The sequence below is a fragment of the Schistocerca gregaria genome, chromosome 9, assembly GCF_023897955.1.
Source record: "Schistocerca gregaria isolate iqSchGreg1 chromosome 9, iqSchGreg1.2, whole genome shotgun sequence".
Classification (NCBI taxonomy): domain Eukaryota; kingdom Metazoa; phylum Arthropoda; class Insecta; order Orthoptera; family Acrididae; genus Schistocerca; species Schistocerca gregaria.
Window position 1 is genome coordinate 13,436,686 of NC_064928.1, and position 144,179 is coordinate 13,580,864.

Below are 144,179 nucleotides of genomic sequence, written 5' to 3' on the forward strand. Positions count from 1 at the left end.
AGACGGTTTGAGACATTACTCCCATGGAGGAAAGTGCGCATAGTGACTGTTGTATTCAATCCCGATGCAATTTCTGTGTTTCATTAACACTCTGATAGTCCACAGGTTATAGAATGCCACCAGACGTGCATCGGAAACTACTACTGGTCTTCTAGGGAACGATCAAAGCGTAAACTATTTGAGACATTACTCCCGTGGAGGAAAGTGCTCATGGTGACAGTTGTATTCAATCCCGATGCAATATCTGTGTTTCATCAACACTCTGATGGTACACAGATTACGGAATGACTCCAGATGTGCATTGGAAACTACTACTGGTCTTCCAGGGAACGATCAAAGCGTAGACTGTTTGAGACATTACTCCTCTTGAGGAAAGTGCGCATGGTGACTGTTGTATTCGATCCCGATGCAACTTCTGTGTTTCATCAACACTCTGATAGTCCACAGATTACAGAATGCCACCAGATGTGCATCGGAAACTACTACTGGTCTTCCAGGGGACGATCCGAGCGTGGACTGTTTCAGACATTACGCCCCTGGAGGAAAGTGCGCATGGTGACTGTTGTATTCAATCCCGATGCAATTTCTGTGTTTCATCAACACTCTGATAGTCCATAGATTACAGAAAGCCTCCAGATGTGCATTGGAAACTACCACTGGTCTCCCATGGAACGATCAAAGCGTAGACTGTTTGAGACATTACCAACATGGAGGAAAGTGCGCATGGTGACTGTTGTATTCAATACCGATGCAATTACTGTGTTTAATCAACACTCTGATAGTCCGCAGATTACAGAATGCAACCAGATGTGCATCGGAAACTACTACTGGTCTCCAGGGAACGATTAAAGCGTAGAATGTTTGAGACATGACTACCATGGAGGAAAGTGCGCATGGTGACTCTTGTATTTAATCCCGATGCAATTTTCGTGTTTCATCAACACTCAGTTAGACCACAGATTTCAGAATGCCTCCAGATGTGCATCGGAAACTACTACTGGTCTTCCAGGGAACGATCAAAGTGTAGAATGTTTGAGACATGACTACCATGGAGGAAAGTGCGCATGGTGACTGTTGTATTCAATACCGATGCAATTACTGTGTTTCATCAACACTCTGATAGTCCACAGATTACAGAATGCAACCAGATGTGCATCGGAAACTACTACTGGTCTCCCAGGGATTGATCAAAGCGTAGACAGTTTGAGACATACCTCCCGCGGAGAAAAGTGCGTATGGTGACTGTCGTATTCAATCCCGACGCAATTTCTGTGTTTCATCAACACTCTGATAGTCCACGGAATACAGAATGCCACCAGAATTACATGGGAATCTACTACTGGTCTTCCAGGGAACGATCAAAGCGTGGACTGTTTCAGACATTACTCCCATGGAGGAAAGTGTGCATGGTGACTGTTGTATTCAATCCCAATGCAATTTCTGTGTTTCATCAACACTCTGATAGTCCACAGGTTACAGAATGCCACCAGACGTGCATCGGAAACTACTACTGGTCTTCTAGGGAACGATCAAAGCGTAAACTATTTGAGACATTACTCCCGTGGAGGAAAGTGCTCATGGTGACAGTTGTATTCAATCCCGATGCAATATCTGTGTTTCATCAACACTCTGATGGTCCACAGATTACAGAATGACTCCAGATGTGCATTGGAAACTACTACTGGTCTTCCAGGGAACGATCAAAGCGTAGACTGTTTGAGACATTACTCCTCTTGAGGAAAGTGCGCATGGTGACTGTTGTATTCGATCCCGATGCAACTTCTGTGTTTCATCAACACTCTGATAGTCCACAGATTACAGAATGCCACCAGATGGGCATCGGAAACTACTACTGGTCTTCATTTGAACGACCAAAACGTAGACTGTTTGTGACATTACTAACATGGAGGAAAATGCGCATGGTGACTGTTGTATTCAATCCCGATGCAATTTCTGTGTTTCATCAACACTCTGATACTCCACAGATTACAGAATGCCTCCAGATGTGCATCGGAAACTACCACTGGTCTTCCAGGGAATGATCAAAGCGTAGACTGTTTCAGACATTACTAACATGGAGGCAAGTGCACATGGTGACTGTTGTATTCAATCCCGATGCAATTTCTGTGTTTCATCAACTGTTTGAAGGTCCACAGGTTACAGAATGCATCCAGATGTGCATCGGAAACTACTACTGGTCTTCCAGGCAACGATCAAAGCGTAGACTATTTGAGACATTACACAAATGGAGGAAAGTGCGCATGGTGACTGTTGTATTCAATCCCGATGAAATTTCTGTGTTTCATCAACAGTCTGATAGTCCACAGATAAAGGAATGTCACCAGATATGCATCCGAAACTACTACTGTTCTTCCAGGTAACGATCAAAGCGTAGACACATTGAGACATTACTCCCATGGAGGAAAGTGCGCATGGTGACTGTTGTATTCGATTCCGATGCAATTTCTGTGTTTCATCAACACTCTGATAGTACACAGGTTACAGAATGCCACCAGATGTGCATCGGAAACTACTACTGGTCTTCCAGGGAACGATCAAAGCGTAGACCGTGTGAGACGTTACACCCGAGGAGGAAAGAGCACATGGTGACTGTTGTGTTCAATCCCGATGCAATTTCTGTGTTTCATCAACACTCTGATAGTCCACAGATTACAGAATGCAACCAGATGTGCATCGGAAACTACTACTGGTCTTCCAGGGAACGATCAAAGCGTAAACTGTTTGACGCATAACTCCCGTGGAGGAAAGTGCTCATGGTGAATGTTGTATTCAATCCCGATGCAATATCTGTGTAACATCAACACTCTGATGGTCCACAGATTACAGAATGCCTCCAGATGTCCATTGGAAACTACTACTGGTCTTCCAGGGAACAATCAAAGCGTACACTGTTTGAGACATTACTCCTGTGGAGGAAAGTGCGCATGGTGACTGTTGTATTCGATCCCGATGCAATTTCTGTGTTTCATCAACACTCTGATAGACCACAGATTACAGAATGCCTCCAGATGTGCATTGGAAACTACCACTGGTCTTCCAGGGAACGATCAAAGCGTAGACTGTTTGAGACATTACTCCTGTGGAGGAAAGTGCGCATGGTGACTGTTGTATTCAATCCCGATGCAATTTCTGTGTTTCATCAACACTCTGATAGTCCACAGGCTACAGAATGCCACCAGACGTGCATCGGAAACTACTACTGGTCTTCCAGGGAACGATCAAAGCGTAGACCCTGTGAGACGTTACTCCCGTGGAGGAAACAGCACATGGTGACTGTTGTATTCAATCCCGATGCAATTTCTGTGTTTCATCTACACTCTGATAGTACACAGATTACAGAATGCAACCAGATGTGCATCGGAAACTACTACTGGTCTTCTAGGGAACGATCAAAGCGTAGACTGTTTGAGACATTACTCCCGTGGAGCAAAGTGCTCATGGTGACTGTTGTATTCAATCCCGATGCAATATCTGTGTTTCATCAACACTCTGATGGTCGACAGATTACAGAATGCCTCCAGATGTGCATTGGAAACTACTACTGGTCCTCCAGGGAACGATCAAAGCGTAGACTGTTTGAGACATTACTCCTGCCGAGGAAAGTGCGCATGGTGACGGTTGTATTCGATCCCGGTGCAATTTCTGTGTTTCATCAACACTCTGATAGTCCACAGATTACAGAATGCCACCAGATGTGCCTCGGAATCTACTACTGGTCTTCCAGTCGACGATCAGAGCGTTTAGTGTTTCAGACATTACTCCCCTGGAGGAAAGTGCGCATTGTGACTGTTGTATTCAATCCCGATGCAATTTCTGTGTTTCATCAACACTCTGATAGTCCACAGATTACAGAAAGCCTCCAGATGTGCATTGGAAACTACCACTGGTCTCCCATGGAACGATCAAAGCGTACACTGTTTGAGACATTACTAACATGGAGGAAAGTGCGCATGGTGACTGTTGTATTCAATACCGATGCAATTACTGTGTTTCGTCAACACTCTGATAGTCCACAGATTACAGAATGCAACCAGATGTGCATCGGAAACTACTACTGGTCTTCCAGGGAACGATCAAAGCGTAGAATGTTTGAGACATTACTCCCGTGGAGGAAAGTGCTCATGGTGACTGTTGTATTCAATCCCGATGCAATATCTGTGTTTCATCAACACTCTCATGGTCCACAGATTACAGAATGAGTCCAGATGTGCATTGGAAGCTACTACTGGTCTTCCAGGGAACGATCAAAGCGTAGACTGTTTGAGACATTACTCCTGTGGAGGAAAGTGCGCATGGTGACTGTTGTATTCGATCGCGATGCAACTTCTGTGTTTCATCAACACTCTGATAGTCCACAGATTACAGAATGCCACCAGATGTGCATCGGAAACTACTACTGGTCTTCCAGGGGACGATCAGAGCGTGGACTGTTTCAGACATTACGCCCCTGGAGGAAAGTGCGCATGGAGACTGTTGTATTCAATCCCGATGCAATTTCTGTGTTTCATCAACACTCTGATAGTCCATAGATTACAGAATGCCACCAGATGTGCATCGGAAACTACTACTGGTCTTCCATGGAACGATCGAAGGGTAGACGGTTTGAGACATTACTAATATGGAGGAAAGTGCGCATGGTGACTGTTGTATTCAATACCGATGCAATTACTGTGTTTCATCAAAAATCTGATAGTCCACAGATTACAGAATGCCACCAGATGTGCATCGGAAACTACTACTGGTCTTCCAGGGGACGATCAGAGCGTGGACTGTTTCAGACATTACTCCCCTGGAGGAAAGTGCGCATTGTTACTGTTGTATTCAATCCCGATGCAATTTCTGTGTTTCATCAACACTCTGATAGTCCACAGATTACAGAAAGCCTCCAGATGTGCTTTGGAAACTACCACTGGTCTCCCATGGAACGACCAAAGCGTAGACTGTTTGAGACATTACTAACATGGAGGAAAGTGCGCATGGTGACTGTTGTTTTCAATACCGATGCAATTACTGTGTTTCATCAACACTCTGATAGTCCACAGATTACAGAATGCAACCAGATGTTCATCGGAAACTACTACTGGTCTTCCAGGGAACGATCAAAGCGTAGAATGTTTGAGACATGACTACCATGGAGGAAAGTGCGCATGGTGACTGTTGTATTCAATCCCGATGCAATTTCTGTGTTTCATCAACACTCTGATAGTCCACAGATTACAGAATGCAACCAGATGTGCATCGGAAACTACTACTGGTCATCCAGGGAACGATCAAAGCGTAAACAGTTTGAGACATTACTCCTGTGGAGGAAAGTGCTCATGGTGACTGTTGTATTCAATCCAGATGCAATATCTGTGTTTCATCAACACTCTGATGGTCCACAGATTACAGAATGCCTCCAGATGTGCATTGGAAACTACTACTGATTTTCCAGGGAACGATCAAAGCGTAGACTGTTTGAGACATTATTCCTGTGGAGGAAAGTGCGCATGGTGACTGATGTATTCGATCCCGATGCAACTTCTGTGTTTCATCAACACTCTGATAGTCCACAGATTACAGATTGCCACCAGATGTGCATCGAAAACTACTACTGGTCTTCCAGGGGACGATCAGAGCGTGGACTGTTTCAGACATTACGCCCCTGGAGGAAAGTTCGCATTGTGACTGTTGTATTCAATCCCGATGCAATTTCTGTGTTTCATCAACACTCTGATAGTCCATAGATTACAGAATGCCACCAGATGTGCATCGGAAACTACTACTGGTCTTCCAGGGAACAATCAAAGCGTAAACTGTTCGAGACATTACTCCCGTGGAGCAAAGTGCGCATTGTGATTGCTGTATTAAATCCGATGCAATTTCTGTGTTCCATCAACACACTGATGGTCCACAGGTAACAGAATGCCTCCAGATGTGCATCGGAAGCTACTTCTGGTCTTCCAGGGAACGATCAAAGCGTATACTGTTTGAGACATGACTACCATGGAGGAAAGTGCGCATGGTGACTGTTGTATTCAATCCCGATGCAATTTCTGTGTCTCATCAACACTCAGTTAGACCACAGATTTCAGAATGCCTCCAGATGTGCATCGGAAACTACTACTGGTCTTCCAGGGAACGATCAAAGCGTAGACTGTTTGAGACATTACTCCCATGGAGGAAAGTGCTCATGGTGACTGTTGTATTCAATCCCGATGCAATTTCTGTGTTTCATCAACACTCTGATAGTCCACAGATTACAGAATGCAACCAGATGTGCATCGGAAACTACTACTGGTCTTCCAGGGAACGATCAAAGCGTAAACTGTTTGAGACATTACTCCCATGGAGGAAAGTGCTCACGGTGAATGTTGTATTCAATCCCGATGCAATATCTGTGTAACATCAACACTCTGATGGTCCACAGATTACAGAATGCCTCCAGATGTCAATTGGAAACTACTACTGGTCTTCCAGGGAACGATCAAAGCGTACACTGTTTGAGACATTACTCCTGTGGAGGAAAGTGCGCATGGTGACTGTTGTATTCGATCCCGACGCAATTTCTGTGTTTCATCAACACTCTGATAGTCCACAGATTACAGAATGCCTCCAGATGTGCATTGGAAACTACCACTGGTCCTCCAGGGAACGATCAAAGCGTAGACTATTTGAGACAATACTCCCATGGAGGAAAGTGCGCATGGTGACTGCTGTATTCAATCCCGGTGCAATTTCTGTGTTTCATCAACACTCTGATAGTCCACAGGCTACAGAATACCACCAGACGTGCATCGGAAACTACTACTGGTCTTCCAGGGAACGATCAAAGCGTAGACCGTGTGAGACGTTACTCCCGTGGAGGAAACAGCACATGGTGACTGTTGTATTCGATCCCGACGCAACTTCTGTGTTTCATCAACACTCTGATAGTCCACAGATTACAGAATGCCACCAGATGTGCATCGGAAACTACTACTGGTCTTCCAGGGGACGATCAGAGCGTGGACTGTTTCAGACATTACGACCCTGGAGGAAAGTGCGCATGGAGACTGTTGTATTCAATCCCGATGCAATTTCTGTGTTTCATCAACACTCTGATAGTCCACAGATTACAGAAAGCCTCCAGATGTGCTTTGGAAACTACCACTGGTCTCTCATGGAACGACCAAAGCGTAGACTGTTAGAGACATTACTAACATGGAGGAAAGTGCGCATGGTGACTGTTGTTTTCAATACCGATGCAATTACTGTGTTTCATTAACACTCTGATAGTCCACAGATTACAGAATGCAACCAGATGTTCATCGGAAACTACTACTGGTCTTCCAGGGAACGATCAAAGCGTAGAATGTTTGAGACATGACTACCATGGAGGAAAGTGCGCATGGTGACTGTTGTATTTAATCCCGATGCAATTTTCGTGTTTCATCAACACTCAGTTAGACCACAGATTTCAGAATGCCTCCAGATGTGCATCGGAAACTACTACTGGTCTTCCAGGGAGCGATGAAATCGTAGACTGTTTGAGACATTACTCCCATGGAGGAAAGTGCGCTTAGTGACAGTTGTATTCAATCCCGATGCAATTTCTGTGTTTCATTAACACTCTGATAGTCCAAAGGTTACAGAATGCCACCAGACGTGCATCGGAAACTACAACTGGTCTTCCAGGGAACGATCAAAGCGTACACCGTGTGAGATGTTACTCCCGTGGAGGAAAGAGCACATGGTGACTGTTGTATTAAATCCCGATGCAATTTCTGTGTTTCATCAACACTCTGATAGTCCAGAGATTACAGAATGCAACCAGATGTGCATCGGAAACTACTACTGGTCTTCCAGGGAACGATCAAAGCGTAAACAGTTTGAGACATTACTCCCGTGGAGGAAAGTGCTCATGGTGACTGTTGTATTCAATCCCGATGCAATATCTGTGTTTCATCAACACTCTGATGGTCCACAGATTACAGAATGCCTCCAGATGTGCATTGGAAACTACTACTGGTTTTCCACTGAAGGATCAAAGCGTGGACTGTTTGAGACATTATTCCTGTGGAGGAAAGTGCGCATGGTGACTGTTGTATTCGATCCCGATGCAACTTCTGTGTTTCATCAACACTCTGATAGTCCACAGATTACAGATTGCCACCAGATGTGCATCGGAAACTACTACTGGTCTTCCAGGGGACGATCAGAGCGTGGTCTGTTTCAGACATTACGCCCCTGGAGGAAAGTTCGCATGGTTACTGTTGTATTCAATCCAGATGCAATTTCTGTGTTTCATCAACACTCTGATAGTCCATAGATTACAGAATGCCACCAGATGTGCATCGGAAACTACTACTGGTCTTCCATGGAACGATCAAAGCGTAGACGGTTTGAGACATTACTAACATGGAGGAAAGTGCGCATGGTGACTGTTGTATTCAATACCGATGCAATTACTGTGTTTCATCAACACACTGATAGTCCACAGATTACAGAATGCAACCAGATGTGCATCGGAAACTACTACTGGTCTTCCAGGGAACAATCAAACCGTAAACTGTTTGAGACATTACTCCCGTGGAGCAAAGTGCGCATTGTGATTGCTGTATTAAATCCGATGCAATTTCTGTGTTCCATCAACACTCTGATGGACCACAGGTAACAGAATGCCTCCAGATGTGCACCGGAAGCTACTTCTGGTCTTCCAGGGAACGATCAAAGCGTATACTGTTTAAGACATGACTACCATGGAGGAAAGTGCGCATGGTGACTGTTGTATTCAATCCCGATGCAATTTCTGTGTTTCATCAACTCTCAGTTAGACCACAGATTTCAGAATGCCTCCAGATGTGCATCGGAAACTACTACTGGTCTTCCAGGGAACGATCAAAGCGTAGACTGTTTGAGACATTACTCCCATGGAGGAAAGTGCTCATGGTGACTGTTGTATTCAATCCCGATGCAATTTCTGTGTTTCATCAACACTCTGATAGTCCACAGATTATAGAATGCAACCAGATGTGAATCGGAAACTACTACTGGTCTTCCAGGGAACGATCAAATCGTAAACTGTTTGAGACATTACTCCCATGGAGGAAAGTGCTCACGGTGAATGTTGTATTCAATCCCGATGCAATATCTGTGTAACATCAACACTCTGATGGTCCAGAGATTACAGAATGCCTCCAGATGTCAATTGGAAACTACTACTGGTCTTCCAGGGAACGATCAAAGCGTACACTGTTTGAGACATTACTCCTGTGGAGGAAAGTGCGCATGGTGACTGGGTTATTCGATCCCGACGCAATTTCTGTGTTTCATCAACACTCTGATAGTCCACAGATTACAGAATGCCTCCAGATGTGCATTGGAAACTACCACTGGTCCTCCAGGGAACGATCAAAGCGTAGACTATTTGAGACAATACTCCCATGGAGGAAAGTGCGCATGGTGACTGCTGTATTCAATCCCGGTGCAATTTCTGTGTTTCATCAACACTCTGATAGTCCACAGGCTACAGAATACCACCTGACGTGCATCGGAAACTACTACTGGTCTTCCAGGGAACGATCAAAGCGTAGACCGTGTGAGACGTTACTCCCGTGGAGGAAACAGCACATGGTGACTGTTGTATTCAATCCCGATGCAATTTCTGTGTTTCATCAACACTCTGATAGTACACAGATTACAGAATGCAAAAAGATGTGAATCGGAAACTACTACTGGTCTTCCAGGGAACGATCAAAGCGTAGACTGTTTGAGACATTACTCCCGTGGAGCAAAGTGCTCATGGTGACTGTTGTATTCAATCCCGATGCAATACCTGTGTTTCATCAACACTCTGATGGTCGACAGATTACAGAATGCCTCTAGATGTGCATTGGAAACTACTACTGGTCTGCCAGGGAACGATCAGAGCGTAGACTGTTTGAGACATTACTCCTGCCGAGGAAAGTGCGCATGGTGACTGTTGTATTCGATCCCGATGCAATTTCTGTGTTTCTTCAACACTCTGATAGTCCACAGATTACAGAATGCCACCAGATGTGCATCGGAAACTACAACTGGTCTTCCAGGGGACGATCAGAGCGTGGACTGTTTCAGACATTACTCCCCTGGAGGAAAGTGCGCATTGTGACTGTTGTATTCAATCCCGATGCAATTTCTGTGTTTCATCAACACTCTGATAGTCCACAGATTACAGAAAGCCTCCAGATGTGCATTGGAAACTACCACTGGTCTCCCATGGAACGATCAAAGCGTACACTGTTTGAGACATTACTAACATGGAGGAAAGTGCGCATGGTGACTGTTGTATTCAATACCGATGCAATTACTTTGTTTCGTCAACACTCTGATAGTCCACAGATTACAGAATGCAACCAGATGTGCATCGGAAACTACTACTGGTCTTCCAGGGAACGATCAAAGCGTAGAGTGTTTGAGACATGACTACCATGGTGGAAAGTGCGCATGGTGACTGTTGTATTCAATCCCGATCCAATTTTCGTGTTTTATCAACACTCAGTTAGACCACAGATTTCAGAATGCCTCCAGATGTGCATCGGAAACTACTACTGGTCTTCCAGGGAACGATCAAAGCGTAGACTGTTTGAGACATTACTCCCATGGAGGAAAGTGCGCATAGTGACTGTTGTATTCAATCCCGATGCAATTTCTGTGTTTCATTAACACTCTGATAGTCCACAGGTTACAGAATGCCACCAGACGTGCATCGGAAACTACTACTGGTCTTCCAGGGAACGATCAAAGCGTACACCGTGTGAGATGTTACTCCCGTGGAGGAAACAGCACATGGTGACTGTTGTATTAAATCCCGATGCAATTTCTGTGTTTCATCAACACTCTGATAGTCCACAGATTACAGAATGCAACCAGATGTGCATCCGAAACTACTACAGGTCTTCCAGGGAACGATCAAAGCGTAAACTGTTTGAGACATTACTCCCGTGGAGGAAAGTGCTCATGGTGACTGTTGTATTCAATCCCGATGCAATATCTGTGTTTCATCAACACTCTGATGGTCCACAGATTACAGAATGCCTCCAGATGTGCATTGGAAACTACTACTGGTCTTCCAGGGAACGATCAAAGCGTAGACTGTTTGAGACATTACTCCTGTGGAGGAAAGTGCGCATGGTGACTGTTGTATTCGATCCCGATGCAACTTCTGTGTTTCATCAACACTCTGATAGTCCACAGATTACAGAATGCCACCAGATGTGCATCGGAAACTACTACTGGTCTTCCAGGGGACGATCAGAGCGTGGACTGTTTCAGACATTACGCCCCTGGAGGAAAGTTCGCATGGTGACTGTTGTATTCAATCCCGATGCAATTTCTGTGTTTCATCAACACTCTGATAGTCCATAGATTACAGAATGCCACCAGATGTGCATCGGAAACTACTACTGGTCTTCCATGGAACGATCAAAGCGTAGACGGTTTGAGACATTACTAACATGGAGGAAAGTGCGCATGGTGATTGTTGTATTCAATACCGATGCAATTACTGTGTTTCATCAACACTCTGATAGTCCACAGATTACAGAATGCAACCAGATGTGCATCGGAAACTACTACTGGTCTTCCAGGGAACGATCAAAGCGTAAACTGTTTGAGACATTACTCCCATGTAGGAAAGTGCTCATGGTGAATGTTGTATTCAATCCCGATGCAATATCTGTGTAACATCAACACTCTGATGGTCCACAGATTACAGAATGCCTCCAGATGTCCATTGGAAACTACTACTGGTCTTCCAGGTAACGATCAAACCGTACACTGTTTGAGACATTACTCCCATGGAGGAAAGTGCGCATGATGACTGTTGTATTCAATCCCGGTGCAATTTCTGTGTTTCATCAACACTCTGATAGTCCACAGGCTACAGAATGCCACCAGACGTGCATCGGAAACTACTACTGGTCTTCCAGGGAACGATCAAACCGTAGACCGTGTGAGACGTTACTCCCGTGGAGGAAACAGCACATGGTGACTGTTGTATTCAATCCCGATGCAATTTCTGTGTTTCATCAACACTCTGATAGTACACAGATTACAGAATGCAACCAGATGTGCATCGGAAACTACTACTGGTCTTCCAGGGAACGATCAAAGCGTAGACTGTTTGAGACATTACTCCCGTGGAGCAAAGTGCTCATGGTGACTGTTGTATTCGATCCCGATGCAATATCTGTGTTTCATCAACACTCTGATGGTCGACAGATTACAGAATGCCTCCAGATGTGCATTGGAAACTACCACTGGTCTCCCATGGAACGATCAAAGCGTAGACTCTTTGAGACATTACTAACATGGAGGAAAGTGCACATGGTGACTGTTGTAATCAATACCGATGCAATTACTGTGTTTCGTCAACACTCTGATAGTCCACAGATTACAGAATGCAACCAGATGTGCATCGGAAACTACTACTGGTCTTCCAGGGAACGATCAAAGCGTAGAATGTATGAGACATGACTACCATGAAGGAAAGTGCGCATGGTGACTGTTGTATTTAATCCCGATGCAATTTTCGTGTTTTATCAACACTCAGTTAGACCACAGATTTCAGAATGCCTCCAGATGTGCATCGGAAACTACTACTGGTCTTCCAGGGAACGATCAAAGCGTAGACTGTTTGAGACATTACTCCCATGGAGGAAAGTGCGCATAGTGACTGTTGTATTCAATCCCGATGCAATTTCTGTGTTTCATTAACACTCTGATAGTCCACAGGTTACAGAATGCCACCAGACGGGCATCGGAAACTACTACTGGTCTTCCAGGGAACGATCAAAGCGTACACAGTGTGAGATGTTACTCCCGTGGAGGAAACAGCACATGGTGACTGTTGTATTAAATCCCGATACAATTTCTGTGTTTCATCAACACTCTGATAGTCCACAGATTACAGAATGCAACCAGATGTGCATCGGAAACTACTACTGGTCTTCCAGGGAACGATCAAATCGTAAACTGTTTGAGACATTACTCCCGTGGAGGAAAGTGCTCATGGTGACTGTTGTATTCAATAACGATGCAACATCTGTGTTTCATCAACACTCTGGTGGTCCACAGATTACAGAATGCCTCCAGATGTGCATTGGAAACTACTACTGGTCTTCCAGGGAACGATCAAAGCGTAGACTGTTTGAGACATTACTCCTGTGGAGGAAAGTGCGCATGGTGACTGTTGTATTCGATCCCGATGCAACTTCTGTGTTTCATCAACACTCTGATAGTCCACAGATTACAGGAAGCCACCAGATGTGCATCGGAAACTACTACTGGTCTTCCAGGGGACGATCAGAGCGTGGACTGTTTCAGACATTACTCCCCTGGAGGAAAGTGCGCATTGTGACTGTTGTATTCAATCCCGATGCAATTTCTGTGTTTCATCAACACTCTGATAGTCCACAGATTACAGAAAGCCTCCAGATGTGCATTGGAAACTACCACTGGTCTCCCATGGAACGATCAAAGCGTACACTGTTTGAGACATTACTAACATGGAGGAAAGTGCGCATGGTGACTGTTGTATTCAATACCGATGCAATTACTTTGTTTCGTCAACACTCTGATAGTCCACAGATTACAGAATGCAACCAGATGTGCATCGGAAACTACTACTGGTCTTCCAGGGAACGATCAAAGCGTAGAATGTTTGAGACATGACTACCATGGTGGAAAGTGCGCATGGTGACTGTTGTATTCAATCCCGATCCAATTTTCGTGTTTTATCAACACTCAGTTAGACCACAGATTTCAGAATGCCTCCAGATGTGCATCGGAAACTACTACTGGTCTTCCAGGGAACGATCAAAGCGTAGACTGTTTGAGACATTACTCCCATGGAGGAAAGTGCGCATAGTGACTGTTGTATTCAATCCCGATGCAATTTCTGTGTTTCATTAACACTCTGATAGTCCACAGGTTACAGAATGCCACCAGACGTGCATCGGAAACTACTACTGGTCTTCCAGGGAACGATCAAAGCGTACACCGTGTGAGATGTTACTCCCGTGGAGGAAACAGCACATGGTGACTGTTGTATTAAATCCCGATGCAATTTCTGTGTTTCATCAACACTCTGATAGTCCACAGATTACAGAATGCAACCAGATGTGCATCCGAAACTACTACAGGTCTTCCAGGGAACGATCAAAGCGTAAACTGTTTGAGACATTACTCCCGTGGAGGAAAGTGCTCATGGTGACTGTTGTATTCAATCCCGATGCAATATCTGTGTTTCATCAACACTCTGATGGTCCACAGATTACAGAATGCCTCCAGATGTGCATTGGAAACTACTACTGGTCTTCCAGGGAACGATCAAAGCGTAGACTGTTTGAGACATTACTCCTGTGGAGGAAAGTGCGCATGGTGACTGTTGTATTCGATCCCGATGCAACTTCTGTGTTTCATCAACACTCTGATAGTCCACAGATTACAGAATGCCACCAGATGTGCATCGGAAACTACTACTGGTCTTCCAGGGGACGATCAGAGCGTGGACTGTTTCAGACATTACGCCCCTGGAGGAAAGTTCGCATGGTGACTGTTGTATTCAATCCCGATGCAATTTCTGTGTTTCATCAACACTCTGATAGTCCATAGATTACAGAATGCCACCAGATGTGCATCGGAAACTACTACTGGTCTTCCATGGAACGATCAAAGCGTAGACGGTTTGAGACATTACTAACATGGAGGAAAGTGCGCATGGTGATTGTTGTATTCAATACCGATGCAATTACTGTGTTTCATCAACACTCTGATAGTCCACAGATTACAGAATGCAACCAGATGTGCATCGGAAACTACTACTGGTCTTCCAGGGAACGATCAAAGCGTAAACTGTTTGAGACATTACTCCCATGTAGGAAAGTGCTCATGGTGAATGTTGTATTCAATCCCGATGCAATATCTGTGTAACATCAACACTCTGATGGTCCACAGATTACAGAATGCCTCCAGATGTCCATTGGAAACTACTACTGGTCTTCCAGGTAACGATCAAACCGTACACTGTTTGAGACATTACTCCCATGGAGGAAAGTGCGCATGATGACTGTTGTATTCAATCCCGGTGCAATTTCTGTGTTTCATCAACACTCTGATAGTCCACAGGCTACAGAATGCCACCAGACGTGCATCGGAAACTACTACTGGTCTTCCAGGGAACGATCAAACCGTAGACCGTGTGAGACGTTACTCCCAAGGAGGAAACAGCACATGGTGACTGTTGTATTCAATCCCGATGCAATTTCTGTGTTTCATCAACACTCTGATAGTACACAGATTACAGAATGCAACCAGATGTGCATCGGAAACTACTACTGGTCTTCCAGGGAACGATCAAAGCGTAGACTGTTTGAGACATTACTCCCGTGGAGCAAAGTGCTCATGGTGACTGTTGTATTCGATCCCGATGCAATATCTGTGTTTCATCAACACTCTGATGGTCGACAGATTACAGAATGCCTCCAGATGTGCATTGGAAACTACCACTGGTCTCCCATGGAACGATCAAAGCGTAGACTCTTTGAGACATTACTAACATGGAGGAAAGTGCACATGGTGACTGTTGTAATCAATACCGATGCAATTACTGTGTTTCGTCAACACTCTGATAGTCCACAGATTACAGAATGCAACCAGATGTGCATCGGAAACTACTACTGGTCTTCCAGGGAACGATCAAAGCGTAGAATGTATGAGACATGACTACCATGAAGGAAAGTGCGCATGGTGACTGTTGTATTTAATCCCGATGCAATTTTCGTGTTTTATCAACACTCAGTTAGACCACAGATTTCAGAATGCCTCCAGATGTGCATCGGAAACTACTACTGGTCTTCCAGGGAACGATCAAAGCGTAGACTGTTTGAGACATTACTCCCATGGAGGAAAGTGCGCATAGTGACTGTTGTATTCAATCCCGATGCAATTTCTGTGTTTCATTAACACTCTGATAGTCCACAGGTTACAGAATGCCACCAGACGGGCATCGGAAACTACTACTGGTCTTCCAGGGAACGATCAAAGCGTACACAGTGTGAGATGTTACTCCCGTGGAGGAAACAGCACATGGTGACTGTTGTATTAAATCCCGATACAATTTCTGTGTTTCATCAACACTCTGATAGTCCACAGATTACAGAATGCAACCAGATGTGCATCGGAAACTACTACTGGTCTTCCAGGGAACGATCAAATCGTAAACTGTTTGAGACATTACTCCCGTGGAGGAAAGTGCTCATGGTGACTGTTGTATTCAATAACGATGCAACATCTGTGTTTCATCAACACTCTGGTGGTCCACAGATTACAGAATGCCTCCAGATGTGCATTGGAAACTACTACTGGTCTTCCAGGGAACGATCAAAGCGTAGACTGTTTGAGACATTACTCCTGTGGAGGAAAGTGCGCATGGTGACTGTTGTATTCGATCCCGATGCAACTTCTGTGTTTCATCAACACTCTGATAGTCCACAGATTACAGGAAGCCACCAGATGTGCATCGGAAACTACTACTGGTCTTCCAGGGGACGATCAGATCGTGGACTGTTTCAGACATTACGCCCCTGGAGGAAAGTTCGCATGGTGACTGTTGTAATCAATCCCGATGCAATTTCTGTGTTTCATCAACACTCTGATAGTCCATAGATTACAGAATGCCACCAGATATGCATCGGAAACTACTACTGGTCTTCCATGGAACGATCAAAGCGTAGACGGTTTGAGACATTACTAACATGGAGGAAAGTGCGCATGGTGACTGTTGTATTCAATACCGATGCAATTACTGTGTTTCATCAACACTCTGATAGTCCACAGATTACAGAATGCAACCAGATGTGCATCGGAAACTACTACTGGTCTTCCAGGGAACAATCAAAGCGTAAACTGTTTGAGACATTACTCCCGTGGAGCAAAGTGCGCATTGTGACTGCTGTATTAAATCCGATGCAATTTCTGTGTTCCATCAACACTCTGATGGTCCACAGGTAACAGAATGCCTCCAGATGTGCATCGGAAGCTACTTCTGGTCTTCCAGGGAACGATCAAAGCGTATACTGTTTGAGACATGACTACCATGGAGGAAAGTGCGCAAGGTGACTGCTGTATTCAATCCCGATGCAATTTCTGTGTTTCATCAACACTCAGTTAGACCACAGATTTCAGAATGCCTCCAGATGTGCATCGGAAACTACTACTGGTCTTCCAGGGAACGATCAAAGCGTAGACTGTTTGAGACATTACTCCCATAGAGGAAAGTGCTCACGGTGAATGTTGTATTCAATCCCGATGCAATTTCTGTGTTTCATCAACACTCTGATAGTCCACAGATTACAGAATGCAACCAGATGTGCATCGGAAACTACTACTTGTCTTCCAGGGAACGATCAAAGCGTAAACTGTTTGAGACGTTACTCCCATGCAGGAAAGTGCTCACGGTGAAGGTTGTATTCAATCCCGATGCAATATCTGTGTAACATCAACACTCTGATGGTCCACAGATTACAGAATGCCTCCAGATGTCAATTGGAAACTACTACTGGTCTTCCAGGGAACGATCAAAGCGTACACTGTTTGAGACATTACTCTTGTGGAGGAAAGTGCGCATGGTGACTGTTGTATTCGATCCCGACGCAATTTCTGTGTTTCATCAACACTCTGATAGTCCACAGATTACAGAATGCCTCCAGATGTGCATTGGAAACTACCACTGGTCCTCCAGGGAACGATCAAAGCGTAGACTGTTTGAGACATTACTCCCATGGAGGAAAGTGCGCATGGTGACTGCTGTATTCAATCCCGGTGCAATTTCTGTGTTTCATCAACACTCTGATAGTCCACAGGCTACAGAATGCCACCAGACGTGCATCGGAAACTACTACTGGTCTTCCAGGGAACGATCAAAGCGTAGACTGTTTGAGACATTACTCCCGTGGAGCAAAGTGCTCATGGTGACTGTTGTATTCAATCCCGATGCAATATCTGTGTTTCATCAACACTCTGATGGTCGACAGATTACAGAATGCCTCCAGATGTGCATTGGAAACTACTACTGGTCTTCCAGGGAACGATCAAAGCGTAGACTGTTTGAGACATTACTCCTGCCGAGGAAAGTGCGCATGGTGACTGTTGTATTCGATCCCGATGCAATTTCTGTGTTTCTTCAACACTCTGATAGTCCACAGATTACAGAATGCCACCAGATGTGCATCGGAAACTACTACTGGTCTTCCAGGGGACGATCAGAGCGTGGACTGTTTCAGACATTACTCCCCTGGAGGAAAGTGCGCATTGTGACTGTTGTATTCAATCCCGATGCAATTTCTGTGTTTCATCAACACTCTCATAGTCCACAGATTACAGAAAGCCTCCAGATGTGCATTGGAAACTACCACTGGTCTCCCATGGAACGATCAAAGCGTACACTGTTTGAGACATTACTAACATGGAGGAAAGTGCGCATGGTGACTGTTGTATTCAATACCGATGCAATTACTGTGTTTCGTCAACACTCTGATAGTCCACAGATTACAGAATGCAACCAGATGTGCATCGGAAACTACTACTGGTCTTCCAGGGAACGATCAAAGCGTAGAATGTTTGAGACATGACTACCATGGAGGAAAGTGCGCATGGTGACTGTTGTATTTAATCCCGATGCAATTTTCGTGTTTTATCAACACTCAGTTAGACCACAGATTTCAGAATGCCTCCAGATGTGCATCGGAAACTACTACTGGTCTTCCAGGGAACGATCAAAGCGTAGACTGTTTGAGACATTACTCCCATGGAGGAAAGTGCGCATAGTGACTGTTGTATTCAATCCCGATGCAATTTCTGATTTTCATTAACACTCTGATAGTCCACAGGTTACAGAATGCCACCAGACGTGCATCGGAAACTACTACTGGTCTTCCAGAGAACGATCAAAGCGTACACCGTGTGAGATGTTACTCCCGTGGAGGAAAGAGCACATGGTGACTGTTGTATTAAATCCCGATGCAATTTCTGTGTTTCATCAACACTCTGATAGTCCACAGATTACAGAATGCAACCAGATGTGCATCCGAAACTACTACTGGTCTTCCAGGGAACGATCAAAGCGTAAACTCTTTGAGACATTGCTTCCGTGGAGGAAAGTGCTCATGGTGACTGTTGTATTCAATCCCGATGCAATATCTGTGTTTCATCAACACTCTGATGGTCCACAGATTACAGAATGCCCCCAGATGTGCATTGGAAACTACTACTGGTCTTCCAGGGAACGATCAAAGCGTAGACTGTTTGAGACATTACTCCTGTGGAGGAAAGTGCGCATGGTGACTGTTGTATTCGATCCTGATGCAACTTCTGTGTTTCATCAACACTCTGATAGTCCACAGATTACAGAATGCCACCAGATGTGCATCGGAAACTACTACTGGTCTTCCAGGGGACGATCAGAGCGTGGAATGTTTCAGACATTACGCCCCTGGAGGAAAGTTCGCATGGTGACTGTTGTATTCAATCCCGATGCAATTTCTGTGTTTCATCAACACTCTGATAGTCCATAGATTACAGAATGCCACCAGATGTGCATCGGAAACTACTACTGGTCTTCCATGGAACGATCAAAGCGTAGACGGTTTGAGACATTACTAACATGGAGGAAAGTGCGCATGGTGACTGTTGTATTCAATACCGATGCAATTACTGTGTTTCATCAACACTCTGATAGTCCACAGATTACAGAATGCAACCAGATGTGCATCGGAAACTACTACTGGTCTTCCAGGGAACGATCAAAGCGTAAACTGTTTGAGACATTACTCCCATGGAGGAAAGTGCTCATGGTGAATTTTGTATTCAATCCCGATGCAATATCTGTGTAACATCAACACTCTGATGGTCCACAGATTACAGAATGCCTCCAGATGTCCATTGGAAACTACTACCGGTCTTCCAGGGAACGATCAAACCGTACACTGTTTGAGACATTACTCCCATGGAGGAAAGTGCGCATGGTGACTGTTGTATTCAATCCCGGTGCAATTTCTGTGTTTCATCAACACTCTGATAGTCCACAGGCTACAGAATGCCACCAGACGTGCATCGGAAACTACTACTGGTCTTCCAGGGAACGATCAAACCGTAGACCGTGTGAGACGTTACTCCCGTGGAGGAAACAGCACATGGTGACTGTTGTATTCAATCCCGATGCAATTTCTGTGTTTCATCAACACTCTGATAGTACACAGATTACAGAATGCAACCAGATGTGCATCGGAAACTACTACTGGTCTTCCAGGGAACGATCAAAGCGTAGACTGTTTGAGACATTACTCCCGTGGAACAAAGTGCTCATGGTGACTGTTGTATTCAATCCCGATGCAATATCTGTGTTTCATCAACACTCTGATGGTCGACAGATTACAGAATGCCTCCAGATGTGCATTGGAAACTACTACTGGTCTTCCAGGGAACGATCAAAGCGTAGACTGTTTGAGACATTACTCCTGCCGAGGAAAGTGCGCATGGTGACTGTTGTATTCGATCCCGATGCAATTTCTGTGTTTCATCAACACTCTGATAGTCCACAGATTACAGAATGCCACCAGATGTGCATCGGAAACTACTACTGGTCTTCCAGGGGACGATCAGAGCGTGGACTGTTTCAGACATTACTCCCCTGGAGGAAAGTGCGCATTGTGACTGTTGTATTCAATCCCGATGCAATTTCTGTGTTTCATCAACACTCTGATAGTCCACAGATTACAGAAAGCCTCCAGATGTGCATTGGAAACTACCACTGGTCTCCCATGGAACGATCAAAGCGTAGACTCTTTGAGACATTACTCCCATGGAGGAAAGTGCGCATGGTGACTGTTGTATTCAATACCGATGCAATTACTGTGTTTCGTCAACACTCTGATAGTGCACAGATTACAGAATGCAACCAGATGTGCATCGGAAACTACTACTGGTCTTCCAGGGAACGATCAAAGCGTAGAATGTTTGAGACATGACTACCATGGAGGAAAGTGCGCATGGTGACTGTTGTATTTAATCCCGATGCAATTTTCGTGTTTTATCAACACTCAGTTAGACCACAGATTTCAGAATGCCTCCAGATGTGCATCGGAAACTACTACTGGTCTTCCAGGGAACGATCAAAGCGTAGACTGTTTGAGACATTACTCCCATGGAGGAAAGTGCGCATAGTGACTGTTGTATTCAATCCCGATGCAATTTCTGTGTTTCATTAACACTCTGATAGTCCACAGGTTACAGAATGCCACCAGACGTGCATCGGAAACTACTACTGGTCTTCCAGGGAACGATCAAAGCGTACACCGTGTGAGAAGTTACTCCCGTGGAGGAAAGAGCACATGGTGACTGTTGTATTAAATCCCGATGCAATTTCTGTGTTTCATCAACACTCTGATAGTCCACAGATTACAGAATGCAACCAGACGTGCATCGGAAACTACTACTGGTCTTCCAGGGAACGATCAAAGCGTAAACTGTTTGAGACATTACTCCCGTGGAGGAAAGTGCTCATGGTGACTGTTGTATTCAATCCCGATGCAACATCTGTGTTTCATCAACACTCTGATGGTCCACAGATTACAGAATGCCTCCAGATGTGCATTGGAAACTACTACTGGTCTTCCAGGGGACGATCAGAGCGTGGACTGTTTCAGACATTACGCCCCTGGAGGAAAGTGCGCATGGTGACAGTTGTATTCGATCCCGATGCAATTTTTGTGCTTCATCAACACTCTGATAGTCCATAGATTACAGAATGCCACCAGATGTGCATCGGAAACTACTACTGGTCTTCCATGGAACGATCAAAGCGTAGACGGTTTGAGACATTACTAACATGGAGGAAAGTGCGCATGGTGACTGTTGTATTCAATACCGATGCAATTTCTGTGTTTCATCAACACTCTGATAGTCCACAGATTACAGAATGAAACCAGATGTGCATCGGAAACTACTACTGGTCTTCCAGGGATCGATCAAAGCGTAGAATGTTTGAGACATGACTACCATGGAGGAAACTGCGCATGGTGACTGTTGTATTTAATCCCGATGCAATTTTCGTGTTTCATCAACACTCAGTTAGACCACAGATTTCAGAATGCCTCCAGATGTGCATCGGAAACTACTACTGGTCTTCCAGGGAAGAATAAAAGCGTAGACTGTTTGAGACATTACTCCCATGGAGGAAAGTGCGCATAGTGACTGTTGTATTCAATCCCGATGCAATTTCTGTGTTTCATTAACACTCTGATAGTCCACAGGTTACAGAATGCCACCAGACGTGCATCGGAAACTACTACTGGTTTTCCAGGGGACGATCAAAGCGTACACCGTGTGAGATGTTACTCCCGTGGAGAAAAGAGCACATGGTGACTGTTGTATTCAATCCCGATGCAATTATGTGTTTCATTAACACTCTGATAGTCCACAGGTTACAGAATGACACCAGACGTGCATCGGAAACTACTACTGGTCTTCCAGGGAACGATCAAAGCGTACACCGTGTGAGATGTTACTCCCGTGGATGAAAGAGCACATGGTGACTGTTGTATTAAATCCAGATGCAATTCATGTGTTTCATCAACACTCTGATTGTCCACAGATTACAGAATGCAACCAGATGTGCATCGGAAACTACTACTGGTCTTCCAGGGAACGATCAAAGCGTAAACTGTTTGAGACATTACTCCCGTGGAGGAAAGTGCTCATGGTGACTGTTGTATTCAATCCCGATGCAATATCTGTGTTTCTTCAACACTCTGATGGTCCACAGATTACAGAATGCCTCCAGATGTGCATTGGAAACTACTACTGGTCTTCCAGGGAACGATCAAAGCGTAGACTGTTTGAGACATTACTCCTGTGGAGGAAAGTGCGCATGGTGACTGTTGTATTCGATCCCGATGCAACTTCTGTGTTTCATCAACACTCTGATAGTCCACAGATTACAGAATGCCACCAGATGTGCATCGGAAACTACTACTGGTCTTCCAGGGGACGATCAAAGCGTGGACTGTTTCAGACATTACTCCCCTGGATTATAGTGCGCATGGTGACTGTTGTATTCAATCCCGATGCAATATCTGTGTTTCATCAACACTCTGATGGTCCACAGATTACAGAATGCCTCCAGATGTGCATTGGAAACTACTACTGGTCTTCCAGGGAACGATCAAAGCGTAGACTGTTTGAGACATTACTCCTGTGGAGGAAAGTGCGCATGGTGACTGTTGTATTCGATCCCGATGCAATTTCTGTGTTTCATCCACACTCTGATAGTCCACAGATTACAGAATGCCACCAGATGTGCATCGGAAACTACTACCGGTCTTCCATGGAACGATCAAAGCGTAGACGGTTTGAGACATTACTAACATGGAGGAAAGTGCGCATGGTGACTGTTGTATTCAATACCGATGCAATTACTGTGTTTCATCAACACTCTGATAGTCCACAGATTACAGAATGCAACCAGATGTGCATCGGAAACTACTACTGGTCTTCCAGGGAAGAATAAAAGCGTAAACTGTTTGAGACATTACTCCCGTGGAGCAAAGTGCGCATTGTGACTGCTGTATTAAATCCGATGCAATTTCTGTGTTCCATCAACACTCTGATGGTCCACAAGTAACAGAATGCCTCCAGATGTGCATCGGAAGCTACTTCTGGTCTTCCAGGGAACGATCAAAGCGTATACTGTTTGAGACATGACTACCATGGAGGAAAGTGCGCATGGTGACTGTTGTATTTAATCCCGATGCAATTTTCGTGTTTCATCAACACTCAGTTAGACCACAGATTTCAGAATGCCTCCGGATGTGCATCGGAAACTACTACTGGTCTTCCAGGGAACGATCAAAGCGTAGACTGTTTGAGACATTACTCCCATGGAGGAAAGTGCGCATAGTGACTGTTGTATTCAATCCCGATGCAATTTCTGTGTTTCATTAACACTCTGATAGTCCACAGGTTACAGAATGCCACCAGACGTGCATCGGAAACTACTACTGGTCTTCCAGGGAACGATCAAAGCGTACACCGTGTGAGATGTTACTCCCGTGGAGGAAAGAGCACATGGTGACTGTTGTATTCAATCCCGATGCAATTTCTGTGTTTCATTAACACTCTGATAGTCCACAGGTTACAGAATGACACCAGACGTGCATCGGAAACTACTACTGGTCTTCCAGGGAACGATCAAAGCGTACACCGTGTGAGATGTTACTCCCGTGGAGGAAAGAGCACATGGTGACTGTTGTATTAAATCCAGATGCAATTTCTGTGTTTCATCAACACTCTGATAGTCCACAGATTACAGAATGCAACCAGATGTGCATCGGAAACTACTACTGGTCTTCCAGGGAACGATCAAAGCGTAAACTGTTTGAGACATTACTCCCGTGGAGGAAAGTGCTCATGGTGACTGTTGTATTCGATCCCGATGCAACTTCTGTGTTTCATCAACACTCTGATAGTCCACAGATTACAGAATGCCACCAGATGTGCATCGGAAACTACTACTGGTCTTCCAGGGGACGATCAAAGCGTGGACGGTTTCAGACATTACTCCCCTGGATTATAGTGCGCATGGTGACTGTTGTATTCAATCCCGATGCAATATCTGTGTTTCATCAACTCTCTGATGATCCACAGATTACAGAATGCCTCCAGATATGCATTGGAAACTACTACAGGTCTTCCAGGGAACGATCAAAGCGTAGACTGTTTGAGACATTACTCCTGTGGAGGAAAGTGCGCATGGTGACTGTTGTATTCGATCCCGATGCAATTTCTGTGTTTCATTAACACTCTGATAGTCCACAGATTACAGAATGCCACCAGATGTGCATCGGAAACTACTACTGGTCTTCCATGAAACGATCAAAGCGTAGACGGTTTGAGACATTACTAACATGGAGGAAAGTGCGCATGGTGACTGTTGTATTCAATACCGATGCAATTACTGTGTTTCATCAACACTCAGTTAGACCACAGATTTCAGAATGCCTCCAGATGTGCATCGGAAACTACTACTGGTCTTCCAGGGAACGATCAAAGCGTAAACTGTTTGAGACATTACTCCCGTGGAGGAAAGTGCTCATGGTGACTGTTGTATTCAATCCCGATGCAACATCTGTGTTTCATCAACACTCTGATGGTCCACAGATTACAGAATGCCTCCAGATGTGCATTGGAAACTACTACTGGTCTTCCAGGGAACGATCAAAGCGTAGACTGTTTGAGACATTACTCCTGTGGAATAAAGTGCGCATGGTGACTGTTGTATTCGATCCCGATGCAACTTCTGTGTTTCATCAACACTCTGATAGTCCACAGATTACAGAATGCCACCAGATGTGCATCGGAAACTACTACTGATCTTCCAGGGGACGATCAGAGCGTGGACTGTTTGAGACATTAAGCCCCTGGAGGAAAGTGCGCATGGTGACTGTTGTATTCAATCCCGATGCAATTTTTGTGTTTCATCAACACTCTGATAGTCCATAGATTACAGAATGCCACCAGATGTGCATCGGAAACTACTACTGGTCTTCCATGGAACGATCAAAGCGTAGACGGTTTGAGACATTACTAACATGGAGGAAAGTGCGCATGGTGACTGTTGTATTCAATACCGATGCAATTTCTGTGTTTCATCAACACTCTGATAGTCCACAGATTACAGAATGCAAGCAGATGTGCATCGGAAACTACTACTGGTCTTCCAATGATCGATCAAAGCGTAGAATGTTTGAGACATGACTACCATGGAGGAAACTGCGCATGGTGACTGTTGTATTTAATACCGATGCAATTTTCGTGTTTCATCAACACTCAGTTAGACCACAGATTTCAGAATGCCTCCGGATGTGCATCGGAAACTACTACTGGTCTTCCAGGGAACGATCAAAGCGTACACCGTGTGAGATGTTACTCCCGTGGAGGAAAGAGCACATGGTGACTGTTGTATTCAATCCCGATGCAATTTCTGTGTTTCATTAACACTCTGATAGTCCACAGGTTACAGAATGACACCAGACGTGCATCGGAAACTACTACTGGTCTTCCAGGGAACGATCAAAGCGTACACCGTGTAAGATGTTACTCCCGTGGAGGAAAGAGCACATGGTGACTGTTGTATTAAATCCAGATGCAATTTCTGTGTTTCATCAACACTCTGATAGTCCACAGATTACAGAATGCAACCAGATGTGCATCGGAAACTACTACTGGTCTTCCAGGGAACGATCAAAGCGTAAACTGTTTGAGACATTACTCCCGTGGAGGAAAGTGCTCATGGTGACTGTTGTATTCAATCCCGATGCAATATCTGTGTTTCATCAACACTCTGATGGACCACAGATTACAGAATGCCTCCAGATGTGCATTGGAAACTACTACTGGTCTTCCAGGGAACGATCAAAGCGTAGACTGTTTGAGACATTACTCCTGTGGAGGAAAGTGCGCATGGTGACTGTTGTATTCGATCCCGATGCAACTTCTGTGTTTCATCAACACTCAGATAGTCCACAGATTACAGAATGCCACCAGATGTGCATCGGAAACTACTACTGGTCTTCCAGGGGACGATCAAAGCGTGGACTGTTTCAGACATTACTCCCCAGGATTATAGTGCGCATGGTGACTGTTGTATTCAATCCCGATGCAATATCTGTGTTTCATCAACACTCTGATGGTCCACAGATTACAGAATGCCTCCAGATGTGCATTGGAAACTACTACTGGTCTTCCAGGGAACGATCAAAGCGTTGACTGTTTGAGACATTACTCCTGTGGAGGAAAGTGCGCATGGTGACTGTTGTATTCGATCCCGATGCAATTTCTGTGTTTCATCAACACTCTGATAGTCCACAGATTACAGAATGCCACCAGATGTGCATCGGAAACTACTACTGGTCTTCCAGGGAACGATCAAAGCGTAGACTGTTTGAGACATTACTCCTGTGGAGGAAAGTGCGCATGGTGACTGTTGTATTCGATCCCGATGCAACTTCTGTGTTTCATCAACATTCTGATAGTCCACAGATTACAGAATGCCACCAGATGTGCATCGGAAACTACTACTGGTCTTCCAGGGGACGATCAAAGCGTGGACGGTTTCAGACATTACTCCCCTGGATTATAGTGCGCATGGTGACAGTTGTATTCAATCCCGATGCAATATCTGTGTTTCATCAACACTCTGATGGTCCACAGATTACAGAATGCCTCCAGATATGCATTGGAAACTACTACTGGTCTTCCAGGGAACGATCAAAGCGTAGACTGTTTGAGACATTACTAGTGTGGAGGAAAGTGCGCATGGTGACTGTTGTATTCGATCCCGATGCAATTTCTGTGTTTCATCAACACTCTGATAGTCCACAGATTACAGAATGCCACCAGATGTGCATCGGAAACTACTACTGGTCTTCCATGAAACGATCAAAGCGTAGACGGTTTGAGACATTACTAACATGGAGGAAAGTGCGCATGGTGACTGTTGTATTCAATACCGATGCAATTACTGTGTTTCATCAACACTCAGTTAGACCACAGATTTCAGAATGCCTCCAGATGTGCATCGGAAACTACTACTGGTCTTCCAGGGAACGATCAAAGCGTAGACTGTTTGAGACATTACTCCCATGGAGGAAAGTGCGCATAATGACTGTTGTATTGAATCCCGATGCAATTTCTGTGTTTCATTAACACTCTGATAGTCCACAGGTTACAGAATGCCACCAGACGTGCATCGGAAACTACTACTGGTCTTCCAGGGAACGATCAAAGCGTACACCGTGTGAGATGTTACTCCCGTGGAGGAAAGAGCACATGGTGACTGTTGTATTAAATCCCGATGCAATTTCTGTGTTTCATCAACACTCTGATAGTCCACAGATTACAGAATGCAACCAGATGTGCATCGGAAACTACTACTGGTCTTCCAGGGAACGATCAAAGCGTAAACTGTTTGAGACATTACTCCCGTGGAGGAAAGTGCTCATGGTGACTGTTGTATTCAATCCCGATGCAACATCTGTGTTTCATCAACACTCTGATGGTCCACAGATTACAGAATGCCTCCAGATGTGCATTGGAAACTACTACTGGTCCTCCAGGGAACGATCAAAGCGTAGACTGTTTGAGACATTACTCCTGTGGAATAAAGTGCGCATGGTGACTGTTGTATTCGATCCCGATGCAACTTCTGTGTTTCATCAACACTCTGATAGTCCACAGATTACAGAATGCCACCAGATGTGCATCGGAAACTACTACTGGTCTTCCAGGGGACGATCAGAGCGTGGACTGTTTGAGACATTACGCCCCTGGAGGAAAGTGCGCATGGTGACTGTTGTATTCAATCCCGATGCAATTTTTGTGTTTCATCAACACTCTGATAGTCCATAGATTACAGGATGCCACCAGATGTGCATCGGAAACTACTACTGGTCTTCCATGGAACGATCAAAGCGTAGACGGTTTGAGACATTACTAACATGGAGGAAAGTGCGCATGGTGACTGTTGTATTCAATACCGATGCAATTTCTGTGTTTCATCAACACTCTGATAGTCCACAGATTACAGAATGCAACCAGATGTGCATCGGAAACTACTACTGGTCTTCCAATGATCGATCAAAGCGTAGAATGTTTGAGACATGACTACCATGGAGGAAACTGCGCATGGTGACTGTTGTATTTAATACCGATGCAATTTTCGTGTTTCATCAACACTCAGTTAGACCACAGATTTCAGAATGCCTCCGGATGTGCATCGGAAACTACTACTGGTCTTCCAGGGAACGATCAAAGCGTAGACTGTTTGAGACATTACTCCCATGGAGGAAAGTGCGCATAATGACTGTTGTATTGAATCCCGATGCAATTTCTGTGTTTCATTAACACTCTGATAGTCCACAGGTTACAGAATGCCACCAGACGTGCATCGGAAACTACTACTGGTCTTCCAGGGAACGATCAAAGCGTACACCGTGTGAGATGTTACTCCCGTGGAGGAAAGAGCACATGGTGACTGTTGTATTAAATCCCGATGCAATTTATGTGTTTCATCAACACTCTGATAGTCCACAGATTACAGAATGCAACCAGATGTGCATCGGAAACTACTACTGGTCTTCCAGGGAACGATCAAAGCGTAAACTGTTTGAGACATTACTCCCGTGGAGGAAAGTGCTCATGGTGACTGTTGTATTCAATCCCGATGCAACATCTGTGTTTCATCAACACTCTGATGGTCCACAGATTACAGAATGCCTCCAGATGTGCATTGGAAACTACTACTGGTCCTCCAGGGAACGATCAAAGCGTAGACTGTTTGAGACATTACTCCTGTGGAATAAAGTGCGCATGGTGACTGTTGTATTCGATCCCGATGCAACTTCTGTGTTTCATCAACACTCTGATAGTCCACAGATTACAGAATGCCACCAGATGTGCATCGGAAACTACTACTGGTCTTCCAGGGGACGATCAGAGCGTGGACTGTTTGAGACATTACGCCCCTGGAGGAAAGTGCGCATGGTGACTGTTGTATTCAATCCCGATGCAATTTTTGTGTTTCATCAACACTCTGATAGTCCATAGATTACAGAATGCCACCAGATGTGCATCGGAAACTACTACTGGTCTTCCATGGAACGATCAAAGCGTAGACGGTTTGAGACATTACTAACATGGAGGAAAGTGCGCATGGTGACTGTTGTATTCAATACCGATGCAATTTCTGTGTTTCATCAACACTCTGATAGTCCACAGATTACAGAATGCAACCAGATGTGCATCGGAAACTACTACTGGTCTTCCAATGATCGATCAAAGCGTAGAATGTTTGAGACATGACTACCATGGAGGAAACTGCGCATGGTGACTGTTGTATTTAATACCGATGCAATTTTCGTGTTTCATCAACACTCAGTTAGACCACAGATTTCAGAATGCCTCCGGATGTGCATCGGAAACTACTACTGGTCTTCCAGGGAACGATCAAAGCGTACACCGTGTGAGATGTTACTCCCGTGGAGGAAAGAGCACATGGTGACTGTTGTATTCAATCCCGATGCAATTTCTGTGTTTCATTAACACTCTGATAGTCCACAGGTTACAGAATGACACCAGACGTGCATCGGAAACTACTACTGGTCTTCCAGGGAACGATCAAAGCGTACACCGTGTGAGATGTTACTCCCGTGGAGGAAAGAGCACATGGTGACTGTTGTATTAAATCCAGATGCAATTTCTGTGTTTCATCAACACTCTGATAGTCCACAGATTACAGAATGCAACCAGATGTGCATCGGAAACTACTACTGGTCTTCCAGGGAACGATCAAAGCGTAAACTGTTTGAGATATTACTCCCGTGGAGGAAAGTGCTCATGGTGACTGTTGTATTCAATCCCGATGCAATATCTGTGTTTCATCAACACTCTGATGGTCCACAGATTACAGAATGCCTCCAGATGTGCATTGGAAACTACTACTGGTCTTCCAGGGAACGATCAAAGCGTAGACTGTTTGAGACATTACTCCTGTGGAGGAAAGTGCGCATGGTGACTGTTGTATTCGATCCCGATGCAACTTCTGTGTTTCATCAACACTCAGATAGTCCACAGATTACAGAATGCCACCAGATGTGCATCGGAAACTACTACTGGTCTTCCAGGGGACGATCAAAGCGTGGACTGTTTCAGACATTACTCCCCTGGATTATAGTGCGCATGGTGACTGTTGTATTCAATCCCGATGCAATATCTGTGTTTCATCAACACTCTGATGGTCCACAGATTACAGAATGCTTCCAGATGTGCATTGGAAACTACTACTGGTCTTCCAGGGAACGATCAAAGCGTAGACTGTTTGAGACATTACTCCTGTGGAGGAAAGTGCGCATGGTGACTGTTGTATTCGATCCCGATGCAATTTCTGTGTTTCATCAACACTCTGATAGTCCACAGATTACAGAATGCCACCAGATGTGCATCGGAAACTACTACTGGTCTTCCATGGAACGATCAAAGCGTAGACGGTTTGAGACATTACTAACATGGAGGAAAGTGCGCATGGTGACTGTTGTATTCAACACCGATGCAATTACTGTGTTTCATCAACACTCTGATAGTCCACAGATTACAGAATGCAACCAGATGTGCATCGGAAACTACTACTGGTCTTCCAGGGAAGAATAAAAGCGTAAACTGTTTGAGACATTACTCCCGTGGAGCAAAGTGCGCATTGTGACTGCTGTATTAAATCCGATGCAATTTCTGTGTTCCATCAACACTCTGATGGTCCACAGGTAACAGAATGCCTAAAGATGTGCATCGGAAGCTACGTCTCGTCTTCCAGGGAACGATCAAAGCGTATACTGTTTGAGACATGACTACCATGGAATAAAGTGCGCATGGTGACTGTTGTATTCAATCCCGATGCAATATCTGTGTTTCATCAACACTCAGTTAGACCACAGATTTCAGAATGCCTCCAGATGTGCATCGGAAACTACTACTGGTCTTCCAGCGAACGATCAAAGCGTAGACTGTTTGAGACATTACTCCCATGGAGGAAAGTGCTCATGGTGACTGTTGTATACAATCCCGATGCAATTTCTGTGTTTCATCTAAACTGTGATGGTGCACAGATTACAGAATGCCTCCAGATGTGCATTGGAAACTACTACTGGTCTTCCAGGGAACTATCAAATCGTAGAATGTTTGAGACATTACTCTAATGGAGGAAAGTGGGCATGGTGACTGTTGTATTCAATCCCGATGCAATTTCTGTGTTTCATCAACACTCTGATAGTACATAGATTACAGAATGCCACCAGATGTGCATCCGAAACTACTACTGGTCTTCCAGGGAACGATCAAAGAGTAGACTGTCTGAGACATTACACCCGTGGAGGAAAGTGCGCATGGTGACAGCTGTACTCAATCCCGATGCAATTTCTGTGTTTCATCAACACTCTGATAGGCCACAGATTACAGAATGTCACCAGATGTGCATCGGAAACTACTACAGGTCTTCCAGGGAACGATCAAAGCGTGGACTGTTTGAGACATTACTCCCATGGAGGAAAGTGCACATGGTGACTTTTGTATTCAATCCCGATGCAATTTCTGTGTTTCATTAACACTCTGATAGTCCACAGATTACAGAATGTCACCAGATGTGCATCGGAAACTACTACTGGTCTTCCAGGGAACGTCAAAGCGTAAACTGTTTGAGACATTACTCCCGTGGAGTAAAGTTCTCATGGTGACAGTTGTATTCAATCCCGATGCAATATCTGTGTTTCATCAACACTCTGATGGTCCACAGATTACAGAATGCCTCCAGATGGGCATTGGAAACTACTACTGGTCTTGCAGGGAACGATCAAAGCGTAGACTGTTTGAGACATAACTCCTGTGGAGGAAAGTGCGCATGGTGACTGTTGTATTCGATACCGATGCAATTTCTGTGTTTCATCAACACACTGATAGTCCACATTTTACAGAATGCCACCAGATGTGCATCAGAAATTACTACTGGTCTTCCAGGGGACGATCAGAGCGTTGACTGTTTCAGACATTACTCCCCTGGAGGAAAGTGCGCATGGTGACTGTTGTATTCAATCCCGATGCAAATTCTGTGTTTCATCAACATTCTGATACTCCACAGATTACAGAATGCCACCAGATGTGCATCGGAAACTACTACTGGTCTTCCAGGGAACGATCAAAGCGTGGACTGTTTCAGACATTACTCCCATGGGGGAAAATGCGCATTGTGACTGTTGTATTCAATCCCGATGCAATTTCTGTGTTTCATCAACACTCTCATAGACCACAGATTACATAATGCCTCCAGATGTGCATTGGAAACTACCACTGGTCTTCCACGGAACGATCAAAGCGTAGACTGTTTGAGACATTACTAACATGGAGGAAGTGCGCATGGTGACTGTTATATTCAATACCGATGCAATTACTGTGTTTCATCAACACTCTGATAGTCCACAGATTACAGAATGCAACCAGATGTGCATCGGAAACTACTACTGGTCTTCCAGGGAACGATCAAAGCGTAAACTGTTTGAGACATTACTCCTGTGGAGCAAAGTGCGCATGGTGACTGTTGTATTTATTCCGATGCAATTTCTGTGTTCCATCAACACTCTGATAGTCCACAGGTTACAGACTGCCTCCAGATGTGCATCGGAAGCTACTTCTGGTCTTCCAGGGAACGATCAAAGCGTAGAATGTTTGAGACAATACTCCCATGGAGGAAAGTGGGCATGGTGATTGTTGTATTCAATCCCGATGCAATTTCTTTGTTTCATCAACACTCTGATGGTCCATAGATTACAGAATGCCACCAGATGTGCATCGGAAACTACTACTGGTCTTCCAGGCAACGATCAAAGCGTGGACTGTTTCAGACATTACTCCCCTGGATTATAGTGCGCATGGTGACTGTTGTATTCAATCCCGATGCAATGTCTGTGTTTCATCAACACTCTGACAGTGCACAGATTACAGAATGCCAACCAGATGTGCATCGAAAACTACTACTGGTCTCCCAGGGAACGATCAAAGCGTAGACAGTTTTTAGACATAACTCTCGTGGAGAAAAGTGCGCATAGTGACTGTCGTATTCAATCCCGATGCAATTTCTGTGTTTCATCAACACTCTGATAGTCCACAGATAAAGGAATGTCACCAGATGTGCATCGGAAACTACTACTGGTCTTCCAGGGAACGATCAAAGCGTGGACTGTTTGAGACATTACTCCCATGGAGGAAAGTGCACATGGTGACTGTTGTATTCAATCCCGATGCAATATCTGTGTTTCATCAACAGTTTGAAGGTCCACAGATTACAGAATGCCTCCAGATGTGCATTGGAAACTACTACTGGTCTTCCAGGGAACGATCAAAGCGTAGACTGTTTGAGACATTACTCCTGTGGAGGAAAGAGAGCATGGTAACTGTTGAATTCGATCCCGATGCAATTTCTGTGTTTCATCAACACTCTGATAGTCCACAGATTACACAATGCCTCCAGATGTGTATTGGAAACTACTACTGGTCTTCCAGGGAACGATCAAAGCGTAAACTGTTTGAGACATTACTCCCGTGGAGTAAAGTGCTCATGGTGACTGTTGTATTCAATCCCGACGCAATATCTGTGGTTCATCAACACTCTGATGGTCCACAGATTACAGAATACCTACAGATGTGCATTGGAAACTACTACTGGTCTTCCAGGGAACGATCAAAGCGTAGACTGTTTGAGACATTACTCCTGTGGAGGAAAGTGCGCATGGTGACAGTTGTATTCGATCCCGATGCAATTTCTGTATTTCATCAACACTCTGATAGTCCACAGATTACAGAATGTCACCAGATGTGCATCGGAAACTACTACTGGTCTACCAGGGAACGATCAAATCGTAAACTGTTTGAGACATTACTCCCGTGGAGGAAAGTGCTCATGGTTACTGTTGTATTCAATTCCGATGCAATATCTGTGTTTCATCAACACTCTGATGGTCCACAGATTACAGAATGTCACCAGATGTGCATCGGAAACTACTACTGGTCTTCCAGGGAACGATCAAATCGTAGACTGTTTGAGACATTACTCCTGTGGATTAAAGTGCGCATCGTGACTGTTGTTTTCGATCCCGATGCAATTTCTGTGTTTCATCAACACTCTGATAGTCCACAGATTACACAATGCCTCCAGATGTGCATCGGAAACTACTACTGGTCTTCCAGGGAACGATCAAAGCGTAAACTGTTTGAGACATTACTCCCGTGGAGGAAAGTGCTCATGGTGACTGTTTTATTCAATCCCGACGCAATATCTGTGTTTCATCAACACTCTGATGGTCCACAGATTACAGAATGCCACCAGATGTGCATCGGAAACTACTACTGGTCTTCCAGGCAACGATCAAAGCGTGGACTCTTTCAGACATTACTCCCCTGGAGGAAAGTGCGCATGGTGTCTGTTGTATTCAATCCCGATGCAATTTCTGTGTTTCATCAGCACTCTGATAGTGCACAGATTACAGAATGCCACCAGATGTGCATCGAAAACTACTACTGGTCTCCCAGGGAACGATCAAAACGTAGACAGTTTTAGACACAACTCTCGTGGAGAAAAGTGCGCATGGTGACTGTCGTATTCAATCCCGATGCAATTTTTGTGTTTCATCAACACTATGATAGTCCACAGATAAAGGAATGTCACCAGATGTGCATCCGAAACTACTACTGGTCTTCCAGGGAACAATCAAAGAGTAGACTGTTTGAGACATTACACCCGTGGAGGAAAGCGCGCATGGTGACTGCTGTATTCAATCTCGATGCTATTTCTGTGTTCCATCAACACTCTGATAGTCCACAGATTACAGGATGTCACCAGATGTGCATCGGAAACTACTACTGGTCTTCCAGGGAACGATCAAAGCGTGGACTGTTTGAGACATTACTCCCATGGTGGAAAGTGCACATGGTGACTATTGTATTCAATCCCGATGCAATTTCTGTGTTTCATCAACAGTTTGAAGGTCCACAGATTACAGAATGCATCCAGATGTGCATCGGAAACTACTGCTGGTCTTCCAGGGAACGATCAAAGCGTAGACTATTTGAGACATTACACCCATGGAGGAAAGTGCTCATGGTGACTGTTGTATTCAATCCCGACGCAATATCTGTGTTTCATCAACACTCTGATGGTCCACAGATTACAGAATGCCTCCAGATGTGCATTGGAAACTACTACTGGTCTTCCAGGGAACGATCAAAGCGTAGACTGTATGAGACATTACTCCTGTGGATGAAAGTGCGCATGGTGACTGTTGTATTCGATCCCGATGCAATTTCTGTGTTTCATCAACACTCTGATAGTCCACAGATTACAGAATGCCACCAGATGTGCATGGGAAATTACTACTGGTCTTCAGGGGGACGATCAGATCGTGGACTGTTTCAGACATTACTCCCCTGGAGGAAAGTGCGCATGGTGACTGTTGTATTCAATCCCGATGCAATTTCTGTGTTTCATCAACACTCTGATACTCCACAGAATACAGAATGCCATCAGATGTGCATCGAAAACTACTACTGGTCTTCCAGGGAACGATCAAAGGGTGGACTGTTTCAGTCCTTACTCCCATGGAGGAAAATGCGCATTGTGACTGTTGTATTCAATCCAGATGCAATTTCTGTGTTTCATCAACACTCTGATAGTCCCCAGATTACAGAATGCCTCCAGATGTGCATTGGAAACTACCACTAATCTTCCATGGAACGATCAAAGCGTAGACTGTTTGAGACATTACTAACATGGAGGAAAGTGCGCATGTTGACTGTTATATTCAGTACCGATGCAATTACTGTGTTTCATCAACACTCTGATAGTCCACAGATTACAGAATGCCACCAGATGTGCATCGGAAACTACTACTGGTCTTCCAGGGAACGATCAAAGAGTAGACTGTTTGAGACATTACACCCATGGAGGAAAGTGCGCATGGTGACTGCTGTATTCAATCCCGATGCAATTTCTGTGTTTCATCAACAGTTTGCGGGTCCACAGATTTCAGAATGCATCCAGATGTGCATCGGAAAAAACTACTGGTCTTCCAGGGAAAGATCAAAGCGTAGAATATTTGAGACACTACACCCATGGAGGAAAGTGCGCATGGTGACTGTTGTATTCAATCCCGATGCAATTTCTGTGTTTCATCAACACTCTGATAGTCCACAGATTACAGAATGTCACCAGATGTGCATCGGAAACTACTACTGGTCTTCCAGGGAACGATCAAAGCGTAAACTGTTTGAGACATTACTCCCGTGGAGGAAAGTGCTCATGGTGACTGTTGTATTCAATCCCGATGCAATATCTGTGTTTCATCAACACTCTGATGGTCCACAGATTACAGAATGCCTCCAGATGTGCATTGGAAACTACGACTGGTCTTCCAGGGAACGATCAAAGCGTAGACTGTTTGAGACATTACTCCTGTGGAGGAAAGTGCGCATGGTAACTGTTGAATTCGATCCCGATGCAATTTCTGTGTTTCATCAACACTCTGATGGTCCACAGATTACAGAATGCCTCCAGATGTGCATTGGAAACTACTACTGGTCATCCAGGGAACGATCAAAGCGTAGACTGTTTGAGACATTACTCCTGTGGAGGAAAGTGCGCATGGTGACGGTTGTATTCGATCCCGATGCAATTTCTGTGTTTCATCAACACTCTGATAGTCCACAGATTACAGAATGCCACTAGATGTGCATCGGAAATTACTACTGGTCTTCCAGGGGACGATCAGAGCGTGGACTGTTTCAGACATTACTCCCCTGGAGGAAAGTGCGCATGGTGACTGTTGTATTCAATCCCGATGCAATTTCTGTGTTTCATCAACACTCTGATACTCCACAGATTACAGAATGTCACCAGATGTGCATCGGAAACTACTACTGGTCTTCCAGGAAACGATCAAAGCGTAGACTATTTGAGACATTACACCCATGGAGGAAAGTGCGCATGGTGACTGTTGTATTCAATCCCGATGCAATTTCTGGATTTGATCAACACTCTGATAGTCCACAGATTACAGAATGCCACCAGATGTGCATCGGAAACTACTACTGGTCTTCCAGGGAACGATCAAAGCGTAGACTATTTGAGACATTACACCCATGGAGGAATGTGCGCATGGTGACTGTTGTATTCAATCCCGATGCAATTTCTGTATTTCATCAACACTCTGATAGTCCACAGATTACAGAATGTCACCAGATGTGCATCGGAAACTACTACTGGTCTTCCAGGGAACGATCAAAGCGTAAACTGTTTGAGACATTACTCCCGTGGAGGAAAGTGCTCATGGTTACTGTTGTATTCAATTCCGATGCAATATCTGTGTTTCATCAACACTCTGATGGTCCACAGATTACAGAATGTCACCAGATGTGCATCGGAAACTACTACTGGTCTTCCAGGGAACGATCAAAGCGTAGACTGTTTGAGACATTACTCCTGTGGAGGAAAGTGCGCATGGTGACTGTTGTATTCGATCCTGATGCAATTTCTGTGTTTCATCAACCCTCTGATAGTCCACAGATTACAAAATGCCTCCAGATGTGCATCGGAAACTACTACTGGTCTTCCAGGCAACGATCAAAGCGTGGACTCTTTCAGAGATTACTCCCCTGAAGGAAAGTGCGCATGGTGACTGTTGTATTCAATCTCGATGCAATTTCTGTGTTTCATCAACACTCTGATAGTGCACAGATTACAGAATGCCACCAGATGTGCATCGGAAACTACTACTGGTCTTCCAGGGAACGATCAAAGCGTAGACTGTTTGAGACATTACTCCTGTGGAGGAAAGTGCGCATGGTGACGGTTGTATTCGATCCCGATGCAATTTCTGTATTTCATCAACACTCTGATAGTCCACAGATTACAGAATGTCACCAGATGTGCATCGGAAACTACTACTGGTCTACCAGGGAACGATCAAATCGTAAACTGTTTGAGACATTACTCCCGTGGAGGAAAGTGCTCATGGTTACTGTTGTATTCAATTCCGATGCAATATCTGTGTTTCATCAACACTCTGATGGTCCACAGATTACAGAATGTCACCAGATGTGCATCGGAAACTACTACTGGTCTTCCAGGGAACGATCAAATCGTAGACTGTTTGAGACATTACTCCTGTGGATTAAAGTGCACATCGTGACTGTTGTTTTCGATCCCGATGCAATTTCTGTGTTTCATCAACACTCTGATAGTCCACAGATTACACAATGCCTCCAGATGTGCATCGGAAACTACTACTGGTCTTCCAGGGAACGATCAAAGCGTAAACTGTTTGAGACATTACTCCCGTGGAGGAAAGTGCTCATGGTGACTGTTTTATTCAATCCCGACGCAATATCTGTGTTTCATCAACACTCTGATGGTCCACAGATTACAGAATGCCACCAGATGTGCATCGGAAACTACTACTGGTCTTCCAGGCAACGATCAAAGCGTGGACTCTTTCAGACATTACTCCCCTAGAGGTAAGTGCGCATGGTGTCTGTTGTATTCAATCCCGATGCAATTTCTGTGTTTCATCAACACTCTGATAGTGCACAGATTACAGAATGCCACCAGATGTGCATCGAAAGCTACTACTGGTCTCCCAGGGAACGATCAAAACGTAGACAGTTTTAGACACAACTCTCGTGGAGAAAAGTGCGCATGGTGACTGTCGTATTCAATCCCGATGCAATTTTTGTGTTTCATCAACACTATGATAGTCCACAGATAAAGGAATGTCACCAGATGTGCATCCGAAACTACTACTGGTCTTCCAGGGAACAATCAAAGAGTAGACTGTTTGAGACATTACACCCGTGGAGGAAAGCGCGCATGGTGACTGCTGTATTCAATCTCGATGCTATTTCTGTGTTCCATCAACACTCTGATAGTCCACAGATTACAGGATGTCACCAGATGTGCATCGGAAACTACTACTGGTCTTCCAGGGAACGATCAAAGCGTGGACTGTTTGAGACATTACTCCCATGGTGGAAAGTGCACATGGTGACTATTGTATTCAATCCCGATGCAATTTCTGTGTTTCATCAACAGTTTGAAGGTCCACAGATTACAGAATGCATCCAGATGTGCATCGGAAACTACTGCTGGTCTTCCAGGGAACGATCAAAGCGTAGACTATTTGAGACATTACACCCATGGGGGAAAGTGCTCATGGTGACTGTTGTATTCAATCCCGATGCAATTTCTGTGTTTCATCAACACTCTGATACTCCACAGATTACAGAATGCCATCAGATGTGCATCGAAAGCTACTACTGGTCTTCCAGGGAACGATCAAAGGGTGGACTGTTTCAGTCCTTACTCCCATGGAGGAAAATGCGCATTGTGACTGTTGTATTCAATCCAGATGCAATTTCTGTGTTTCATCAACACTCTGATAGTCCCCAGATTACAGAATGCCTCCAGATGTGCATTGGAAACTACCACTAATCTTCCATGGAACGATCAAAGCGTAGACTGTTTGAGACATTACTAACATGGAGGAAAGTGCGCATGTTGACTGTTATATTCAATACCGATGCAATTACTGTGTTTCATCAACACTCTGATAGTCCACAGATTACAGAATGCCACCAGATGTGCATCGGAAACTACTACTGGTCTTCCAGGGAACGATCAAAGAGTAGACTGTTTGAGACATTACACCCATGGAGGAAAGTGCGCATGGTGACTGCTGTATTCAATCCCGATGCAATTTCTGTGTTTCATCAACAGTTTGCGGGTCCACAGATTTCAGAATGCATCCAGATGTGCATCGGAAAAAACTACTGGTCTTCCAGGGAACGATCAAAGCGTAGAATATTTGAGACATTACACCCATGGAGGAAAGTGCGCATGGTGACTGTTGTATTCAATCCCGATGCAATTTCTGTGTTTCATCAAATTCTGATAGTCCACAGATTACAGAATGTCACCAGATGTGCATCGGAAACTACTACTGGTCTTCCAGGGAACGATCAAAGCGTAAACTGTTTGAGACATTACTCCCGTGGAGGAAAGTGCTCATGGTGACTGTTGTATTCAATCCCGATGCAATATCTGTGTTTCATCAACACTCTGATGGTCCACAGATTACAGAATGCCTCCAGATGTGCATTGGAAACTACGACTGGTCTTCCAGGGAACGATCAAAGCGTAGACTGTTTGAGACATTACTCCTGTGGAGGAAAGTGCGCATGGTAACTGTTGAATTCGATCCCGATGCAATTTCTGTGTTTCATCAACACTCTGATGGTCCACAGATTACAGAATGCCTCCAGATGTGCATTGGAAACTACTACTGGTCATCCAGGGAACGATCAAAGCGTAGACTGTTTGAGACATTACTCCTGTGGAGGAAAGTGCGCATGGTGACGGTTGTATTCGATCCCGATGCAATTTCTGTGTTTCATCAACACTCTGATAGTCCACAGATTACAGAATGCCACTAGATGTGCATCGGAAATTACTACTGGTCTTCCAGGGGACGATCAGAGCGTGGACTGTTTCAGACATTACTCCCCTGGAGGAAAGTGCGCATGGTGACTGTTGTATTCAATCCCGATGCAATTTCTGTGTTTCATCAACACTCTGATACTCCACAGATTACAGAATGTCACCAGATGTGCATCGGAAACTACTACTGGTCTTCCAGGAAACGATCAAAGCGTAGACTATTTGAGACATTACACCCATGGAGGAAAGTGCGCATGGTGACTGTTGTATTCAATCCCGATGCAATTTCTGGATTTCATCAACACTCTGATAGTCCACAGATTACAGAATGCCACCAGATGTGCATCGGAAACTACTACTGGTCTTCCAGGGAACGATCAAAGCGTAGACTATTTGAGACATTACACCCATGGAGGAATGTGCGCATGGTGACTGTTGTATTCAATCCCGATGCAATTTCTGTATTTCATCAACACTCTGATAGTCCACAGATTACAGAATGTCACCAGATGTGCATCGGAAACTACTACTGGTCTTCCAGGGAACGATCAAAGCGTAAACTGTTTGAGACATTACTCCCGTGGAGGAAAGTGCTCATGGTTACTGTTGTATTCAATTCCGATGCAATATCTGTGTTTCATCAACACTCTGATGGTCCACAGATTACAGAATGTCACCAGATGTGCATCGGAAACTACTACTGGTCTTCCAGGGAACGATCAAAGCGTAGACTGTTTGAGACATTACTCCTGTGGAGGAAAGTGCGCATGGTGACTGTTGTATTTGATCCTGATGCAATTTCTGTGTTTCATCAACCCTCTGATAGTCCACAGATTACACAATGCCTCCAGATGTGCATCGGAAACTACTACTGGTCTTCCAGGCAACGATCAAAGCGTGGACTCTTTCAGAGATTACTCCCCTGAAGGAAAGTGCGCATGGTGACTGTTGTATTCAATCCCGATGCAATTTCTGTGTTTCATCAACACTCTGATAGTGCACAGATTACAGAATGCCACCAGATGTGCATCGGAAACTACTACTGGTCTCCCCAGGGAACGATCAAAGCGTAAACTGTTTGAGACATTACTCCCGTGGAGGAAAGTGCTCATGGTGACTGTTTTATTCAATCCCGACGCAATATCTGTGTTTCATCAACACTCTGATGGTCCACAGATTACAGAATGCCACCAGATGTGCATCGGAAACTACTACTGGTCTTCCAGGCAACGATCAAAACGTGGACTCTTTCAGATATTACTCCCCTGGAGGAAAGTGCGCATGGTGACTGTTGTATTCAATCCCGATTCAATTTCTGTGTTTCATCAACACTCTGATAGTGCACAGATTACAGAATGCCACCAGATGTGCATCGAAAACTTTTACTGGTCTCCCAGGGAACGATCAAAGCGTAGACAGTTTTAGACATAACTCTCGTGGAGAAAAGTGCGCATGGTGACTGTCGTATTCAATCCCGATGCAATTTCTGTGTTTCATCAACACTCTGATAGTCCACAGATAAAGGAATGTCACCAGATGTGCATCCGAAACTACTACTGGTCTTCCAGGGAACGATCAAAAAGTAGACTGTTTGAGACATTACACACGTGGAGGAAAGTGCGCATGGTGACTGCTGTATTCAATCCCGATGCAATTTCTGTGTTCCGTCAACACTCTGATAGTCCACAGATTACAGAATGTCACCAGATGTGCATCGGAAACTACTACTGGTCTCCCAGGGAACGATCAAAGCGTGGACTGTTTGAGACATTACTCCCATGGAGGAAAGTGCACAAGGTGACTGTTGTAATCAATCCCGATGCAATTTCTGTGTTTCATCAACAGTTTGAAGGCCCACAGATTACAGAATGCATCCAGATGTGCATCGGAAACTACTACTGGTCTTCCAGGGAACGATCAAAGCGTAGACTATTTGAGACATTACACCCATGGAGGAATGTGCGCATGGTGACTGTTGTATTCAATCCCGATGCAATTTCTGTATTTCATCAACACTCTGATAGTCCACAGATTACAGAATGTCAGCAGATGTGCATCGGAAACTACTATTTGTCTTCCAGGGAACGATCAAAGCGTAAACTGTTTGAGACATTACTCCCGTGGAGGAAAGTGCTCATGGTGACTGTTGTATTCAATTCCGATGCAATATCTGTGTTTCATCAACACTCTGATGGTCCACAGATTACAGAATGCCTCCAGATGTGCATTGGAAACTACTACTGGTCTTCCAGGGACGATCAAAGCGTAGACTGTTTGAGACATTACTCCTGTGGAGGAAAGTGCGCATGGTTACTGTTGTATTCGATCCCGATGCAATTTCTGTGTTTCATCAACACTCTGAGAGTCCACAGATTACACAATGCCTCCAGATGTGCATCGGAAACTACTACTGGTCTTCCAGGGAACAATCAAAGCGTAAACTGTTTGAGACATTACTCCCGTGGAGGAAAGTGCTCATGGTGACTGTTGTATTCAATCCCGACGCAATATCTGCGTTTCATCAACACTCTGATGGTCCACAGATTACAGAATGCCTCCAGATGTGCATTGGAAACTACTACTGGTCTTCCAGGGAACGAACAAAGCGTAGACTGTTTGAGACATTACTCCTGTGGAGGAAAGTGCGCATGGTGACTGTTGTATTCGATCCCGATGCAATTTCTGTGTTTCATCAACACTCTGATAGTCCATAGATTACAGAATGCCACCAGATGTGCATCAGAAATTACTACTGGTCTTCCAGGGGACGATCAGATCGTGGACTGTTTCAGACATTACTCCCCTGGAGGAAAGTGCGCATGGTGACTGTTGTATTCAATCCCGATGCAATTTCTGTGTTTCATCAACACTCTGATATTCCACAGATTACAGAATGCCACGAGATGTGCATCGGAAACTACTACTGGTCTTCCAGGGAACGATCAAAGCGTGGACTGTTTCAGACATTACTCCTGTGGAGGTAAGTGCGCATGGTGACTGTTGTATTCGATCCCGATGCAATTTCTGTGTTTCATCAACACTCTGATAGTCCACAGATTACACAATGCCTCCAGATGTGCATCGGAAACTACTACTGGTCTTCCAGGAAACGATCAAAGCGTAAACTGTGTCAGACATTACTCCCGTGGAGGAAAGTGCTCATGGTGACTGTTTTATTCAATCCCGACACAATATCTGTGTTTCATCAACACTCTGATGGTCCACAGATTACAGAATGCCACCAGATGTGCATCGGAAACTACTACTGGTCTTCCAGGCAACGATCAAAACGTGGACTCTTTCAGATATTACTCCCCTGGAGGAAAGTGCGCATGGTGACTGTTGTATTCAATCCCGATTCAATTTCTGTGTTTCATCAACACTCTGATAGTGCACAGATTACAGAATGCCACCAGATGTGCATCGAAAACTTTTACTGGTCTCCCAGGGAACGATCAAAGCGTAGACAGTTTTAGACATAACTCTCGTGGAGAAAAGTGCGCATGGTGACTGTCGTATTCAATCCCGATGCAATTTCTGTGTTTCATCAACACTCTGATAGTCCACAGATAAAGGAATGTCACCAGATGTGCATCCGAAACTACTACTGGTCTTCCAGGGAACGATCAAAAAGTAGACTGTTTGAGACATTACACACGTGGAGGAAAGTGTGCATGGTGACTGCTGTATTCAATCCCGATGCAATTTCTGTGTTCCGTCAACACTCTGATAGTCCACAGATTACAGAATGTCACCAGATGTGCATCGGAAACTACTACTGGTCTTCCAGGGAACGATCAAAGCGTGGACTGTTTGAGACATTACTCCCATGGAGGAAAGTGCCCAAGGTGACTGTTGTATTCAATCCCGATGCAATTTCTGTGTTTCATCAACAGTTTGAAGGCCCACAGATTACAGAATGCATCCAGATGTGCATCGGAAACTACTACTGGTCTTCCAGGGAACGATCAAAGCGTAGACTATTTGAGACATTACACCCATGGAGGAATGTGCGCATGGTGACTGTTGTATTCAATCCCGATGCAATTTCTGTATTTCATCAACACTCTGATAGTCCACAGATTACAGAATGTCACCAGATGTGCATCGGAAACTACTACTGATCTTCCAGGGAACGATCAAAGCGTAAACTGTTTGAGACATTACTCCCGTGGAGGAAAGTGCTCATGGTTACTGTTGTTTTCAATTCCGATGCAATATCTGTGTTTCACCAACACTCTGATGGTCCACAGATTACAGAATGTCACCAGATGTGCATCGGAAACTACTACTGGTGTTCCAGGGAACGATCAAAGCGTAGACTGTTTGAGACATTACTCCTGTGGAGGAAAGTGCGCATGGTGACTGTTGTATTCGATCCTGATGCAATATCTGTGTTTCATCAACCCTCTGATAGTCCACAGATTACACAATGCCTCCAGATGTGCATCGGAAACTACTACTGGTCTTCCAGGGAACGATCAAAGCGTAAACTGTTTGAGACATTACTCCCGTGGAGGAAAGTGCTCATGGTGACTGTTTTATTCAATCCCGACGCAATATCTGTGTTTCATCAACACTCTGATGGTCCACAGATTACAGAATGCCACCAGATGTGCATCGGAAACTACTACTGGTCTTCCAGGCAACGATCAAAGCGTGGACTCTTTCAGAGATTACTCCCCTGAAGGAAAGTGCGCATGGTGACTGTCGTATTCAATCCCGATGCAATTTCTGTGTTTCATCAACACTCTGATAGTGCACAGATTACAGAATGCCACCAGATGTGCATCGGAAACTACTACTGGTCTCCCAGGGAACGATCAAAGCGTAGACAGTTTTAGACATAACTCTCGTGGAGAAAAGTGCGCATGGTGACTGTCGTATTCAATCCCGACGCAATTTCTGTGTTTCATCAACACTCTGATAGTCCACAGATAAAGGAATGTCACCAGATGTGCATCCGAAACTACTACTGGTCTTGCAGGGAACGATCAAAGAGTAGACTGTTTGAGACATTACACACGTGGAGGAAAGTGCGCATGGTGACTGCTGTATTCAATCCCGATGCAATCTCTGTGTTCCATCAACACTCTGATAGTCCACAGATTACAGAATGTCACCAGATGTGCATCGGAAACTACTACTGGTCTTCCAGGGAACGATCAAAGCGTGGACTGTTTGAGACATTACTCCCATGGAGGAAAGTGCACATGGTGACTGTTGTATTCAATCCCGATGCAATTTCTGTGTTTCATCAACAGTTTGAATGTCCACAGATTACAGAATGCATCCAGATGTGCATCGGAAACTACTACTGGTCTTCCAGGGAACGATCAAAGCGTAGACTATTTGAGACATTACACCCATGGAGGAAGTGCGCATGGTGACTGTTGTATTCTATCCCGATGCAATTTCTGTATTTCATCAACACTCTGATAGTCCACAGATTACAGAATGTCAGCAGATGTGCATCGGAAACTACTATTTGTCTTCCAGGGAACGATCAAAGCGTAAACTGTTTGAGACATTACTCCCGTGGAGGAAAGTGCTCATGGTGACTGTTGTATTCAATTCCGATGCAATATCTGTGTTTCATCAACACTCTGAAGGTCCACAGATTACAGAATGCCTCCAGATGTGCATTGGAAACTACTACTGGTCTTCCAGGGACGATCAAAGCGTAGACTGTTTGAGACATTACTCCTGTGGAGGAAAGTGTGCATGGTGACTGTTGTATTCGATCCCGATGCAATTTCTGTGTTTCATCAACACTCTGAGAGTCCACAGATTACACAATGCCTCCAGATGTGCATCGGAAACTACTACTGGTCTTCCAGGGAACAATCAAAGCGTAAACTGTTTGAGACATTACTCCCGTGGAGGAAAGTGCTCATGGTGACTGTTGTATTCAATCCCGACGCAATATCTGTGTTTCATCAACACTCTGATGGTCCACAGATTACAGAATGCCTCCAGATGTGCATTGGAAACTACTACTGGTCTTCCAGGGAACGAACAAAGCGTAGACTGTTTGAGACATTACTCCTGTGGAGGAAAGTGCGCATGGTGACTGTTGTATTCGATCCCGATGCAATTTCTGTGTTTCATCAACACTCTGATAGTCCACAGATTACAGAATGCCACCAGATGTGCATCGGAAAGTACTACTGGTCTTCCAGGGGACGATCAGATCGTGGACTGTTTCAGACATTACACCCTGGAGGAAAGTGCGCATGGTGACTGTTGTATTCAATCCCGATGCAATTTCTGTGTTTCATCAACACTCTGATACTCCACAGATTACAGAATGCCACGAGATGTGCATCGGAAACTACTACTGGTCTTCCAGGGAACGATCAAAATCGTGGACTGTTTCAGACATTACTCCCATGGAGGAAAATGCGCATTGTGACTGTTGTATTCAATCCCGATGCAATTTCTGTGCTTCATCAACACTCTGATAGTCCATAGATTACAGAATGCCTCCAGATGTGCATTGGAAACTACCACTGGTCTTCCATGGAACGATCAAAGCGTAGACTGTTCTAGACATTACTAACATGGAGGAAAGTGCGCATGGTGACTGTTATATTCAATACCGATGCAATTACTGTGTTTCATCAACACTCTGATAGTCCACAGATTACAGAATGCAACCAGATGTGCATCGGAAACTGCTACTGGTCTTCCAGGGAACGGTCAAAGCGTAGACCATGTGAGACGTTACTCCCGTGGGGGAAAGAGCACATGGTGACTGTTGTATTCAATCCCGATGCAATTTCTGAGTTTCGTCAACACTCTGATAGTCCACAGATTACAGAATGCAACCAGATGTGCATCGGAAACTACTACAGGTCTTCCAGGGAACGATCAAAGCGTAAACTGTTTGAGACATTACTCCCGTGGAGGAAAGTGCTCATGGTGACTGTTGTATTCAATCCCGATGCAATATCTGTGTTTCATCAACACTCTGATAGTCCACAGATTACAGAATGTCACCAGATGTGCATCGGAAACTACTACTGGTCTTCCAGGGAACGATCAAAGCGTGGACTGTTTGAGACATTACTCCCATGGAGGAAAGTGCACAAGGTGACTGTTGTATTCAATCCCGATGCAATTTCTGTGTTTCATCAACAGTTTGAAGGTCCACAGATTACAGAATGCATCCAGATGTGCATCGGAAACTACTACTGGTCTTCCAGGGAACGATCAAAGCGTAGACTATTTGAGACATTACACCCATGGAGGAATGTGCGCATGGTGACTGTTGTATTCAATCCCGATGCAATTTCTGTATTTCATCAACACTCTGATAGTCCACAGATTACAGAATGTCACCAGATGTGCATCGGAAACTACTACTAATCTTCCAGGGAACAATCAAAGCGTAAACTGTTTGAGACATTACTCCCGTGGAGGAAAGTGCTCATGGTTACTGTTGTATTCAATCCCGATTCAATTTCTGTGTTTCATCAACACTCTGATAGTGCACAGATTACAGAATGCCACCAGATGTGCATCGAAAACTTCTACTGGTCTCCCAGGGAACGATCAAAGCGTAGACAGTTTTAGACATAACTCTCGTGGAGAAAAGTGCGCATGGTGACTGTCGTATTCAATCCCGATGCAATTTCTGTGTTTCATCAACACTCTGATAGTCCACAGATAAAGGAATGTCACCAGATGTGCATCCGAAACTACTACTGGTCTTCCAGGGAACGATCAAAAAGTAGACTGTTTGAGACATTACACACGTGGAGGAAAGTGCGCATGGTGACTGCTGTATTCAATCCCGATGCAATTTCTGTGTTCCATCAACACTCTGATAGTCCACAGATTACAGAATGTCACCAGATGTGCATCGGAAACTGCTACTGGTCTTCCAGGGAACGATCAAAGCGTGGACTGTTTGAGACATTACTCCCATGGAGGAAAGTGCACAAGGTGACTGTTGTATTCAATCCCGATGCTATTTCTGTGTTTCATCAACAGTTTGAAGGTCCACAGATTACAGAATGCATCCAGATGTGCATCGGAAACTACTACTGGTCTTCCAGGGAACGATCAAAGCGTAGACTATTTGAGACATTACACCCATGGAGGAATGTGCGCATGGTGACTGTTGTATTCAATCCCGATGCAATTTCTGTATTTCATCAACACTCTGATAGTCCACAGATTACAGAATGTCACCAGATGTGCATCGGAAACTACTACTAATCTTCCAGGGAACAATCAAAGCGTAAACTGTTTGAGACATTACTCCCGTGGAGGAAAGTGCTCATGGTTACTGTTGTATTCAATCCCGATGCAATTTCTGTATTTCATCAACACTCTGATAGTCCACAGATTACAGAATGTCACCAGATGTGCATCGGAAACTACTACTGGTCTTCCAGGGAACGATCAAAGCGTAAACTGTTTGAGACATTACTCCCGTGGAGGAAAGTGCTCATGGTTACTGTTGTATTCAATTCCGATGCAATATCTGTGTTTCATCAACACTCTGATGGTCCACAGATTACAGAATGTCACCAGATGTGCATCGGAAACTACTACTGGTGTTCCAGGGAACGATCAAAGCGTAGACTGTTTGAGACATTACTCCTGTGGAGGAAAGTGCGCATGGTGACTGTTGTATTCGATCCTGATGCAATTTCTGTGTATCATCAACCCTCTGATAGTCCACAGATTACACAATGCCTCCAGATGTGCATCGGAAACTACTACTGGTCTTCCAGGGAACGATCAAAGCGTAAACTGTTTGAGACATTACTCCCGTGGAGGAAAGTGCTCATGGTGACTGTTTTATTCAATCCCGACGCAATATCTGTGTTTCATCAACACTCTGATGGTCCACAGATTACAGAATGCCACCAGATGTGCATCGGAAACTACTACTGGTCTTCCAGGGAACGATCAAAGCGTGGACTGTTTGAGACATTACTCCCATGGAGGAAAGTGCACAAGGTGACTGTTGTATTCAATCCCGATGCAATTTCTGTGTTTCATCAACAGTTTGAAGGTCCACAGATTACAGAATGCATCCAGATGTGCATCGGAAACTACTACTGGTCTTCCAGGGAACGATCAAAGCGTAGACTATTTGAGACATTACACCCATGGAGGAATGTGCGCATGGTGACTGTTGTATTCAATCCCGATGCAATTTCTGAATTTCATCAACACTCTGATAGTCCACAGATTACAGAATGTCACCAGATGTGCATCGGAAACTACTACTAATCTTCCAGGGAACAATCAAAGCGTAAACTGTTTGAGACATTACTCCCGTGGAGGAAAGTGCTCATGGTTACTGTTGTATTCAATCCCGATTCAATTTCTGTGTTTCATCAACACTCTGATAGTGCACAGATTACAGAATGCCACCAGATGTGCATCGAAAACTTCTACTGGTCTCCCAGGGAACGATCAAAGCGTAGACAGTTTTAGACATAACTCTCGTGGAGAAAAGTGCGCATGGTGACTGTCGTATTCAATCCCGATGCAATTTCTGTGTTTCATCAACACTCTGATAGTCCACAGATAAAGGAATGTCACCAGATGTGCATCCGAAACTACTACTGGTCTTCCAGGGAACGATCAAAAAGTAGACTGTTTGAGACATTACACACGTGGAGGAAAGTGCGCATGGTGACTGCTGTATTCAATCCCGATGCAATTTCTGTGTTCCATCAACACTCTGATAGTCCACAGATTACAGAATGTCACCAGATGTGCATCGGAAACTACTACTGGTCTTCCAGGGAACGATCAAAGCGTGGACTGTTTGAGACATTACTCCCATGGAGGAAAGTGCACAAGGTGACTGTTGTATTCAATCCCGATGCTATTTCTGTGTTTCATCAACAGTTTGAAGGTCCACAGATTACAGAATGCATCCAGATGTGCATCGGAAACTACTACTGGTCTTCCAGGGAACGATCAAAGCGTAGACTATTTGAGACATTACACCCATGGAGGAATGTGCGCATGGTGACTGTTGTATTCAATCCCGATGCAATTTCTGTATTTCATCAACACTCTGATAGTCCACAGATTACAGAATGTCACCAGATGTGCATCGGAAACTACTACTAATCTTCCAGGGAACAATCAAAGCGTAAACTGTTTGAGACACTACTCCCGTGGAGGAAAGTGCTCATGGTTACTGTTGTATTCAATCCCGATGCAATTTCTGTATTTCATCAACACTCTGATAGTCCACAGATTACAGAATGTCACCAGATGTGCATCGGAAACTACTACTGGTCTTCCAGGGAACGATCAAAGCGTAAACTGTTTGAGACATTACTCCCGTGGAGGAAAGTGCTCATGGTTACTGTTGTATTCAATTCCGATGCAATATCTGTGTTTCATCAACACTCTGATGGTCCACAGATTACAGAATGTCACCAGATGTGCATCGGAAACTACTACTGGTGTTCCAGGGAACGATCAAAGCGTAGACTGTTTGAGACATTACTCCTGTGGAGGAAAGTGCGCATGGTGACTGTTGTATTCGATCCTGATGCAATTTCTGTGTATCATCAACCCTCTGATAGTCCACAGATTACACAATGCCTCCAGATGTGCATCGGAAAATACTACTGGTCTTCCAGGGAACGATCAAAGCGTAAACTGTTTGAGACATTACTCCCGTGGAGGAAAGTGCTCATGGTGACTGTTTTATTCAATCCCGACGCAATATCTGTGTTTCATCAACACTCTGATGGTCCACAGATTACAGAATGCCACCAGATGTGCATCGGAAACTACTACTGGTCTTCCAGGCAACGTTCAAAGCGTGGACTCTTTCAGAGATTACTCCCCTGAAGGAAAGTGCGCATGGTGACTGTTGTATTCAATCCTGATGCAATTTCTGTGTTTCATCAACACTCTGATAGAGCACAGATTACAGAATGCCACCAGATGTGCATCGGAAACTACTACTGGTCTCCCAGGGAACGATCAAAGCGTAGACAGTTTTAGACATAACTCTCGTGGAGAAAAGTGCGCATGGTGACTGTCGTATTCAATCCCGACGCAATTTCTGTGTTTCATCAACACTCTGATAGTCCACAGATAAAGGAATGTCACCAGATGTGCATCCGAAACTACTACTGGTCTTCCAGGGAACGATCAAAGAGTAGACTGTTTGAGACATTACACACGTGGAGGAAAGTGCGCATGGTGACTGCTGTATTCAATCCCGATGCAATTTCTGTGTTCCATCAACACTCTGATAGTCCACAGATTACAGAATGTCACCAGATGTGCATCGGAAACTACTACTGGTCTTCCAGGGAACGATCAAAGCGTCGACTGTTTGAGACATTCCTCCCATGGAGGAAAGTGCACATGGTGACTGTTGTATTCAATCCCGATGCAATTTCTGTGTTTCATCAACAGTTTGAATGTCCACAGATTACAGAATGCATCCAGATGTGCATCGGAAACTACTACTGGTCTTCCAGGGAACGATCAAAGCGTAGACTATTTGAGACATTACACCCATGGAGGAAGTGCGCATGGTGACTGTTGTATTCAATCCCGATGCAATTTCTGTATTTCATCAACACTCTGATAGTCCACAGATTACAGAATGTCAGCAGATGTGCATCGGAAACTACTATTTGTTTTCCAGGGAACGATCAAAGCGTAAACTGTTTGAGACATTACTCCCGTGGAGGAAAGTGCTCATGGTGACTGTTGTATTCAATTCCGATGAGATATCTGTGTTTCATCAACACTCTGATGGTCCACAGATTACAGAATGCCTCCAGATGTGCATTGGAAACTACTACTGGTCTTCCAGGGACGATCAAAGCGTAGACTGTTTGAGACATTACTCCTGTGGAGGAAAGTGCGCATGGTGACTGTTGTATTCGATCCCGATGCAATATCTGTGTTTCATCAACACTCTGAGAGTCCACAGATTACACAATGCCTCCAGAAGTGCATCGGAAACTACTACTGGTCTTCCAGGGAACAATCAAAGCGTAAACAGTTTGAGTCATTACTCCCGTGGAGGAAAGTGCTCATGGTGACTGTTGTATTCAATCCCGACGCAATATCTGTGTTTCATCAACACTCTGATGGTCCACAGATTACAGAATGCCTCCAGATGTGCATTGGAAACTACTACTGGTCTTCCAGGGAACGAACAAATCGTAGACTATTTGAGGCATTACTCCTGTGGAGGAAAGTGCGCATGGTGACTGTTGTATTCGATCCCGATGCAATTTCTGTGTTTCATCAACACTCTGATAGTCCACAGATTACAGAATGCCACCAGATGTGCATCGGAAATTACTACTGGTCTTCCAGGGGACGATCAGATCGTGGACTGTTTCAGACATTACTCCCCTGGACGAAAGTGCGCATGGTGACTGTTGTATTAAATCCCGATGCAATTTCTGTGTTTCATCAACACTCTGATACTCCACAGATTACAGAATGCCACGAGATGTGCATCGGAACCTACTACTGGTCTTCCAGTGTACGATCAAAGCGTGGACTGTTTCAGACATTACTCCCATGGAGGAAAATGCGCTTTGTGACTGTTGTATTCAATCCCGATGCAATTTCTGTGCTTCATCAACACTCTGATAGTCCATAGATTACAGAATGCCTCCAGATGTGCATTGGAAACTACCACTGGTCTCCCATGGAACGATCAAAGCGTAGACTGTTTGAGACATTACTAACATGGAGGAATGTGCGCATGGTGACTGTTATATTCAATACCGATGCAATTACTGTGTTTCATCAACACTCTGACAGTCCACAGATTACAGAATGCAACCAGATGTGCATCGGAAACTACTACTGGTCTTCCAGGGAACGATCAAAGCATAAACTGTTTGAGACATTACTCCAGTGGAGCAAAGTGCGCATGGTGACTGTTGTATTCATTCCGATGCCATTTGTGTGTTCCATCAACACTCTGATAGTCCACAGGTTACAGAATGCCTCCAGATGTGCATCGGAAGCTACTTCTGGCCTTCCAGGGAACGATCAAATCGTAGAATGTTTGAGACATTACTCCCATGGAAGAAAGTGGGCATGGTGACTGTTGTATTCAATCCCGATGCAATTTCTGTGATTCATCAAAACTCTGATAGACCACAGATTACAGAATGCCACCAGATGTGCATCGGAAACTACTACTGGTCTCCCAGGGAACGATCAAAGCCTAGACAGTTTGAGACATAACTCTCGTGGAGAAAAGTGCGCATGGTTACTGTTGTATTCAATCCCGATGCAATTTCTGTGTTCCATCAACACTCTGATAGTCCACAGATTACAGAATGTCACCAGATGTGCATCGGAAACTACTACTGGACTTCCAGAGAACGATCAAAGCGTGGACTGTTTGAGACATTACTCCCATGGAGGAAAGTGCGCATGGTGACTGTTGTATTCAATCCCGATGCAATTTCTGTGTTTCATCAACCTGATAGTCCACAGATTACAGAATGCCACCAGACGTGCATCGGAAACTGCTACTGGTCTTCCAGGGAACGATCAAAGGGTAGACCGTGTGAGACGTTACTCCCGTGGGGGAAAGAGCACATGGTGACTGTTGTATTCAATCCCGATGCAATTTCTGAGTTTCGTCAACACTCTGATAGTCCACAGATTACAGAATGCAACCAGATGTGCATCGGAAACTACTACAGGTCTTCCAGGGAACGATCAAAGCGTAAACTGTTTGAGACATTACTCCCGTGGAGGAAAGTGCTCATGGTGACTGTTGTATTCAATCCCGATGCAATATCTGTGTTTCATCAACACTCTGATAGTCCACAGATTACAGAATGTCACCAGATGTGCATCGGAAACTACTACTGGTCTTCCAGGGAACGAACAAAGCGTGGACTGTTTGAGACATTACTCCCATGGAGGAAAGTGCACAAGGTGACTGTTGTATTCAATCCCGATGCAATTTCTGTGTTTCATCAACAGTTTGAAGGTCCACAGATTACAGAATGCATCCAGATGTGCATCGGAAACTACTACTGGTCTTCCAGGGAACGATCAAAGCGTAGACTATTTGAGACATTACACCCATGGAGGAATGTGCGCATGGTGACTGTTGTATTCAATCCCGATGCAATTTCTGTATTTCATCAACACTCTGATAGTCCACAGATTACAGAATGTCACCAGATGTGCATCGGAAACTACTACTAAACTTCCAGGGAACGATCAAAGCGTATACTGTTTGAGACATTACTCCCGTTTAGGAAAGTGCTCATGGTTACTGTTGTATTCAATTCCGATGCAATATCTGTGTTTCATCAACACTCTGATGGTCCACAGATTACAGAATGTCACCAGATGTGCATCGGAAACTACTACTGGTCTTCCAGGGAACGATTAAAGCATAGACTGTTTGAGACATTACTCCTGTGGAGGAAAGTGCGCATGGTGACTGTTGTATTCGATCCTGATGCAATTTCTGTGTTTCACCAACCCTCTGATAGTCCACAGATTACACAATGCCTCCAGATGTGCATCGGAAACTACTACTGGTCTTCCAGGGAACGATCAAAGCGTAAACTGTTTGAGACATTACTCCCGTGGAGGAAAGTGCTCATGGTGACTGTTTTATTCAATCCCGACGCAATATCTGTGTTTCATCAACACTCTGATGGTCCACAGATTACAGAATGCCACCAGATGTGCATCGGAAACTACTACTGGTCTTCCAGGCAACGATCAAAGCGTGGACTCTTTCAGAGATTACTCCCCTGAAGGAAAGTGCGCATGGTGACTGTTGTATTCAATCCCGATGCAATTTCTGTGTTTCATCAACACTCTGATAGTGCACAGATTACAGAATGCCACCAGATGTGCATCGGAAACTACTACTGGTCTCCCAGGGAACGATCAAAGCGTAGACAGTTTTAGACATAACTCTCGTGGAGAAAAGTGCGCATGGTGACTGTCGTATTCAATCCCGACGCAATTTCTGTGTTTCATCAACACTCTGATAGTCCACAGATAAAGGAATGTCACCAGATGTGCATCCGAAACTACTACTGGTCTTCCAGGGAACGATCAAAGAGTAGAATGTTTGAGACATTTCACACGTGGAGGAAAGTGCGCATGGTGACTGCTGTATTCAATCCCGATGCAATTTCTGTGTTCCATCAACACTCTGATAGTCCACAGATTACAGAATGTCACCAGATCTGCATCGGAAACTACTACTGGTCTTCCAGGGAACGATCAAAGCGTGGACTATTTGAGACATTACTCCCGTGGAGGAAAGTGCTCATGGTGACTGTTGTATTCAATACCGATGCAATATCTGTGTTTCATCAACACTCTGATGGTCCACAGATTACAGAATGCCTCCAGATGTGCATTGGAAACTACTACTGGTCTTCCAGGGAACGATCAAAGCGTAAACTGTTTGAGACATTACTCCCGTGGAGGAAAGTGCTCATGGTGACTGTTGTATTCAATCCCGACGCAATATCTGTGTTTCTTCAACACTCTGATGGTCCACAGATTACAGAATGCCTCCAGATGTGCATTGGAAACTACTACTGGTCTTCCAGGGAACGAACAAAGCGTAGACTGTTTGAGACATTACTCCTGTGGAGGAAAGTGCGCATGGTGACTGTTGTATTCGATCCCGATGCTATTTCTGTGTTTCATCAACACTCTGATAGTCCACAGATTACAGAATGCCACCAGATGTGCATCGGAAATTACTACTGGTCTTCCAGGGGACGATCAGATCGTGGACTGTTTCAGACATTACTCCCCTAGAGGAAAGTGCGCATGGTGACTGTTGTATTCAATCCCGATGCAATTTCTGTGTTTCATCTACACTCTGATACTCCACAGATTACAGAATGCCACGAGATGTGCATCGGAAACTACTACTGGTCTTCCAGGGAACGATCAAAGCGTGGACTGTTTCAGACATTACTCCCATGGAGGGAAATGCGCATTGTGACTGTTGTATTCAATCCCGATGCAATTTCTGTGCTTCATCAACACTCTGATAGTCACAGATTACAGAATGCCTCCAGATGTGCATTGGAAACTACCACTGGTCTTCCATGGAACGATCAAAGCGTAGACAGTTTGAGACATTACTAACATGGAGGAAAGTGCGCATGGTGACTGTTATATTCAATACCGATGCAATTACTGTGTTTCATCAACACTCTGACAGTCCACAGATTACAGAATGCAACCAGATGTGCATCGGAAACTACTACTGGTCTTCAAGGGACCGATCAAAGCATAAACTGTTTGAGACATTACTCCCGTGGAGCAAAGTGTGCATGGTGACTGTTGTATTCATTCCGATGCCATTTGTGTGTTCCATCAACACTCTGATAGTCCACAGGTTACAAAATGCATCCAGATGTGCATCGGAAGCTACTTCTGGCCTTCCAGGGAACGATCAAATCGTAGAATGTTTTAGACATTACTCCCATGGAAGAAAGTGGGCATGGTGACTGTTGTATTCAATCCCGATGCAATTTCTGTGATTCATCAACACTCTGATAGTCCATAGATTACAGAATGCCACCAGATGTGCATCGGAAACTACTACTCGTCTTCCAGGCAACGATCAAAGCGTGCACTGATTCAGACATTACTCCCCTGGAGGAAAGTGCGCATGGTTACTGTTGTATTCAATCCCGATGCAATTTCTGTGTTTCATCAACACTCTGATAGACCACAGTTTACAGAATGCCACCAGATGTGCATCGGAAACTACTACTGGTCTCCCAGGGAACGATCAAAGCCTAGACAGTTTGAGACATAACTCTCGTGGAGAAAAGTGCGCATGGTGACTGTTGTATTCAATCCCGATGCAATTTCTGTGTTCCATCAACACTCTGATAGTCTACAGGTTACAGAATGTCACCAGATGTGCATCGGAAACTACTACTGGTCTTCCAGGGAACGATCAAAGCGTGGACTGTTTGAGACATTACTCCCATGGAGGAAAGTGCGCATGGTGACTGTTGTATTCAATCCCGATGCAATTTCTGTGTTTCATCAACCTGATAGTCCACAGATTACAGAATGCCACCAGACGTGCATCGGAAACTGCTACTGGTCTTCCAGGGAACGATCAAAGCGTAGACCGTGTGAGACGTTACTCCCGTGGGGGAAAGAGCACATGGTGACTGTTGTATTCAATCCCGATGCAATTTCTGAGTTTCGTCAACACTCTGATAGTCCACAGATTACAGAATGCAACCAGATGTGCATCGGAAACTACTACAGGTCTTCCAGGGAACGATCAAAGCGTAAACTGTTTGAGACATTACTCCCGTGGAGGAAAGTGCTCATGGTGACTGTTGTATTCAATCCCGATGCAATATCTGTGTTTCATCAACACTCTGATGGTCCACAGATTACAAAATGCCTCCAGATGTGCATTGGAAACTACTACTGGTCTTCCAGAGAACGATCAAAGCGTAGACTGTTTGAGACATTACTCCTGTGGAGGAAAGTGCTCATGGTGACTGTTGTATTCAATCCCGATGTAATATCTGTGTTTCATCAACACTCTAATGGTCCACAGATTACAGAATGCCTCCAGATGTGCATTGGAAACTACTACTGGTCTTCCACTGAACGATCAAAGCGAAGACTGTTTGAGACATTACTTCTGTGGAGGAAAGTGCGCATGGTGACTGTTGTATTCAATCCCGATGCAATTTCTGTGTTTCATCAACACTCTGATAGTCCACAGACTACAGAATGCCACCAGATGTGCATCGGAAACTACTACTGGTCTTCCAGGGAACGATCATAGCGTGGACTGTTTCAGACATTACTCCCATGGAGGTATGTGCGCATTGTGACTGTTGTATTCAATCCCGATGCAATTTCTGTGTTTCATCAACACTCTGAAAGTCCACAGATTACAGAATGCCTCCAGATGTGCATTGGAAACTACCACTGGTCTTCCAGGGAACGATCAAAGCGTTGACTGTTTGATACATTACTAATATGGAGGAAAGTGCGCATGGTGACTGTTGTATTCAATACCGATGCAATTACTGTGTTACATCAACACTCTGATAGTCCACAGATTACAGAATGCAACCAGATATGCATCGGAAACTACTACTGGTCTTCCAGGGAACGGTCAAAGCGTAAACTGTTTGAGACATTACTCCCGTGGAGCAAAGTGCGCATGGTGACTGTTGTATAAATTCCGATGCAATTTCTGTGTTTCATCAACACTCTGATACTCCACAGATTTCAGAATGCCTCCAGATGTGCATCGGAATCTACTACTGGTCTTCCAGGAAACGATCAAAGCGTAGACTGTTTGAGGCATTACTCCCATGGAGGAAAGTGCGCATGGTGTCTGTTGTATTCAATCCCGATGCAATTTCTGTGTTTCATCAACACTCTGATAGTCCACAGATTACAGAATGCCTCCAGATGTACATCGGAAACTACTTCTGGTCTTCCAGGGAACGATCAAATCGTAGACTGTTTGAGACATTACTCCCATGGAGGAAAGTGCTCATGGTGACTGTTGTATTATATCCCAATGCAATTTCTGTGTTCCATCAACACTCTGATAGTCCACAGGTTACAGAATGCCTCCAGATGTGCATCGGAAGGTACTTCTGGTCTTCCAGGCAACGATCAAAGCGTGGACTGTTTCAGACATTACTCCCCTGGAGGAAAGTGCGCATGGTGACTGTTGTATTCAATCCCGATGCAATTCCTGTGTTTCATCAACACTCTGATAGTCAACAGATTACAGAATGCCACCAGATGTGCATCGGAAACTACTACTGGTCTTCCAGGGAACGATCATAGCGTAGACTGTATGAGACATTACTCCTGTGGAGGAAAGTGCGCATGGTGCCTGTTGTATTCGATCCCGATGCAATTTCTGTGTTTCATCAACACTCTGATAGTCCACAGATTACAGAATGCCACCAGATGTGCATCGGAAATTACTACTGGTCTTCCACAGGACGATCAGAGCGTAGACTGTTTCAGAGATTACTCCCCTGGAGGAAAGTGCGCATGGTGAATGTTGTATTCAATCCCGATGCAATTTCTGTGTTTCATCAACACTCTGATACTCCACAGATTACAGAATGCCCCCAGATGTGCATCGCAAACTACTACTGGTCTTCCAGGGAACGATCAAAGCGTGGACTGTTTCAGACATTACTCCCCTGGAGGAAACTGCGCATGGTGGGTGTTGTATTCAATCCCGATGCAATATCTGTCTTTCATCAACACTCAGTTATACCACAGACTTCAGAATGCCTCCAGATGTGCATAGGAAACTATTACTGGTTTTCCAGGGAACGATCGAAGCGTAGAATGTTTGAGACATTAGTCCCATGGAGGAAAGTGCGCATGGTGACTGTCGTATTCAATCCCGATGCAATTTCTGTGTTTCATCAGCACTCTGATAGTCCACAGATAAAGGAATGTCACCAGATGTGCATCCGAAACTACTACTGGTCTTCCAGGGAACGATCAAAGAGTAGACTGTTTGAGACATTACACCCGTGGAGGGAAGTTCGCATGGTGACTGCTGTATTCAATCCCGATGCAATTTCTGTGTTCCATCAACACTCTGATAGTCCACAGATTACAGAATGTCACCAGATGTGCATCGGAAACTACTACTGGTCTTCCAGGGAACGATCAAAGCGTGGACTGTTTGAGACATTACTCCCATGGAGGAAAGTGCATATGGTGACTGTTGTATTCAATCCCGATGCAATTTCTGTGTTTCATTAACAGTTTGAAGGTCCACAGATTACAGAATGCATCCAGATGTGCATCGGAAACTACTACTGGTCTTCCAGGGAACGATCAAAGCGTAGACTATTTGAGACATTACACCCATGGAGGAAAGTGCGCATGGTGACTGTTGTATTCAACCCCGATGCAATTTCTGTATTTCATCAACACTCTGATAGTACACAGATTACAGAATGTCACCAGATGTGCATCGGAAACTACTACTGGTCTTCCAGGGAACGATCAAAGCGTAAACTGTTTGAGACATTACTCCCGTGGAGGAAAGTGCTCATGGTGTCTGTTGTATTCAATCCCGATGCAATATCTGTGTTTCATCAACACTCTGATGGTCCACAGATTACAGAATGCCTCCAGGTGTGCATTGGAAACTACTACTGGTCTTCCAGGGAACGATCAAAGCGTAGACTGTTTGAGACATTACTCCTGTGGAGGAAAGTGCGCATGGTGACTGTTGTATTCAATCCCGATGCAATTTCTATGTTTTATCAACACTCTGATAGTCCACAGATTACACAATGCCTCCAGAAGTGCATCGGAAACTACTACTGGTCTTCCAGGGAACGATCGAAGCGTAAACTGTTTGAGACACTACTCCCGTGGAGGAAAGTGCTCATGGTGACTGTTGTATTCGATCCCGATGCAATTTCTGTTTTTCATCAACACTCTGATAGTCCACAGATTTAGAATGCCACCATATGTGCATCGGAAATTACTACTGGTCTTCCAGGGAACGATCAGAGCGTGGACTGTTTCAGACATTACTCCCCTGGAGGAAAGTGCGCATGGTGACTGTTGTATTCAATCCCGATGCAATTTCTGTGTTTCATCAACACTCTGATACTCCACAGATTACAGAATGCCACCAGATGTGCATCGGAAACTACTACTGGTCTTCCAGGGAACGATCAAAGCGTGGACTGTTTCAGACATTACTCCCATGGAGGAAAATGCGCATTGTGACTGTTGTATTAAATCCCGATGCAATTTCTGTGTTTCATCAACACTCTGATAGTCCACAGATTACAGAATGCCTCCAGACGTGCATTGGAAACTACCACTGCTCTTCCATGGAACGATCAAAGCGTAGACTGTTTGAGACATTACTAACATGGAGGAAAGTGCGCATGGTGACTGTTATATTCAATACCGATGCAATTACTGTGTTTCATCAACACTCAGATAGTCCGCAGATTACAGAATGCCACCAGATGTGCATCGGAAACTACTACTGGTCTCCCAGGGAACGATCAAAGCCTAGACAGTTTGAGACATAACTCTCGTGGAGAAAAGTGCGCATGGTGACTGTCGTATTCAATCCCGATGCAATTTCTGTGTTCCATCAACACTCTGATAGTCCACAGATTACAGAATGTCACCAGATGTGCATCGGAAACTACTACTGGTCTTCCAGGGAACGATCAAAGCGTGGACTGTTTGAGACATTACTCCTGTGGAGGAAAGTGCTCATGGTGACTGTTGTATTCAATCCCGATGTAATATCAGTGTTTCATCAACACTCTGATGGTCCACAGATTACAGAATGCCTAAAGATGTGCATTGGAAACTACTACTGGTCTTCCAGGGAACGATCAAAGCGTAGACTGTTTGAGACATTACTTCTGTTGAGGAAAGTGCGCATGGTGACTGTTGTATTCAATCCCGATGCAATTTCTGTGTTTCATCAACACTCTGATAGTCCACAGGTTACAGAATGCCTCCAGATGTGCATCGGAAGGTACTTCTGGTCTTCCAGGGGACGATCAGAGCGTGGACTGTTTCAGACATTACTCCCCTGGAGGAAAGTGCGCATGGTGACTGTTGTATTCAATCCCGATGCAATTCCTGTGTTTCATCAACACTCTGATAGTCCACAGATTACAGAATGCCACCAGATGTGCATCGGAAACTACTACTGGTCTTCCAGGGAACGATCAAAGCGTAGACTGTATGAGACATTACTCCTGTGGAGGAAAGTGCGAATGGTGACTGTTGTATTCGATCCCGATGCAATTTCTGTGTTTCATCAACACTCTGATAGTCCACAGATTACAGAATGCCACCAGATGTGCATCGGAAATTACTACTGGTCTTCCAGGGGACGATCAGAGCGTGGACTGTTTCAGACATTACTCCCCTGGAGGAAAGTGCGCATGGTGACTGTTGTATTCAATCCCGATGCAATTTCTGTGTTTCATCAACACTCTGATACTCCACAGACTACAGAATGCCACCAGATGTGCATCCGAAACTACTACTGGTCTTCCAGGGAACGATCAAAGAGTAGACTGTTTGAGACATTACACCCGTGGAGGGAAGTGCGCATGGTGACTGCTGTATTCAATCCCGATGCAATTTCTGTGTTCCATCAACACTCTGATCGTCCACAGATTACAGAATGTCACCAGATGTGCATCGGAAACTACTACTGGTCTTCCAGGGAACGCTCAAAGCGTGGACTGTTTGAGACATTACTCCCATGGAGGAAAGTGCACATGGTGACTGTTGTATTCAATCCCGATGCAATTTCTGTGTTTCATCAACAGTTTGAAGGTCCACAGATTACAGAATGCATCCAGATGTGCATCGGAAACTACTACTGGTCTTCCAGGGAACGATCAAAGCGTAGACTATTAGAGACTTTACACCCATGGAGGAAAGTGCGCATGGTGACTGTTGTATTCAATCCCGATGCAATTTCTGTATTTCATCAACACCCTGATAGTCCACAGATTACAGAATGTCACCAGATGTGCATCAGAAACTACTACTGGTCTTCCAGGGAACGATCAAAGCGTAAACTGTTTGAGACATTACTCCCGTGGATGAAAGTGCTCATGGTGTCTGTTGTATTCAATCCCGATGCAATATCTGTGTTTCATCAACACTCTGATGGTCCACAGATTACAGAATGCCTCCAGATGTGCATTTTAAACTACTACTGGTCTTCCAGGGAACGATCAAAGCGTAGACTGTTTGAGACATTACTCCTGTGGACTGAAGTGCGCATGGTGACTGTTGTATTCGATCCCGATGCAATTTCTGTGTTTTATCAACACTCTGATAGTCCACAGATTACACAATGCCTCCAGATGAGCATCGGAAACTACTACTGGTCTTCCAGGGAACGATCGAAGCGTAAACTGTTTGAGACACTACTCCCGTGGAGGAAAGTGCTCATGGTGACTGTTGTATTCAATCCCGACCCAATATCTGTGTTTCATCAACACTCTGATGGTCCACAGATTACAGAATGCCACCAGATGTGCATCGGAAACTACTACTGGTCTTCCAGGGAACGATCAAAGCGTGGACTGTTTCAGACATTACTCCCATGGAGGAAAATGCGCATTGTGACTGTTGTATTAAATCCCGATGCAATTTCTGTGTTTCATCAACACTCTGATAGTCCACAGATCACAGAATGCCTCCAGATGTGCATTGGAAACTACCACTGGTCTTCCAGGGAACGATCAAATCGTAGACTATTAGAGACTTTACACCCATGGAGGAAAGTGCGCATGGTGACTGTTGTATTCAATCCCGATGCAACTTCTGTATTTCATCAACACCCTGATAGTCCACAGATTACAGAATGTCACCAGATGTGCATCAGAAACTACTACTGGTCTTCCAGGGAACGATCAAAGCGTAAACTGTTTGAGACATTACTCCCGTGGATGAAAGTGCTCATGGTGTCTGTTGTATTCAATCCCGATGCAATATCTGTGTTTCATCAACACTCTGATGGTCCACAGATTACAGAATGCCTCCAGATGTGCATTTTAAACTACTACTGGTCTTCCAGGGAACGATCAAAGCGTAGACTGTTTGAGACATTACTCCTGTGGACTGAAATGCGCATGGTGACTGTTGTATTCGATCCCGATGCAATTTCTGTGTTTTATCAACACTCTGATAGTCCACAGATTACACAATGCCTCCAGATGAGCATCGGAAACTACTACTGGTCTTCCAGGGAACGATCGAAGCGTAAACTGTTTGAGACACTACTCCCGTGGAGGAAAGTGCTCATGGTGACTGTTGTATTCAATCCCGACCCAATATCTGTGTTTCATCAACACTCTGATGGTCCACAGATTACAGAATGCCACCAGATGTGCATCGGAAACTACTACTGGTCTTCCAGGGAACGATCAAAGCGTGGACTGTTTCAGACATTACTCCCATGGAGGAAAATGCGCATTGTGACTGTTGTATTAAATCCCGATGCAATTTCTGTGTTTCATCAACACTCTGATAGTCCACAGATCACAGAATGCCTCCAGATGTGCATTGGAAACTACCACTGGTCTTCCATGGAACGATCAAAGCGTAGGCTGTTTGAGACATTACTAACATGGAGGAAAGTGCGCATGGTGACTGTTATATTCAATACCGATGCAATTACTGTATTTCATCAACACTCTGATAGTCCGCAGATTACAGAATGCCACCAGATGTGCATCGGAAACTACTACTGGTCTCCCAGGGAACGATCAAAGCCTAGACAGTTTGAGACATAACTCTCGTGGAGAAAAGTGCGCATGGTGACTGTCGTATTCAATCCCGATGCAATTTCTGTGTTCCATCAACACTCTGATAGTCCACAGATTACAGAATGTCACCAGATGTTCATCGGAAACTACTACTGGTCTTCCAGGGAACGATCAAAGCGTGGACTGTTTGAGACATTACTCCTGTGGAGGAAAGTGCTCATGGTGACTGTTGTATTCAATCCCGATGTAATATCAGTGTTTCATCAACACTCTGATGGTCCACAGATTACAGAATGCCTCCAGATGTGCATTGGAAACTACTACTGGTCTTCCAGGGAACGATCAAAGCGTAGACTGTTTGAGACATTACTTCTGTGTAGGAAAGTGCGCATGGTGACTGTTGTATTCAATCCCGATGCAATTTCTGTGTTTCATCAACACTCTGATAGTCCACAGATTACAGAATGCAACCAGATTTGCATCGGAAACTACTACTGGTCTTCCAGGGGACGATCAGAGCGAGGACTGTTTCAGACATTACTCCCCTGGAGGAAAGTGCGCATGGTGACTGTTGTATTCAATCCCGATGCAGTTTCTGTGCTTCATCAACACTCTGATAGTCCACAGATTACAGAATGCCACCAGATGTGCATCGGAAACTACTACTGGTCTTCCAGGGAACGATCAAAGCGTGGACTGTTCAGACATTACTCCATTGGAGGAAAGTGCGCATTGTGACTGTTGTATTCAATCCCGATGCAATTTCTGTGTTTCATCAACACTCTGATAGTTCACAGATTACAGAATGCCTCCAGATGTGCATTGGAAACTACCACTGGTCTTCCAGGGAACGATCAAAGCGTAGACTGTTTGAGACATTACTAATATGGAGGAAAGTGCGCATGGTGAATGTTGTATTCAATACCGATGCAATTACTGTGTTTCATCAACACTCTGATAGTCCACAGATTACAGAATGCCACCAGATGTGCATCGGAAACTACTACTGGTCTTCCAGGGAACGATCAAAGCGTGGACTGTTCAGACATTACTCCATTGGAGGAAAGTGCCCATTGTGACTGTTGTATTCAATCCCGATGCAATTTCTGTGTTTCATCAACACTCTGATAGTTCACAGATTACAGAATGCCTCCAGATGTGCATTGGAAACTACCACTGGTCTTCCAGGGAACGAACAAAGCGTAGACTGTTTGAGACATTACTAATATGGAGGAAAGTGCGCATGGTGACTGTTGTATTCAATCCCGATGCAATTTCTGTGTTTCATCAACACTCTGATAGTCCACAGATTACAGAATGCCTCCAGATGTGCATCGGAAACTACTTCTGGTCTTCCAGGGAACGATCAAATCGTAAACTGTTTGAGACATTACTCCCATGGAGGAAAGTGCTCATGGTGACTGTTGTATTATATCCCAATGCAATTTCTGTGTTCCATCAACACTCTGATAGTCCACAGGTTACACAATGCCTCCAGATGCGCATCGGAAGGTACTTCTGGTCTTCCAGGCAACGATCAAAGCGGGGACTGTTTCAGACATTACTCCCCTGGAGGAAAGTGCGCATGGTGACTGTTGTACTCAATCCCGATGCAATTTCTGTGTTTCATCAACACTCTGATAGTCCACAGATTACAGAATGCCACCAGATGTGCATCGGAAACTACTACTGGTCTTCCAGGGAACGATCAAAGCGTAGACTGTTTGAGACATTACTCCTGTGGAGGAAAGTGCGCATGGTGACTGTTGTATTCGATCCCGATGCAATTTCTGTGTTTCATCAACACTCTGATAGTCCACAGATTACAGAATGCCACCAGATGTGCATCGGAAATAACTACTGGTCTTCCAGGATACGATCAGAGCGTGGACTGTTTCAGACATTACTCCCCTGGAGGAAAGTGCGCATGGTGACTGTTGTATTCAATCCCGATGCAATATCTGTGTTTCATCATCACTCTGATACTCCACAGATTACAGAATGCCACCAGATGTGCATCGGAAACTACTACTGGTCTTCCAGGGAACGATCAAAGCGTGGACTTTTTCAGACATTACTCCCATGGAGGAAAATGCGCATTGTGACAATTGTATTCAATCCCGATGCAATTTCTGTGTTTCATCAACACTCTGATAGTCTACAGATTACAGAATGCCTCCAGATGTGCATTGGATACTACCACTGGTCTTCCATGGAACGATCAAAGCGTAGACTCTTTGAGACATTACTAACATGGAGGAAAGTGCGCATGGTGACTGTTATATTCAATACCGATGCAATTACTGTGTTTCATCAACACTCTGATAGTCCACAGATTACAGAATGCAACCAGATGTGCATCGGAAACTACTACTGGTCTTCCAGGGAACGATCAAAGCGTAAACTGTTTGAGACATTACTCCCGTGAAGCAATGTGCGCATGGTGACTGTTGCATTCATTCCGATGTAATTTCTGTGTTCCATCAACACCCTGATAGTCCACAGGTTACAGAATGCCTCCAGATGTGCATCGGAAGCTACTTCTGGTCTTCCAGGGAACGATCAAAGCGTAGAATGTTTGACACATTACTCCCATGGAGGAAAGTGGGCATGGTGACTGTTGTATTCAATCCCGATGCAATTTCTGTGTTTCATCAACACTCTGATTGTCCATAGATTACAGAATGCCACCAGATGTGCATCGGAAACTACTACTGGTCTTCCAGGCAACGATAAAAGCGTGGACTGTTTCAGACATTACTCCCCTGGAGGAAAGTGCTCATGGTGACTGTCGTATTCAATCCTGATGCAACTTCTGTGTTTCATCAACACTCTGATAGTCCACAGATAAAGGAATGTCACCAGATGTGCATCCGAAACTACTACTGGTCTTCCAGGGAACGATCAAAGAGTAGACTGTTTGAGACATTACACCCGTGGAGGAAAGTGCGCATGGTGACTGCTGTATTCAATCCCGATGCAATTTCTGTGTTCCATCAACACTCTGATAGTCCACAGATTACAGAATGTCACTAGATGGGCATCGGAAACTACTACTGGTCTTCCAGGGAACGATAAAAGCGTGGACTGTTTGAGTCATTACTCCCATGGAGGAAAGTGCACATGGTGACTGTTTTATTCAATCCCGATGCAATTTCTGTGTTTCATCAACAGTTTGAAGGTCCACAGCTTACAGAATGCATCCAGATGTGCATCGGAAACTACTACTGGTCTTCCAGGGAACGATCAAAGCGTAGACTATTTGAGACATTACACCCATGGAGGAAAGTGCGCATGGTGACTGTTGTATTCAATCCCGATGCAATTTCTGTATTTCATCAACACTCTGATAGTCCACAGATTACAGAATGTCACCAGATGTGCATCGGAAACTACTACTGGTCTTCCAGGGAACGATCAAAGCGTAAACTGTTTGAGACATTACTCCCGTGTAGGAAAGTGCTCATTGTGTCTGTTGTATTCAATCCCGATGCAATATCTGTGTTTCATCAACACTCTGATGGTCCACAGATTACAGAATGCCTCCAGATGTGCATTGGAAACTACTACTGGTCTTCCAGGGAACGATCAAAGCGTAGACTGTTTCAGACATTACTCCCATGGAGGAAAGTGCTCATGGTGACTGTTGTATTATATCCCAATGCAATTTCTGTGTTCCATCAACACTCTGATAGTCCACAGGTTACAGAATGCCTCCAGATGTGCATCGGAAGGTACTTCTGGTCTTCCAGGCAACGATCAAAGCGGGGACTGTTTCAGACATTACTCCCCTGGAGGAAAGTGCGCATGGTGACTGTTGTACTCAATCCCGATGCAATTTCTGTGTTTCATCAACACTCTGATAGTCCACAGATTACAGAATGCCACCAGATGTGCATCGGAAACTACTACTGGTCTTCCAGGGAACGATCAAAGCGTAGACTGTTTGAGACATTACTCCTTTGGAGGAAAGTGCGCATGGTGACTGTTGTATTCGATCCCGATGCAATTTCTTTGTTTCATCAACACTCTGATAGTCCACAGATTACAGAATGCCACCAGATGTGCATCGGAAATTACTACTGGTCTTCCAGGATACGATCAGAGCGTGGACTGTTTCAGACATTACTCCCTTGGAGGAAAGTGCGCATGGTGACTGTTGTATTCAATCCCGATGCAATATCTGTGTTTCATCATCACTCTGATACTCCACAGATTACAGAATGCCACCAGATGTGCATCGGAAACTACTAATGGCCTTCCAGGGAACGATCAAAGCGTGGACTGTTTCAGACATTACTCCCATGGAGGAAAATGCGCATTGTGACTGTTGTATTCAATCCCGATGCAATTTCTGTGTTTCATCAACACTCTGATAGTCTACAGATTACAGAATGCCTCCAGATGTGCATTGGATACTACCACTGGTCTTCCATGGAACGATCAAAGCGTAGACTCTTTGAGACATTACTAACATGGAGGAAAGTGCGCATGGTGACTGTTATATTCAATACCGATGCAATTACTGTGTTTCATCAACACTCTGATAGTCCACAGATTACAGAATGCAACCAGATGTGCATCGGAAACTACTACTGGTCTTCCAGGGAACGATCAAAGCGTAAACTGTTTGAGACATTACTCCCGTGGAGCAATGTGCGCATGGTGACTGTTGCATTCATTCCGATGTAATTTCTGTGTTCCATCAACACCCTGATAGTCCACAGGTTACAGAATGCCTGCAGATGTGCATCGGAAGCTACTTCTGGTCTTCCAGGGAACGATCAAATCGTAGAATGTTTGACACATTACTCCCATGGAGGAAAGTGGGCATGGTGACTGTTGTATTCAATCCCGATGCAATTTCTGTGTTTCATCATCACTCTGATTGTCCATAGATTACAGAATGCCACCAGATGTGCATTCGAAACTACTACTGGTCTTCCAGGCAACGATCAAAGCGTGGACTGTTTCAGACATTACTCCCCTGGAGGAAAGTGTTCATGGTGACTGTCGTATTCAATCCTGATGATATTTCTGTGTTTCATCAACACTCTGATAGTCCACAGATAAAGGAATGTCACCAGATGTGCATCCGAAACTACTACTGGTCTTCCAGGGAACGATCAAAGAGTAGACTGTTTGAGACATTACACCCGTGGAGGAAAGTGCGCATGGTGACTGCTGTATTCAATCCCGATGCAATTTCTGTGTTCCACCAACACTCTGATAGTCCACAGATTACAGAATGTCACTAGATGGGCATCGGAAACTACTACTGGTCTTCCAGGGAACGATCAAAGCGTGGACTGTTTGAGACATTACTCCCATGGAGGAAAGTGCACATGGTGACTGTTGTATTCAATCCCGATGCAATTTCTGTGTTTCATCAACAGTTTGAAGTTCCACAGATTACAGAATGCATCCAGATGTGCATCGGAAACTACTACTGGTCTTCCAGGGAACGATCAAAGCGTAGACTATTTGAGACATTACACCCATGGAGGAAAGTGCGCATGGTGACTGTTGTATTCAATCCCGATGCAATTTCTGTATTTCATCAACACTCTGATAGTCCACAGATTACAGAATGTCACCAGATGTGCATCGGAAACTACTACTGGTCTTCCAGGGAACGATCAAAGCGTAAACTGTTTGAGACATTACTCCCGTGGAGGAAAGTGCTCATGGTGTCTGTTGTATTCAATCCCGATGCAATATCTGTGTTTCATCAACACTCTGATGGTCCACAGATTACAGAATGCCTACAGATGTGCATTGGAAACTACTACTGGTCTTCCAGGGAACGATCAAAGCGTAGACTGTTTGAGACATTACTCCTGTGGATGAAAGTGCGCATGGTGACTGTTGTATTCGATCCCGATGCAATTTCTATGTTTCATCAACACTCTGATAGTCCACAGATTACACAATGCCTCCAGATGTGCATCGGAAACTACTACTGGTCTTCCAGGGAACGAACGAAGCGTGAACTGTTTGAGACACTACTCCCATGGAGGAAAGTGCTCATGGTGACTGTTGTATTCAATCCCGACGCAATTTCTGTGTTTCATCACACTCTGATAGTCCACAGATTACAGAATGCCTCCAGATGTGCATTGGAAACTACCACTGGTCTTCCAGGGAACGATCAAAGCGTAGACTGTTTGAGACATTACTAATATGGAGGAAAGTGCGCATGGTGACTGTTGTATTCAATACCGATGCAATTACTGTGTTACATCAACACTCTGATAGTCCACAGATTACAGAATGCCTCAAGATGTGCATCGGAAACTACTACTGGTCTTCCAGATAACGATCAAAGCGTAGACTCTTTGAGACATTACTCCTGTGGAGGAAAGTGCGCATGGTGACTGTTGTATTCGATCCCGATGCAATTTCTGTGTTTCATCAACACTCTGTTAGTCCACAGATTACAGAATGCCACCAGATGTGCATCGGAAACTACTACTGGTCTTCCAGGGAACGATCAAAGCGTGGACTGTTTCAGACATTACTCCATTGGAGGAAAGTGCGCATTGTGACTGTTGTATTCAATCCCGATGCAATTTCTGTGTTTCATCAACACTCTGATTGTCCACAGATTACAGAATGCCTCCAGATGTGCATTGGAAACTACCACTGGTCTTCCAGGGAAGGATCAAAGCGTAGACTGTTTGAGACATGACTAATATGGAGGAAAGTGCGCATGGTGACTGTTGTATACAATACCGATGCAATTACTGTGTTTCATCAACACTCTGATACTCCACAGATTTCAGAATGCCTCCAGATGTGCATCGGAAACTACTACTGGTCTTCCAGGGAACGATCAAAGCGTGGACTGTTTCAGACATTACTCCATTGGAGGAAAGTGCGCATTGTGACTGTTGTATTCAATCCCGATGCAATTTCTGTGTTTCATCAACACTCTGATAGTCCATAGATTACAGAATGCCACCAGATGTGCATCGGAAACTACTACTGGTCTTCCAGGCAACGATCAAAGCGTGGACTGTTTCAGACATTACTCCCCTGGAGGAAAGTGCTCATGGTGACTGTCGTATTCAATCCCGATGCAATTTCTGTGTTTCATCAACACTCTGATAGTCCACAGATAAAGGAATGTCACCAGATGTGCATCCGAAACTACTACTGGTCTTCTAGGGAACGATCAAAGAGTAGACTGTTTGAAACATTACACCCGTGGAGGAAAGTGCGCATGGTGACTGCTGTATTCAATCCCGATGCAATTTCTGTGTTCCATCAACACTCTGATAGTCCACAGATTACAGAATGTCACGAGATGGGCATCGGACACTACTACTGGTCTTCCAAGGAACGATCAAAGCGTGGACTGTTTGAGACATTACTCCCATGGAGGAAAGTGCACATGGTGACTGTTGTATTCAATCCCGATGCAATTTTTGTGTTTCATCAACAGTTTGAAGGTCCACAGATTACAGAATGCATCCAGATGTGCATCGGAAACTACTACTGGTCTTCCAGGGAACGATCAAAGCGTAGACTATTTGAGACATTACACCCATAGAGGAAAGTGCGCATGGTGACTGTTGTATTCAATCCCCATGCAATTTCTGTATTTCATCAACACTCTGATAGTCCACAGATTACAGAATGTCACCAGATGTGCATCGGAAACTACTACTTGTCTTCCAGGGAACGATCAAAGCGTAAACTGTTTGAGACATTACTCCCGTGGAGGAAAGTGCTCATGGTGTCTGTTGTATTCAATCCCGATGCAATATCTGTGTTTCATCAACACTCTGATGGTCCACAGATTATACAATGCCTCCAGATGTGCGTTGGAGACTACTACTGGTCTTCCAGGGAACGATCAAAGCGTAGACTGTTTGACACATTACTCCTGTGGAGGAAAGTGCGCATGGTGACTGTTGTATTCGATCCCGATGCAATTTCTGTGTTTCATCAACACTCTGATAGTCCACAGATTACACAATGCCTCCAGATGTGCATCGGAAACTACTACTGGTCTTCCAGGGAACGAACGAAGCGTGAACTGTTTGAGACACTACTCCCGTGGAGGAAAGTGCACATGGTGACTGTTGTATTCAATCCCGACGCTATTTCTGTGTTTCATCAACACTCTGATAGTCCACAGATTACAGAATGCCTCCAGATGTGCATCGGAAACTACCACTGGTCTTCCAGGGAACGATCAAAGCGTAGACTGTTTGAGACATTACTAATATGGAGGAAAGTGCGCATGGTGACTGTTGTATTCAATACCGATGCAATTACTGTGTTTCATCAACACTCTGATAGTCCACAGATTACAGAATGCAACCAGATGTGCATCGGAAACTACTACTGGTCTTCCAGAGAGCGGTCAAAGCGTAAACTGTTTGAGACATTACTCCCGTGGAGCAAAGTGCGCATGGTGACTGTTGTATTAATTCCGATGCAATTTCTGTGTTTCATCAACACTCTGACACTCCACAGATTTCAGAATGCCTTCAGATGTGCATCGGAAACTACTACTGGTCTTCCAGGGAACGATCAAAGCGTAGACTGATTGAGACATTACTCCCATGGAGGAAAGTGGGCATGGTGACTGTTGTATTCAATCCCGATGCAATTTCTGTGTTTCATCAACACTCTGATAGTCCACAGATAAAGGAATGTCACCAGATGTGCATCCGAAACTACTTCTGGTCTTCCAGGGAACGATCAAATCGTAGACTGTTTGAGACATTACTCCCATGGAGGAAAGTGCTCATGGTGACTGTTGTATTATATCCCAATGCAATTTCTGTGTTCCATCAACACTCTGATAGTCCACAGGTTACAGAATGCCTCCAGATGTGCATCGGAAGGTACTTCTGGTCTTCCAGGCAACGATCAAAGCGTGGACTGTTTCAGACATTACTCCCCTGGAGGAAAGTGCGCATGGTGACTGTTGCATTCAATCCCGATGCAATTTCTGTGCTTCATCATCACTCTGATAGTCCACAGATTACAGAATGCCTCCAGATGTGCATTGGAAACCACCACTGGTCTTCCATGGAACGATCAAAGCGTAGACTGTTTGAGACATTACTAACATGGAGGAAAGTGCGCATGGTGACTGTTATATTCAATACCGATGCAATTACTGTGTTTCATCAACACTCTGATAGTCCACAGATTACAGAATGCAACCAGATGTGCATCGGAAACTACTACTGGTCTTCCAGGGAACGATCAAAGCGTAAACTGTTTGAGCCATTACTCCCGTGGAGCAATGTGCGCATGGTGACTGTTGTATTCATTCCGATGTAATTTCTGTGTTCCATCAACACCCTGATAGTCCACAGGTTACAGAATGCCTCCAGATGTGCATCGGAAGCTACTTCTGGTCTTCCAGGAAACGATCAAAGCGTAGAATTTTTGAGACATTACTCCCATGGAGGAAAGTGGGCATGGTGACTGTTGTATTCAATCCCGATGCAATTTCTGTGTTTCATCAACACTCTGATAGTCCACAGATAAAGGAATGTCACCAGATGTGCATCCGAAACTACTACTGGTCTTCCAGGGAACGATCAAAGAGCAGACTGTTTGAGACATTACACCCGTGGAGGAAAGTGCGCATGGTGACTGCTGTATTCAATCCCGATGCAATTTCTGTGTTCCATCAACACTCTGATAGTCCACAGATTACAGAATGTCACCAGATGTGCATCGGAAACTACTACTGGTCTTCCAGGGAACGATCAAAGCGTAAACTGTTTGAGACATTACTCCCGTGGAGGAAAGTGCTCATGGTGTCTGTTGTATTCAATCCCGATGCAATATCTGTGCTTCATCAACACTCTGAGGTCCACAGATTACAGAATGCATCCAGATGTGCATTGGAAACTACTACTGGTCTTCCAGGGAACGATCAAAGCGTAGACTGTTTGAGACATTACTCCTGTGGAGGAAAATGCGCATGGTGACTGTTGTATTCGATCCCGATGCAATTTCTGTGTTTCATCAACACTCTGACAGTCCACAGATTACAGAATGCCACCATATGTGCATCGGAAATTACTACTGGTCTTCCAGGGGACGATTAGAGCGTGGACTGTTTCAGACATTACTCCCCTGGAGGAAAGTGCGCATGGTGACTGTTGTATTCAATCCCGATGCAATTTCTGTGTTTCATCAACACTCTGATACTCCACAGATTACAGAATGCCACCAGATGTGCATCGGAAACTACTACTGGTCTTCCAGGGAACGATCAAAGCGTGGACTGTTTCAGACATTACTCCCATGGAGGAAAGTGCGCATGGTGACTGTTGTATTCAATCCCGACGCAATATCTGTGTTTCATCAACACTCTGATGGTCCACAGATTACAGGATGCCTCCAGATGTGCATTGGAAACTACTACTGGTCTTCCAGGGAACGATCAAAGCGTAGACTGTTTGAGACATTACTCTTGTGGAGGGAAGTGCTTATGATGACTGTTGTATTCGATCCAGATGCAATTTCTGTGTTTCATCAACACTCTGATAGTCCACAGATTACAGAATGCAACCATATGTGCATCGGAAATTACTACTGGTCTTCCAGGGGACGATCAGAGCGTGGACTGTTTCAGACATTACTCCCCTGGAGGAAAGTGCGCATGGTGACTGTTGTATTCAATCCCGATGCAATTTCTGTGTTTCATCAACACTCTGATACTCCACAGATTACAGAATGCCACCAGATGTGCATCGGAAACTACTACTGGTCTTCCAGGGAACGATCAAAGCGTGGACTGTTTCAGACATTACTCCCATGGAGGTAAATGCGCATTGTGACTGTTGTATTCAATCCCGATGCAATTTATGTGTTTCATCAACACTCTGATAGTCCACAGAATACAGAATGCCTCCAGATGTGCATTGGAAACTACCACTGGTCTTCCATGGAACGATCAAAGCGTAGACTGTTTGAGACAATGCTAACCTGGAGGAAAGTGCGCATGGTGACTGTTATATCCAATACCGATGCAATTACTGTGTTTCATCAACACTCAGATAGTCCGCAGATTACAGAATGCCACCAGATGTGCATCGGAAACTACTACTGGTCTCCCAGGGAACGATCAAAGCCTAGACAGTTTGAGACATAACTCTCGTGGAGAAAAGTGCGCCTGGTGACTGTCGTATTCAATCCCGATGCAATTTCTGTGTTCCATCAACACTTTGATAGTCCACAGATTACAGAATGTCACCAGATGTGCATCGGAAACTACTACTGGTCTTCCAGGGAACGATCAAAGCGTGGACTGTTTGAGACATTACTTCTGTGGAGGAAAGTGCTCATGGTGACTGTTGTATTCAATCCCGATGTAATATCAGTGTTTCATCAACACTCTGATGGTCCACAGATTACAGAATGCCTCCAGATGTGCATTGGAAACTACTACTGGTCTTCCAGGGAACGATCAAAGCGTAGACTGTTTGAGACATTACTTCTGTGGAGGGAAGTGCGCATGGTGACTGTTATATTCAATCCCGACGTAATTTCTGTGTTTCATCAACACTCTGATAGTCCACAGATTACAGAATGCAACCAGATGTGCATCGGAAACTACTACTGGTCTTCCAGGGGACGATCAGAGCGTGGACTGTTTCAGACATTACTCCCCAGGAGGAAAGTGCGCATGGTGACTATTGTATTCAATCCCGATGCAATTTCTGTGTTTCATCAACACTCTGATAGTCCACAGATTACAGAATGCTACCAGATGTGCATCGGAAACTACTACTGGTCTTCCAGGGAACGATCAAAGCGTGGACTGTTTCAGACATTACTCCATTGGGGGAAAGTGCGCATTGTGACTGTTGTATTCAATCCCGATGCAATTTCTGTGTTTCATCAATACTCTGATAGTCCACAGATTACAGAATGCCTCCAGATGTGCATTGGAAACTACCACTGGTCTTCCAGGGAACGATCAAAGCGTAGACTCTTTGAGACATTACTAATATGGAGGAAAGTGCGCATGGTGACTGTTGTATTCAATACCGATGCAATTACTGTGTTTCATCAACACTCTGATAGTCCACAGATTACAGAATGCAACCAGATGTGCATCGGAAACTACTACTGGTCGTCCAGGGAACGGTCAAAGCGGAAACTGTTTGAGACATTACTCCCGTGGAGCAAAGTGCGCATGGTGACTGTTGTATTAATTCCGATGCAATTTCTGTGTTTCATCAACACTCTGATACTCCACAGATTTCAGAATGCCTCCAGATGTGCATCGGAAACTGCTACTGGTCTTCCAGGGAACGATCAAAGCCTAGACCGTGTGAGACGTAACTCCCGTGGAGGAAATAGCACATGGTGACTGTTGTATTCAATCCCGATGCAATATCTGTGTTTCATCAACACTCTGATAGTCCACAGATTACAGAATGCCTCCAGATGTGCATCGGAAGCTACTTCTGGTCTTCCAGGCAACGATCAAAGCGTAAACTGTTGCAGGCATTACTCCCGTGGAGGAATATGCTCATGGTGACTGTTGTATTCAATCACGATGCAATATCTGTGTTTCATCAACACTCTGATGGTCCACAGATTACAAAATGCCTCCAGTTGTGCATTGAAAACTACTACTGGTCTTCCAGAGAACGATCAAAGCGTAGACTGTTTGAGACATTACTCCTGTGGAGGAAAGTGCTCAAGGTGACTGTTGTATTCAATCCCGATGTAATATCAGTGTTTCATCAACACTCGATAGTCCACAGATTACAGAATGCCTCCAGATGTGCACTGGAAACTACTACTGGTCTTCCATGGAACGATCAAAGCGTAGACTGTTTGAGACATTACTAACATGGAGGAAAGTGCCCATGGTGACTGTTATATTCAATACCGATGCAATTACTGTGTTTCATCAACACTCTGATAGTCCACAGATTACAGAATGCAACCAGATGTGCATCGGAAACTACTACTGGTCTTCCAGGGAACGATCAAAGCGTAAACTGTTTGAGACATTACTCCCGTGGAGCAATGTGCGCATGGTGACTGTTGTATTCATTCCGATGTAATTTCTGTGTTCCATCAACACCCTGATAGTCCACAGGTTACAGAATGCCTCCAGATGTGCATCGGAAGCTACTTCTGGTCTTCCAGGGAACGATCAAAGCGTAAAATGTTTGAGACATTACTCCCATGGAGGAAAGTGGGCATGGTGACTGTTGTATTCAATCCCGATGCAATTTCTGTGTTTCATCAACACTCTGATAGTCCATAGATTACAGAATGCCACCAGATGTGTATCGGAAACTACTACTGGTCTTCCAGGCAACGATCATAGCGTCGACTGTTTCAGACATTACTCCCCTGGAGGAAAGTGCTAATGTTGACTGTCGTATTCAAACCCGATGCAATTTCTGTGTTTCATCAACACTCTGATAGTTCACAGATAAAGGAATGTCACCAGATGTGCATCCGAAACTACTACTGGTCTTCCAGGGAACGATCAAAGCGTAAACTGTTTGAGACATTACTCCCGTGGAGGAAAGTGCTCATGGTGTCTGTTGTATTCAATCCCGATGCAATATCTGTGTTTCATCAACACTCTGATGGTCCACAGATTACAGAATGCCTACAGATGTGCATTGGAAACTACTACTGGTCTTCCAGGGAACGATCAAAGCGTAGACTGTTTGAGACATTACTCCTGTGGATGAAAGTGCGCATGGTGACTGTTGTATTCGATCCCGATGCAATTTCTATGTTTCATCAACACTCTGATAGTCCACAGATTACACAATGCCTCCAGATGTGCATCGGAAACTACTACTGGTCTTCCAGGGAACGAACGAAGCGTGAACTGTTTGAGACACTACTCCCATGGAGGAAAGTGCTCATGGTGACTGTTGTATTCAATCCCGACGCAATTTCTGTGTTTCATCAACACTCTGATAGTCCACAGATTACAGAATGCCTCCAGATGTGCATTGGAAACTACCACTGGTCTTCCAGGGAACGATCAAAGCGTAGACTGTTTGAGACATTACTAATATGGAGGAAAGTGCGCATGGTGACTGTTGTATTCAATACCGATGCAATTACTGTGTTACATCAACACTCTGATAGTCCACAGATTACAGAATGCCTCAAGATGTGCATCGGAAACTACTACTGGTCTTCCAGATAACGATCAAAGCGTAGACTCTTTGAGACATTACTCCTGTGGAGGAAAGTGCGCATGGTGACTGTTGTATTCGATCCCGATGCAATTTCTGTGTTTCATCAACACTCTGTTAGTCCACAGATTACAGAATGCCACCAGATGTGCATCGGAAACTACTACTGGTCTTCCACGGAACGATCTAAGCGTGGACTGTTTCAGACATTACTCCATTGGAGGAAAGTGCGCATTGTGACTGTTGTATTCAATCCCGATGCAATTTCTGTGTTTCATCAACACTCTGATTGTCCACAGATTACAGAATGCCTCCAGATGTGCATTGGAAACTACCACTGGTCTTCCAGGGAACGATCAAAGCGTAGACTGTTTGAGACATTACAAATATGGAGGAAAGTGCGCATGGTGACTGTTGTATACAATACCGATGCAATTACTGTGTTTCATCAACACTCTGATACTCCACAGATTTCAGAATGCCTCCAGATGTGCATCGGAAACTACTACTGGTCTTCCAGGTGACGATCAAAGCGTAGACTGTTTGAGACATTACTCCTGTGGAGGAAAGTGCGCATGGTGACTGTTGTATTCGATCTCGATGCAATTTCTGTGTTTCATCAACACTCTGATAGTCCACAGATTACAGAATGCCACCAGATGTGCATCGGAAACTACTACTGGTCTTCCAGGGAACGATCAAAGCGTGGACTGTTTCAGACATTACTCCATTGGAGGAAAGTGCGCATTGTGACTGTTGTATTCAATCCCGATGCACTTTCTGTGTTTCATCAACACTCTGATAGTCCATAGATTACAGAATGCCACCAGATGTGCATCGGAAACTACTACTGGTCTTCCAGGCAACGATCAAAGCGTGGACTGTTTCAGACATTACTCCCCTGGAGGAAAGTGCTCATGGTGACTGTCGTATTCAATCCCGATGCAATTTCTGTGTTTCATCAACACTCTGATAGTCCACAGATAAAGGAATGTCACCAGATGTGCATCCGAAACTACTACTGGTCTTCCAGGGAACGATCAAAGAGTAGACTGTTTGAAACATTACACCCGTGGAGGAAAGTGCGCATGGTGACTGCTGTATTCAATCCCGATGCAATTTCTGTGTTCCATCAACACTCTGATAGTCCACAGATTACAGAATGTCACGAGATGGGCATCGGAAACTACTACTGGTCTTCCAAGGAACGATCAAAGCGTGGACTGTTTGAGACATTACTCCTGTGGAGGAAAGTGCGCATGGTGACTGTTGTATTCGATCCCGATGCAATTTCTGTGTTTCATCAACACTCTGATAGTCCAAAGATTACACAATGCCTCCAGATGTGCATCGGAAACTACTACTGGTCTTCCAGGGAACGAACGAAGCGTGAACTGTTTGAGACACTACTCCCGTGGAGGAAAGTGCTCATGGTGACTGTTGTATTCAATCCCGACGCTATTTCTGTGTTTCATCAACACTCTGATAGTCCACAGATTACAGAATGCCTCCAGATGTGCATCGGACACTACCACTGGTCTTCCAGGGAACGATCAAAGCGTAGACTGTTTGAGACATTACTAATATGGAGGAAAGTGCGCATGGTGACTGTTGTATTCAATCCCCATGCAATTTCTGTATTTCATCAACACTCTGATAGTCCACAGATTACAGAATGTCACCAGATGTGCATCGGAAACTACTACTTGTCTTCCAGGGAACGATCAAAGCGTAAACTGTTTGAGACATTACTCCCGTGGAGGAAAGTGCTCATGGTGTCTGTTGTATTCAATCCCGATGCAGTATCTGTGTTTCATCAACACTCTGATGGTCCACAGATTATACAATGCCTCCAGATGTGCGTTGGAAACTACTACTGGTCTTCCAGGGAACGATCAAAGCGTAGACTGTTTGAGACATTACTCCTGTGGAGGAAAGTGCGCATGGTGACTGTTGTATTCGATCCCGATGCAATTTCTGTGTTTCATCAACACTCTGATAGTCCACAGATTACACAATGCCTCCAGATGTGCATCGGAAACTACTACTGGTCTTCCAGGGAACGAACGAAGCGTGAACTGTTTGAGACACTACTCCCGTGGAGGAAAGTGCTCATGGTGACTGTTGTATTCAATCCCGACGCTATTTCTGTGTTTCATCAACACTCTGATAGTCCACAGATTACAGAATGCCTCCAGATGTGCATCGGAAACTACCACTGGTCTTCCAGGGAACGATCAAAGCGTAGACTGTTTGAGACATTACTAATATGGAGGAAAGTGCGCATGGTGACTGTTGTATTCAATACCGATGCAATTACTGTGTTTCATCAACACTCTGATAGTCCACAGATTACAGAATGCAACCAGATGTGCATCGGAAACTACTACTGGTCTTCCAGAGAACGGTCAAAGCGTAAACTGTTTGAGACATTACTCCCGTGGAGCAAAGTGCGCATGGTGACTGTTGTATTAATTCCGATGCAATATCTGTGTTTCATCAACACTCTGACACTCCACAGATTTCAGAATGCCTTCAGATGTGCATCGGAAACTACTACTGGTCTTCCAGGGAACGATCAAAGCGTAGACTGATTGAGACATTACTCCCATGGAGGAAAGTGGGCATGGTGACTGTTGTATTCAATCCCGATGCAATTTCTGTGTTTCATCAACACTCTGATAGTCCACAGATAAAGGAATGTCACCAGATGTGCATCGGAAGCTACTTCTGGTCTTCCAGGGAACGATCAAATCGTAGACTGTTTGAGACATTACTCCCATGGAGGAAAGTGCTCATGGTGACTGTTGTATTATATCCCAATGCAATTTCTGTGTTCCATCAACACTCTGATAGTCCACAGGTTACAGAATGCCTCCAGATGTGCATCGGAAGGTACTTCTGGTCTTCCAGGCAACGATCAAAGCGTGGACTGTTTCAGACATTACTCCCCTGGAGGAAAGTGCGCATGGTGACTGTTGCATTAAATCCCGATGCAATTTCTGTGTTTCATCATCACTCTGATAGTCCACAGATTACAGAATGCCTCCAGATGTGCATTGGAAACTACCACTGGTCTTCCATGGAACGATCAAAGCGTAGACTGTTTGAGACATTACTAACATGGAGGAAAGTGCGCATGGTGACTGTTATATTCAATACCGATGCAATTACTGTGTTTCATCAACACTCTGATAGTCCACAGATTACAGAATGCAACCAGATGTGCATCGGAAACTACTACTGGTCTTCCAGGGAACGATCAAAGCGTAAACTGTTTGAGCCATTACTCCCGTGGAGCAATGTGCGCATGGTGACTGTTGTATTCATTCCGATGTAATTTCTGTGTTCCATCAACACCCTGATAGTCCACAGGTTACAGAATGCCTCCAGATGTGCATCGGAAGCTACTTCTGGTCTTCCAGGGAACGATCAAAGCGTAGAATGTTTGAGACATTACTCCCATGGAGGAAAGTGGGCATGGTGACTGTTGTATTCAATCCCGATGCAATTTCTGTGTTTCATCAACACTCTGATAGTCCACAGATAAAGGAATGTCACCAGATGTGCATCCGAAACTACTACTGGTCTTCCAGGGAACGATCAAAGAGTAGACTGTTTGAGACATTACACCCGTGGAGGAAAGTGCGCATGGTGACTGCTGTATTCAATCCCGATGCAATTTCTGTGTTCCATCAACACTCTGATAGTCCTCAGATTACAGAATGTCACCAGATGTGCATCGGAAACTACTACTGGTCTTCCAGGGAACGATCAAAGCGTAAACTGTTTGAGACATTACTCCCGTGGAGGAAAGTGCTCATGGTGTCTGTTGTATTCAATCCCGATGCAATATCTGTGCTTCATCAACACTCTGAGGTCCACAGATTACAGAATGCATCCAGATGTGCATTCGAAACTACTACTGGTCTTCCAGGGAACGATCAAAGCGTAGACTGTTTGAGACATTACTCCTGTGGAGGAAAATGCGCATGGTGACTGTTGTATTCGATCCCGATGCAATTTCTGTGTTTCATCAACACTCTGATAGTCCACAGATTACACAATGCCTCCAGATGTGCATCGGAAACTACTACTGGTCTTCCAGGGAACGAACGAAGCGTGAACTGTTTGAGACACTACTCCCGTGGAGGAAAGTGCTCATGGTGACTGTTGTATTCAATCCCGACGCAATATCTATGTTTCATCAACACTCTGATGGTCCACAGATTACAGAATGCCTCCAGATGTGCATTGGAAACTACTACTGGTCTTCCAGGGAACGGTCAAAGCGTAGACTGTTTGAGACATTACTCCTGTGGAGGAAAGTGCGCATGGTGACTGTTGTATTCGATCCCGATGCAATTTCTGTGTTTCATCAACACTCTGACAGTCCACAGATTACAGAATGCCACCATATGTGCATCGAAAATTACTACTGGTCTTCCAGGGGACGATTAGAGCGTGGACTGTTTCAGACATTACTCCCCTGGAGGAAAGTGCGCATGGTGACTGTTGTATTCAATCCCGATGCAATTTCTGTGTTTCATCAACACTCTGATACTCCACAGATTACAGAATGCCACCAGATGTGCATCGGAAACTACTACTGGTCTTCCAGGGAACGATCAAAGCGTGGACTGTTTCAGACATTACTCCCATGGAGGAAAGTGCGCATGGTGACTGTTGTATTCAATCCCGACGCAATATCTGTGTTTCATCAACACTCTGATGGTCCACAGATTACAGGATGCCTCCAGATGTGCATTGGAAACTACTACTGGTCTTCCAGGGAACGATCAAAGCGTAGACTGTTTGAGACATTACTCTTGTGGAGGAAAGTGCGCATGATGACTGTTGTATTCGATCCAGATGCAATTTCTGTGTTTCATCAGCACTCTGATAGTCCACAGATTACAGAATGCAACCATATGTGCATCGGAAATTACTACTGGTCTTCCAGGGGACGATCAGAGCGTGGACTGTTTCAGACATTACTCCCCTGGAGGAAAGTGCGCATGGTGACTGTTGTATTCAATCCCGATGCAATTTCTGTGTTTCATCAACACTCTGATACTCCACAGATTACAGAATGCCACCAGATGTGCATCGGAAACTACTACTGGTCTTCCAGGGAACGATCAAAGCGTGGACTGTTTCAGACATTACTCCCATGGAGGTAAATGCGCATTGTGACTGTTGTATTCAATCCCGATGCAATTTCTGTGTTTCATCAACACTCTGATAGTCCACAGATTACAGAATGCCTCCAGATGTGCATTGGAAACTACCACTGGTCTTCCATGGAACGATCAAAGCGTAGACTGTTTGAGACAATGCTAACATGGAGGAAAGTGCGCATGGTGACTGTTATATTCAATACCGATGCAATTACTGTGTTTCATCAACACTCTGATAGTCCGCAGATTACAGAATGCCACCAGATGTGCATCGGAAACTACTACTGGTCTCCCAGGGAACGATCAAAGCCTAGACAGTTTGAGACATAACTCTCGTGGAGAAAAGTGCGCCTGGTGACTGTCGTATTCAATCCCGATGCAATTTCTGTGTTCCATCAACACTTTGATAGTCCACAGATTACAGAATGTCACCAGATGTGCATCGGAAACTACTACTGGTCTTCCAGGGAACGATCAAAGCGTGGACTGTTTGAGACATTACTTCTGTGGAGGAAAGTGCTCATGGTGACTGTTGTATTCAATCCCGATGTAATATCAGTGTTTCATCAACACTCTGATGGTCCACAGATTACAGAATGCCTCCAGATGTGCATTGGAAACTACTACTGGTCTTCCAGGGAACGATCAAAGCGGAGACTGTTTGAGACATTACTTCTGTGGAGGGAAGTGCGCATGGTGACTGTTGTATTCAATCCCGACGCAATTTCTGTGTTTCATCAACACTCTGATAGTCCACAGATTACAGAATGCAACCAGATGTGCATCGGAAACTACTACTGGTCTTCCAGGTGACGATCAGAGCGTGGACTGTTTCAGACATTACTCCCCTGGAGGAAAGTGCGCATGGTGACTGTTGTATTCAATCCCGATGCAATTTCTGTGTTTCATCAACACTCTGATAGTCCACAGATTACAGAATGCTACCAGATGTGTATCGGAAACTACTACTGGTCTTCCAGGGAACGATCAAAGCGTGGACTGTTTCAGACATTACTCCATTGGGGGAAAGTGCGCATTGTGACTGTTGTATTAAATCCCGATGCAATTTCTGTGTTTCATCAATACTCTGATAGTCCACAGATTACAGAATGCCTCCAGATGTGCATTGGAAACTACCACTGGTCTTCCAGGGCACGATCAAAGCGTAGACTGTTTGAGACATTACTAATATGGAGGAAAGTGCGCATGGTGACTGTTGTATTCAATACCGATGCAATTACTGTGTTTCATCAACACTCTGATAGTCCACAGATTACAGAATGCAACCAGATTTGCATCGGAAACTACTACTGGTCGTCCAGGGAACGGTCAAAGCGGAAACTGTTTGAGACATTACTCCCGTGGAGTAAAGTGCGCATGGTGACTGTTGTATTAATTCCGATGCAATTTCTGTGTTTCATCAACACTCTGATACTCCACAGATTTCAGAATGCCTCCAGATGTGCATCGGAAACTACTACTGGTCTTCCAGGGAACGATCAAAGCGTAGACTGTTCGAGACATTACTCCTGTGGAGGAAAGTGCGCATGGTGACTGTTGTATTCGATCCCGATGCAATTTCTGTGTTTCATCAACACTCTGATAGTCCACAGATTACAGAATGCCACCAGATGTGCATCGGAAATTACTACTGGTCTTCCAGGGGACGATCAGAGCGTGGACTGTTTCAGACATTACTCTCCTGGAGGAAAGTGCGCATGGTGACTTTTGTATTCAATCCCGATGCAATTTCTGTATTTCATCATCACTCTGATACTCCACAGATTTCAGAATGCCACCAGATGTGCATCGGAAGGTACTTCTGGTCTTCCAGGGAACGATCAAAGCGTGGACTGTTTCAGACATTACTCCCATGGAGGAAAATGCGCATTGTGACTGTTGTATTCAATCCCGATGCAATTTCTGTGTTCCATCAACACTCTGATAGTCCACAGATTACAGAATGTCACCAGATGGGCATCGGAAACTACTACTGGTCTTCCAGGGAACGATCAAAGCGTGGACTGTTTGAGACATTACTCCCATGGAGGAAAGTGCACATGGTGACTGTTGTATTCAATCCCGATGCAATTTCTGTGTTTCATCAAGAGTTTGAAGGTCCACAGATAACAGAATGCATCCAGATGTGCATCGGAAACTACTACTGCTCTTCCAGGGAACGATCAAAGCGTAGACTATTTGAGACATTACACCCATGGAGGAAAGTGCGCATGGTGACTGTTGTATTCAATCCCGATGCAATTTCTGTATTTCACCAACACTCTGATAGTCCACAGATTACAGAATGTCACCAGATGTGCATTGGAAACTACTACTGGTCTTCCAGGGAACGATCAAAGCGTAGACTGTTTGAGACATTACTCCTGTGGAGGAAAGTGCGCATGGTGACTGTTGTATTCGATCCCGATGCAATTTCTGTGTTTCATCAACACTCTGATAGTCCACAGATTACAGAATGTCACCAGATGTGCATCGGAAACTACTACTGGTCTTCCAGGGAACGATCAAAGCGTGGACTGTTTGAGACATTACTCCCATGGAGGAAAGTGAGCATGGTGACTGTTGTATTCAATCCCGATGCAATATCTGTGTTTCATCAACACTCTGATAGTCCACAGTTTACAGAATGCCACCAGACGTGCATCGGAAACTACTACTGGTCTTCCAGGGAACGATCAAAGCGTAGACCGTGTGAGACGTTACTCCCGTGGAGGAAAGAGCACATGGTGACCGTTGTATTCAATCCCGGTGCAATTTCTGAGTTTCATCAACACTCTGATAGTCCACAGATTACAGAGTGCAACCAATTGTGCATCGGAAACTACTACTGGTCTTCCATTGAACGATCAAAGCGTAAACTGTTTGAGACATTACTCCCGTGGAGGAAAGTGCTCATGGTGACTGTTGTATTCAATCACGATGCAATATCTGTGTTTCATCAACACTCTGATGGTCCACAGATTACAAAATGCCTCCAGATGTGCATTGGAAACTACTACTGGTCTTCCAGAGAACGATCAAAGCGTAGACTGTTTGAGACATTACTCCTGTGGAGGAAAGTGCTCATGGTGACTGTTGTATTCAATCCCGATGTAATATCAGTGTTTCATCAACACTCTGATGGTCCACAGATTACAGAATGTCTCCAGATGTGCATTGGAAACTACTACTGGTCTTCCAGTGAACGATCATAGCGTAGACTGTTTGAAACATTTCTTCTGTGGAGGAAAGTGCGCATGGTGATTGTTGTATTCAATCCCGATGCAATTTCTGTGTTTCATCAACACTCTGATAGTCCACAGATTACAGAATGCAACCAGATGTGCATCGGAAACTACTACTGGTCTTCCAGGGTACGATCAGAGCGTGGACTGTTTCAGACATTACTCCCCTGGAGGAAAGTGCGCATGGTGACTGTTGTATTCAATCCCGATGCAATTTCTGTGTTTCATCAAAACTCCGATAGTCCACAGATTACAGAATGCCTCCAGATGTGCATTGGAAACTACCACTGGTCTTCCATGGAACGATCAAAGCGTAGACTGTTTGAGACATTATTAACATGGAGGAAAGTGCGCATGGTGACTGTTATATTCAATACCGATGCAATTACTGTGTTTCATCAACACTCTGATAGTCCGCAGATTACAGAATGCCACCAGATGTGCATCGGAAACTACTACTGGTCTCCCAGGGAACGATCAAAGCCTAGACAGTTTGAGACATAACTCTCGTGGAGAAAAGTGAGCATGGTGACTGTTGTATTCAATCCCGATGCAATTTCTGTGTTCCATCAACACTCTGATAGTTTACAGATTACAGAATGTCACCAGATGTGCATCGGAAACTACTACTGGTCTTCCAGGGAACGATCAAAGCGTAAACTGTTTCAGACATTTCTCCCGTGGAGGAATATGCTCATGGTGACAGTTGTATTCAATCACGATGCAATATCTGTGTTTCATCAACACTCTGATGGTCCACAGATTACAAAATGCCTCCAGATGTGCATTGGAAACTACTACTGGTCTTCCAGAGTACGATCAAAAGGTAGACTGTTTGAGACATTACTCCTGTGGAGGAAAGTGCTCATGGTGACTGTTGTATTCAATCCCGATGTAATATCAGGGTTTCATCGACACTCGATGGTCCACAGATTACAGAATGCCTCCAGATGTGCACTGGAAACTACTACTGGTCTTCCAGGGAACGATCAAAGCGTGGACTGTTAGAGACATTACTTCTGTGGAGGAATGTGCGCATGGTGACTGTTGTATTCAATCCCGATGCAATTTCTGTGTTTCATCAACACTCTGATAGTCCACAGACTACAGAATGCAACCATATGTGCATCGGAAACTACTACTGGTCTTCCAGGGGACGATCAGAGCGTGGACTGTTTCAGACATTACTCCCCTGGAGGAAAGTGCGCATGGTGACTGTTGTATTCAATCCCGATGCAATTTCTGTGTTTCATCAACACGCTGATAGTCCACAGATTACAGAATGCCACCTGATGTGCATCGGAAACTACTACTGGTCTTCCAGGGAACGATCAAAGCGTGGACTGTTTCAGACATTACTCCATTGGAGGAAAGTGCGCATTGTGACTGTTGTATTCAATCCCGATGCAATTTCTGTGTTTCATCAACATTCTGATAGTCCACAGGTTACAGAATGCCTCCAGATGTGCATTGGAAACTACCACTGGTCTTCCAGGGAACGATCAAAGCGTAGGCTGTTTGAGACATTACTAATATGGAGGAAAGTGCGCATGGTGACTGTTGTATTCAATTCCGATGCAATTACTGTGTTTCATCATCACTCTGATAGTCCACAGATTACAGAATGCAACCAGATGTGCATCGGAAACTACTACTGGTCTTCCAGGGAACGGTCAAAGCGTAAACTGTTTGAGACATTACTCACGTGGAGCAAAGTGCGCATGGTGACTGTTGTATTAATTCCGATGCAATTTCTGTGTTTCATCAACACTCTGATAGTCCACAGATTACAGAATGCAACCAGATGTGCATCGGAAACTACCACTGGTCTTCCAGGGAACGATCAAAGCGTAAACTGTTTGAGACATTACTCCTGTGGAGGTAAGTGCTCATGGTGACTGTTGTATTCAATCCAGAAGTAATATCAGTGTTTCATCAACACTCTGATGGTCCACAGACTACAGAATGCAACCATATGTGCATCGGAAACTACTACTGGTCTTCCAGGGGACGATCAGAGCGTGGACTGTTTCAGACATTACTCCCCTGGAGGAAAGTGCGCATGGTGACTGTTGTATTCAATCCCGATGCAATTTCTGTGTTTCATCATCACTCTGATAGTCCACAGATTACAGAATGCAACCAGATGTGCATCGGAAACTACTACTGGTCTTCCAGGGTACGATCAAAGCGTAGACTGTTTGAGACATTACTCCTGTGGAGGTAAGTGCTCATGGTGACTGTTGTATTCAATCCAGAAGTAATATCAGTGTTTCATCAACACTCTGATGGTCCACAGATTACAGAATGTCTCCAGATGTGCATTGGAAACTACTACTGGTCTTCCAGGGAACGATCAAAGCGTAGACTGTTTGAGACATTCCTTCTGTGGAGGAAAGTGCGCATGGTGATTGTTGTATCCAATCCCGATGCAATTTCTGTGTTTCATCAACACTCTGATAGTCCACAGATTACAGAATGCAACCAGATGTGCATCGGAAACTACTACTGGTCTTCCAGGGTACGATCAGAGCGTGGAATGTCTCAGACATTACTCCCCTGGAGGAAAGTGCGCATGGTGACTGTTGTATTCAATCCCGATGCAATTTCTGTGTTTCATCAACACTCCGATAGTCCACAGATTACAGAATGCCTCCAGATGTGCATTGGAAACTACCACTGATCTTCCATGGAACGATCAAAGCGTAGACTGTTTGAGACATTACTAACATGGAGGAAAGTGCGCATGGTGACTGTTATATTCAATACCGATGCAATTACTGTGTTTCATCAACACTCTGATAGTCCGCAGATTACAAAATGCCACCAGATGTGCATCGGAAACTACTACTGGTCTCCCAGGGAACGATCAAAGCCTAGCCAGTTCGAGACATAACTCTCGTGGAGAAAAGTGCGCATGGTGACTGTTGTATTCAATCCCGATGCAATTTCTGTGTTCCATCAACACTCTGATAGTCCACAGATTACAGAATGTCACCAGATGTGCATCGGAAACTACTACTGGTCTTCCAGGGAACGATCAAAGCGTGGACTGTTTGAGACATTACTCCCATGGAGGAAAGTGAGCATGGTGACTGTTGTATTCAATCCCGATGCAATTTCTGTGTTTCATCAACACTCTGATAGTCCACAGATTACAGAATGCCACCAGACGTGCATCGGAAACTGCTACTGGTCTTCCAGGGAACGATCAAAGCGTAGTCCGTGTGAGACGTTACTCCCGTGGAGGAAAGAGCACATGGTGACTGTTGTATTCAATCCCGATGCAATTTCTGAGTTTCATCAACACTCTGATAGTCCACAGATTACAGAATGCAACCAGATGTGCATCGGAAACTACTACTGGTCTTCCAGGGAACGATCAAAGCGTAAACTGTTTCAGACATTACTCCCGTGGAGGAATATGCTCATGGTGACTGTTGTATTCAATCACGATGCAATATCTGTGTTTCATCAACACTCTGATGGTCCACAGATTACAAAATGCCTCCAGATGTGCATTGGAAACTACTACTGGTCTTCCAGAGAACGATCAAAGCGTAGACTGTTTGAGACATTACTCCTGTGGAGGAAAGTGCTCATGGTGACTGTTGTATTCAATCCCGATGTAATATCAGTGTTTCATCAACACTCTGTGGTCCACAGATTACAGAATGCCTCCAGATGTGCACTGGAAACTACTACTGGTCTTCCAGGGAACGATCAAAGCGTGGACTGTTAGAGACATTACTTCTGTGGAGGAATGTGCGCATGGTGACTGTTGTATTCAATCCCGATGCAATTTCTGTGTTTCATCAACACTCTGATAGTCCACAGACTACAGAATGCAACCAGATGTGCATCGGAAACTACTACTGGTCTTCCAGGGGACGATCAGAGCGTGGACTGTTTCAGACATTACTCCCCTGGAGGAAAGTGCGCATGGTGACTGTTGTATTAATTCCGATGCAATTTCTGTGTTTCATCAACACTCTGATACTCCACAGATTTCAGAATGCCTCCAGATGTGCATCGGAAGCTACTACTGGTCTTCCAGGGAATGATCAAAGCGTAGACTGTTTGAGGCATTACTAACATGGAGGAAAGTGCGCATGGTGACTGTTGTATTCAATCCCGATGCAATTTCTGTGTTTTATCAACACTCTGATACTCCACAGATTTCAGAATGCCTCCAGATGTGCATCGGAAGGTACTTCTGGTCTTCCAGGCAACGATCAAAGCGTGGACTGTTTCAGACACTACTCCGCTGGAAGAAAGTGCGCATGGTGACTGTTGTATTCAATCCCGATGCAATTTCTGTGGTTCATCAACACTCGAATAGTCCACAGTTTACAGAATGCCACCAGATGTGCGTCGTAAACTACTACTGGTCTTCCTGGGAACGATCAAAGCGTAGACTGTTTGAGACATTACTCCTGTGGAGGAAAGTGCGCATGGTGACTGTTGTATTCGATCCCGATGCAATTTCTGTGTTTCATCAACACTCTGATAGTCCACATATTACAGAATGCCACCAGATGTGCATCGGAAATTACTACTGGTCTTCCAGGGGACGATCAGAGCGTGGACTGTTTCAGACATTACTCCCCTGGAGGAAAGTGCGCATGGTGACTGTTGCATTCAATCCCGATGCAATTTCTGTGTTTCATCATCACTCTGATACTCCACAGATTACAGAATGCCACCAGATGTGCATCAAAAACTACTACTGGTATTCCAGGGAACGATCAAAGCGTGGACTGTTTCAGACATTACTCCCATGGAGGAAAATGCGCATTGTGACTGTTTTATTCAATCCCGATGCAATTTCTGTGTTTCATCAACACTCTGATAGTCCACAGATTACAGAATGCCTCCAAATGTGCATCGGAAACTACTACTGGTCTTCCAGGGAACGATTAAAGCGTAGAATGTTTGAGACATTACTCCCATGGAGGAAAGTGGGCGTGGTGACTGTTGTATTCAAACCCGATGCAATTTCTGTGTTTCATCAACACTCTGATGGTCCATAGATTACAGAATGCCACCAGATGTGCATCAGAAACTACTACTGGTCTTCCAGGCAACGATCAAAGCGTGGACTGTTTCAGACATTACTGCCCTGGAGGAAAGTGCTCATGGTGACTGTCGTATTCAATCCCGATGCAATTTCTGTGTTCCATCAACACTCTGATAGTCCACAGATTACAGAATGCCACCTGACGTCCATCGGAAACTACTACTGGTCTTCCAGGGAACGATCGAAGCGTAGACCATGTGAGACGTTACTCCCGTGGAGGAAAGAGCACATGGTGACTGTTGTTATCAATCCCAATGCAATTTCTGAGTTTCTTCAACACTCTGATAGTCCACAGATTACAGAATGCAACCAGATGTGTATCGGAAACTACTACTGGTCCTCCATTGAACGATCAAAGCGTAAACTGTTTGAGACATTACTCCCGTGGAGGAAAGTGCTCATGGTGACTGTTGTATTCAATCACGATGCAATATCTGTGTTTCATCAACACTCTGATGGTCCACAGATTACAAAATGCCTCCAGATGTGCATTGGAAACTACTACTGGTCTTCCAGAGAACGATCAAAGCGTAGACTGTTTGAGACATTACTCCTGTGGAGGAAAGTGCTCATGGTGACTGTTGTATTCAATCCCGATGTAATATCTGTGTTTTATGAAAACTCTGATGGTCCACAGATTACAGAATGCCTCCAGATGTGCATTGGAAACTACTACTGGTCTTCCAGGGAACGATCAAAGCGTAGACTGTTTGATACATTACTTCTGTGGAGGAAAGTGCGCATGGTGACTGTTGTATTCAATACCGATGCAATTACTGTGTTTCATCAACACTCTGATAGTCCACAGATTACAGAATGCAACCAGATGTGCATCGGAAACTACTACTGGTCTTCCAGGGAACGGTCAAAGCGTAGACTGTTTGAGGCATTACTCCCATGGAGGAAAGTGCGCATGGTGACTGTTGTATTCAATCCCGATGCAATTTCTGTGTTTCATCAACACTCTGATAGTCCACAGATTACAGAATGCCTCCAGATGTGCATCGGAAACTACTACTGGTCTTCCAGGGAACGATCAAAGCGTAGACTGTTTGAGGCATTACTCCCATGGAGGAAGGTGCGCATGGTGACTGTTGTATTCAATCCCGATGCAATTTCTGTGTTTCATCAACACTCTGATAGTCCACAGATTACAGAATGCCTCCAGATGTGCATCGGAAACTACTTCTGGTCTTCCAGGGAACGATCAAATCGTAGACTGTTTGAGACATTACTCCCATGGAGGAAAGTGCTCATGGTGACTGTTGTATTATATCCCAATGCAATTTCTGTGTTCCATCAACACTCTGATAGTCCACAGGTTACAGAATGCCTCCAGATGTGCATCGGAAGGTACTTCTGGTCTTCCAGGGAACGATCAAATCGTAGACTGTTTGAGACATTACTCCCTTGGAGGAAAGTGCTCATGGTGACTTTTGTATTATATCCCAATGCAATTTCTGTGTTCCATCAACACTCTGATAGTCCACAGGTTACAGAATGCCTCCAGATATGCATCAAAAGGTACTTCTGGTCTTCCAGGCAACGATCAAAGCGTGGACTGGTTCAGACACTACTCCCCTGGAAGAAAGTGCGCATGGTGACTCTTGTATTTAATCCCGATGCAATTTCTGTGTTTCATCAACACTCGGATAGTCCACAGATTACTGAATGCCACCAGATGTGCATCGGAAACTGCTACTGGTCTTCCAGGGAACGATCAAAGCGTAGACTGTTTGAGACATTACTCCTGTGGAGGAAAGTGCGCATGGTGACTGTTGTATTCGATCCCGATGCAATTTCTGTGTTTCATCAACACACTGATAGTCCACAGATTACAGAATGCCACCAGATGTGCATCGGAAATTACTACTGGTCTTCCAGGGGACGATCAGAGCGTGGACTGTTTCAGACATTACTCCCCTGGAGGAAAGTGCGCATGGTGACTGTTGTATTCAATCCCGATGCAATTTCTGTGTTTCATCATCACTCTGATACTCCACAGATTACAGAATGCCACCAGATGTGCATCGGAAACTACTACTGGTCTTCCAGGGAACGATCAAAGCGTGCACTGTTTCAGACATTACTCCCATGGAGGAAAATGCGCATTGTGACTGTTGTATTCAATCCCGATGCAATTGCTGTGTTTCATCAACACTCTGATAGTCCACAGATTACAGAATGCCTCCAGATGTGCATTGGAAACTACCACTGGTCATCCATGGAACGATCAAAGCGTAGACTGTTTGAGACATTACTAACATGCAGGAAAGTGCGCATGGTGACGGTTATATTCAATACCGATGCAATTACTGTGTTTCATCAACACTCTGATAGTCCACAGATTACAGAATGCAACCAGATGTGCATCGGAAACTACTACTGGTCTTCCATTGAACGATCAAAGCATAAACTGTTTGAGACATTACTCCCGTGGAGGAAAGTGCTCATGGTGACTGTTGTATTCAATCACGATGCAATATCTGTGTTTCATCAACACTCTGATGGTCCACAGATTACAGAATGCAACCAGATGTGCATCGGAAACTACTACTGGTCTTCCAGGGAACGATCAAAGCGTGGACTGTTTGAGACATTACTCCCATGGAGGGAAGTGAGCATGGTGACTGTTGTATTCAATCCCGATGTAATATCTGTGTTTTATGAAAACTCTGATGGTCCACAGATTACAGAATGCCTCCAGATGTGCATTGGAAACTACTACTGGTCTTCCAGGGAACGATCAAAGCGTAGACTGTTTGATACATTACTTCTGTGGAGGAAAGTGCGCATGGTGACTGTTGTATTCAATACCGATGCAATTACTGTGTTTCATCAACACTCTGATAGTCCACAGATTACAGAATGCAACCAGATGTGCATCGGAAACTACTACTGGTCTTCCATTGAACGATCAAAGCATAAACTGTTTGAGACATTACTCCCGTGGAGGAAAGTGCTCATGGTGACTGTTGTATTCAATCACGATGCAATATCTGTGTTTCATCAACACTCTGATGGTCCACAGATTACAAAATGCCTCCAGATGTGCATTGGAAACGACTACTGGTCTTCCAGAGAACGATCAAAGCGTAGACTGTTTGAGACATTACTCCTATGGAAGAAAGTGCTCATGGTGACTGTTGTATTCAATCCCGATATAATATCAGTGTTTCATCAACACTCTGATGGTCCACAGATTACAGAATGCCTCCAGATGTGCATTGGAAACTACTACTGGTCTTCCAGGGAACGATCAAAGCGTAAACTGTTTGAGACATTACTCCCGTTGAGGAAAGTGCTCATGGTGACTGTTGTATTCAATCACGATGCAATATCAGTGTTTCATCAACACTCTGATGGTCCACATATTACAGAATGCCTCCAGATGTGCATTGGAAACTTCTACTGGTCTTCCAGGGAACGATCAAAGCTTAGACCGTGTGAGACGTTACTCCCGTGGAGGAAAGAGCACATGGTGACTGTTGTATTCAATCCCGATGCAGTTTCTAAATTTCTTCAACACTCTGATAGTCCACAGATTACAGAATGCAACCAGATGTGCATCGGAAACTACTACTGGTCTTCCATTGAACGATCAAAGCATAAACTGTTTGAGACATTACTCCCGTGGAGGAAAGTGCTCATGGTGACTGTTGTATTCAATCACGATGCAATATCTGTGTTTCATCAACACTCTGATGGTCCACAGATTACAAAATGCCTCCAGATGTGCATTTGAAACTACTACTGGTCTTCCAGAGAACGATCAAAGCGTAGACTGTTTGAGACATTACTTCTGTGGAGGAAAGTGCGCATGGTGACTGTTGTATTCAATACCGATGCAATTACTGTGTTTCATCAACACTCTGATAGTCCACAGATTACAGAATGCAACCAGATGTGCATCGGAAACTACTACTGGTCTTCCAGGGAACGGTCAAAGTGTAGACTGTATGAGGCATTACTCCCATGGAGGAAAATGCGCATGGTGACTGTTCTATTCAATCCCGATGCAATTTCTGTGTTTCATCAACACTCTGATAGTCCACAGATTACAGAATGCCTCCAGATGTGCATCGGAAACTACTAATGGTCTTCCAGGGAACGATCAAAGCGTAGACAGTTTGAGGCATTACTCCCATGGAGGAAAGTGCGCATGGTGACTGTTGTATTCAATCCCGATGCAATTTCTGTGTTTCATCAACACTCTGATAGTCCACAGATTACAGAATGCCTCCAGATGTGCATCGGAAACTACTTCTGGTCTTCCAGGGAACGATCAAATCGTAGACTGTTTGAGACATTACTCCCATGGAGGAAAGTGCTCATGGTGACTGTTGTATTATATCCCAACGCAATTTCTGTGTTCGATCAACACTCTGATAGTCCACAGGTTACAGAATGCCTCCAGATGTGCATCGGAAGGTACTTCTGGTCTTCCAGGGAACGATCAAAGCGTAGACTGTTTGAGACATTACTAATATGGAGGAAAGTGCGCATGGTGACTGTTGTATTCCATACCGTTGCAATTACTGTGTTTCATCAACACTCTGATAGTCCACAGATTACAGAATGCAACCAGATGTGCATCGGAAGCTACTACTGGTCTTCCAGGGAACGGTCAAAGCGTAAACTGTTTGAGACATTACTCCTGTGGAGCAAAGTGCGCATGGTGACTGTTGTATTAATTCCGATGCAATTTCTGTGTTTCATCAACACTCTGATACTCCACAGATTTCAGAATGCCTCCATATGTGCATCGGAAACTACTACTGGTCTTCCAGGGAAAGATCAAAGCGTAGACTGTTTGAGGCATTACTCCCATGGAGGAAAGTGCGCATGGTGACTTTTGTATTCAATCCCGATGCAATTTCTGTGTTTCATCAACACTCTGATAGTCCACAGATTACAGAATGTCACCAGATGTGCATCGGAAACTACTACTGGTCTCACAGGGAACGATCAAAGCGTGGACTGTTTGAGACATTACTCCCATGGAGGAAAGTGAGCATGGTGACTGTTGTATTCAATCCCGATGCAATATCTGTGTTTCATCAACACTCTGATAGTCCACAGATTACAGAATGCTAGCAGACGTGCATCGGAAACTGCTACTGGTCTTCCAGGGAACGATCAAAGCGTAGACCGTGTGAGACGTTACTCCCGTGGAGGTAAGAGCACATGGTGACTGTTGTATTCAATTCCGATGCAATTTCTGAGATTCTTCAACACTCTGATAGTCCACAGATTACAGAATGCAACCAGATGTGCATCGGAAACTACTACTGGTCTTCCATTGAACGATCAAAGCGTAAACTGTTTGAGACATTACTCCCGTGGAGGAAAGTGCTCATGGTGACTGTTGTATTCAATCACGATGCAATATCTGTGTTTCATCAACACTCTGATGGTCCACAGATTACAAATTGCCTCCAGATGTGCATTGGAAACTACTACTGGTCTTCCAGAGAACGATAAAAGCGTAGACTGTTTGAGACATTACTCCTGTGGAGGAAAGTGCTCATGGTGACTGTTGTATTCAATCCCGATGTAATATCAGTGTTTCATCAACACTCTGATGGTCCACAGATTACAGAATGCCTCCAGATGTGCATTGGAAACTACTACTCGCCTTCCAGGGAACGATCAAAGCGTAGACTGTTTGAGACATTACTTCTGAGGAGGAAAGTGCGCATGGTGACTGTTGTATTCAATCCCGATGCAATTTCTGTGTTTCATCAACACTCTGATAGTCCACAGATTACAGAATGCCTCCAGATGTGCATCGGAAACTACTTCTGGTCTTCCAGGGAACGATCAAATCGTAGACTGTTTGAGACATTACTCCCATGGAGGAAAGTGCTCATGGTGACTGTTGTATTATATCCCAATGCAATTTCTGTGTTCCATCAACACTCTGATAGTCCACAGATTACAGAATGCCTCCAGATGTACATCGGAAGGTACTTCTGGTCTTCCAGGGAACGATCAAAGCCTAGACTGTTTGAGACATTACTAATATGGAGGAAAGTGCGCATGGTGACTGTTGTATTCAATACCGACGCAATTTCTGTGTTTCATCAACACTCTGATAGTCCACAGATTACAGAATGCAACCAGATGTGCATCGGAAACTACTACTGGTCTTCCAGGGAACGGTCAAAGCGTAAACTGTTTGAGACATTACTCCCGTGGAGCAAAGTGCGCTTGGTGACTGTTGTATTAATTCCGATGCAATTTCTGTGTTTCATCAACACTCTGATACTCCACAGATTTCAGAATGCCTCCAGATGTGCATCGGAAACTACTACTGGTCTTCCAGGGAACGATCAAAGCGTAGACTGTTTGAGGCATTACTCCCATGGAGGAAAGTGTGCATGGTGACTGTTGTATTCAATCCCGATGCAATTTCTGTGTTTCATCAACACTCTGATAGTCCACAGATTACAGAATGCCTCCAGATGTTCATCGGAAACTACTTCTGGTCTTCCAGGGAACGATCAAATCGTAGACTGTTTGAGACATTACTCCCATGGAGGAAAGTGCTCATGGTGACTGTTGTATTATATCCCAATGCAATTTCTGTGTTCCCTCAACACTCTGATAGTCCACAGGTTACAGAATGCCTCCAGATGTGCATCGGAAGGTACTTCTGGTCTTCCAGGCAACGATCAAAGCGTGGACTGTTTCAGACATTACTCCCCTGGAGGAAACTGCGCATGGTGACTGTTGTATTCAATCCCGATGCAATTTCTGTGTTTCATCAACACTCTGATAGTCCACAGATTACAGAATGCCACCAGATGTGCATCGGAAACTACTACTGGTCTTCCAGGGAACGATCAAAGCATAGACCGTGTGAGACGTTACTCCCGTGGAGGAAAGAGCACATGGTGACTGTTGTATTCAATCCCGATGCAATTTCTGAGTTTCATCAACACTCTGATAGACCACAGATTACAGAATGCAACCAGATGTGCATCGGAAACTACTACTGGTCTTCCAGGGAACGATCAAAGCGTAAACTGTTTGAGACATTACTCCCGTGGAGGAAAGTGCTCATGGTGACTGTTGTATTCAATCACGATGCAATATCAGTGTTTCATCAACACTCTGATGGTCCACATATTACAGAATGCCTCCAGATGTGCATTGGAAACTACTACTGGTCTTCCAGGGAACGATCAAAGCGTAGACTGTTTGAGACATTACTAATATGGAGGAAAGTGCGCATGGTGACTGTTGTATTCAATACCGATGCAATTACTGTGTTTCATCAACGCTCTAATAGTCCACAGATTACAGAATGCAACCAGATGTGCATCGGAAACTACTACTGGTCTTCCAAGGAACGGTCAAAGCGTAAACTGTTCGAGACATTACTCCCGTGGATCAAAGTGCGCATGGTGACTGTTGTATTAATTCCGATGCAATTTCTGTGTTTCATCAACACTCTGATACTCCACAGATTTCAGAATGCCTCCAGATGTGCATCGGAAACTACTACTGGTCTTCCAGGGAACGATCAAAGCGTAGACTGTTTGAGGCATTACTCCCACGGAGGAAAGTTCGCATGGTGACTGTTGTATTCAATCCCGATGCAATTTCTGTGTTTCATCAACACTCTGATAGTCCACAGATTACAGAATGCCTCCAGATGTGCATCGGAAACTACTAATGGTCTTCCAGGGAACGATCAAAGCGTAGACAGTTTGAGGCATTACTCCCATGGAGGAAAGTGCGCATGGTGACTGTTGTATTCAATCCCGATGCAATTTCTGTGTTTCATCAACACTCTGATAGTCCACAGATTACAGAATGCCTCCAGATGTGCATCGGAAACTACTTCTGGTCTTCCAGGGAACGATCAAATCGTAGACTGTTTGAGACATTACTCCCATGGAGGAAAGTGCTCATGGTGACTGTTGTATTATATCCCAACGCAATTTCTGTGTTCGATCAACACTCTGATAGTCCACAGGTTACAGAATGCCTCCAGATGTGCATCGGAAGCTACTTCTGGTCTTCCAGGGAACGATCAAATCGTAGACTGTTTGAGACATTACTCCCATGGAGGAAAGTGGGCGTGGTGACTGTTGTATTCAATCCCGATGCAATTTCTGTGTTTCATCAACAATCTGATAGTCCATAGATTACAGAATGCCACCAGATGTGCATCAGAAACTACTACTGGTCTTCCAGGCAACGATCAAAGCGTGGACTGTTTCAGACATTACTCCCCTGGAGGAAAGTGCTCATGGTGACTGTCGTATTCAATCCCGATGCAATTTCTGTGTTTCATCAACACTCTGATAGTCCACAGGTAAAGGAATGTCACCAGATGTGCATCCGAAACTACTACTGGTCTTCCAGGGAACGATCAAAGAGTTGACTGTTTGAGACATTACACCCGTGGAGGAAAGTGCGCATGGTGACTGCTGTACTCAATCCCGATGCAATTTCTGTGTTCCATCAACACTCTGATAGTCCACAGATTACAGAATGTCACCGGATGGGCATCGGAAACTACTACTGGTCTTCCAGGGAACGATCAAAGCGTGGACTGTTTGAGACATTACTCCCATGGAGGAAAGTGCACATGGTGACTGTTGTATTCAATCCCTATGCAATTTCTGTGTTTCATCAACAGTTTGAAGGTCCACAGATTACAGAATGCATCCAGATGTGCATCGGAAACTACTACTGGTCTTCCAGGGAACGATCAAAGCGTAGACTATTTGAGACATTACACCCATGGAGGAAAGTGCGCATGGTGACTGTTGTATTCAATCCCGATGCAATTTCTGTATTTCATCAACACTCTGATAGTCCACAGATTACAGAATGTCACCAGATGTGCATCGGAAACTACTACTGGTCTTCCAGGGAACGATCAAAGCGTAAACTGTTTGAGACATTACTCCCGTGGAGGAAAGTGCGCATGGTGACTGTTGTATTTAATCCCGATGCAATATCTGTGTTTCATCAACGCTCTGATGGTCCACAGATTACAGAATGCCTCCAGATGTGCATTGGAAACTAGTACAGGTCTTCCAGGGAACGATCAAAGCGTAGACTGTTTGAGACATTACTCCTGTGGAGGAAAGTGCGCATGGTGACTGTTGTATTCGATCCCGATGCAATTTCTGTGTTTCTCAACACTCTGATAGTCCACAGATTACACAATGCCTCCAGATGTGCATCGGAAACTACTACTGGTCTTCCAGAGAACGATCAAAGCGTAAACTGTTTGAGACATTACTCCCGTGGAGCAAAGTGCGCTTGGTGACTGTTGTATTAATTCCGATGCAATTTCTGTGTTTCATCAACACTCTGATAATCCACAGATTTCAGAATGCCTCCAGATGTGCATCGGAAACTACTACTGGTCTTCCAGGGAAAGATCAAAGCGTAGACTGTTTGAGGCATTACTCCCATGGAGGAAAGTGCGCATGGTGACTGTTGTATTCAATCCCGATGCAATTTCTGTGTTTCATCAACACTCTGATAGTCCCCAGATTACAGAATTGCTCCAGATGTGCATCGGAAACTACTTCTGGTCTTCCAGGGAACGATCAAATCGTAGACTGTTTGAGACATTACTCCCATGGAGGAAAGTGCTCATGGTGACTGTTGTATTATATCCCAATGCAATTTCTGTGTTCCCTCAACACTCTGATAGTCCACAGGTTACAGAATGCCTCCAGATGTGCATCGGAAGGTACTTCTGGTCTTCCAGGCAACGATCAAAGCGTGGACTGTTTCAGACATTACTCCCCTGGAGGAAACTGCGCATGGTGACTGTTGTATTCAATCCCGAAGCAATTTCTGTGTTTCATCAACACTCTGATAGTCCACAGATTACAGAATGCCACCAGATGTGCATCGGAAACTACTACTGGTCTTCCAGGGAACGATCAAAGCGTAGACCGTGTGAGACGTTACTCCCGTGGAGGAAAGAGCACATGGTGACTGTTGTATTCAATCCCGATGCAATTTCTGAGTTTCATCAACACTCTGATAGACCACAGATTACAGAATGCAACCAGATGTGCATCGGAAACTACTACTGGTCTTCCAGGGAACGATCAAAGCGTAAACTGTTTGAGACATTACTCCCGTGGAGGAAAGTGCTCATGGTGACTGTTGTATTCAATCACGATTCAATATCTATGTTTCATCAACACTCTGATGGTCCACAGATTACAAAATGCCTCCAGATGTGCATTGGAAACTACTACTGGTCTACCAGAGAACGATCAAAGCGTAGACTGTTTGGGAGATTACTCCTGTGGAGGAAAGTGCTCATGGTGACTGTTGTATTCAATCCCGATGTAATATCAGTGTTTCATCAACACTCTGATGGTCCACATATTACAGCATGCCTCCAGATGTGCATTGGAAACTACTACTGGTCTTCCAGGGAACGATCAAAGCGTAGACTGTTTGAGACATTATTAATATGGAGGAAAGAGCGCATGGTGACTGTTGTATTCAATACCGATGCAATTACTGTGTTTCATCAACACTCTAATAGTCCACAGATTACAGAATGCAACCAGATGTGCATCGGAAACTACTACTGGTCTTCCAGGGAACGGTCAAAGCGTAAACTGTTTGAGACATTACTCCCATGGAGCAAAGTGCGCATGGTGACTGTTGTATTAATTCCGATGCAATTTCTGTGTTTCATCAACACTCTGATACTCCACAGATTTCAGAATGCCTCCAGATGTGCATCGGAAACTACTACTGGTCTTCCAGGGAACGATCAAAGCGTAGACTGTTTGAGACATTACTTCTGTGGAGGAAAGTGCGCATGGTGACTGTTGTATTAAATCCCGATGCAATTTCTGTGTTTCATCAACACACTGATAGGCCACAGATGACAGAATGCAACCAGATGTGCATCGGGAACTACTACTGGTCTTCCAGGGGACGATCAGAGCGTGGACTGTTTCAGACATTACTCCCCTGGAGGAAAGTGCGTATGGTGACTGTTGTATTCAATCCCGATGCAATTTCTGTGTTTCATCAACACTCTGATAGTCCACAGATTACAGAATGCCACCAGATGTGCATCGGAAACTACTACTGGTCTTCCAGATAACGATCAAAGCATGGACTGTTTCAGACATTACGCCCATGGAGGAAAGTGCGCATTGTGACTGTTGTATTCAATCCCGATGCAATTTCTGTGTTTCATCAACACTCTGATAGTCCACAGATTACAGAATGCCTCCAGATGTGCATTGGAAACTACCACTGGTCTTCCAGGGAACGATCAAAGCGTAGACTGTTTGAGACATTACTAATATGAAGGAAAGTGCGCATGGTGACTGTTGTATTCAATACCGATGCAATTACTGTGTTTCATCAACACTCTGATACTCCACAGACTTCAGAATGCCTCCAGATGGGCATCGGAAACTACTACTGGTCTTCCAGGGAACGATCAAAGCGTAGACTGTTTGAGGCATTACTCCCATGGAGGAAAGTGCGCATGGTGACTGTTGATTTCAATCCCGATGCAATTTCTGTGTTTCATCAACACTCTGATGGTCCACAGGTTACAGAATGCCTCCAGATGTGCATCGGAAGCTACTTCTGGTCTTCCAGGGAGCGATCAAAGCGTAGAATGTTTGAGACATTACTCCCATGGAGGAAAGTGGGCATGGTAACTGTTGTATTCAATCCCGATGCAATTTCTGTGTTTCATCAACACCCTGATACTCCATAGATTACAGAATGATACCAGATGTGCATCGGAAACTACTACTAGTCTTCCAGGGAACGATCAAACAGTGGACTGTTTGAGACATTACTCCCATGGAGGAAAGTGCGCATGGTGACTGTTGTATTCAATCCCGATGCAATTTCTGTGTTTCATCAACACTCTGATAGTCCACAGATTACAGAATGCCACCAGATGTGCATCGGAAACTAATACTGGTCTTCCAGGGAACGATCAAAGCGTGGACTGTTTCAGACATTACTCCCATGGAGGAAAGTGCGCATGGTGACAGTTGTATTCAATCCCGATGCAATTTCTGTGTTTCATCAACACTCTGATGGTCCACAGATTACAGAATGCCTCCAGATGTGCATTGGAAACTACTACTGGTCTTCCAGGGAACGATCAAAGCGTAGACTTTTTGAGACATTACTTCTGTGGAGGAAAGTGCGCATGGTGACTGTTGTATTCAATCCCGATGCAATTTCTGTGTTTCATCAACACTCTGATAGTCCACAGATTACAGAATGCCACAGGACGTGCATCGGAAACTGCTACTGGTCTTCCAGGGAACGATCAAAGCGTAGACCGTGTGAGACGTTACTCCCGTGGAGGAAAGAGCACATGGTGACTCTTGTATTCAATCCCGATGCAATTTCTGAGTTTCATCAACACTCTGATGGTCCACAGATTACAGAATGCAACCAGATGTGCATCGGAAACTACTACTGGTCTTCCAGGGAACGATCAAAGCGTAAACTGTTTGAGACATTACTCCCGTGGAGGAAAGTGCTCATGGTGACTGTTGTATTCAATCCCGATGCAATATCTGTGTTTCATCAACACTCTGATGGTCCACAGATTACAAAATGCCTCCAGATGTGCATTGGAAACTACTACTGGTCTTCCAGGGAACGATCAAAGCGTAGACTGTTTGAGACATTACTTCTGTGGAGGAAAGTGCGCATGGTGACTGTTGTATTCAATCCCGATGCAATTTCTGTGTTTCATCAACACTCTGATAGTCCACAGATTACAGAAAGCAACCAGATGTGCATCGGAAACTACTACTGGTCTTCCAGGGGACGATCAGAGCGTGGACTGTTTCAGACATTCTTCCCCTGGAGGAAAGTGCGTATGATGACTGTTGTATTCAATCCCGATGCAATTTCTGTGTTTCATCAACACTCTGATAGTCCACAGATTACATAATGCCACCAGATGTGCACGGAAACTAATACTGGTCTTCCAGGGAACGATCAAAGCGTGGACTGTTTCAGACATTACTCCCATGGAGGAAAGTGCGCATGGTGACTGTTGTATTCAATCCCGATGCAATTTCTGTGTTTCATCAACACTCTGATGGTCCACAGATTACAGAATGCCTCCAGATGTGCATTGGAAACTACTACTGGTCTTCCAGGGAACGATCAAAGCGTAGACTTTTTGAGACATTACTTCTGTGGAGGAAAGTGCGCATGGTGACTGTTGTATTCAATCCCGATGCAATTTCTGTGTTTCATCAACACTCTGATAGTCCACAGATTACAGAATGCAACCAGATGTGCATCGGAAACTTCTACTGGTCTTCCAGGGGACGATCAGAGCGTGGACTGTTTCAGACATTACTCCTCTGGAGGAAAGTGCGCATGGTGACTGTTGTATTCAATCCCGATGCAATTTCTGTGTTTAATCAACACTCTGATACTCCACAGATTACAGAATGCTACCAGATGTGCATCGGAAACTACTACTGGTCTTCCAGGGAACGATCAAAGCGTGGACTGTTTCAGACATTACTCCCATGGAGGAAAATGCGTATTGTGACTGTTGTATTCAATCCCGATGCAATTTCTGTGTTTCATCAACACTCTGATAGTCCACAGATTACAGAATGATTCCAGATGTGCATTGGAAACTACCACTGGTCTTCCATGGAACAATCAAAGCGTAGACTGTTTGAGACATTACAAACATGGAGGTAAGTGCGCATGGTGACTGTTATATTCAATACCCATGCAATTACTGTGTTTCATCAACACTCTGATAGTCCACAGATTACAGAATGCAACCAGATGTGCATCAGAAACTACTACTGGTCTTCCAGGGAACGATCAAAGCGTAAACTGTTTGACATATTACTCCCGTGGAGTAAAGTGCGCATGGTGACTGTTGTATTCATTCCGATGCAATTTCTGTGTTCCATCAACACTCTGATAGTCCACAGGTTACAGAATGCCTCCAGATGTGCATCGGAAGCTACTTCTGGTCTTCCAGGGAACGATCAAAGCGTAGAATGTTTGAGACATTACTCCCATGGAGGAAAGTGGGCATGGTGACTGTTGTATTCAATCCCGATGCAATTTCTGTGTTTCATCAACACTCTGATAGTCCATAGATTACAGAATGATACCAGATGTGCATCGGAAACTACTACTAGTCTTCCAGGCAACGATCAAAGCGTCCACTGTTTCAGACATTACTCCCCTGAGGGAAAGTGCGCATGGTGACTGTCGTATTCAATCCCGATGCAATTTCTGTGTTCCATCAACACACTGATAGGCCACAGATTACAGAATGCAACCAGATGTGCATCGGAAACTACTACTGGTCTTCCAGGGGACGATCAGATCGTGGACTGTTTCAGACATTACTCCCCTGGAGGAAAGTGCGTATGGTGACTGTTGTATTCAATCCCGATGCAATTTCTGTGTTTCATCAACACTCTGATAGTCCACAGATTACAGAATGCCACCAGATGTGCATCGGAAACTACTACTGGTCTTCCAGATAACGATCAAAGCGTGGACTGTTTCAGACATTACTCCCATGGAGGAAAGTGCGCATTGTGACTGTTGTATTCAATCCCGATGCAATTTCTGTGTTTCATCAACACTCTGATTGTCCACAGATTACATAATGCCTCCAGATGTGCATTGGAAACTACCACTGGTCTTCCAGGGAACGATCAAAGCGTAGACTGTTTGAGACATTACTAATATGAAGGAAAGTGCGCATGGTGACTGTTGTATTCAATACCGATGCAATTACTGTGTTTCATCAACACTCTGATACTCCACAGACTTCAGAATGCCTCCAGATGGGCATCGGAAACTACTACTGGTCTTCCAGGGAACGATCAAAGCGTAGACTGTTTGAGGCATTACTCCCATGGAGGAAAGTGCGCATGGTGACTGTTATATTGAATACCCATGCAATTACTGTGTTTCATCAACACTCTGATAGTCCACAGATTACAGAATGCAACCAGATGTTCATCAGAAACTACTACTGGTCTTCCAGGGAACGATCAAAGCGTAAACTGTTTGAGAAATTACTCCCGTCTAGCAAAGTGCGCATGGTGACTGTTGTATTTATTCCGATGAAATTTCTGTGTTCCATCAACACTCTGATAGTCCACAGGTTACAGAATGCCTCCAGATGTGCATTGGAAACTACTACTGGTCTTCCAGGGAGCGATTAATGCGTAGACTTTTTGAGACATTACTTCTGTGGAGGAAAGTGCGCATGGTGACTGTTGTATTCAATCCCGATGCAATTTCTGTGTTTCATCAACACTCTGATAGTCCACAGATTACAGAATGCCACAGGACGTGCATCGGAAACTGCTACTGGTCTTCCAGGGAACGATCAAAGCGTAGACCGTGTGAGACGTTACTCCCGTGGAGGAAAGAGCACATGGTGACTCTTGTATTCGATCCCGATGCAATTTCTGAGTTTCATCAACACTCTGATGGTCCACAGATTACAAAATGCAACCAGATGTGCATCGGAAACTACTACTGGTCTTCCAGGGAACGATCAAAGCGTAGACTGTTTGAGACATTACTCCTGTGGAGGAAAGTGCTCATGGTGACTGTTGTATTCAATCCCGATGTAATATCTGTGTTTCATCAACACTCTGATGGTCCACAGATTACAGAATGCCTCCAGATGTGCATTGGAAACTACTACTGGTATTCCAGGGAACGATCAAAGCGTAGACTGTTTGAGACATTACTTCTGTGGAGGAAAGTGCGCATGGTGACTGTTGTATTCAATCCCGATGCAATTTCTGTGTTACATCAACACTCTGATAGTCCACAGATTACAGAATGCAACCAGATGTGCATCGGAAACTACTACTGGTCTTCCAGGGGACGATCAGAGCGTGGACTGTTTCAGACATTCTTCCCCTGGAGGAAAGTGCGTATGGTGACTGTTGTATTCAATCCCGATGCAATTTCTGTGTTTCATCAACACTCTGATAGTCCACAGATTACAGAATGCCATCAGATGTGCATCGGAAACTAATACTAGTCTTCCAGGGAACGATCAAAGCGTGGACTGTTTCAGACATTACTCCCATGGAGGAAAGTGCGCATGGTGACTGTTGTATTCAATCCCGATGCAATTTCTGTGTTTCATCAACACTCTGATGGTCCACAGGTTACAGAATGCCTCCAGATGTGCATTGGAAACTACTACTGGTCTTCCAGGGAACGATCAAAGCGTAGACTTTTTGAGACATTACTTCTGTGGAGGAAAGTGCGCATGGTGACTGTTGTATTCAATCCCGATGCAATTTCTGTGTTTCATCAACACTCTGATACTCCACAGATTACAGAATGCTACCAGATGTGCATCGGAAACTACTACTGGTCTTCCAGGGAACGATCAAAGCGTGGACTGTTTCAGACATTACTCCCCTGGAGGAAAGTGCGCATGGTGACTGTTGTATTCAATCCCGATGCAATTTCTGTGTTTCATCAACACTCTGATAGTCCACAGATTACAGAATGCCACCAGATGTGCATTGGAAACTACTACTGGTCTGCCAGGGAACGATCAAAGCCTAGACAGTTTGAGACATAAATCTCGAGGAGAAAAGTGTGCATGGTGACTGTCGTATTCAATCCCAATGCAATTTCTGTGTTCCATCAACACTCTGATAGTCCACAGATTACAGAATGTCACCAGATGTGCATCGGAAACTACTACTGGTCTTCCTGGGAACGATCAAACAGTGGACTGTTTGAGACATTACTCCCATGGAGGAAAGTGCGCATGGTGACTGTAGTATTCAATCCCGATGCAATTTCTGTGTTTCATCAACACTCTGATAGTCCACAGATTACAGAATGCCACAGGACGTGCATCGGAAACTGCTATTGGTCTTCCAGGGAACGATCAGATCGTGGACTGTTTCAGACATTACTCCCCTGGAGGAAAGTGCGTATGGTGACTGTTGTATTCAATCCCGATGCAATTTCTGTGTTTCATCAACACTCTGATAGTCCACAGATTACAGAATGCCACCAGATGTGCATCGGAAACTACTACTGGTCTTCCAGATAACGATCAAAGCGTGGACTGTTTCAGACATTACTCCCATGGAGGAAAGTGCGCATTGTGACTGTTGTATTCAATCCCGATGCAATTTCTGTGTTTCATCAACACTCTGATTGTCCACAGATTACATAATGCCTCCAGATGTGCATTGGAAACTACCACTGGTCTTCCAGGGAACGATCAAAGCGTAGACTGTTTGAGACATTACTAATATGAAGGAAAGTGCGCATGGTGACTGTTGTATTCAATACCGATGCAATTACTGTGTTTCATCAACACTCTGATACTCCACAGACTTCAGAATGCCTCCAGATGGGCATCGGAAACTACTACTGGTCTTCCAGGGAACGATCAAAGCGTAGACTGTTTGAGGCATTACTCCCATGGAGGAAAGTGCGCATGGTGACTGTTATATTGAATACCCATGCAATTACTGTGTTTCATCAACACTCTGATAGTCCACAGATTACAGAATGCAACCAGATGTGCATCAGAAACTACTACTGGTCTTCCAGGGAACGATCAAAGCGTAAACTGTTTGAGAAATTACTCCCGTCTAGCAAAGTGCGCATGGTGACTGTTGTATTTATTCCGATGAAATTTCTGTGTTCCATCAACACTCTGATAGTCCACAGGTTACAGAATGCCTCCAGATGTGCATTGGAAACTACTACTGGTCTTCCAGGGAGCGATTAATGCGTAGACTTTTTGAGACATTACTTCTGTGGAGGAAAGTGCGCATGGTGACTGTTGTATTCAATCCCGATGCAATTTCTGTGTTTCATCAACACTCTGATAGTCCACAGATTACAGAATGCCACAGGACGTGCATCGGAAACTGCTACTGGTCTTCCAGGGAACGATCAAAGCGTAGACCGTGTGAGACGTTACTCCCGTGGAGGAAAGAGCACATGGTGACTCTTGTATTCGATCCCGATGCAATTTCTGAGTTTCATCAACACTCTGATGGTCCACAGATTACAAAATGCAACCAGATGTGCATCGGAAACTACTACAGGTCTTCCAGGGAACGATCAAAGCGTAGACTGTTTGAGACATTACTCCTGTGGAGGAAAGTGCTCATGGTGACTGTTGTATTCAATCCCGATGTAATATCTGTGTTTCATCAACACTCTGATGGTCCACAGATTACAGAATGCCTCCAGATGTGCATTGGAAACTACTACTGGTATTCCAGGGAACGATCAAAGCGTAGACTGTTTGAGACATTACTTCTGTGGAGGAAAGTGCGCATGGTGACTGTTGTATTCAATCCCGATGCAATTTCTGTGTTACATCAACACTCTGATAGTCCACAGATTACAGAATGCAACCAGATGTGCATCGGAAACTAATACTAGTCTTCCAGGGAACGATCAAAGCGTGGACTGTTTCAGACATTACTCCCATGGAGGAAAGTGCGCATGGTGACTGTTGTATTCAATCCCGATGCAATTTCTGTGTTTCATCAACACTCTGATGGTCCACAGGTTACAGAATGCCTCCAGATGTGCATTGGAAACTACTACTGGTCTTCCAGGGAACGATCAAAGCGTAGACTTTTTGAGACATTACTTCTGTGGAGGAAAGTGCGCATGGTGACTGTTGTATTCAATCCCGATGCAATTTCTGTGTTTCATCAACACTCTGATAGTCCACAGATTACAGAATGCAACCAGATGTGCATCGGAAACTTCTACTGGTCTTCCAGGGGACGATCAGAGCGTGGACTGTTTCAGACATTACTCCCCTGGAGGAAAGTGCGCATGGTGACTGTTGTATTCAATCCCGATGCAATTTCTGTGTTTAATCAACACTCTGATACTCCACAGATTACAGAATGCTACCAGATGTGCATCGGAAACTACTACTGGTCTTCCAGGGAACGATCAAAGCGTGGACTGTTTCAGACATTACTCCCCTGGAGGAAAGTGCGCATGGTGACTGTTGTATTCAATCCCGATGCAATTTCTGTGTTTCATCAACACTCTGATAGTCCACAGATTACAGAATGCCACCAGATGTGCATTGGAAACTACTACTGGTCTGCCAGGGAACGATCAAAGCCTAGACAGTTTGAGACATAAATCTCGAGGAGAAAAGTGTGCATGGTGACTGTCGTATTCAATCCCAATGCAATTTCTGTGTTCCATCAACACTCTGATAGTCCACAGATTACAGAATGTCACCAGATGTGCATCGGAAACTACTACTGGTCTTCCTGGGAACGATCAAACAGTGGACTGTTTGAGACATTACTCCCATGGAGGAAAGTGCGCATGGTGACTGTAGTATTCAATCCCGATGCAATTTCTGTGTTTCATCAACACTCTGATAGTCCACAGATTACAGAATGCCACAGGACGTGCATCGGAAACTGCTATTGGTCTTCCAGGGAACGATCAGATCGTGGACTGTTTCAGACATTACTCCCCTGGAGGAAAGTGCGTATGGTTACTGTTGTATTCAATCCCGATGCAATTTCTGTGTTTCATCAACACTCTGATAGTCCACAGATTACAGAATGCCACCAGATGTGCATCGGAAACTACTACTGGTCTTCCAGATAACGATCAAAGCGTGGACTGTTTCAGACATTACTCCCATGGAGGAAAGTGCGCATTGTGACTGTTGTATTCAATCCCGATGCAATTTCTGTGTTTCATCAACACTCTGATTGTCCACAGATTACATAATGCCTCCAGATGTGCATTGGAAACTACCACTGGTCTTCCAGGGAACGATCAAAGCGTAGACTGTTTGAGACATTACTAATATGAAGGAAAGTGCGCATGGTGACTGTTGTATTCAATACCGATGCAATTACTGTGTTTCATCAACACTCTGATACTCCACAGACTTCAGAATGCCTCCAGATGGGCATCGGAAACTACTACTGGTCTTCCAGGGAACGATCAAAGCGTAGACTGTTTGAGGCATTACTCCCATGGAGGAAAGTGCGCATGGTGACTGTTATATTGAATACCCATGCAATTACTGTGTTTCATCAACACTCTGATAGTCCACAGATTACAGAATGCAACCAGATGTGCATCAGAAACTACTACTGGTCTTCCAGGGAACGATCAAAGCGTAAACTGTTTGAGAAATTACTCCCGTCTAGCAAAGTGCGCATGGTGACTGTTGTATTTATTCCGATGAAATTTCTGTGTTCCATCAACACTCTGATAGTCCACAGGTTACAGAATGCCTCCAGATGTGCATTGGAAACTGTTACTGGTCTTCCAGGGAGCGATTAATGCGTAGACTTTTTGAGACATTACTTCTGTGGAGGAAAGTGCGCATGGTGACTGTTGTATTCAATCCCGATGCAATTTCTGTGTTTCATCAACACTCTGATAGTCCACAGATTACAGAATGCCACAGGACGTGCATCGGAAACTGCTACTGGTCTTCCAGGGAACGATCAAAGCGTAGACCGTGTGAGACGTTACTCCCGTGGAGGAAAGAGCACATGGTGACTCTTGTATTCGATCCCGATGCAATTTCTGAGTTTCATCAACACTCTGATGGTCCACAGATTACAAAATGCAACCAGATGTGCATCGGAAACTACTACTGGTCTTCCAGGGAACGATCAAAGCGTAGACTGTTTGAGACATTACTCCTGTGGAGGAAAGTGCTCATGGTGACTGTTGTATTCAATCCCGATGTAATATCTGTGTTTCATCAACACTCTGATGGTCCACAGATTACAGAATGCCTCCAGATGTGCATTTTAAACTACTACTGGTATTCCAGGGAACGATCAAAGCGTAGACTGTTTGAGACATTACTTCTGTGGAGGAAAGTGCGCATGGTGACTGTTGTATTCAATCCCGATGCAATTTCTGTGTTACATCAACACTCTGATAGTCCACAGATTACAGAATGCCACCAGATGTGCATCGGAAACTACTACTGGTCTTCCAGGGGACGATCAGAGCGTGGACTGTTTCAGACATTCTTCACCTGGAGGAAAGTGCGTATGGTGACTGTTGTATTCAATCCCGATGCAATTTCTGTGTTTCATCAACACTCTGATAGTCCACAGATTACAGAATGCCACCAGATGTGCATCGGAAACTAATACTAGTCTTCCAGGGAACGATCAAATCGTGGACTGTTTCAGACATTACTCCCATGGAGGAAAGTGCGCATGGTGACTGTTGTATTCAATCCCGATGCAATTTCTGTGTTTCATCAACACTCTGATGGTCCACAGGTTACAGAATGCCTCCAGATGTGCATTGGAAACTACTACTGGTCTTCCAGGGAACGATCAAAGCGTAGACTTTTTGAGACATTACTTCTGTGGAGGAAAGTGCGCATGGTGACTGTTGTATTCAATCCCGATGCAATTTCTGTGTTTCATCAACACTCTGATAGTCCACAGATTGCAGAATGCAACCAGATGTGCATCGGAAACTTCTACTGGTCTTCCAGGGGACGATCAGAGCGTGGACTGTTTCAGACATTACTCCCCTGGAGGAAAGTGCGCATGGTGACTGTTGTATTCAATCCCGATGCAATTTCTGTGTTTAATCAACACTCTGATACTCCACAGATTACAGAATGCTACCAGATGTGCATCGGAAACTACTACTGGTCTTCCAGGGAACGATCAAAGCGTGGACTGTTTCAGACATTACTCCCATGGAGGAAAATGCGCATTGTGACTGTTGTATTCAATCCCGATGCAATTTCTGTGTTTCATCAACACTCTGATAGTCCACAGATTACAGAATGCAACCAGATGTGCATCAGAAACTACTACTGGTCTTCCAGGGAACGATCAAAGCGTAAACTGTTTGAGATATTACTCCCTTGGAGCAAAGTGCGCATGGTGACTGTTGTATTCATTCCGATGCAATTTCTGTGTTCCATCAACACTCTGATAGTCCACAGGTTACAGAATGCCTCCAGATGTGCATCGGAAGCTACTTCTGGTCTTCCAGGGAACGATCAAAGCGTAGAATGTTTGAGACATTACTCCCATGGAGGAAAGTGGGCATGGTGACTGTTGTATTCAATCCCGATGCAATTTCTGTGTTTAATCAACACTCTGATACTCCACAGATTACAGAATGCTACCAGATGTGCATCGGAAACTACTACTGGTCTTCCAGGGAACGATCAAAGCGTGGACTGTTTCAGACATTACTCCCCTGGAGGAAAGTGCGCATGGTGACTGTTGTATTCAATCCCGATGCAATTTCTGTGTTTCATCAACACTCTGATAGTCCACAGATTACAGAATGCCACCAGATGTGCATTGGAAACTACTACTGGTCTGCCAGGGAACGATCAAAGCCTAGACAGTTTGAGACATAAATCTCGAGGAGAAAAGTGTGCATGGTGACTGTCGTATTCAATCCCAATGCAATTTCTGTGTTCCATCAACACTCTGATAGTCCACAGATTACAGAATGTCACCAGATGTGCATCGGAAACTACTACTGGTCTTCCTGGGAACGATCAAACAGTGGACTGTTTGAGACATTACTCCCATGGAGGAAAGTGCGCATGGTGACTGTAGTATTCAATCCCGATGCAATTTCTGTGTTTCATCAACACTCTGATAGTCCACAGATTACAGAATGCCACAGGACGTGCATCGGAAACTGCTATTGGTCTTCCAGGGAACGATCAGATCGTGGACTGTTTCAGACATTACTCCCCTGGAGGAAAGTGCGTATGGTTACTGTTGTATTCAATCCCGATGCAATTTCTGTGTTTCATCAACACTCTGATAGTCCACAGATTACAGAATGCCACCAGATGTGCATCGGAAACTACTACTGGTCTTCCAGATAACGATCAAAGCGTGGACTGTTTCAGACATTACTCCCATGGAGGAAAGTGCGCATTGTGACTGTTGTATTCAATCCCGATGCAATTTCTGTGTTTCATCAACACTCTGATTGTCCACAGATTACATAATGCCTCCAGATGTGCATTGGAAACTACCACTGGTCTTCCAGGGAACGATCAAAGCGTAGACTGTTTGAGACATTACTAATATGAAGGAAAGTGCGCATGGTGACTGTTGTATTCAATACCGATGCAATTACTGTGTTTCATCAACACTCTGATACTCCACAGACTTCAGAATGCCTCCAGATGGGCATCGGAAACTACTACTGGTCTTCCAGGGAACGATCAAAGCGTAGACTGTTTGAGGCATTACTCCCATGGAGGAAAGTGCGCATGGTGACTGTTATATTGAATACCCATGCAATTACTGTGTTTCATCAACACTCTGATAGTCCACAGATTACAGAATGCAACCAGATGTGCATCAGAAACTACTACTGGTCTTCCAGGGAACGATCAAAGCGTAAACTGTTTGAGAAATTACTCCCGTCTAGCAAAGTGCGCATGGTGACTGTTGTATTTATTCCGATGAAATTTCTGTGTTCCATCAACACTCTGATAGTCCACAGGTTACAGAATGCCTCCAGATGTGCATTGGAAACTGTTACTGGTCTTCCAGGGAGCGATTAATGCGTAGACTTTTTGAGACATTACTTCTGTGGAGGAAAGTGCGCATTGTGACTGTTGTATTCAATCCCGATGCAATTTCTGTGTTTCATCAACACTCTGATGGTCCACAGATTACAAAATGCAACCAGATGTGCATCGGAAACTACTACTGGTCTTCCAGGGAACGATCAAAGCGTAGACTGTTTGAGACATTACTCCTGTGGAGGAAAGTGCTCATGGTGACTGTTGTATTCAATCCCGATGTAATAACTGTGTTTCATCAACACTCTGATGGTCCACAGATTACAGAATGCCTCCAGATGTGCATTTTAAACTACTACTGGTATTCCAGGGAACGATCAAAGCGTAGACTGTTTGAGACATTACTTCTGTGGAGGAAAGTGCGCATGGTGACTGTTGTATTCAATCCCGATGCAATTTCTGTGTTACATCAACACTCTGATAGTCCACAGATTACAGAATGCCACCAGATGTGCATCGGAAACTACTACTGGTCTTCCAGGGGACGATCAGAGCGTGGACTGTTTCAGACATTCTTCCCCTGGAGGAAAGTGCGTATGGTGACTGTTGTATTCAATCCCGATGCAATTTCTGTGTTTCATCAACACTCTGATAGTCCACAGATTACAGAATGCCACCAGATGTGCATCGGAAACTAATACTAGTCTTCCAGGGAACGATCAAATCGTGGACTGTTTCAGACATTACTCCCATGGAGGAAAGTGCGCATGGTGACTGTTGTATTCAATCCCGATGCAATTTCTGTGTTTCATCAACACTCTGATGGTCCACAGGTTACAGAATGCCTCCAGATGTGCATTGGAAACTACTACTGGTCTTCCAGGGAACGATCAAAGCGTAGACTTTTTGAGACATTACTTCTGTGGAGGAAAGTGCGCATGGTGACTGTTGTATTCAATCCCGATGCAATTTCTGTGTTTCATCAACACTCTGATAGTCCACAGATTGCAGAATGCAACCAGATGTGCATCGGAAACTTCTACTGGTCTTCCAGGGGACGATCAGAGCGTGGACTGTTTCAGACATTACTCCCCTGGAGGAAAGTGCGCATGGTGACTGTTGTATTCAATCCCGATGCAATTTCTGTGTTTAATCAACACTCTGATACTCCACAGATTACAGAATGCTACCAGATGTGCATCGGAAACTACTACTGGTCTTCCAGGGAACGATCAAAGCGTGGACTGTTTCAGACATTACTCCCATGGAGGAAAATGCGCATTGTGACTGTTGTATTCAATCCCGATGCAATTTCTGTGTTTCATCAACACTCTGATAGTCCACAGATTACAGAATGCAACCAGATGTGCATCAGAAACTACTACTGGTCTTCCAGGGAACGATCAAAGCGTAAACTGTTTGAGATATTACTCCCTTGGAGCAAAGTGCGCATGGTGACTGTTGTATTCATTCCGATGCAATTTCTGTGTTCCATCAACACTCTGATAGTCCACAGGTTACAGAATGCCTCCAGATGTGCATCGGAAGCTACTTCTGGTCTTCCAGGGAACGATCAAAGCGTAGAATGTTTGAGACATTACTCCCATGGAGGAAAGTGGGCATGGTGACTGTTGTATTCAATCCCGATGCAATTTCTGTGTTTCATCAACACTCTGATAGTCCATAGATTACAGAATGATACCAGATGTGCATCGGAAACTACTACTAGTCTTCCAGGCAACGATCAAAGCGTCCACTGTTTCAGACATTACTCCCCTGAGGGAAAGTGCGCATGGTGACTGTCGTATTCAATCCCGATGCAATTTCTGTGTTCCATCAACACTCTGATAGGCCACAGATTACAGAATGCAACCAGATGTGCATCGGAAACTACTACTGGTCTTCCAGGGGACGATCAGATCGTGGACTGTTTCAGACATTACTCCCCTGGAGGAAAGTGCGTATGGTGACTGTTGTATTCAATCCCGATGCAATTTCTGTGTTTCATCAACACTCTGATAGTCCACAGATTACAGAATGCCACCAGATGTGCATCGGAAACTACTACTGGTCTTCCAGATAACGATCAAAGCGTGGACTGTTTCAGACATTACTCCCATGGAGGAAAGTGCGCATTGTGACTGTTGTATTCAATCCCGATGCAATTTCTGTGTTTCATCAACACTCTGATTGTCCACAGATTACATAATGCCTCCAGATGTGCATTGGAAACTACCACTGGTCTTCCAGGGAACGATCAAAGCGTAGACTGTTTGAGACATTACTAATATGAAGGAAAGTGCGCATGGTGACTGTTGTATTCAATACCGATGCAATTACTGTGTTTCATCAACACTCTGATACTCCACAGACTTCAGAATGCCTCCAGATGGGCATCGGAAACTACTACTGGTCTTCCAGGGAACGATCAAAGCGTAGACTGTTTGAGGCATTACTCCCATGGAGGAAAGTGCGCATGGTGACTGTTATATTGAATACCCATGCAATTACTGTGTTTCATCAACACTCTGATAGTCCACAGATTACAGAATGCAACCAGATGTGCATCAGAAACTACTACTGGTCTTCCAGGGAACGATCAAAGCGTAAACTGTTTGAGAAATTACTCCCGTCTAGCAAAGTGCGCATGGTGACTGTTGTATTTATTCCGATGAAATTTCTGTGTTCCATCAACACTCTGATAGTCCACAGGTTACAGAATGCCTCCAGATGTGCATTGGAAACTACTACTGGTCTTCCAGGGAGCGATTAATGCGTAGACTTTTTGAGACATTACTTCTGTGGAGGAAAGTGCGCATGGTGACTGTTGTATTCAATCCCGATGCAATTTCTGTGTTTCATCAACACTCTGATAGTCCACAGATTACAGAATGCCACAGGACGTGCATCGGAAACTGCTACTGGTCTTCCAGGGAACGATCAAAGCGTAGACCGTGTGAGACGTTACTCCCGTGGAGGAAAGAGCACATGGTGACTCTTGTATTCGATCCCGATGCAATTTCTGAGTTTCATCAACACTCTGATGGTCCACAGATTACAAAATGCAACCAGATGTGCATCGGAAACTACTACTGGTCTTCCAGGGAACGATCAAAGCGTAGACTGTTTGAGACATTACTCCTGTGGAGGAAAGTGCTCATGGTGACTGTTGTATTCAATCCTGATGTAATATCTGTGTTTCATCAACACTCTGATGGTCCACAGATTACAGAATGCCTCCAGATGTGCATTGGAAACTACTACTGGTATTCCAGGGAACGATCAAAAGCGTAGACTGTTTGAGACATTACTTCTGTGGAGGAAAGTGCGCATGGTGACTGTTGTATTCAATCCCGATGCAATTTCTGTGTTACATCAACACTCTGATAGTCCACAGATTACAGAATGCAACCAGATGTGCATCGAAAACTACTACTGGTCTTCCAGGGGACGATCAGAGCGTGGACTGTTTCAGACATTCTTCCCCTGGAGGAAAGTGCGTATGGTGACTGTTGTATTCAATCCCGATGCAATTTCTGTGTTTCATCAACACTCTGATAGTCCACAGATTACAGAATGCCACCAGATGTGCATCGGAAACTAATATTAGTCTTCCAGGGAACGATCAAAGCGTGGACTGTTTCAGACATTACTCCCATGGAGGAAAGTGCGCATGGTGACTGTTGTATTCAATCCCGATGCAATTTCTGTGTTTCATCAACACTCTGATGGTCCACAGGTTACAGAATGCCTCCAGATGTGCATTGGAAACTACTACTGGTCTTCCAGGGAACGATCAAAGCGTAGACTTTTTGAGACATTACTTCTGTGGAGGAAAGTGCGCATGGTGACTGTTGTATTCAATCCCGATGCAATTTCTGTGTTTCATCAACACTCTGATAGTCCACAGATTACAGAATGCAACCAGATGTGCATCGGAAACTTCTACTGGTCTTCCAGGGGACGATCAGAGCGTGGACTGTTTCAGACATTACTCCCCTGGAGGAAAGTGCGCATGGTGACTGTTGTATTCAATCCCGATGCAATTTCTGTGTTTAATCAACACTCTGATACTCCACAGATTACAGAATGCTACCAGATGTGCATCGGAAACTACTACTGGTCTTCCAGGGAACGATCAGATCGTGGACTGTTTCAGACATTACTCCCATGGAGGAAAATGCGCATTGTGACTGTTGTATTCAATCCCGATGCAATTTCTGTGTTTCATCAACACTCTGATAGTCCACAGATTACAGAATGCAACCAGATGTGCATCAGAAACTACTACTGGTCTTCCAGGGAACGATCAAAGCGTAAACTGTTTGAGATATTACTCCCGTGGAGCAAAGTGCGCATGGTGACTGTTGTATTCATTCCGATGCAATTTCTGTGTTCCATCAACACTCTGATAGTCCACAGGTTACAGAATGCCTCCAGATGTGCATCGGAAGCTACTTCTGGTCTTCCAGGGAACGATCAAAGCGTAGAATGTTTGAGACATTACTCCCATGGAGGAAAGTGGGCATGGTGACTGTTGTATTCAATCCCGATGCAATTTCTGTGTTTCATCAACACTCTGATAGTCCATAGATTACAGAATGATACCAGATGTGCATCGGAAACTACTACTAGTCTTCCAGGCAACGATCAAAGCGTCCACTGTTTCAGACATTACTGCCCTGGAGGAAAGTGCGCATGGTGACTGTTGTATTCAATCCCGATGCAATTTCTGTGTTTCATCAACACTCTGATAGTCCACAGATTACAGAATGCCACCAGATGTGCATTGGAAACTACTACTGGTCTGCCAGGGAACGATCAAAGCCTAGACAGTTTGAGACATAAATCTCGAGGAGAAAAGTGTGCATGGTGACTGTCGTATTCAATCCCAATGCAATTTCTGTGTTCCATCAACACTCTGATAGTCCACAGATTACAGAATGTCACCAGATGTGCATCGGAAACTACTACTGGTCTTCCTGGGAACGATCAAACAGTGGACTGTTTGAGACATTACTCCCATGGAGGAAAGTGCGCATGGTGACTGTAGTATTCAATCCCGATGCAATTTCTGTGTTTCATCAACACTCTGATAGTCCACAGATTACAGAATGCCACAGGACGTGCATCGGAAACTGCTATTGGTCTTCCAGGGAACGATCAAAGCGTAGACCGTGTGAGACGTTACTCCCGTGGAGGAAAGAGCACATGGTGACTCTTGTATTCAATCCCGATGCAATTTCTGAGTTTCATCAACACTCTGATAGTCCACAGATTACAGAATGCAACCAGATGTGCATCGGAAACTAGTACTGGTCTTCCAGGGAACGATCAAAGCGTCAACTGTTTGAGACATTACTCCCGTGGAGGAAAGTGCTCATGGTGACTGTTGTATTCAATCCCGATGCAATATCTGTGTTTCATCAACACTCTGATGGTCCACAGATTACAAAATGCCTCCAGATGTGCATTGGAAACTACTACTGGTCTTCCAGAGAACGATCAAAGCGTAGACTGTTTGAGACATTACTCCTGTGGAGGAAAGTGCTCATGGTGACTGTTGTATTCAATCCCGATGTAATATCTGTGTTTCATCAACACTCTGATGGTCCACAGATTACAGAATGCCTCCAGATGTGCATTGGAAACTACTACTGGTCTTCCAGGGAACGATCAAAGCGTAGACTGTTCGAGACATTACTTCTGTGGAGAAAAGTGCGCATGGTGACTTTTGTATTCAATCCCGATGCAATTTCTGTGTTTCATCAACACTCTGATAGTCCACAGTTTACAGAATGCAACCAGATGTGCATCGGAAACTACTACTGGTCTTCCAGGGGACGATCAGAGCGTGGACTGTTTCAGACATTCTTCCCCTGGAGGAAAGTGCGTATGGTGACTGTTGTATTCAATCCCGATGCAATTTCTGTGTTTCATCAACACTCTGATAGTCCACAGATTACAGAATGCCACCAGATGTGCATCGGAAACTAATACTGGTCTTCCAGGGAACGATCAAAGCGTGGACTGTTTCAGACATTACTCCCATGGAGGAAAGTGCGCATTGTGACTGTTGTAATCAATCCCGATGCAATTTCTGTGTTTCATCAACACTCTGATGGTCCACAGATTACAGAATGCCTCCAGATGTGCATTGGAAACTACTACTGGTATTCCAGGGAACGATCAAAAGCGTAGACTGTTTGAGACATTACTTCTGTGGAGGAAAGTGCGCATGGTGACTGTTGTATTCAATCCCGATGCAATTTCTGTGTTACATCAACACTCTGATAGTCCACAGATTACAGAATGCAACCAGATGTGCATCGAAAACTACTACTGGTCTTCCAGGGGACGATCAGAGCGTGGACTGTTTCAGACATTCTTCCCCTGGAGGAAAGTGCGTATGGTGACTGTTGTATTCAATCCCGATGCAATTTCTGTGTTTCATCAACACTCTGATAGTCCACAGATTACAGAATGCCACCAGATGTGCATCGGAAACTAATATTAGTCTTCCAGGGAACGATCAAAGCGTGGACTGTTTCAGACATTACTCCCATGGAGGAAAGTGCGCATGGTGACTGTTGTATTCAATCCCGATGCAATTTCTGTGTTTCATCAACACTCTGATGGTCCACAGGTTACAGAATGCCTCCAGATGTGCATTGGAAACTACTACTGGTCTTCCAGGGAACGATCAAAGCGTAGACTTTTTGAGACATTACTTCTGTGGAGGAAAGTGCGCATGGTGACTGTTGTATTCAATCCCGATGCAATTTCTGTGTTTCATCAACACTCTGATAGTCCACAGATTACAGAATGCAACCAGATGTGCATCGGAAACTTCTACTGGTCTTCCAGGGGACGATCAGAGCGTGGACTGTTTCAGACATTACTCCCCTGGAGGAAAGTGCGCATGGTGACTGTTGTATTCAATCCCGATGCAATTTCTGTGTTTAATCAACACTCTGATACTCCACAGATTACAGAATGCTACCAGATGTGCATCGGAAACTACTACTGGTCTTCCAGGGAACGATCAGATCGTGGACTGTTTCAGACATTACTCCCATGGAGGAAAATGCGCATTGTGACTGTTGTATTCAATCCCGATGCAATTTCTGTGTTTCATCAACACTCTGATAGTCCACAGATTACAGAATGCAACCAGATGTGCATCAGAAACTACTACTGGTCTTCCAGGGAACGATCAAAGCGTAAACTGTTTGAGATATTACTCCCGTGGAGCAAAGTGCGCATGGTGACTGTTGTATTCATTCCGATGCAATTTCTGTGTTCCATCAACACTCTGATAGTCCACAGGTTACAGAATGCCTCCAGATGTGCATCGGAAGCTACTTCTGGTCTTCCAGGGAACGATCAAAGCGTAGAATGTTTGAGACATTACTCCCATGGAGGAAAGTGGGCATGGTGACTGTTGTATTCAATCCCGATGCAATTTCTGTGTTTCATCAACACTCTGATAGTCCATAGATTACAGAATGATACCAGATGTGCATCGGAAACTACTACTAGTCTTCCAGGCAACGATCAAAGCGTCCACTGTTTCAGACATTACTGCCCTGGAGGAAAGTGCGCATGGTGACTGTTGTATTCAATCCCGATGCAATTTCTGTGTTTCATCAACACTCTGATAGTCCACAGATTACAGAATGCCACCAGATGTGCATTGGAAACTACTACTGGTCTGCCAGGGAACGATCAAAGCCTAGACAGTTTGAGACATAAATCTCGAGGAGAAAAGTGTGCATGGTGACTGTCGTATTCAATCCCAATGCAATTTCTGTGTTCCATCAACACTCTGATAGTCCACAGATTACAGAATGTCACCAGATGTGCATCGGAAACTACTACTGGTCTTCCTGGGAACGATCAAACAGTGGACTGTTTGAGACATTACTCCCATGGAGGAAAGTGCGCATGGTGACTGTAGTATTCAATCCCGATGCAATTTCTGTGTTTCATCAACACTCTGATAGTCCACAGATTACAGAATGCCACAGGACGTGCATCGGAAACTGCTATTGGTCTTCCAGGGAACGATCAAAGCGTAGACCGTGTGAGACGTTACTCCCGTGGAGGAAAGAGCACATGGTGACTCTTGTATTCAATCCCGATGCAATTTCTGAGTTTCATCAACACTCTGATAGTCCACAGATTACAGAATGCAACCAGATGTGCATCGGAAACTAGTACTGGTCTTCCAGGGAACGATCAAAGCGTCAACTGTTTGAGACATTACTCCCGTGGAGGAAAGTGCTCATGGTGACTGTTGTATTCAATCCCGATGCAATATCTGTGTTTCATCAACACTCTGATGGTCCACAGATTACAAAATGCCTCCAGATGTGCATTGGAAACTACTACTGGTCTTCCAGAGAACGATCAAAGCGTAGACTGTTTGAGACATTACTCCTGTGGAGGAAAGTGCTCATGGTGACTGTTGTATTCAATCCCGATGTAATATCTGTGTTTCATCAACACTCTGATGGTCCACAGATTACAGAATGCCTCCAGATGTGCATTGGAAACTACTACTGGTCTTCCAGGGAACGATCAAAGCGTAGACTGTTCGAGACATTACTTCTGTGGAGAAAAGTGCGCATGGTGACTTTTGTATTCAATCCCGATGCAATTTCTGTGTTTCATCAACACTCTGATAGTCCACAGTTTACAGAATGCAACCAGATGTGCATCGGAAACTACTACTGGTCTTCCAGGGGACGATCAGAGCGTGGACTGTTTCAGACATTCTTCCCCTGGAGGAAAGTGCGTATGGTGACTGTTGTATTCAATCCCGATGCAATTTCTGTGTTTCATCAACACTCTGATAGTCCACAGATTACAGAATGCCACCAGATGTGCATCGGAAACTAATACTGGTCTTCCAGGGAACGATCAAAGCGTGGACTGTTTCAGACATTACTCCCATGGAGGAAAGTGCGCATTGTGACTGTTGTAATCAATCCCGATGCAATTTCTGTGTTTCAACATCACTCTGATGGTCCACAGATTACAGAATGCCTCCAGATGTGCATTGGAAACTACTACTGGTCTTCCAGGGAACGATCAAAGCGTAGACTGTTTGAGACATTACTTCTGTGGAGGAAAGTGCGCATGGTGACTGTTGTATTCAATTTCGATGCAATTTCTGTGTTTCATCAACACTCTGATAGTCCACAGATTACAGAATGCAACCAGATGTGCATCGGAAACTTCTACTGGTCTTCCAGGGGACGATCAGAGCGTGGACTGTTTCAGACATTACTCCCCTGGAGGAAAGTGCGCATGGTGACTGTTGTATTCAATCCCGATGCAATTTCTGTGTTTAATCAACACTCTGATACTCCACAGATTACAGAATGCCACCAGATGTGCATCGGAAACTACTACTGGTCTTCCAGGGAACGATCAAAGCGTGGACTGTTTCAGACATTACTCCCATGGAGGAAAATGCGCATTGTGACTGTTGTATTCAATCCCGATGCAATTTCTGTGTTTCATCAACACTCTGATAGTCCACAGATTACAGAATGATTCCAGATGTGCATTGGAAACTACCACTGGTCTTCCATGGAACAATCAAAGCGTAGACTGTTTGAGACATTACTATCATGGAGGAAAGTGCGCATGGTTAATGTTATATTCAATACCCATGCAATTACTGTGTTTCATCAACACTCTGATAGTCCACAGATTACAGAATGCAACCAGATATGCATCAGAAACTACTACTGGTCTTCCTGGGAACGATCAAAGCGTAAACTGTTTGAGACATTACTCCCGTGGAGCAAAGTGCGCATGGTGACTGTTGTATTCATTCCGATGCAATTTCTGTGTTCCATCAACACTCTGATAATCCACAGGTTACAGAATGCCTCCAGATGTGCATCGGAAGCTACTTCTGGTCTTCCAGGGAACGATCAAATCGTAGAATGTTTGAGCCAATACTCCCATGGAGGAAAGTGGGCATGGTGACTATTGTATTCAATCCCGATGCAATTTCTGTGTTTCATCAACACTCTGATAGTCCATAGATGACAGAATGAGACCAGATGTGCATCGGAAACTACTACTAGTCTTCCAGGCAACGATCAAAGCGTCCACTGTTTCAGACATTACTCCCCTGGAGGAAAATGCGCATGGTGATTGTTGTATTCAATCCCGATGCAATTTCTGTGTTTCATCAACACTCTGATAGTCCACAGATTACAGAATGCCACCAGATGTGCATCGGAAACTACTACTGGTCTTCCAGGGAACGATCAAACAGTGGACTGTTTGAGACATTACTCCCATGGAGGAAAGTGCGCATGGTGACTGTAGTATTCAATCCCGATGCAATTTCTGTGTTTCATCAACACTCTGATTGTCCACAGATTACAGAATGCCACAGGACGTGCATCGGAAACTGCTACTGGTCTTCCAGGGAGCGATCAAAGCGTAGACCGTGTGAGACGTTACTCCCGTGGAGGAAAGAGCACATGGTGACTCTTGTATTCAATCCCGATGCAATTTCTGAGTTTCATCAACACTCTGATAGTCCACAGATTACAGAATTCAACCAGATGTGCATCGGAAACTACTACTGGTCTTCCAGGGAACGATCAAAGCGTAAACTGTTTGAGACATTAGTCCCGTGGAGGAAAGAGCACATGGTGACTGTTGTATTCAATCCCGATGCAATATCTGTGTTTCATCAATACTCTGATGGTCCACAGATTACAAAATGCCTCCAGATATGCATTGGAAACTACTACTGGTCTTCCAGAGAAAGATCAAAGCGTAGACTGTTTGAGACATTACTCCTGTGGAGAAAAGTGCTCATGGTGACTGTTGTATTCAATCCCGATGTAATATGTGTGTTTCATCAACACTCTGATGGTCCACAGATTACAGAATGCCTCCAGATGTGCATTGGAAACTACTACTGGTCTTCCAGGGAACGATCAAAGCGTAGACTGTTTGAGACATTACTTCTGTGGAGGAAAGTGCGCATGGTGACTGTTGTATTCAATCCCGATGCAATTTCTGTGTTTCATCAACACTCTGATAGTCCACAGATTACAGAATGCCAGCAGATGTGCATCGGAAACTAATACTGGTCTTCCAGGGAACGATCAAAGCGTGGACTGTTTCAGACATTACTCCCATGGAGGAAAGTGCGCATTGTGACTGTTGTATTCAATCCCGATGCAATTTCTGTGTTTCATCAACACCCTGATAGTCCATAGATTACAGAATGATACCAGATGTGCATCGGAAACTACTACTAGTCTTCCAGGGAACGATCAAAGCGTAAACTGTTTGAGAAATTACTCCCGTCTAGCAAAGTGCGCATGGTGACTGTTGTATTTATTCCGATGAAATTTCTGTGTTCCATCAACACTCTGATAGTAAACAGGTTACAGAATGCCTCCAGATGTGCATCGGAAGCTACTTCTGGTCTTCCAGGGAGCGATCAAAACGTAGACAGTTTGAGACATTACTCCCATGGAGGAAAGTGGGCATGGTAACTGTTGTATTCAATCCCGATGCAATTTCTGTGTTTCATCAACACCCTGATAGTCCATAGATTACAGAATGATACCAGATGTTCATCGGAAACTACTACTAGTCTTCCAGGGAACGATCAAACAGTGGACTGTTTGAGACATTACTCCCATGGAGGAAAGTGCGCATGGTGACTGTTGTATTCAATCCCGATGCAATTACTGTGTTTCATCAACACTCTGATAGTCCACAGATTACAGAATGCCACCAGATGTGCATCGGAAACTAATACTGGTCTTCCAGGGAACGATCAAATCGTGGACTGTTTCAGACATTACTCCCATGGAGGAAAGTGCGCATGGTGACTGTTGTATTCAATCCCGATGCAATTTCTGTGTTTCATCAACACTCTGATGGTCCACAGATTACAGAATGCCTCCAGATGTGCATTGGAAACTACTACTGGTCTTCCAGGGAACGATTAAAGCGTAGACTTTTTGAGACATTACTTCTGTGGAGGAAAGTGCGCATGGTGACTGTTGTATTCAATCCCGATGCAATTTCTGTGTTTCATCAACACTCTGATAGTCCACAGATTACAGAATGCCACAGGACGTGCATCGGAAACTGCTACTGGTCTTCCAGGGAACGATCAAAGCGTAGACCGTGTGAGACGTTACTCCCGTGGAGGAAAGAGCACAGGGTGACTGTTGTATTCAATCCCGACGCAATTTCTGAGTTTCATCAACACTCTGATGGTCCACAGATTACAAAATGCAACCAGATGTGCATCGGAAACTACTACTGGTCTTCCAGGGAACGATCAAAGCGTAAACTGTTTCAGACATTACTCCCGTGGAGGAAAGTGCTCATGGTGACTGTTGTATTCAATCCCGATGCAATATCTGTGTTTCATCAACACTCTGATGGTCCACAGATTACAAAATGCATCCAGATGTGCATTGGAAACTACTACTGGTCTTCCTGAGAACGATCAAAACGTAGACTGTTTGAGACATTACTCCTGTGGAGGAAAGTGCTCATGGTGACTGTTGTATTCAATCCCGATGTAATATCTGTGTTTCATCAACACTCTGATGGTCCACAGATTACAGAATGCCTCCAGATGTGCATTGGAAACTACTACTGGTATTCCAGGGAACGATCAAAGCGTAGACTGTTTGAGACATTACTTCTGTGGAGGAAAGTGCGCATGGTGACTGTTGTATTCAATCCCGATGCAATTTCTGTGTTACTTCAACACTCTGATAGTCCACAGATTACAGAATGCAACCAGATGTGCATCGGAAACTACTACTGGTCTTCCAGGGGACGATCAGAGCGTGGACTGTTTCAGACATTACTCCCCTGGAGGAAAGTGCGCATGGTGACTGTTGTATTCAATCCCGATGCAATTTCTGTGTTTAATCAACACTCTGATACTCCACAGATTACAGAATGCCACCAGATGTGCATCGGAAACTACTACTGGTCTTCCAGGGAACGATCAAAGCGTGGACTGTTTCAGACATTACTCCCATGGAGGAAAATGCGCATTGTGACTGTTGTATTCAATCCCGATGCAATTTCTGTGTTTCATCAACACTCTGATAGTCCACAGATTACAGAATGATTCCAGATGTGCATTGGAAACTACCACTGGTCTTCCATGGAACAATCAAAGCGTAGACTGTTTGAGACATTACTATCATGGAGGAAAGTGCGCATGGTTAATGTTATATTCAATACCCATGCAATTACTGTGTTTCATCAACACTCTGATAGTCCACAGATTACAGAATGCAACCAGATATGCATCAGAAACTACTACTGGTCTTCCTGGGAACGATCAAAGCGTAAACTGTTTGAGACATTACTCCCGTGGAGCAAAGTGCGCATGGTGACTGTTGTATTCATTCCGATGCAATTTCTGTGTTCCATCAACACTCTGATAATCCACAGGTTACAGAATGCCTCCAGATGTGCATCGGAAGCTACTTCTGGTCTTCCAGGGAACGATCAAATCGTAGAATGTTTGAGCCAATACTCCCATGGAGGAAAGTGGGCATGGTGACTATTGTATTCAATCCCGATGCAATTTCTGTGTTTCATCAACACTCTGATAGTCCATAGATGACAGAATGAGACCAGATGTGCATCGGAAACTACTACTAGTCTTCCAGGCAACGATCAAAGCGTCCACTGTTTCAGACATTACTCCCCTGGAGGAAAATGCGCATGGTGATTGTTGTATTCAATCCCGATGCAATTTCTGTGTTTCATCAACACTCTGATAGTCCACAGATTACAGAATGCCACCAGATGTGCATCGGAAACTACTACTGGTCTTCCAGGGAACGATCAAACAGTGGACTGTTTGAGACATTACTCCCATGGAGGAAAGTGCGCATGGTGACTGTAGTATTCAATCCCGATGCAATTTCTGTGTTTCATCAACACTCTGATTGTCCACAGATTACAGAATGCCACAGGACGTGCATCGGAAACTGCTACTGGTCTTCCAGGGAGCGATCAAAGCGTAGACCGTGTGAGACGTTACTCCCGTGGAGGAAAGAGCACATGGTGACTCTTGTATTCAATCCCGATGCAATTTCTGAGTTTCATCAACACTCTGATAGTCCACAGATTACAGAATTCAACCAGATGTGCATCGGAAACTACTACTGGTCTTCCAGGGAACGATCAAAGCGTAAACTGTTTGAGACATTAGTCCCGTGGAGGAAAGAGCACATGGTGACTGTTGTATTCAATCCCGATGCAATATCTGTGTTTCATCAATACTCTGATGGTCCACAGATTACAAAATGCCTCCAGATATGCATTGGAAACTACTACTGGTCTTCCAGAGAAAGATCAAAGCGTAGACTGTTTGAGACATTACTCCTGTGGAGAAAAGTGCTCATGGTGACTGTTGTATTCAATCCCGATGTAATATGTGTGTTTCATCAACACTCTGATGGTCCACAGATTACAGAATGCCTCCAGATGTGCATTGGAAACTACTACTGGTCTTCCAGGGAACGATCAAAGCGTAGACTGTTTGAGACATTACTTCTGTGGAGGAAAGTGCGCATGGTGACTGTTGTATTCAATCCCGATGCAATTTCTGTGTTTCATCAACACTCTGATAGTCCACAGATTACAGAATGCCAGCAGATGTGCATCGGAAACTAATACTGGTCTTCCAGGGAACGATCAAAGCGTGGACTGTTTCAGACATTACTCCCATGGAGGAAAGTGCGCATTGTGACTGTTGTATTCAATCCCGATGCAATTTCTGTGTTTCATCAACACCCTGATAGTCCATAGATTACAGAATGATACCAGATGTGCATCGGAAACTACTACTAGTCTTCCAGGGAACGATCAAAGCGTAAACTGTTTGAGAAATTACTCCCGTCTAGCAAAGTGCGCATGGTGACTGTTGTATTTATTCCGATGAAATTTCTGTGTTCCATCAACACTCTGATAGTAAACAGGTTACAGAATGCCTCCAGATGTGCATCGGAAGCTACTTCTGGTCTTCCAGGGAGCGATCAAAACGTAGACAGTTTGAGACATTACTCCCATGGAGGAAAGTGGGCATGGTAACTGTTGTATTCAATCCCGATGCAATTTCTGTGTTTCATCAACACCCTGATAGTCCATAGATTACAGAATGATACCAGATGTTCATCGGAAACTACTACTAGTCTTCCAGGGAACGATCAAACAGTGGACTGTTTGAGACATTACTCCCATGGAGGAAAGTGCGCATGGTGACTGTTGTATTCAATCCCGATGCAATTACTGTGTTTCATCAACACTCTGATAGTCCACAGATTACAGAATGCCACCAGATGTGCATCGGAAACTAATACTGGTCTTCCAGGGAACGATCAAATCGTGGACTGTTTCAGACATTACTCCCATGGAGGAAAGTGCGCATGGTGACTGTTGTATTCAATCCCGATGCAATTTCTGTGTTTCATCAACACTCTGATGGTCCACAGATTACAGAATGCCTCCAGATGTGCATTGGAAACTACTACTGGTCTTCCAGGGAACGATTAAAGCGTAGACTTTTTGAGACATTACTTCTGTGGAGGAAAGTGCGCATGGTGACTGTTGTATTCAATCCCGATGCAATTTCTGTGTTTCATCAACACTCTGATAGTCCACAGATTACAGAATGCCACAGGACGTGCATCGGAAACTGCTACTGGTCTTCCAGGGAACGATCAAAGCGTAGACCGTGTGAGACGTTACTCCCGTGGAGGAAAGAGCACAGGGTGACTGTTGTATTCAATCCCGACGCAATTTCTGAGTTTCATCAACACTCTGATGGTCCACAGATTACAAAATGCAACCAGATGTGCATCGGAAACTACTACTGGTCTTCCAGGGAACGATCAAAGCGTAAACTGTTTCAGACATTACTCCCGTGGAGGAAAGTGCTCATGGTGACTGTTGTATTCAATCCCGATGCAATATCTGTGTTTCATCAACACTCTGATGGTCCACAGATTACAAAATGCATCCAGATGTGCATTGGAAACTACTACTGGTCTTCCTGAGAACGATCAAAACGTAGACTGTTTGAGACATTACTCCTGTGGAGGAAAGTGCTCATGGTGACTGTTGTATTCAATCCCGATGTAATATCTGTGTTTCATCAACACTCTGATGGTCCACAGATTACAGAATGCCTCCAGATGTGCATTGGAAACTACTACTGGTATTCCAGGGAACGATCAAAGCGTAGACTGTTTGAGACATTACTTCTGTGGAGGAAAGTGCGCATGGTGACTGTTGTATTCAATCCCGATGCAATTTCTGTGTTACTTCAACACTCTGATAGTCCACAGATTACAGAATGCAACCAGATGTGCATCGGAAACTACTACTGGTCTTCCAGGGGACGATCAGAGCGTGGACTGTTTCAGACATTCTTCCCCTGGAGGAAAGTGCGTATGGTGACTGTTGTATTCAATCCCGATGCAATTTCTGTGTTTCATCAACTCTCTGATAGTCCACAGATTACAGAATGCCACCAGATGTGCATCGGAAACTAATACTAGTCTTCCAGGGAACGATCAAAGCGTGGACTGTTTCAGACATTACTCCCATGGAGGAAAGTGCGCATGGTGACTGTTGTATTCAATCCCGATGCAATTTCTGTGTTTCATCAACACTCTGATGGTCCACAGATTACAGAATGCCTCCAGATGTGCATTGGAAACTACTACTGGTCTTCCAGGGAACGATCAAAGCGTAGACTTTTTGAGACATTACTCCTGTGGAGGAAAGTGCTCATGGTGACTGTTGTATTCAATCCCGATGTAATATCTGTGTTTCATCAACACTCTGATGGTCCACAGATTACAGAATGCCTCCAGATGTGCATTGGAAACTACTACTGGTCTTCCAGGGAACGATCAAAGCGTAGACTGTTCGAGACATTACTTCTGTGGAGGAAAGTGCGCATGGTGACTGTTGTATTCAATCCCGATGCAATTTCTGTGTTTCATCAACACTCTGATAGTCCACAGTTTACAGAATGCAACCAGATGTGCATCGGAAACTACTACTGGTCTTCCAGGGGACGATCAGAGCGTGGACTGTTTCAGACATTCTTCCCCTGGAGGAAAGTGCGTATGGTGACTGTTGTATTCAATCCCGATGCAATTTCTGTGTTTCATCAACACTCTGATAGTCCACAGATTACAGAATGCCACCAGATGTGCATCGGAAACTAATACTGGTCTTCCAGGGAACGATCAAAGCGTGGACTGTTTCAGACATTACTCCCATGGAGGAAAGTGCGCATTGTGACTGTTGTAATCAATCCCGATGCAATTTCTGTGTTTCAACATCACTCTGATGGTCCACAGATTACAGAATGCCTCCAGATGTGCATTGGAAACTACTACTGGTCTTCCAGGGAACGATCAAAGCGTAGACTGTTTGAGACATTACTTCTGTGGAGGAAAGTGCGCATGGTGACTGTTGTATTCAATTTCGATGCAATTTCTGTGTTTCATCAACACTCTGATAGTCCACAGATTACAGAATGCAACCAGATGTGCATCGGAAACTTCTACTGGTCTTCCAGGGGACGATCAGAGCGTGGACTGTTTCAGACATTACTCCCCTGGAGGAAAGTGCGCATGGTGACTGTTGTATTCAATCCCGATGCAATTTCTGTGTTTAATCAACACTCTGATACTCCACAGATTACAGAATGCCACCAGATGTGCATCGGAAACTACTACTGGTCTTCCAGGGAACGATCAAAGCGTGGACTGTTTCAGACATTACTCCCATGGAGGAAAATGCGCATTGTGACTGTTGTATTCAATCCCGATGCAATTTCTGTGTTTCATCAACACTCTGATAGTCCACAGATTACAGAATGATTCCAGATGTGCATTGGAAACTACCACTGGTCTTCCATGGAACAATCAAAGCGTAGACTGTTTGAGACATTACTATCATGGAGGAAAGTGCGCATGGTTACTGTTATATTCAATACCCATGCAATTACTGTGTTTCATCAACACTCTGATAGTCCACAGATTACAGAATGCAACCAGATATGCATCAGAAACTACTACTGGTCTTCCTGGGAACGATCAAAGCGTAAACTGTTTGAGACATTACTCCCGTGGAGCAAAGTGCGCATGGTGACTGTTGTATTCATTCCGATGCAATTTCTGTGTTCCATCAACACTCTGATAATCCACAGGTTACAGAATGCCTCCAGATGTGCATCGGAAGCTACTTCTGGTCTTCCAGGGAACGATCAAATCGTAGAATGTTTGAGACATTACTCCCATGGAGGAAAGTGGGCATGGTGACTATTGTATTCAATCCCGATGCAATTTCTGTGTTTCATCAACACTCTGATAGTCCATAGATGACAGAATGAGACCAGATGTGCATCGGAAACTACTACTAGTCTTCCAGGCAACGATCAAAGCGTCCACTGTTTCAGACATTACTCCCCTGGAGGAAAGTGCGCATGGTGATTGTTGTATTCAATCCCGATGCAATTTCTGTGTTTCATCAACACTCTGATAGTCCACAGATTACAGAATGCCACCAGATGTGCATCGGAAACTACTACTGGTCTTCCAGGGAACGATCAAACAGTGGACTGTTTGAGACATTACTCCCATGGAGGAAAGTGCGCATGGTGACTGTAGTATTCAATCCCGATGCAATTTCTGTGTTTCATCAACACTCTGATTGTCCACAGATTACAGAATGCCACAGGACGTGCATCGGAAACTGCTACTGGTCTTCCAGGGAGCGATCAAAGCGTAGACCGTGTGAGACGTTACTCCCGTGGAGGAAAGAGCACATGGTGACTCTTGTATTCAATCCCGATGCAATTTCTGAGTTTCATCAACACTCTGATAGTCCACAGATTACAGAATGCAACCAGATGTGCATCGGAAACTACTACTGGTCTTCCAGGGAACGATCAAAGCGTAAAATGTTTGAGACATTAGTCCCGTGGAGGAAAGAGCACATGGTGACTGTTGTATTCAATCCCGATGCAATATCTGTGTTTCATCAATACTCTGATGGTCCACAGATTACAAAATGCCTCCAGATATGCATTGGAAACTACTACTGGTCTTCCAGAGAAAGATCAAAGCGTAGACTGTTTGAGACATTACTCCTGTGGAGGAAAGTGCTCATGGTGACTGTTGTATTCAATCCCGATGTAATATGTGTGTTTCATCAACACTCTGATGGTCCACAGATTACAGAATGCCTCCAGGTGTGCATTGGAAACTACTACTGGTCTTCCAGGGAACGATCAAAGCGTAGACTGTTTGAGACATTACTTCTGTGGAGGAAAGTGCGCATGGTGACTGTTGTATTCAATCCCGATGCAATTTCTGTGTTTCATCAACACTCTGATAGTCCACAGATTACAGAATGCCAGCAGATGTGCATCGGAAACTAATACTGGTCTTCCAGGGAACGATCAAAGCGTGGACTGTTTCAGACATTACTCCCATGGAGGAAAGTGCGCATTGTGACTGTTGTATTCAATCCCGATGCAATTTCTGTGTTTCATCAACACCCTGATAGTCCATAGATTACAGAATGATACCAGATGTGCATCGGAAACTGCTACTAGTCTTCCAGGGAACGATCAAAGCGTAAACTGTTTGAGAAATTACTCCCGTCTAGCAAAGTGCGCATGGTGACTGTTGTATTTATTCCGATGAAATTTCTGTGTTCCATCAACACTCTGATAGTCCACAGGTTACAGAGTGCCTCCAGATGTGCATCGGATGCTACTTCTGGTCTTCCAGGGAGCGATCAAAGCGTAGACAGTTTGAGACATTACTCCCATGGAGGAAAGTGGGCATGGTAACTGTTGTATTCAATCCCGATGCAATTTCTGTGTTTCATCAACACCCTGATAGTCCATAGATTACAGAATGATACCAGATGTGCATCGGAAACTACTACTAGTCTTCCAGGGAACGATCAAACAGTGGACTGTTTGAGACATTACTCCCATGGAGGAAAGTGCGCATGGTGACTGTTGAATTCAATCCCGATGCAATTTCTCTGTTTCATCAACACTCTGATAGTCCACAGATTACAGAATGCCACCAGATGTGCATCGGAAACTAATACTGGTCTTCCAGGGAACGATCAAAGCGTGGACTGTTTCAGACATTACTCCCATGGAGGAAAGTGCGCATGGTGACTGTTGTATTCAATCCCGATGCAATTTCTGTGTTTCATCAACACTCTGATGGTCCACAGATTACAGAATGCCTCCAGTTGTGCATTGGAAACTACTACTGGTCTTCCAGGGAACGATTAAAGCGTAGACTTTTTGAGACATTACTTCTGTGGAGGAAAGTGCGCATGGTGACTGTTGTATTCAATCCCGATGCAATTTCTGTGTTTCATCAACACTCTGATAGTCCACAGATTACAGAATGCCACAGGACGTGCATCGGAAACTGCTACTGGTCTTCCAGGGAACGATCAAAGCGTAGACCGTGTGAGACGTTACTCCCGTGGAGGAAAGAGCACATGGTGACTCTTGTATTCAATCCCGACGCATTTTCTGAGTTTCATCAACACTCTGATGGTCCACAGATTACAAAATGCAACCAGATGTGCATCGGGAACTACTACTGGTCTTCCAGGGAACGATCAAAGCGTAAACTGTTTCAGACATTACTCCCGTGGAGGAAAGTGCTCATGGTGACTGTTGTATTCAATCCCGATGCAATATCTGTGTTTCATCAACACTCTGATGGTCCACAGATTACAAAATGCATCCAGATGTGCATTGGAAACTACTACTGGTCTTCCTGAGAACGATCAAAGCGTAGACTGTTTGAGACATTACTCCTGTGGAGGAAAGTGCTCATGGTGACTGTTGTATTCAATCCCGATGTAATATCTGTGTTTCATCAACACTCTGATGGTCCACAGATTACAGAATGCCTCCAGATGTGCATTGGAAACTACTACTGGTATTCCAGGGAACGATCAAAGCGTAGACTGTTTGAGACATTACTTCTGTGGAGGAAGTGCGCATGGTGACTGTTGTATTCAATCCCGATGCAATTTCTGTGTTACTTCAACACTCTGATAGTCCACAGATTACAGAATGCAACCAGATGTGCATCGGAAACTACTACTGGTCTTCCAGGGGACGATCAGAGCGTGGACTGTTTCAGACATTCTTCCCCTTTAGGAAAGTGCGTATGGTGACTGTTGTATTCAATCCCGATGCAATTTCTGTGTTTCATCAACTCTCTGATAGTCCACAGATTACAGAATGCCACCAGATGTGCATCGGAAACTAATACTAGTCTTCCAGGGAACGATCAAAGCGTGGACTGTTTCAGACATTACTCCCATGGAGGAAAGTGCGCATGGTGACTGTTGTATTCAATCCCGATGCAATTTCTGTGTTTCATCAACACTCTGATGGTCCACAGATTACAGAATGCCTCCAGATGTGCATTGGAAACTACTACTGGTCTTCCAGGGAACGATCAAAGCGTAGACTTTTTGAGACATTACTCCTGTGGAGGAAAGTGCTCATGGTGACTGTTGTATTCAATCCCGATGTAATATCTGTGTTTCATCAACACTCTGATGGTCCACAGATTACAGAATGCCTCCAGATGTGCATTGGAAACTACTACTGGTCTTCCAGGGAACGATCAAAGCGTAGACTGTTCGAGACATTACTTCTGTGGAGGAAAGTGCGCATGGTGACTGTTGTATTCAATCCCGATGCAATTTCTGTGTTTCATCAACACTCTGATAGTCCACAGTTTACAGAATGCAACCAGATGTGCATCGGAAACTACTACTGGTCTTCCAGGGGACGATCAGAGCGTGGACTGTTTCAGACATTCTTCCCCTGGAGGAAAGTGCGTATGGTGACTGTTGTATTCAATTCCGATGTAATTTCTGTGTTTCATCAACACTCTGATAGTCCACAGATTACAGAATGCCACCAGATGTGCATCGGAAACTAATACTGGTCTTCCAGGGAACGATCAAAGCGTGGACTGTTTCAGACATTACTCCCATGGAGGAAAGTGCGCATTGTGACTGTTGTAATCAATCCCGATGCAATTTCTGTGTTTCAACATCACTCTGATGGTCCACAGATTACAGAATGCCTCCAGATGTGCATTGGAAACTACTACTGGTCTTCCAGGGAACGATCAAAGCGTAGACTGTTTGAGACATTACTTCTGTGGAGGAAAGTGCGCATGGTGACTGTTGTATTCAATTTCGATGCAATTTCTGTGTTTCATCAACACTCTGATAGTCCACAGATTACAGAATGCAACCAGATGTGCATCGGAAACTTCTACTGGTCTTCCAGGGGACGATCAGAGCGTGGACTGTTTCAGACATTACTCCCCTGGAGGAAAGTGCGCATGGTGACTGTTGTATTCAATCCCGATGCAATTTCTGTGTTTAATCAACACTCTGATACTCCACAGATTACAGAATGCCACCAGATGTGCATCGGAAACTACTACTGGTCTTCCAGGGAACGATCAAAGCGTGGACTGTTTCAGACATTACTCCCATGGAGGAAAATGCGCATTGTGACTGTTGTATTCAATCCCGATGCAATTTCTGTGTTTCATCAACACTCTGATAGTCCACAGATTACAGAATGATTCCAGATGTGCATTGGAAACTACCACTGGTCTTCCATGGAACAATCAAAGCGTAGACTGTTTGAGACATTACTATCATGGAGGAAAGTGCGCATGGTTACTGTTATATACAATACCCATGCAATTACTGTGTTTCATCAACACTCTGATAGTCCACAGATTACAGAATGCAACCAGATATGCATCAGAAACTACTACTGGTCTTCCTGGGAACGATCAAAGCGTAAACTGTTTGAGACATTACTCCCGTGGAGCAAAGTGCGCATGGTGACTGTTGTATTCATTCCGATGCAATTTCTGTGTTCCATCAACACTCTGATAATCCACAGGTTACAGAATGCCTCCAGATGTGCATCGGAAGCTACTTCTGGTCTTCCAGGGAACGATCAAATCGTAGAATGTTTGAGACATTACTCCCATGGAGGAAAGTGGGCATGGTGACTATTGTATTCAATCCCGATGCAATTTCTGTGTTTCATCAACACTCTGATAGTCCATAGATGACAGAATGAGACCAGATGTGCATCGGAAACTACTACTAGTCTTCCAGGCAACGATCAAAGCGTCCACTGTTTCAGACATTACTCCCCTGGAGGAAAGTGGGCATGGTGATTGTTGTATTCAATCCCGATGCAATTTCTGTGTTTCATCAACACTCTGATAGTCCACAGATTACAGAATGCCACCAGATGTGCATCGGAAACTACTACTGGTCTTCCAGGGAACGATCAAAGCGTGGACCGTGTGAGACGTTACTCCCGTGGAGGAAAGAGCACATGGTGACTCTTGTATTCAATCCCGACGCAATTTCTGAGTTTCATCAACACTCTGATGGTCCACAGATTACAAAATGCAACCAGATGTGCATCGGAAACTACTACTGGTCTTCCAGGGAACGATCAAAGCGTAAACTGTTTCAGACATTACTCCCGTGGAGGAAAGTGCTCATGGTGACTGTTGTATTCAATCCCGATGCAATATCTGTGTTTCATCAACACTCTGATGGTCCACAGATTACAAAATGCATCCAGATGTGCATTGGAAACTACTACTGGTCTTCCTGAGAACGATCAAAGCGTAGACTGTTTGAGACATTACTCCTGTGGAGGAAAGTGCTCATGGTGACTGTTGTATTCAATCCCGATGTAATATCTGTGTTTCATCAACACTCTGATGGTCCACAGATTACAGAATGCCTCCAGATGTGCATTGGAAACTACTACTGGTATTCCAGGGAACGATCAAAGCGTAGACTGTTTGAGACATTACTTCTGTGGAGGAAAGTGCGCATGGTGACTGTTGTATTCAATCCCGATGCAATTTCTGTGTTACTTCAACACTCTGATAGTCCACAGATTACAGAATGCAACCAGATGTGCATCGGAAACTACTACTGGTCTTCCAGGGGACGATCAGAGCGTGGACTGTTTCAGACATTCTTCCCCTGGAGGAAAGTGCGTATGGTGACTGTTGTATTCAATCCCGATGCAATTTCTGTGTTTCATCAACTCTCTGATAGTCCACAGATTACAGAATGCCACCAGATGTGCATCGGAAACTAATACTAGTCTTCCAGGGAACGATCAAAGCGTGGACTGTTTCAGACATTACTCCCATGGAGGAAAGTGCGCATGGTGACTGTTGTATTCAATCCCGATGCAATTTCTGTGTTTCATCAACACTCTGATGGTCCACAGATTACAGAATGCCTCCAGATGTGCATTGGAAACTACTACTGGTCTTCCAGGGAACGATCAAAGCGTAGACTTTTTGAGACATTACTTCTGTGGAGGAAAGTGCGCATGGTGACTGTTGTATTCAATCCCGATGCAATTTCTGTGTTTCATCAACACTCTGATAGTCCACAGATTACAGAATGCAACCAGATGTGCATCGGAAACTTCTACTGGTCTTCCAGGGGACGATCAGAGCGTGGACTGTTTCAGACATTACTCCCCTGGAGGAAAGTGCGCATGGTGACTGTCGTATTCAATCCCGATGCAATTTCTGTGTTTAATCAACACTCTGATACTCCACAGATTACAGAATGCTACCAGATGTGCATCGGAAACTACTACTGGTCTTCCAGGGAACGATCAAAGCGTGGACTGTTTCAGACATTACTCCCATGGAGGAAAATGCGCATTGTGACTGTTGTATTCAATCCCGATGCAATTTCTGTGTTTCATCAACACTCTGATAGTCCACAGATTACAGAATGATTCCAGATGTGCATTGGAAACTACCACTGGTCTTCCATGGAACAATCAAAGCGAAGACTGTTTGAGACATTACAAACATGGAGGTAAGTGCGCATGGTGACTGTTATATTCAATACCCATGCAATTACTGTGTTTCATCAACACTCTGATAGTCCACAGATTACAGAATGCAACCAGATGTGCATCAGAAACTACTACTGGTCTTCCAGGGAACGATCAAAGCGTAAACTGTTTGAGATATTACTCCCGTGGAGCAAAGTGCGCATGGTGACTGTTGTATTCATTCCGATGCAATTTCTGTGTTCCATCAACACTCTGATAGTCCACAGGTTTCAGAATGCCTCCAGATGTGCATCGGAAGCTACTTCTGGTCTTCCAGGGAACGATCAAAGCGTAGAATGTTTGAGACATTACTCCCATGGAGGAAAGTGGGCATGGTGACTGTTGTATTCAATCCCGATGCAATTTCTGTGTTTCATCAACACTCTGATAGTCCATAGATTACAGAATGATACCAGATGTGCATCGGAAACTACTATTAGTCTTCCAGGCAACGATCAAAGCGTCCACTGTTTCAGACATTACTCCCCTGGAGGAAAGTGCGCATGGTGACTGTTGTATTCAATCCCGATGCAATTTCTGTGTTTCATCAACACTCTGATAGTCCACAGATTACAGAATGCCACCAGATGTGCATTGGAAACTACTACTGGTCTGCCAGGGAACGATCAAATCCTAGACAGTTTGAGACATAACTCTCGTGGAGAAAAGTGTGCATGGTGACTGTCGTATTCTATCCCAATGCAATTTCTGTGTTCCATCAACACTCTGATAGTCCACAGATTACAGAATGTCACCAGATGTGCATCGGAAACTACTACTGGTCTTCCTGGGATCGATCAAACAGTGGACTGTTTGAGACATTACTCCCATGGAGGAAAGTGCGCATGGTGACTGTAGTATTCAATCCCGATGCAATTTCTGTGTTTCATCAACACTCTGATAGTCCACAGATTACAGAATGCCACAGGACGTGCATCGGAAACTGCTACTGGTCTTCCAGGGAACGATCAAAGCGTAGACCGTGTGAGACGTTACTCCCGTGGAGGAAAGAGCACATGGTGACTCTTGTATTCAATCCCGATGCAATTTCTGAGTTTCATCAACACTCTGATAGTCCACAGATTACAGAATGCCACCAGATGTGCATTGGAAACTACTATTGGTCTGCCAGGGACCGATCAAAGCCTAGACAGTTTGAGACATAACTCTCGTGGAGAAAAGTGTGCATGGTGACTGTCGTATTCTATCCCAATGCAATTTCTGTGTTCCATCAACACTCTGATAGTCCACAGATTACAGAATGTCACCAGATGTGCATCGGAAACTACTACTGGTCTTCCTGGGAACGATCAAACAGTGGACTGTTTGAGACATTACTCCCATGGAGGAAAGTGCGCATGGTGACTGTAGTATTCAATCCCGATGCAATTTCTGTGTTTCATCAACACTCTGATAGTCCACAGATTACAGAATGCCACAGGACGTGCATCGGAAACTGCTACTGGTCTTCCAGGGAACGATCAAAGCGTAGACCGTGTGAAACGTTACTCCCGTGGAGGAAAGAGCACATGGTGACTCTTGTATTCAATCCCGATGCAATTTCTGAGTTTCATCAACACTCTGATAGTCCACAGATTACAGAATGCAACCAGATGTGCATCGGAAACTAGTACTGGTCTTCCAGGGAACGATCAAAGCGTCAACTATTTGAGACATTACTCCCGTGGAGGAAAGTGCTCATGGTGACTGTTGTATTCAATCCCGATGCAATATCTGTGTTTCATCAACACTCTGATGGTCCACAGATTACAAAATGCCTCCAGATGTGCATTGGAAACTACTACTGGTCTTCCAGAGATCGATCAAAGCGTAGACTGTTTGAGACATTACTCCTGTGGAGGAAAGTGCTCATGGTGACTGTTGTATTCAATCCCGATGTAATATCTGTGTTTCATCAACACTCTGATGGTCCACAGATTACAGAATGCCTCCAGATGTGCATTGGAAACTACTACTGGTCTTCCAGGGAACGATCAAAGCGTAGACTGTTCGAGACATTACTTCTGTGGAGGAAAGTGCGCATGGTGACTGTTGTATTCAATCCCGATGCAATTTCTGTGTTTCATCAACACTCTGATAGTCCACAGATTACAGAATGCAACCAGATGTGCATCGGAAACTACTACTGGTCTTCCAGGGGACGATCAGAGCGTGGACTGTTTCAGACATTCTTCTCCTGGAGGAAAGTGCGTATGGTGACTGTTGTATTCAATCCCGATGCAATTTCTGTGTTTCATCAACACTCTGATAGTCCACAGATTACAGAATGCCACCAGATGTGCATCGGAAACTAATACTGGTCTTCCAGGGAACGATCAAAGCGTGGACTGTTTCAGACATTACTCCCATGGAGGAAAGTGAACATTGTGACTGTTGTAATCAATCCCGATGCAATTTCTGTGTTTCAACAACACTCT